The sequence below is a fragment of the Cupressus sempervirens genome, chromosome 6 (genome assembly GCF_028749045.1).
Source record: "Cupressus sempervirens isolate cs-2001-9-10 chromosome 6, ASM2874904v1, whole genome shotgun sequence".
Taxonomy (NCBI): domain Eukaryota; kingdom Viridiplantae; phylum Streptophyta; class Pinopsida; order Cupressales; family Cupressaceae; genus Cupressus; species Cupressus sempervirens.
In genome coordinates, this window is record NC_143123.1 from 381,460,414 (window position 1) to 381,604,592 (window position 144,179).

The 144,179-nt window shown below is 34.4% G+C and overlaps 1 protein-coding gene across 1 annotated transcript; it reads right to left on the minus strand.

Annotated features, from left to right (window-relative positions):
- Positions 1-13,801: 13,801 nt before the first annotated feature.
- On the minus strand, positions 13,802-60,252 carry LOC149552652 (heme oxygenase 1, chloroplastic-like). Its single transcript, XM_089788222.1, has 4 exons — positions 59,514-60,252; positions 30,587-30,810; positions 14,276-14,383; positions 13,802-14,186 (listed from the first exon to the last, which is right to left on the minus strand). Exons 1-4 carry the CDS (start codon positions 60,025-60,027, stop codon positions 14,094-14,096), a joined length of 939 nt encoding a protein of 312 aa, XP_089644348.1. The 5' UTR covers positions 60,028-60,252; the 3' UTR covers positions 13,802-14,093.
- Positions 60,253-144,179: the final 83,927 nt, after the last annotated feature.

A 144,179-nucleotide genomic window follows, 5' to 3' on the forward strand; every position in this document is an offset into this window, starting at 1 on the left:
TAAAGTTTTACAAGGCAGCCACATGAACTCTTTCTTAGTTTCTTATCTGTATTATTAGTTATCTATCCTCTTCTTTTTCACATTTAATCTTTTCATTAATTTTTCTTCTTAGTAATCTGACCTTTACCACCCCTTTGACATCAATGCTGATTCAAATTATGAATTTCTTCTCGACATAAATGACAACTTGCAGTAGTCTGTATCTTTGACATCAATGACGAATTTTCCAACAATACATCCATTCAAAACATGTCCATCCAGTTTACATGTGATTCTACTGACCTAAAAGATCCTTAACCACAAACAACAGTAGTCTCCTCTGCCCAAGATAATACAACTTTGTTTCGATTTAAATAAGAAAATCGCAACAGCATTATTAGTGAGGATTTGTGTCTACTCAGAAACTTCTTATCTAAGAAAGCCTTCCTGAGGGTTGTGAGTTTGTGTACTTCTCCTTTAGATCAAAGGTTCATTGTGAGCATGTTGCTAAGACCCTGCCCAAGGTTACAAATGCAAAGTGAACTAGTTTTTAATGCTTCTCACTAGCAATAAAGCATGTTTTATTAGCCCATTATCTAGCTGGTTCACCTTTATTTCAAATTTAATGTAGGGACGAGGAGCTTCTTGGTCAGGGTCTTGCATTGAATGATGAATTAGATCGTGTGCTAGGGAAACATGACTCCATTACTACAGGGTCTCCTGTGACGTGAAAAAGAACATCAACTCATGCGGCTCCTCTTGTCAGTGTCAACTCATGCAGTGCGTGATGCATCTTGTCAATACAATTTCGTAAGTTACATTTTCTATTTATGATTTTTATTTGAAATCCATTGCTTTAGTTCTAAGATGAATTTGGTAAAATTCTTTTTGAAATGAGTGAATGAGACACCTATTAGCCAGCTCACTGGACAGACCTACAGAGACTCAAACATTGAGAGCCAATACTTGAACAAATAGGATTAACAAATATGTTAAATAAATTTGATCCCTTTTCATATGTGCCTACAAGGCTCTGATTGGACCACAATACATCCTCCAACATTGGAAAAAAAAAAACACAAATACAAACACAATCACCAACCTTCGCTATTCGTTAGGACAATATACTTAATGAAGAGTTTGAGGAGGCTTATACCACAGATGTTGTTTTGGTCTATCCCATTAATTTGAAAGGTGGCTGTAGAGAGCAGTTAAAGGATCTTGACTGACTCCAAGATTAGCAAAAATGTCTTCTGTCACATTTAAATGGAGTGTGCAATTTTGAAACCTAACATTGACAAACTTAAGAGCCCAGAAAAAGAGCTTCTTTTACACAATGCCTCAACCTCCAATCGAGAAAAGGACATTGTACATGACTTTAATTGATTTAACAAGAAGGAATCGCAATTCTAGTATATGAAATCACAGACACTTACTAAAAGAAATTGAAAGAAAAATAAAGAGTGAGGACCCACATATTGTTCTGTGATACTTATGAAACGCTAAACACACCTTAAATATAACCTACACACATATTTGCAATGCCACTCACAATTACAGCAATCCTTTTTGCATTTACAGCTTTCAACTTGGAGAGTATGGAGAAGAGGAAGGAGACTTGTATAGTTTATGACACGTCACCCTAGAGTATTCACTTTACTCACACAAATGAAACTCGTGGCTTTAAATCTTGAAATTCAAAATGCACCTTCCTTGATGTGAAATATGATGATTTTATACAAAATCTACAAGTGGTCCCAAGGGCACCCCAGGGAAGTTGGATACTTTGGTTTTCCCGCAATCTTCTTCCCCTTATAAAATCCTAAACTAAACCTTATATATGATCCATTCACCCATTTGCATGACAACTCAACTACCACAATCATTTTTGTAGTTACAATTGTTACCTGAAGAGGAAGGAGAGAAGAGGATGGGAGCATGCATTGTCTACCACCAGTCACCCATGAATGGTCACATTTATTCCACAAATCAAATTCATGGTGTGAAATAATAAAATGCAAAATACACTTTTTGATGCCAAATATGACGCCCTTCTACACAATCTACACATGTTCCTGAAGGCACCTCAAGAAAGTTGGATACAGCAGATAGGTACAAGTGTTCTGTTGGGACCATATGCTTGAGTGTTTTTCCTCTAATAGTGTTTCAAGCTTGGAAACAAGGTTTTTTGGGTGCTATTCTTTGGTTGTTTAGCTCTGCAGCCTAAAAAATTCATTTCCATTGCTTCTATTTCTTCTGCCAAATTGGGGGTGGCTGTAATTACAAAGTACACATTCTTTTCTCTCCTAAACATACAATAGCTAGATAGACATCTACCCCTCCTTGGACACACGTATCCTATCCATATCGATACGATATGGATACATATTAGATAACATACCCACACGAGCCCAACAAACCTTAATTTTTAGACTGTGCAAGATACTGTGTGAAAATTTGACATAAACCTTCCTAAACTTATTTAACAAAACCGGAACCAAATGAGGATGACAAATGAAATGTTTTTTCTATTTTGAGGACCCATTTTTTGGGTTATCTTCTTATGCAACTCTACAATTTTTTTTGCATAGTGAATTTTTTAATGTAAACTTATAAATATGTATGGAGCAATTATTTGTCTATATTGCTTTAGAAGTAATGTAAATAGGGTGAGATTACATTTGGGTTTACTTTTGGTGATGTCATTAACTGAAGTTCAAGAGACTCATTTTGTATCGTTGAGTTCATCATGTACGAATGACAATGATGCTGAATGAAAATTTTCTAACTCTTAAGTGTTTGTAGAGCCTATGGAAGCATTAATTATGTAGAGCATCTTGAGGTGGATGTTTCCTAGGGTGCATTTAGACAGTCATCATTAGCTGAGAAGCAAGAGACTCATCTTGGACAGTTGAGTCCATCATGTGGGATTGACAATCATACTGCTAAGCAAAATTTGTGAGGCCTCACCTTGACCCATATTAGCATCGATGATACATTATTATTTTGATACCCATGACTAAATATGTCAGAACATTATTTGATGCACTGAACATTATTATGTTATTTTATGATGTCTGATACTTTACTTCAGTTATTTGATTTCGTCATTTAATGCTTTATGAACATGTGTAATGATGAAGTAAATGAATGCAAAACTAACACCTTGATTATGCAATTCTAATGGTCGATTATTAGAAAATGGATGCCTTAATTTATATGATTTTTCTGATACGTAATTTACATAATGCATGTGATTTCTTGATCTACTGATGTGTGCAATGAGTGTGCAGAAAATTTAGCTAGGAAAACTCAATGGAAAGACGGAACTAAACCACTTGTTAATTTTGTGCTATCTTTGTATTGTAATTCTTTAAAGGTTGTTATTTGATCTTACTATTCTCCTAGCTTTTTATTGTTCCTATTAAGTCTTTAAGGCCTAAAAACTTAAAATTATAAGTACCCTAGGGGTAAGGGTATGGGTGGGGAGTACTTTGCACCCCTTTAGCCTGCTTGGTTGACTTTTAGGGTCACTCAAAAACCCTATTTTTGGTTGATTGCGAAAATTGGTTATCTCCTCCATGAGTGGGTGACTCAAACTCCATCTTGAGGTTACTTGAAGTCTAGTTGAGTTAAGGATCATACTTAGAGGCATTTTGGAGTAGTTTTGGTGTTTTGTCACCCAATCTCTAGTTTTGGAGAAAGTTTGAAGATTGAAGGAAGAAAAAGAAAAGCTCTTCTCAAACCACCATTTTGCCATAACTCTTTTGGTGAAGGTAGGAGTTCTTCACTCCTTTGAATTGTTTCTTCATGTGTTCATGCTTGAATCTTGCTTCAATCATGCATAGGCATTGTGTTGTTTTTGTGTTGCTTGCTTGTGTGTTGGGGTTGATTTGAAGGGATCCTAACTTGTTTATCTTTGATGTTATTCTCATGCTTGCTTTGATGTTTTCTATCTTGAGGGGATTTCATGGGGATTGTTTTGGCATCACTCACCCTTGGATAGGGAAGAAGTGGCCATGTATGGGGGAAGGGCCTTAGTTGGACCTCAATAGTGTAGAGTCTCCTCTCATGGTGAGAGAAGGGAAAGAGAATAGGGTGTATGGGCCCCTACTTGTCATCACATACCTTGTATGAAAGATTGAATTCTTCAAGAAAGGAAGGAATGAACACCTTTGTTATATTGGCCTCGAAAGGGCAATTGTAGAAGAACGGAAGTTCTTAAAATTTTAGCCCCGAAAAGGCTATGTTATGGTATGGTGATTGACATCTCCTATTGAGAAAATCCACCTCTCCCCTATTTTGGTTCATTGTTGAACCTATTGTGCAAACCGAGTTGGGAATGCATGTTTGAATTGTTCATCTTATTGTGTTGTTTTACCTCCATGTTGGTTCTTGTCTCTCCCATGGTTTCCTTGATGTATTGAAGACATTGGAAAAGTTCTCTTGTGAAAGCCCTTGAGGAAAATTCATTTGAATTGCAATATGATGTAAAATGTATTTGAATTTTGATGTATTGGCAAAGACATCAGGTTTTCTTACTGGTTCTTTCCCGATGGAGCCTTGAACCAGGATGAATAATAGAGAAAGGGAAAAAAAAAAGTTTATGAAAACCTCCTTGTTTTTCTCTCATGTGATTTCAAATTTTGCATATGTATGTGAGAAAATAGAATGATAGATAATGTCTTGAATTATGAATTTTCAAGTTTTCAATTATGTTAATGAAAAGCAATTTGATATGTTGAAGTTCCCAATTTGATGTTTAAGTATTAAGAGGAAATAAAAATCCTACATTGTGATCACAAAGTTAGCTCTCTTCTTGTTAAAATTCATAATTGACACAATCAAAATTTGATTAAGAATTATGCACCGCCATGAATTTTGATTATAAAGGAATATATACCTTGCTATGTGATGATTTATAAAACACAAATAATAAGAAGGAAAGACAAAATATAACCATATGCACTTCCTTGCATTGGTATGTTTGTTGAAGGAATCAATGTGGTCATTTGGTTAGAAGTCACTTTTAGTATAACAAAAAAAATATATACATATATGTGGCAAGGAACAAATCATGTTAACACTTAGACAAAATTGGCTTCTAAAGAAAAATGTGTATCTCTAGGAGTTAAAAAAACCTCTCTGAAAAATGTATGGGAAAAATTTTAATTCCCCCAAGTTACAAAGAATATTCTCTGTATTATCCTTTTGGATTGCAATTAAAAACCAATGTTAAATCTTTTAAAAAGAATATAAAGTAATTACATTTGAAGTTAAAATATTTAAATGGATATCTTGTTGACATATCTCACCCATAAAACTTTTAGCATATCCTCCTTTGGCTATTTAACCCTCACTAAATCTAGCTACAAATCATCTCTTGCCAAATTTGGGCGCAGTCCTCATTAGCATTAAACCCCATGTGACACAAAGGCAAAGTACATGCCTATGACTCCATGTAAATTTTAATTATAAATCAAAAAAAAAAAAACTTAGGGCATACCCACTTCCTTGTTTTTTTTCCATGCCCTTACTTTATTACTACCTCCCCATGGCTAGGCGTGGACATCCCAACCACCTACCATTACTCATATTGTGCTCACATGTGGCCCTGTCATGTCAAGGAGGGGGCATGAAAGCTGTCTTTAAAAAAAAGGTAAGTTGAACCCATGTTAACCTCTCTCCATACCCATATTCCCCCACCCTGCCCACCCCTTATGTACCGATTCACTCCACCCTCAACACTCACGCAAGGGGAGTACAGTCTGCACTAAGGCAGACCTCGGGTAGCTCAAGGGGGCCACGTGATAGGATAGGCCCACTTGGCCTAGGTGGAGTTGGGGGTGGGAATTAGGATAGTTGCATAGTTTTGTTTTAATTTAATTATGTTATGTGGAGTAGTTGCTAGGTTAGTAGGTTTTAGGTTAGTAGTTTAGTATCATTTGTTAGTATAGTTAATTGTATTAGTTAGTATGTATAGAATTGTAATGCTAGTTAGGATTTAGACTTATGTTTATTTTATAAATTAAGAATGGCAATAAATCTATAGTTAGATTAGTAGTCTTTGATAATATTAGGAAGAGATATAATATTTTATGTTAGTAGGGATGTTAGTATATAATAGTGTTTTAGATGTTAGAGTATTAAATTAGTTTTAATTTTAAAAGTTTTAATTGAAATTAGAATATTTTAATTAAAACAATTTTAACGTTTTATTAATTAGTTATATACTATTGTGAGCTTCGTAGATTAATTTTAATATGGACTTAAATTTATGACATTAGAAAGTAGTAAGAATATTTAGTATGTTAATGTAGATTTTGATAAATAATTTTAGAATGTTGTTAGCTAGTGAATCTTATGGTTAGTAGTTTTATTTCCGTTACCCTTTGTTATTATTGTATTTTATTTTATGCTACTAATTAGTCTTATATTTTTGAGAGATCATTTGGATAAACCTTAATATTGACATTTTAATGTTGAACTTAACTTTATAATAGATTAAATAAAGTTTAAGTTTAACTTATAAAATTTATTGAATTTGTTCTAGTCATCTTTTTTTATGGTAAATAATAAATTAATTAATTGAGTTACTAGAAACTTTTAGCTCATCCAACTATCTGTTTTGTGATATGATCAAACTGAGTTGTAACCTCATTATATCGTTTAGAACTTGCACCTAACTTTAAAGTACCTATGGCTATCTGAATTTTTAAACTACTCGAACTCTTAGTTCCATCATAGATTAAACATATAAATCTCTGTCAAACATTTTATCTTATTGAATCATAGTTCTAAAAAAAAAATTTGTGTGTGTTTTTGCCCTTATATTTTAGGCATGACAAAATTGATCTAGCTCTGATGTTCTTGGAGAGCGTAATGCAGAACATAATATTAGAACTTCAGTTTGGGTGTTTGTTGGATGAGGAGTTCTAGTTGTGAAGGTTTATTTTCTACTCAATGATTATGCTATATGTCTTCAACTACTAAGCTCATGTTTTTGAAGTTTAAACTTTAAAAGTAATTTAGACATTTTATCTCGCGACTTCCAATTTTATCATGTTCTGATCTTCTTTGGGTAATAATTTGCACTTTTGGACAATTTTATATTATCTTTTAATAGATTTATATTTACTTTTGGACAAATGTATAGACACCACAATGTATATGGGAGGTCCTTTGCTTATGAAAATGCATGCATCCACTATATGTAGATGTTTTTTTAATGTAAAATTGTAAGTGGATCTGCATGATAGTGGTTATTGGTTAAACATTTTTAGGTAGAAGGAAATATAGTGCATATAATGAAGGCATTGGCTAGTCGCCCCGGAGCAACACAAAGTTTGATTGAAGATGATTCACTTCAACTTTTATTTCAAATGGTTGCAAAAGGGGAAAATTATTGGTACACTTCCTTTGTACATAGTTCAACTTCACCGACATGTTGTGCAGGTTAGATTTAGCCATAATTTATGCCAATTCTAGGAATAATATGAGGCTTTCTTTTGAAATTTTGAGCTCTCTTAATTATAAGATTTTAACTGCCATTTCAATTGTAATGCAGATACTTGGTCTCCTTTTGATCAATGGTAATGGAAGCACAGCCAAGTACATTCACACTCGGCATTTGGTGTGTTTTCTGATGACTAATTAGGCTTATTAATTCAATGTATTGAGTAGTCAAATAATCATTCAGTGGATGAATGGCCTTGAACTTATTATGGTTTTATAACTTGTTAAATATTTGATTTCTATGGATTTAAATTTTCTAAGCTAAAGTGCATGTTGATCTTTGTTACTATTAGAGTTATTTATTTATCTAGGGGCAAAGATAAAATGATTGTTTTTTATTTTAAGTTTCAAATTTATTTTTATCAGTCGTTTGTTTCCTAGCTAGATTTTTCTTTGTTGGTTCTTGGTCATTGTTGTCTCGGAACCATTCCATTAATTCTCAAAATACATCTAATCAAATGGCTAATGTAGATAGTGAACGAAGAGGAAGGTCTCTATATTGTTGCAAATATTATGAATTTGATGTATACTTTGATTGTTATTCAGGCATTTGATGCTGAAGTTGGCTCATTCATAATATTTCTCCATCAGAACTATTCCACTTTTTGCTATGTCATATTTTAGATTCATAAAGATGGATACAATTTCTAGCTCAAGTGATTTATCTTTAATACACATGCTATTCTTATTCATTACTGGCAAAGTAACATGGATCAAGCATCTAATAGGATGGGGCTAGGCCAAGTTAAAAATATTGGTATTGTTGAAAATAAAAGATACAATCAAAATAAGCTTGCCAGAGATCAAGTCCACCTACAGCAGGGGATACAAATGACCTGGAGAGTTGACCTAGGGGGCAGACTTGGTGAGCAAACTTAAAGAGTCGACTTGGTAAGCGTACTTGAATTGTCAGCTTGGCGAGTTCACTTGGGGAGCCGGCCTGGCGATCTGACATGGTGAGTGGACTTAAAGTGGCAACTTGGTGGGGCAAGTTAGCGAGCCGACTTAGCGAGGCCACTGGAGAGGTGACTTGGCGAGCTGACTTGGTGAGCAGACTCAAAGACTGACCTTGATGAGGCGCTTTGGTGGGGTGACTTGATGAGCAAACTCAAAGTCAACTTGGCAAGCGTACTTGAACAGTCGACTTAGTGACATGACTTGGTGGGGTGACTTGGCGAGCCCACCTGATGAGCGTACTTGAACAATCGACTTGGTGAGCCAACCAAGTGAGCTGACATGGTGAGTGGGCTTAGAGAAGCAACTCAGTGGGGCAACTTGGCAAGCACACATAACGAGCCAACTCGCCGAGGCAAGGTGGTAAAACCACTGGGTGAGCCGTTTTGGTGAGTTGACTTAAAGAGTCGACTTGTTGAGGTGACTAGGTGGGGGTGACTTGGTGAGTTGACCTAGGGGGCGGACTTGGTGAGCAAACATAAAGAGTCGACTTGGTGAGCGTACTTGAATTGTTGGCTTGGTGAGCTGACTAGGGGAGTTGGCCTAGCGAGCTGACATGGCGAGTCGACTTAAAGTGGTGAGTTGGTGGGGCAAGTGGGGGTGACTTGGTGAGCTGACCTGGAGAGTTGGCTTAGGGGGTGGACTTGGTGAGCGAACTTAGAGAGTCGACTTGGTGAGCGTACTTCAATTGTCAGCTTGGCAAGCTGACTAGGGGAGCCGGCCTGATGATCTAACATGGTGAGTGGGCTTAAAGTGGCAACTTGGTGGAGCAAGTTGGCGAGCCAACTTAGCGAGGCCACTTAGAGACGCGACATGGCGAGCTGACTTGGTGAGCAAGCTCGATGAGCGGACCTAAAGACTAACCTTGATGAGGCACTTTAGTGGGGTGACTTGATGACCAAACTCAAAGAGTCAACTTGGCAAGCATACTTGAATAGTCGACTTGGTGGGGCAAGTTGGCAACCTGACTTAACGAGTCCACTTGGTGAGGCGAGATGGCGAGTCGACTTGTTGCGGCGACTTGGCGAGCTGACTTGGTGAGCGGACTTAAAGATTGACCTTGATGAGGCGCTTTGGTGGGGTGACTTGATGAGCAAACTTAAAGAGTCAACTTTGTGAGCGTACTCGAACAGTCGACTTGGTGACATGACTTGGTGCGCTGGCTTAATGGCGATCCGACCTAGCGTGCGTACTTGAACAGTAGACTTGGTGAGCTGACTGAAAGAGTCAACTCATTGAGGTGACTGGGTGGGAGTGACTTGGCGAGCTAACCTAGAGAGTTGACCTAGGGGATGGGCTTGGTGAGCAAACTTAAAGAGTCGACTTGGTGAGCGCACTTGAATTGTCGACTTGGCGAGTGGACTGGGGGACTTGGTGGGACATGTGGGCGAGCCGACTTGGTGAGGCGACTTGGCGAGCTAACTTGGTGAGCAAATTTAAGGACTGACCTTGACGAGGCACTTTGGTGGGGCGACTTGATGAACGAACTCTGAGTCAACTTGGCGAGCGCACTTGAACAGTCGACTTGGCGAGCATACTTCAATTGTCAGCTTGGCGAGCTGACTTGGGGAATCAGCGTGGCAATCTAACATGGTGAGTGGGCTTAAAGTAGCAACTTGGTGGGGCAACCACTTAGAGACGCGACATGGTGAGCTAACTTGGTGAGCAAGCTCGATGAGCGAACTAAAGACTGACCTTGATGAGGCACTTTGGTGGGGTGACTTGATGACCGAACTCAAAGAGTCAACTTGGCGAGCATACTTGCACTAGTACATTTTGGTTCATTTTTCGACCTTTATTGGTCGAATTTTCGAACCAATTTTCGACCAAATTCGACTAACCCATTGGTCAAAATTTTTCTGCTCAAAATTTTAACCAACTCACTGTTACATGATTTTTTTCAATCATATAACTAATTATATATTCTTCATATTAGTTATTGTCACTGTTTTTCAGGCATTCTATAAAATAGTTCATATGCCTTGCATATGATATGACATTTTGCATGCATCCTGCACTCTCTCTCATCCGGCTAATGATGGATTATGCAAAGTGATCTGAAACCATGATGCTAAAAAACACACAATCAAATCCAAAATGAACTTGCACTACAAATGGATTGTGGAAATATGATATTGGTAAAATTTCATGCATGTCTACCAAGACAATCACAACTCAAACATATATTTGTCCTCGTAGACATGCATGCAATTTTACCAATATCATATTTCCACAATCCATTTGTAGTGCAAGTTCATTTTGGATTTGATTGTGTGTGTTTTTTAGAATCATGGTTTCAAATCACTCTGCGTAATCCATCATTAGCCGGATGAGAGAGTGTAGGATGCATGTAAAATGTCATATCATAGGCAAGACATGTGAACTGTTTTATAGAATGCTTGAAAAAAATTTACACCTACCTGTTGGTGGAAATTTCCACCTTCATTGGTCAAAATTTCCACCAACGCCTGGGTTTTTTCTACCTTTGTTGGTAGAAATTTCAATATCTCGCTCCGTGTGGATCTCCAATATCCTCTAACTCAAAGTAGTCTTCTGATTCACCAATCCAATCAATCAGGTCCTTGGGATTCCAAGTACCTGAAAAAATTAAAAACATCCATCTTATGCTTTAGGTTCAACCGAGTGTCAGATCTATCTGGCCGACCAACTTTGTCTTCCATAGATCTCTCCACACAATCAATTCTATATTCACCATTCGATCCAACGACCACAAAGTCTTCTGCAACTTCCTCATAACCATCTTCAGGTCTATCTCATTCTTCATCAACTCCATCTCAAATCTGAATTAATTATTTTTACCTCCTCTGAGATCCTTGCTTCCATAGCATCACAAAGATCTTCAATCGCCCTAGGGTCCAATCTTCATGGAGGCATCTTCCAAGATTTTCGAAAATCCTCTACAACAAATCCACAAGATCAACTAGATCCTCGCTCTAATAATCTTCACCCTAGGTCTTGGTGTAAACTACCTCAACTTTGGCAATTTGTCTACACCCTCAAGAAAACTTAAGCTCTAATACCATTGGATGCAATACAAGGCAGGATAATCCCCAAATGAGATGTCCTAGCCGCCAACAATTAACCACATAGTGGAATAATAACAAGAACAGGTACATAAAGATACACAACAATGTCAATTCTCAAAACAGAATCATAAGATTTTCATCCAAGATGCTCGATTATAAGGCCTTCCGAGTTGGCAAAATACAAAGCAATTTACAATAGTAATTATGCAAAGACCTCACAAGATCCACTCTCCTAGCTAGTCCAGATCCATACTATGGTAGAAACTCCAAGAAGAATCTAAACTTGTGCATGAAAGCCACCAAGCAACCTTCTTGTTTCTCAAACCTACACTTAGCTCCTAGCTCTACTACATTTCTCTCTTCTCAACTACTCCTCCATGTTGAATGACAATGATTCAAGACTCAAAAAGACCCTCTACTTGTACCCAACTAACAAGTTACAAATTAAATAAACCCTTATGTTAAATACATATTTAAGCCACAAGTTAGCCTACAACAAACATTAAATACCAAATGCCTTAGCAAGCTTACAACACCCACTAAATACACCTAGGACAAATAACCAAGACCCAAATAGGTCCACACAAACTCTCATGATCGCTCCACGTCACAATCTCACACCACATGCATTAAATGCTCTAAGACAATTGATCAAATCTACAAGAACTTTATTCAACAAGCCCAAACTATTGAGTGTCAACAACCACCAACCAAGCATTGCCAAGCTCCTTCAATTGTCGAGCAATACAATATAAGTTGAGCAACAATGTAAATGTTGAGCAAACCTTCAACAACCGAGCTCCTTGGCCAACACTACACCTAGTAACGATCGAGCACCACTCCTTTAGTGACCTAGTCCTAAACTCCAAAACCAAAATCCCTCCAACATGCAGGATTGCTAACTACCCTAGGATGCTCCTGGATCACCACCTCATCATGGGTCCCTATGTGGGTGGCCTCCAACTAGTGGTGTTCCTCCTACATCTTCAAGTTGGCCCAATTCACATGTAGGTTCAAGATGGCATTCCTCTTTTAATTGGTTTCCTAGACTAGCCCCAATTCTGCTCTGAGATGAAGAAGTCATTGAGGACAATAATGCATATGGTGGACTTTTCTAGACCCTACGTTAGTTCCCGCAAAGTTGAAGGAAGAAGGATGAACTAGACCTCTACCCTCTTTTTGCTCTTGCCTCGGCTTCATAATAGAGGTTTGTTTCTGGGCTACGTCCATGTTTTAATTTGGTTTCAAGACATTGCCCATATGTTGATTGGGTTATTATGCTCCAAGCTAGGCTTGTTTGACTCTCAAAGAGTGAGTTTAAGTCCTCCCATCCATAACTTTTTTATTCTTATGTACATATATTTTTACATCAAAATAATTGGTTAAGCTATATGTCACATAAAATTATATGTGTATATATCTATTGGCTAGCCACTAAATGCAACTAATTTTGTTATTATTATTGGTCGGTTATTTCATTCAAGTTATTTGTTATTTGTGATGGTATATGACGTAAATGCACTAATATTTCTATTATTCAAAATACTTATCCTCCGCATACATTAATGAAGCAACAAAAGTATATAATTTGTGAAGAAATGTTATCGCTGTTTAATGAACTAATCTAAGCACAAGTTTATCTGCTCCAAGTGCCAAATGTTAACCTTGACAATCCTAGGAGGCAGGTTCATTATGCAATAGATTGGACCCATAAAACTTATGCCCTGAAATTCATATCATTAAAAGTTTTTTTTTACAAGTCCTAATAATTAAAGAATTTTGGATTTACAAGTTCTATTGAAAAAATCGCTAAACAAATTTGTGCTTGATTATCATTCTCTGAGTTTTATTCAACGTGCATGGAAGTGGCTGATGTTCACATCTCGCTAGGGTTCCATTCTTCATTGAATGAAATGTCAACGATAAAGTGGCTCAAAAATGCTGTAAAGAAAAACTACGAATAACACGTGATTGGAAAATTTCCTCTCCTTACATATGAATTATGATGAATAGATACCGGAGTTATGTAAAGCAAAATTTGTCAAATTGCAGGTTCCTTGAAATTACTTTTTTTTTCCAGATTTTGTGTATTTTGGAGAAACTTGTATGGTGACCTGTACAATCTTGCAACTTAAATGTACTGTGAAGACCTAATAGTGCTAAACTGTTTTTCATTTTTAAATAGAAAACATTCAAAATGGAAATTACCATCAATAAGCAAAAATTGACATAAAAAGTTTGCTGGAAGATTTGTCTGCCAAATGCAAAACCAGATAACATATATACATTATAGAGGTTTAAAAAAATTGTGAGCAATCAAAAGTAAAGCTTCCATATATAATTAATCCATTTCCCTCAAGCATCTTTATTGAAGGAAATGGCCTGATGAGTTACAAATCTGTATGTATTTGTTCACCAAAATTGAAAGGATTACAAGTATGGATACACAAATGATAAATGGATAAATGTTAGAATGTAAAATGATCCAGCCATATAACAATCTAAAAACTATTGGAATTTATTTAGGTGGGAACCAAGAAAGCTGGAAGCTTCTCTTGATAAATCTACACCATAGGATGAACTTGGCAGGGCACTTGATCATGAGATAATCAAGCGGAGGAGTTTTCCAGAGTATTCAAAGGACTTCTGAGTTTCTTTCAGACAGTGATTTTTCTCTTCTCGTGACCAACCCTGCATAAAATATTAAAAAAATCCTATTAGTATGGCTTATGCCTATATATACAATTCAAGTGTTCATAGCCCCATTTCTACATTCTCACCTCTGCAACATTGTTGATCTTCTCCTTCACGCGATCTAACAATTCTTTCAGATTTCCCTCCCATTTATAAAACTCCAGTTCTTTTCCACCAAGAATCTTTGCAGCAACCTGCGTCATTGAAATGACTTGAGCAATCATCTAAATGAGGTTTCACTAGAAACCTCAAAATACTTTACAGCAACATTCTTGTACAAGAAGTTCTTGGGAATAAAATTCAAACAAGACACTATTCAGCAGGAATCGCACTGAAACTCTTTCTTCTTGCCAATTTAAAAATTGACTTCAAGTACTTTATTTATGCATGGAATGTTCTCCCATTCATATTGTTACTTTCTTACAGTTATCCACAAAAGTTATATTTTAGTGCTCAGATGGCACTAATAAATAGTATGCCAACTATGAAATCACTATAAGTTTATCCATTAAACATTTTGACGACACTAATGCAACCAAGCTATAAACATAATGTCATATTTGGGGTGTTCTAAACTTGTGTTTACCTCTCGCACAGAAAGCAGAGACTACAAGAAAGTTGAGTAAAGAACCAAAGACAGTGTCTCTAATTTTCTCAAAGTTTGTGTCAAACAATTTAATCTAAAATTGTAATGTCCTTTTCTGGATTACCCTATAATTTGACCTAGAAGTCACAAATTCAATAAAAAAAGAGAACATCATATAGTTAGAGATGTAACTTTACCCAAAAGGATGTAAAGCAAAATAAATCCCTGTTGAAGTCTTGCAATCATGTTAGACAAATATAGATACAATTCATAAGATCAACCATTACTGGGGTTAAAGAACAAATATTCATAATCGCAATAGTCGTATAACAAATCTAATTTATTGTTTGGGTTCAATCATAACGGAGCTTGGATAAAGAAACATGATAGGATGCCTGAAGCAATCCTCTACCTAAGCCCAAGAGTGGATAAATCATCCCCTCTTGGCCTCATGTGGCCTTCTGCCATCTCTATGAGGTGGTGTACCCAATTGAGAATCCTATAGCCATTCTCCCTCATCATGCCACCCTCTACTCTACCACGATTGTGACTCCCTTGAATCTTCCAAACAATTGCTCAGTGTAGATGTGGGAGGAACTACAATAGGGTGCCCAAAGCAATCCCCTAGGCCCCAGGCCGGATATACCATCCCTCTTGGCTTCATGCGGCCTTCAGCCATCTCATACAAGATGTTTTACCTAATAAGGTGTCCTATAGCTGTATTCCCTTCCTCACCTTCCATGATTTATTGTTGCTATTTGGAAATCCATATTGTGTCGAATGTGTGTGTGTGTGTACACATTCTCTGTGCCAAATAAACATTATCCTATATTAATATGTAAATGTTTGTGCATTATATCGCTGCATGTGTCAGGCATACACTAAACACACACGTATACATATACATACATACATACATACATATATATATATATATATATATGCACCAAAGAAAACAAAAAATGTTACTGCCTGCTAATTAGTAGCAACTTCTGATCTGATCCTGATCGTTGTTAGGAAATTGCTGATGTTCTCCAATGCTCTGTCTTGATGTTAATCAGTGTGCCTTATTAAAAGTCGGCTTGCTGGCTAATTTGTTGTTGCTGCTGCTGTCTATTAACTCGCTGCTTTAGAGGTTTACCACTGCTTGTATCTGATATTATATCCTAGAATATTTTATTCCCTTCTTCTGGCCTAATCCATCTCACATACCCTTTCTTGTACTCCAACCTTCTCTTGAAAGGATGTGACCTACAAATATGATCCACTCCGAAAGAATACCTCTCTTCACAAAGGGAGCAGCTTCTGTTTTATATGCACCTCTTCAGCATTGCTCCAAGTCTTGAGAGGGGTCGGCCTCATTAATAAGCTTACAGCTTTTATTTAAACATTAATACGAGCTCATAATCATGGTTGGCTATCACACTTTAATAAAACAAAGTTGGCTTCCAAGAAATTAAGTTGAATTGTTTTGAAACTAAATTTAATTCTTCAAAGGTGATGGTGAACTGTATATTAATTGACCAGCATTAAAAATTTGACTTCTATATATTATTCATTGCCCCTAACGTGATTATTTTGTGACTCTCTAACGTGATTATTTTGTGATTTCTGTCAACTCATGAGACATTTCAATCCAGCTCAATTTGTTTCGTGACTTAGGAGTTGAGAATAATAATTAAGGAACTCAGCTACAAATTCCTTTGAACACTCTATGCTGAGGCATGACAAGACTCTCCCATCACAAGATTCAACATTTTTTCCTACCCATTTCTTTGAACTTTATGGTGAGGCATTACAAGACTTTCACATCACAAGATTCAACATTTTTTACTACAATATATGAAACTTGATATCATTTCCTTTGGCCATCAAACCGAGTAAAAGCTATTAGTCTTTCTGTAGCTTCCACCAAAATAGAAACAACATTTAGCTTCTAGATCACTTGTTTTTAAAGTTCTTGCCATGTTTCAAATATATGCAATAGAAATTTTCTATAATGCTATTAACATAATAAACTTCAAATTTGAAAAAAAAAATCTAAAAAATATGCTCAGATAAAAAATCTAATTTGCATCAACTATTTCACCTTTCTTTAAAACAGTTTCAAGAAATGCGGACAGAAATCCAAAATACACCAATATCTCTCTACCATCACATACACGAATCTCAAATAGTCATTGAAATGTTCCTAAAAAGAACTAAAAAACTAAAATCTACTCTTGAAGAACATTTTCAAATGCAGTAGAATTAAATATCGAAGTCATTATTCTAAAGAAACAAAATCAACTCTAAGACACAATTCACCAAGTACTTTGTTATGGCAATTAGCAGAATTTTCACTAGTCAACCAAAAGCAACTTGCATGATTATAATATTACAAATATTCTCGAATTTTTGAATCATTGACAACATTCAGGGTGGCTCCTTAGGTTAATATAAAAGAAACTGTGTTCATAATTCACAATGCCTTCCTCCTACCTTCCTCCTATGAAAAACCAATGGTGTAATGAATTTGTCAAAAACAAATAAATTGTAAATATCAGCAATGAAAGTGTGTTTCCAGATATATACAAGGCTCAAGAAAATCAATGAATCAAGATGACACTGTATTACAACGTTGTGCTAGAAACAAAGGGCAAACACAAGATATGAGAAAATCAATAAGAGGAGAATAAAAGAGAGGCAATGACAAACTTATTACTATGAAGATCAACAGAAAATTTTGTGTTGGATTCAAAGATGTAACAAAAAAATAGAACGTTATCATCAAGGAGAGAAATGTAAAAAAAAGGTTTAAGCAGAAGAGAACGCCTAAAGGTTGAAGATAATAAAAATTGACAGTACGAGCACAAAAATGGATGATAAGTAAAATGGTTTTGGTACCTATGATCCACATGTGCATGTCTCCTGGGTATTTCCAATTATCCCCACGCCTGGAATATTTTAGGGATTGGGTGATGGGCAAGAAACATCCCTGGTGCCATCCCCTAGAAAAAGAAAATTGAAAACATTTACAGTATGCCCCAGAAACAGCAGGGCATGGCTCCTTCCTTAGGTCCAGTGATGCTCCAAATGAACAATTTATAAGACAAAAAGAAATAACTGCCCAAAAATGAGAAAGAGAGGGTATAATTATTATGTAATCCAACCCAGATCCAGACTGGTCCACAAGAATAAATATGAACAGTCTCACTGCATTGTTATGATTCAGTCATTAGTTCTATGATTATAGTCTAATTTCTCTTCCTCTTGCATGTTTAAGGAATTTCAATGGAGGAGATGCACCAATTTTGAATATGATATTGGTAATGAAGCCCAAAGGAATGCAGCCAGAAAAGTATGAAAATTCACACCACTCTCAACCATGTCGATTTAGCCATGCATTGAAGAGATTATAAGTTAATTCCTATGAAAGGCAATGTGAAACTTATGGAAAAGAAAGTGTTCGGCAACATTATCACATTTTAATCAAAAGCATGAAACAAATGACACTCTATACTTAGAGGACATTAACAATTTTGACAGAAAGGAATACTTATATCATCATCAAATTTAAGGAATTTATATTGCTGATGCAGGTGTCAATTATTCAATCTCGTGATTTAATTTTTTTTGTTTGAAGTTCATTATTAGTATTTATAAATTGTCATCCCCTAAAAAATGACCTCATGTCCCAGCTGTCCCGGAAACACATAACCCCCAGCTCTTTCCATCCCCCGACAAATTGCCTCCCATCTCAGCCCCTGCACGGCATCCGGGCGCTTCCAGACGCCTTCACAGTAAACATGAAAAGAAAACAAGAAAAAAAATTCTTTCACTTTAAGTCCAATTAAAACATGTGCCTTTAGGCTTATAATAACATTTGTTTTTGCCAAACCCTAAACTGGCCCTGATAGAGGTCTTTCAACCGTTCAACCATCATTTTGTTTGCAGCTGGGTTTGCTCTTCTCATTTGGCTTCCATCATGGCATTTTGAAGGTAACTTTATTATTTTCGAAGAGGAACGATCATAGCGCGAGAGTTGGCTTCCACAAGTTCATTAAAACACTAAGAGGTAAGCATTTTATCCCATTCTCGAGTGTTCCAATGAAGTTTCTAGAGATTTTGATGAATTTTTTCAAGTTTGTGAAGAAATTTTTCAAATTTTTTTTTAAGAAATTGAGAAACAAGTTTAGGTATCTATTTGAATTGTTTTGTATCATTGTATTTTACTTGTATGCTTGATATTCATAGTTTTTTTATTGATTTCAATTTATTTAATTTCTTATTATAGAAAGTTAAAGAAACTACATTGTATTGTGCAAGAATGGCTGCCACCGGTAGTCAGAGTTCAATGGGAGGACAAGGTCAAAGTTCAGTGGCAGGGAAAAGAGGGGATAATTTCAAAATTGATTTAAAGTTTCCTCTTTGGAGACATACAAGAAGAATATCACAGGTTGCAGGTGGTGACTCCTATATTTGGAGTTGTAATTATTGTCAAAGTAACAAAGGAAAGCCTTTCAATAGCTCTTATTCTCGGGTAAAACTTCATTGCATGGGCTCTGCTGGTAAAAGGTACAGATGGGAAGGGGTTGTCTGATGCACAGATAGCTTCGTTTGTAAAAGAACAAGAGGCTGTTGATCATTTGGTTAAAACATCAAAAAAAAGTTATTATCAACCTCCTTCCTCAAAAAAGAACAAAATGCAACCACCCGCTAAAATGGAACCAATTGTACCTTCCAAACATCCATTCATGCAAGTACCTATACCAGGAGAGGAGGATGAAGTAGAAGATTTTGCAGCAGCCCGAAAAAGAGGCTCATTGCACTCTACATTTAAAATGGAGGCAAGAGACCGCGCTAAAGAAGCCATTGCATGTTGCCTCTATGCTAGTGGTCTTCCTTTCAACCTGGTAAGATCATCATATTGGAAGGAAATGGTAAGTGGCTAAGAGCCATCAAAGAAGCAACAGATGATTACACTAGTCCTGGGTATAAAAAGGCGTGTACCACACTCTTGCAAAAGGAGAGAGTTTCAATAGAGGAAGCACTTCAACCCATAAGAAACTCTTGGAAAACCTCGAGTGTGTGTGTCATGGTAGGAAAGATACAAGAAACAGGCCATTAATTAATGTGATTACAATGTCCCCCAAAGGGGCAATTGATTGTCAATGGGAGGTGAAGGATTCACAATTCATTAATATTCTCATTGAGGCCATAGATATGGTGGGTAGTGAGAATGTGATCCAAGTTGTTACAAACAATGCCAAAAATTGGAGGGGAGTTGGTGCTTTCGTTGAGGGTCGGTATGACCATATTTTTTGGACACCACGCATTATACACTCCCTCAACTTGATTATGCAACAGACTAGCACTCAAATAGATTGGATGAAGCAAATATACGAAGAGGGAGAGGACATACAAATGTTTGTGACTAACCATAACATGTTACAATCCATTTTTAGAACATACTCACAATTGGAGTTGCTGAAGGTAAATTAATTTTTTGCAAATATTAAATTTCATGGATTTGTAATTTAGTTAATATTTATAACTTTATTGTCAATTAACATATTGTTAACTTGCTTAGGTTGCTGAGACCTGTTTTGCATCCCATACTATTGTTCTGAGATGACTTCTCAAGGTGAAAGATGCTTTGAGCCAAATGATCTTTTGTCCTCAATGGGGTGCATGTAAGGCTTCAAATATAGAAAGAGCCCAAAGATTAGGGGTATGATCTTGGATGAACGTTGGTGGGTTCATGTGCAATATGTATTGGATATCACCAAGCCCATCATGACTGTGCTTCGCTTTTCTAATACAGATACACGTTGCTTGAGAGATGTGTATGATTGCATGGACACCATGGTTGAGAAGGTAAAACATTCTATACAAGCACATGAGAGTGACCCTACAAAATGTCAAGCCTTATGCAGTAAAGTGGAAGCAATAATTATTCATTGTTGGGAGAAGATGACTACCCCATTGCACCTCCTTGCATGTGCTTTATCTCCGAGGTATTATAGCAAGGCGGTACTTCCTATGCCAAATAGAATTGCACCATCTGCCGATGAAGAGGTTGTTAATGGGCGGTCCAAAGCTTTTGCAAGAATTTTCCAAGATGATGAGATACATGAAGAGGTGAGGCTAGAGTTTGGCTTATTTGCTTCCGAAGCAAAGCTTACTCCATTTGCAATTAAGGACCAAAATAAAATGGAAGCAATCACATGGTGGTACGTGTATGGTCAGCCATACAAACATCTACAACCTCTTGCAATTAAAATCTTCTCACAATTAAGTTTTGATTTTTGTTTTTTTGTTACAACTTGTATTCTACAATCTAGTTTTCAACATCTGTCATATTGTCATTTACTTTTCGTTTATATGTTTAATTTTCAGAAATTAATTTTGTGAACACAATGCAGGTTGCAAGTTCTTTTTCTGTTGAAAGGAATTGGAGTACATACTCCTATATCCATTCAATGAAGCACAACCGGTTGGGGTCAAAGAAAGCTAAGGACTTGGTCTACATTCATACCAACTTGTGTCTTTTGTCATGTAAAGATGACGAAAACATGGACGGGGCAGCCAAACTTTGGGATGTACTCCATGAATGTGTAAACTTGGATGCAACACTTCATGATCTTACTACGATGATGGATAATGGTGATGATAGGTCCATGACACATGGTGCATCTGGCGCAAGTGGAACCATTCTTGGTTCAAATGATACGGACCTTGCAGCAGTTGGAGATGAGGACGATCCAGATTATTTTGAGAATCCTTATGATTCTGATTAGTGAACATTGAATCATGAACTATGTTTTTGATTTTGTAGTTTGGACATGGAGTCTAGAACATGAATATTTGTGCCTATGAAGTTTTAATTCGAAGCTTGAACTATTTAATTGACATTTGAAATATCTTGAATCTTGATCAATGGTGAAGTATCATATGATACTATTAAATGATGTAAGTTTGTATATTTCTAAGTTTCTAACTCTAAGCTCTTGTATTTATAAGTTCTTAAATTCTTTGCATATATATTAATATCACACACACACACACACACATATAGACGTTTCCAAATGCATCTGTACCCAAAAAAAAAAATCCCGCATCCCATATCCGCTTCCTGCATCCGCTTCTGATTCCACATCCGAATCGGTAACTTAGATAGAATGTATTATGTTACCCTGTTTTTACTCAGAAAATAACAACATTCAGAAATTCACAAGACTGCAATATTCCAAAAAAAAATTCCAAACTAAAGGTACAATATTTCTCAAAAATATGAACAATCCAAAAACTGAACTAACCATGCAAATATATTTTCTTGTGTTACCTGCAAATACATTTCCACCCTAAGTGCACCTGTTTTGGGGATGGGGGATGACCGGAAACATTTTTAAGCCGTCCCTGATGAAGAATTTTTTTGGAAACTGTTCCGGAAACTCAGAGATGATGAACAACCATTTTGGAAACTGTTGAACATCCCCTTAACAGATGCAGATGGCCAAATCATTACCCAGCTGTCCCAAGGATGGACAACCGTTTCCAGCAGCTGTGGCCTCATTTCATGGCATTTTTAAAAGATATTTTGCAATTGTTTTAGTAACTTTCAGAGATAAAATAACAACAGTAGCCTCAACTCAAGAACAGATTTTCTTGACTTTCAGACTTCAGACTAATGAAACTATCGCAGATTACAGACTGCTAAAACTTATGATCACACACAAGGCATATGTGTGTTTGCAGTTTGCACAGATAGTTTCAGAGTTTGATGTTTAAGTTTGTAAGTAGAGTTCCAATTTGTAAATTGACAAGTAGCATCACTTTGATTACATTTCAGAAAAGAAATAACACTTCAACATCTAAATAGATGCAAAGATTTAATGAGCAGGACAGAAACTTGTATTTGCTGAACTGTGTATAAAGAAACTAAGAATTTGGCCTACAGGGTTGACAATTTTTCTCCATTCCAAAGGCCATGTTCAGCATCCTAATAGTTTATAACGCCTTCAAGTTCCAAACCATACACCCAACATAGGAATTTCAGATTTCCATATATATTAATATTCTATATATGTAGTCCCCTGCCCCGTCAAAAAAAAAGTTCTGGAAACCTGTTTCTCCATTCCCCCATCCCAGAAACTCAGGGTAACATAGGTATTTTCAACTTACCCACCCAGTTACTAAAATATAATAAAAAGGTATTTTCAAAACATCCACAAAATTCACCAAAGAAGTCTAGTCTATTCACAATTCTGCAAACTGACATCACAGAAATGGATGTCAAACTCCAAGAAACCTATAAGGGCTGCGTGATGAATAGAAATGGTGGGGATGAACACAAACCCTCCTCAAACCCTAGCGCTCCCCTCTTTCAGCATAAACCTCCCTCCCTGGATGGCACAAAGCCAGCATAGAAAGTGTGGCTAGCCTCAAAAAGACAAAATGTATATCAATTAAGTTAGAAAATCTCCATAATCAGTCACCATAAATGGTATCTATCAATCTGAACCTCTGAAAACTGAAGAAGGTATCAAGCACCAATGAAGCAATGTGATTTCTGTACAAAACTGCCAAGAAATCCTTCATATTTAGTCTTTCACCAACATGGATGATCTATTTGTAAAGGATTTCATCCTCACAAACCCTACGACGAATCAGCTCCTCCAATAATCAAGAACAATAAAATATATCCAAATCCATCATGCCAAAATGATCTCCCATAAGCTATTTATATAGACTGAAAAGCCACACCCACTCCTTTGGCTTGCCTTATTTGAACATTTTATTCACTTTATGTCCCCAAAGTGGTGCCCTCTCCAAAAATCCCATACATTATATTTACTCGCTCAATTTTAACATTTGGCGCATGTATAGTCTTCTATCAAAAATATTCAAACAATAATAAAGTTGAACTTTTAACTTCATAAGCTCATAACTTATCCTTATTTTATTAAAAGCAATGGACTATATCAAATACCGAGACAATGATATCCACTACTCCCACTGACACGTCTAAAAATAGAAATATTGACACCTAGCTCTGTCGGTCCCCAAAAGGGACTAAAAATAAAATGGGCAAACTCCACTAAAATCACTCTAGAAAAGAGTGTGATGCACATCATAGCCACTAGAGCTCAAATAAAAATCTGATATTGTCATCTTGGTAAAATGTCTCTAAACTTCCTCTAACCCTAACCCGTTAGCCTATGAAACCCAACTAGCTAGGGTCAACCTAATAACCACCCACTCTGAACTGGTTAGGAAGGGACATTACATAGAAGCTTAGTTGTCAATTCAAGTTCGGGGTCAGATTTGGGTTCAAGAATCCAATGTGGATTTGTGATTTTTTATTTTTCTTTGTATGATTCTTAAAGATTGTGAGTACGCACACACACAAACATATATATATCAATTATTAAAAAAATATTTAATATAAGTATATATGGATTTGTGTGTACTTATTCCAAGTTTGGCCTGTGCGTCCTTGGGGATTCGACGGATTCATGTGGATCCGCATGGATTCATGAAGGATTCGTGTCGAATTCATGCAAGGTCAAGATTTGTCCCTATGGATTCACCCACGAATCCGGACCTGGTATGAACCCGGATCCAGTTCAAGGCTTGGATGCGTGAATCCAATTACTAAGCATAGAAGTGATGTGGAAATTGAAGGAAGCACATCCACATCAAAGAATCTTTGATTTGGGTATATTACTATATATCAAGATCCATTAGCAAAATATTAATAAAAAAAAATCCAACTCAAGGTCAAAATGTCCATGTCGATCATGTTAGCTACAATAAAGCATCCCATTTCTATGATGCCATGGTTGGGCATATTGAGCACTCAAACAACCATGTCACAGCTATGAAAATAAAACACTTAGCTTGCACTCTCACAAGTCAACATAATAAAAATTACTAAATAACTATCCAAGGGCCTCCCGACCTATTTCTAAAAGAATGTACAACCTTGTTGGACAACTTGAAGAAAACCCTGCCTAAATTTCTATCATGGATTTTCATAAAACGCTACTTCAAAAAAAATCCTAAACCCACTCAATTATGAGCCCTCATATGACACTCGTCTTCTAGCCACCAAATTACCTTTAAACAATATGGCAAACCTCCTATTAGTTCATCTCATATTGTTCCTTTCTACATTGAGGCCATTGTTACAAAAAATAAAGTTTAACAAGTACATGTCAACAATAGATTGAAACCAAATATTTGTATTGCAACATTAATCAAACATATCTAAAGAAGCATTAGACCACAATACTTGCACCATTGAAAGCATGACAATGTAAAAGCAAAATCAAATAATATATCTTCCTATCATACAACAAACCTTGTTGCATGTCATTAATTTTGGCCTTCCTTACATCCTTCTTGGTCAACCCTAGATTCATGTCATGCACACCATTCATCCACCTTCAGGTTTCCACCAATGCATCAAATTTACCCTATTCGTAAATTAAACGAACTCTCTTTGCTGATCCTCAATCTTTTCAATATTGTACAATGTTGGTAGGGCACTATTGCATAGCTAATCATTTTCCACAATCAAAAGTGCATTTGAAACAAACAAACCAACAACTCTCAACCCAAAAAAGATCATCATCCTACATACACCCAAATGCCTTTCATCCACATACCAAAGAACCATTATGTAAGTCCCACTTTAAGATCACTGACAAAGATTGTGGAGAATACGAAATCCAAGATGCCTTCCACATGCATGAGTTTCCCCTTTGACCTAAAAGTCGTGACAAGCTAATCATGAACAAGAAGACAACTAAGATATCTCATCACTTTGGTACAACTTCTTTCATCATATCAAGCTATGATCAATATACGGATTTTAATGACACTTCTACAATTTCTGAGGAAAATTATTCTAACATAAATACAAGGTCTTCCCATAGTTGCTACAAAGATCTTGCTAGAACCTTTTCAATGACTACACTATTCTCAACACTAACATTGGTGAAGCAATTGCTTGACTAATGAGGCTTCAAGAAGCATCTTGTTGAAGTTCATTAAAGGGTTTTGATATTAACTTCAATGCATTACCATATTTTGGGAAGCAAGGAGATTTCCTTCATTATAGATAAATAAATGATAAAAAGCGAACTCCACAAGTGAAAGCCTCCTTGAGGTGTGTTATCGGACCAAAAATGTTAAAATCAAGAAAAGAAAGACAACTCTATGGGTGAAAACCTCTTTGAGGCACTACGGACACAAAACTCAACATCCCCATATGTTGAAATCAAGAAAACAAAGACAAGGTTATGGGTGAAAACCTCTTTGAGACACTACGGGTCCGTTTGGTTCGTGGAATTTAAAAAACCGGGATTTCTACAAACCTTGGTTTAGCCAAATCAAGGTTTTGCAAATATTTATTCTAATTTTTGGGATTTTACTTGAACCGTTTGTTTCACTCGAAAGATGCGTGTGAAGACACGTTTTTATACGCAAGCTTGGAGTTGAAGAAAAATTTCAAAAAGTAGTTCAATCTATTGTTTTTACACTCCTTAAAAAACATAACCAGGTTTTGATTTTCAATTCCTTCTTGCCAGTAGGAAGTTGGAAAACCTGGTTTTGAGGCAAAATTGGAAGTCCAGTATGCTAATTCCATTTTGCCAAATTTGAAACAAACACAAAAATTTTCAAATCCGGATTTTGAAAAAGTCAATTCCTGTCATCTTCCAAGAACCAAACGGACCCTAAACTCAAAATCCTCTTCTATCAACACAGTTATAGGGTGGCAATTATTTGTTTGTTAAGAATGTCATTGATGTGAGCATTGCCACAAAAGATTATCTTAAAATAATGAAGCCTAGGCCCACATTAGTCCCACAAAACATCTCAACAAATAACACCATGCTACAAATAAAAATAACAAGCTTGTTCCTTGCGAAAAAAAAGTTGATTGGGTAAAAGATTATTTCAAGCACATCAGATTTGAACATATCCCCAATCCAAAAAATGAGCCTCCATATGCTATGGCCACCATTGGTTCACTTCTTACAATGTAACGAGATACTCAATAACCTCTTTTTTTGGTTGAATATCTAATAATTCAACTTGCAATGTCCCCAAGTCTGAAATGGTATGTATGATTGTCTCAATTTCATTTTGCTGTCCTAACATTTCTCAGTATCTTCATAAGAGCATCATCCCTCTTGCTGCATCATCCAACCTACAAAAGTCCATACAAGATGCACCCCACTTCAATCTACTTGACAACGCTCTTTATCATAAGAGCACTGAAAGTACCTTGTAAAGATGTTCAACAGGAACTTGGTGATTAAATTAGATCACAACAAAATCTGTAAGGCACATATTAGGGGCATGGCCCTTATGCTATCATTGTCAAATTTGGGTCTGGAGCACACAAGTGGGCCATACAAGATGGGCAGAAGCTTGATGAACATATCGATATCCTACACATATTTATCATTATCCATTGCATTAATTTATTTTTCCTATTCACAACTTGACAAGTATAATAGTCTTCACAAATGTTTTTGAAGAGAACATTAGTTCAGTATATCAAGTTTCTAGTGGTATTCACTTACCATGGGTATAATAAAACAAAACAAAAATGCCAAAACAATTTTAAAAATTAGGAACTGGAAATGCAAGGAAAAACTATTGAAAACATGAACCAACTATTTTTTTAAATACAAAAACAAAATAAAATTGGAAAAGACTGAATTTTATTTTTAAAAATATTTGTAAAAAAATGAACACTGAATAAATCCAAAAAAATCAACAAAACAAAAAAGAATTGCAAAATCCAACCACAAGCACAAAACAGAACAAATCATAGTTCCTTGATCTAGTCAAAGCCCCTTTTCTCAGAAACAAATGACTGTGGGCAATTTGGGGGGTGAGAGACTTGGATTGTAGGGACTTCTAAACAGGGGTACTATTTGGTACAGATGCTGCAAAATTTCCCAAATGTATATTATTGGGGATTGGGGAATGACACAGGAAAGAACCAGAACAGATGTCGCCAATCTGCAGCTATATGAGGAAGCTGCATCTGATGCAACACATCTGAGGGAGTGAAGAGGGTCCAAACAGAAGAGACTGAGCACAAAGAGGTTGTTTGGAATGGACAATGACGTGGGCTATTCCACCCTGCCCCTCTGAGAAATCTGCTCAAATTTTGCCACCAACCTTGCTAGGAAAAGAGACTGACCATTGAAACCTGCACCTCAGATTTTTTGAAAAATGCCCATTGAGGGTCATCCTGTCAACATGGAGCTCTCCTGCTCCATATCCCACTCCCCAAATTAGAACTATTGGTATCAATACCTCTTGGATTTTAACTTAGTCAAAGACAAGCAATCAACTTCTTGTTTTTGTTTTTATTTCTGTTTGTGTATCCTTTTAGATTATTTTCTTGAAAGTTTTCTTGTTTTCATTTGCTTGTGTTTTTGTGTCACTCCTTGGGTTATGTCACAGCAACTACATCACATGGTCTTCCATAACATGGTGCATCCTATCATTTGCCTGCTTGGATCTTTATCTTAAATAGAAAATGGAAACTGTGTTATCATGGGCTTCCATCACCATGGCGCATCATGGTACATGTTATTATAAATCAGGGTGCTCAAAACACGTGTGACATTTCATGCAAGCTTCGCAACATTCAAAATTGCATTATCCATACATTTTCATTTCCTCTTAACTATGCATAAACTACATTCATCCCTTGATTCTAACCGTCCATTCTATAACATTTTTTTTCTTTTCATTGTGGTTCATTCATCCCTACATGCCCTCTTGAGGGGGCATCTCTCTAACCATTATGGCACTTGGGGCACTCTGCTATCCACTAATCTGCTTCTTTAATTTTCTTTTTTTTTAAATACTGCTGTTAGATGATACACCCTATCAAGGAAAGGCAAATGTGGACATCCAAATTTCACCAACTTGTCAACTAAATCTATCATCATCCTAGTCAACTAACTCTACATTCCAAAAATCAATGTCAATCAACTAATTCTGCCATCTTCATTGTCTCGTTTTATAAATGAGTGGCTAATTAATCCATGCGCATACATCCAATTAGAATAAATAAATAGCCTAATTATCCTCACCCACACTTCCTTTACGTAAATTTGTTCAATTCCACCTTTCACACATCAATCAACTTAGTCAACCAAAATGTTGATCCAATTAACCCTCAATAAAAATTTGCTGACTACACAATCAAGCTTGTTGGCTGAACGATTAAATCAGTCGATTGAATAATCAAGTTAGTTGACTAATTTAATAATGTCAGTTAATTGGCTAGTGGGGTAGTCGACTGATTAATCATGTCAGCTAATTGGCTAGTTGGGTTAGTCAACTAATCGATCAAGTTGACCAATCAATCAAGGTAATTAATTCTAAATCAAATCTTTGGTTCTTCAAATTGATTAAACAAAACTTGACCATTCATATTTTCAGCTAAAATCCTGTTAGTCCACTAATATTTTAGGAATTAGAGGAGCTGTGAATAATCTTTGATTTATTTCTAAACATCCAAATCATGACATCCTCATACTACCACAAAGCTTGCAAAGCAACTAACAATCCATAGTTTTTTGTTGAAATGTGAGCAAATCCAGATCATTGCTCCATCTTAGGTTTGCATGTGTATAGAATAGAATAGACATTTTAGTTATTATTCTTAATTTTTTGTTTTGTTTTAATCTCACTGCATTCACATCCAGAGGCAAAAGTAAAAAACCCTTAAGAAAATTGCAACAAGCACCATAATAACCCAAATTTTCCAAAAACAAGAGTATAATATCAAAACTAAAAATTCAAATAACTAATGATGCTACAACCTGAATTGACTAGGCAAAAAATCTACAAGATGGACCTGAAAGGTGAACTATCTGGAGCACAAGGACATTAAAATAGAGCTCAGCATTTTCAAAACCAAGAAAAATTGAAGAAATCTCAAGGTTTGAATCATAACTTCTTTGAGCTTCAGGAGACAACACAGTTTATTGTTCTTTGTAAAATAAGTAATACATCCAGATGCTTTCAAAACATTAGAGTAACATTTTTTGTCTGGTCATTGAACACCATCAACACGAATTTTTAACAAGAAATAGACATGCAACCGCCCCCAGTGTATTATATGTTGAAGGAAGATTCACAATTTAGGCTTCTTCCTTATCATAGATTAAGTGAAATGCCAGTTATGCATGATTATCTTTTTACTCAATTACGAGACGAGGCAAGCATCTAGATCCTGTTGGATTGTATAAAAATAATCTTATAATAGTACCATGCATGATGAATTTGACAAGGCATAATAAATAGACTCATAGAGCATGTGCCCCACACAAACAAAAGAAGACCCATGAACAAGGAAGATGAGTTTTTAGTGGCTCCACTAGACATGGACATGAGTGGATAAATGATCAAACTGCTCAAATGCAATATCAGCCAATGTGCTTGAGTGCTACAATCCAATTCAAGATTAATTATACAAACAGCAGACATGTATAGTATTTACTATTCTTTATAAAAAAGTAAAATGTAAGATATAAATAATAACAGTTTAAAAAGGTAAAAGTCCAGCATTTGGAAATTTCTCAAGAATTTATCATCATTAAAAATGTTTACAGCAAACACAACTTTATTATTACCACTAGAAGAAAGAAATAGCAAAGAATTTGAAAAGATTGAAAAGAATTAAGAGAAGTGCATCAAGACTAACAATATGTATCTTTAAGTGTGTCTGTTTAAACGTAAACATGTGCATGTGCATGTTACAATGAGAGCATGAGAAACTGACCGATTTCCCAATCATCCGTCCTCCAGCAGTGTGTGCAAAATATACATTATAAAAGTGACATATAAATGCTGGCGGATCTTCTTCAGATAGTTTTTGTAAATAATTTGAATAAGATGATCCAGGGGAAGATGGATCTGGAATTGCATGCCCCTGTTGTCTGAACCACTCTAAATCTTTTGCCAAATTTTCTGACCTTTCCAATCCTGTATTTCTAAACTCGGCATCTACACAAAAAAGACCAAAAAATATTATTCATTGTCTACTTATTCCTCCTGTATCTGTTAGACTGCCAAAAAAACATATATTTGGCAACGAAATAATTAACTAAGCATCCACCTTATATTTTAATGTGCACAAGGTTTATCAAGTGAGACTGAAATTTCATAGCCATTCCAATATTAAATGGCCATTCAAAATACAAAATAGTAAATAATTGCAATGCATTGAGTGGGACAAATATGTGAAAACTGTCACATTAAACTTCCTGTGTTTTAAAACAACAATACAAATGAAATGTTTTTCAATAACCCCCCAGTTAGTGAGGAAATCAACAAATGCTCTAAACATCTTGTTACTTCTTGTCAACTGCCCTATTTTGGTTTCTTAAAATTAAATTTTAAAGAGACTGCTAGTAATCTGGATGCAGGAGTTGAAGTAGTGATCTGTTCCTCTTTGAGTTTGAGGGAGATTAAGCGATGAGTAAAGGGGCTCTCTCTTCTTAAGTTTCATAACAAACAACTGAAGCAGAAGCATTAGTTATTTAGTAAGGCCTCAAGCTCGCCTTTTTACTAGGTTGTAAGAAGCCAACTGCTGAGAGGGGCTCTTAGATGATTATTGCAGGTACGGTTATGAATTTCTCAAAAAGACTAGAATATTAAAACTATTTTAGCAGAGGCTTGCAGGATAGTATGCTGAGGGAAATTACTTTTCTTTATAGCTATCAGGAATATAACAGATTGATTAATCAATCATCTGACAGATGCTGGAATTGATCTATCTCCCTTTTCTTCAAAAAACAGTGAATCTCCCTCGAAAATGGGAACATTTATTATTGATGCTTAGTGTGGAAGCTCCTCCTTCCAATATTATAGATGAACCAAACTTTAGCTCCCCTCATCCTTATGTTGCTAAGTTGAATGTTTTAAACGTATCGGAGAAGGCTCATAATTTTTCACTGCCACTTTCTTGCTTGAGAGCCTCTCACATGCTGTAATCATGGCTCCTTGCTGGTTTATTTGCACACCTACGACTTGGCACACTTCTCAGCATGGCTAGTGACCTTTTTAAAATTTAAAACCTATTCTGGCTCATTGTTATCCTGTGGGTTTTGTGTTTCTACAGTTTGTTTTTCAAGAATCACATTTCTGGCCTTCCCCGTAATGCCAAAGGGCCACTCCTCCTGACACTCACCTTATGGTGAGATTCTATCAAACCACAATATCTGGAGGCAATTTATTACTCCATATGTGGCCATATTGAATTTTCTCAAGTTATCTTAGGGGTCAATGGTTTGTGACATGTACAGCACAGAGGTGTTCCACATTGGCACTTCAATTACCAGGGATTCCATTGATAAATCAACAAATATCAAACCTTTGATTCTAAATCCAAGGAATAGATTCATTGTTGTGTTCTTCCAGGAGAGGATAATCTTGTTTTCTTATTTCTGGGTTTGATTGTGTGATAGGTTTTCTTTTCATCAATGTTTCAGATCACACTACATGATCCATCATCAGGATGCAAGAGACCCAAGGAAAAAACAGTGGTAGATTGCAGAACAAGCCAGGCACAAAAGAGGGCAAAGAGGGGGCGAGAAGTTGCACGCTAACCAAGGTAGACAAGACCTGAAGGGTCAAACACACAACAAAGACCCAAGAAATTAAAAATAAAAAATACAAACTAGTGTAAGAAAAAATTAGAAAAATATATGTAAAACCACAAAACCCCTTCAAGTTATATATATAAACATGCGTAACTATAAAAAGTTATTCCAGGAAACAAATGATTAAACGCTAAAATATGTAAGTGACTAACTATATGACAATAATATTATATATATACAATTATACATATATTTATAATTATAAATGTATATAATTATATCTAGATGCGTGTATATCTGTCTATGTGTGTGTGTGGGGGGGGAGAGAAGGGAAGAGAATATATATATATATATATATATATATATAAATACATGCACAAGGCAGCACAAAAATAAAATGAAAAATCACAATCAATAATAAAAAATTAAGGAAGAAAAATAAGCACAAACAAATTAAATTCTAAGAAACACACGACAAGAAACCTAAAGAAAAGCTAGACTACCCTTAAAACCAAAGAACAGGGACAACCAAAAAAAAATGAATCCAAGCACCCATCACAAACAAATGTATAAACATATATATACAAAAAAACATAAGACAGACACACGCGCGTGCGCGCGCACACACACACGCACGCACTCGCACCCCACGCACAAACACACACACCCTCACACACGCACGCGCGCGCGCGCACACACACACACACCCACATGCACACACCCACAATGTTTTTTATATGTTTGTATGTATATCTGTACCTGTGCAATTTATATGTTTGTATGTATATCTGTATCTATGCAACCTTGTATTTAATACAATAGATAGCTCTGACAGGCAATTGAGAGTTTTGCAAGAGATCCCAACTTGATAACAAACAAAAGTTCTGGTATTTCGATATAATAGTAAATGTAATGGTGCAACTATATACTTGTTTTTATTTCAATCTTCCAAGTCTCCTTTGAGACCCCTCTTTAGGGAATTAAAAGATGATAAATATTGAAACCTTAATTGGAATAGAATCTACTACATAATTACCTTTCAGAAGAACTCACATCATTCAGCATTCACCACTTCAAATTCATGATTATTTGAAAAATGCACAGCTAGTAGATCACAATATTCATTTCAGTTGAGTTTTCTTTTCACTAAGAACAGTAGGAGCTACTCAGTTTTTATTATGCTATATCTATTTATGTAGATACTTTGGAGATTCTTCTAGAATTGTAATACGAATTATACAAGACACTATCAAACTCAAGTTACATAACAAGAGATGTACCGCTAATCTGATTCTTATGGAACTGACCAGTGTAACCCAGGTCAAAGACCTATACACACCCAGTGCAGGAGAACATTAGGAGCTACTCAATTTTTAATAATGCTATATCTATTTATGTAGATTCTTTGGAGATTCTTCTAGAATTGCAATACGAATAATACAAGACACTGTCAAACTCAAGTTATATAACAGGAGATGTACCGCTAATCTGATTCTTATGGAACTGACCAATGTAACCCAGGTCAAAGACCCATATGCACCCGATGCGAGTGTGTCACGCACCTGAGTACCCCAGCCAGTTGAAATTGCATTGCCGCACCTCAGCCGCACTGGTCGAGCACCCGGCTGCATAGCGGGTGCTCGGGTGCGGGGGTGCTCGCAGGGTGTGGTCGGCTAAATGGCCGAAACAGTTAGAAAAAAAAGCATTTTTGCATTTGTTTTTAGATTTGTTTTTTATGCATGCTAACCCTAATTTGGTGTGGGTCCCATGTGGTCTATTTGACGGTTTAATAAGACCAATAGACCTCATTTTCATTTCACCATTTCATTTCATTGTTTTGGAGCAACAAGGAGCTAAGTGTGCAAAAGAGTTTGGAGGAGTTTGTGAGAGCTTAGTGGGTGATTTTGCAAGGAATTGCAAAATCAAGAGGAGTAATAGGAGCAAGAAGATTTGATTTGGCTAGTGTCTCCTCAAGTTCAAGGTAGGTTTTTTTATGTTACAACTTTTTTTTTATTTTAGAAATCAACTTATCATTTTTAAATTTAGTATTTAGTTTTACTTTCAAGTTTCAAATTTAAATTTTGTAATGTTTCATTCCTGAATCTTGTTGATAGTAGATAGCTGATAGTTCTACGATTTTTATTATCAATATTAATTTTTCATTTTTTTAAAATAAAAATATGTTGAAATTTATTGACTATTTATTTTGAGCTTCCTTTTTTATATATATAATATTTTTAAATAGTAAATGCTAAAATTAAATAGTAAAGTTTTAAGTAGGCTGAAACTAGTTTGTATAACTTATTTTTACTCGGGCTAAAATGTATCATGATCATTTTTATAATTTTATTTTCATTTTGTGAAATGCAATTTTATAAATGGCATCTAGATCCGACCGAAGTGGAGAAGACATAAAAATTAATGAGACAAGTGCATCTGATTATGAGCCTGAGCCCGAGGGAAGTGATCATGGGGCTAATATAGATGGTCAATCCAAGGAAGAGTCTCCTTATGTTGCACCAAGGATTCTATTGATTATCCTTCAGAGATTTTGGCAAAGTATGCTAGGGGTCTTTATGATCCAAAGTCCCCTCTAAATTAGTTTGCTGTGAAAATTACACGCCCTACGCCTTCAAGTGGTGACACACGTAAATGGAAGTGTAATATATGTGGCGCAAAATGGTTTGGCAGCATTACAAGAGTTAATGCACACCTTTTTAGGATTGGTTATGGTGTGAACCCATAAATATTCTTGTCAAATCTAGAGAATGTGAAATACAGAATTGAAGTGAACAAACTATGGGGCATTCTTGATGATATTGATGTTCCAGTGCCTAGATCTTTGGCTGCTAGGCAACAGGTACAGGGTATACAGCAGTTACAGGGGCAGTGAGATACATCTACTTGTATCTTGAATCAAAGAGCAAGGACTATGTCACCTACACCATCTTTTTCCTCACGTACACATAGTTCAGCAGGGGATAGCAGTAGGGGGAAACAAAAAGCAACTACAAGTCGTAGTGGTAGTAACCCCATTGCTCATTTATTTAACATGCATGCAAGGGACCGATTAGATGATGTTGTTGGTGCTTTCTTCTTTTCCAATGGCATCCCTACACATGTGGCTCGATCTCCCTATTTTGTGAGGATGATGTCCATGGCAATGAACGAGGAAGAGCCACCATATGTGCCACCAGGTGACCACAAGTTGAGGACCACAGTGTTAGACAGAGCCTATGACAAGGTTGGGATCTTGATGGAGCAAATGAAAGCATGTTGGATGGATTCAGGCTGCAGCATTATCATGGATGGGTGGAGGAACATTAGTCATCGTCCACTCATCAACATTATGGTTACATGCACTGAGGGCCCATACTTTTTGAGGGCAGTTGATTGTTTAGGGCATCATAAAGATGTTGATTTTCAGTTTCATGTGCTTAGGGAAGCCATTGAGGTTGGTCCACAAAATGTGGTCCAAGTTGTGACAAATGCAACACGTGTGTAAAGCTGCAGGGAGGCTTGTTGAGGCAACCTATAGGCATATTTGGTGGACTCCATGTTGTGTGCATGCCATGAAAAATGCACTCAAAGACATGGGAAAAATAGAGTGCATTAGAAAGGTGGTTAATGATGGGAGAGAGGTGCAGATGTTTATCTGCAATCACCATACATCACATGCACTTTTCAGGAGTTTCGCAAAGAAGCAATTCCTTAAACCAATTGAGACCAAGTACGCATCATATTATATTCTCTTGGAGAGAATGATCAAGTTGCAAGAGCCATTGCAACTCATGGTTATGACACAAGAATGGAATCAATGGCCTGAGTCCAGAGAGCAGGAGAAGAGGGTAAAGGAGACAGTGAAGAGTGATCAGCTTAGGAGTGACGCAAAATACAGTCTCCATCATTACTCTAGTGTTTCAGGTGATCAGATATGGAGATGCAGATTCACCTAGCCTTGGAGAGGTTTATGAGTGCATTGATTCCATGCTTGGGCAAATGAGGGTTGTTGTGCGTGAGAGAGACCCCACTCTAGCATTCTATACAGAGCACATTAAGCCTATCATTCATCGCAGGTGGGATAAGCTGAATATATTACAAGGTAATTGGTAAATACTTGCTTATTAATAACAGAGACCGAAAGGTCAATTTATACAAAAGGAAGAGACGATGTTTCCTTAGGAAACGATCGTAAAGAATATAAACATTCTATTCCAGAGAAAGCAAAAAACGAAAGCAAACTAAAGCTAAAGATATTTACAAGATAACCATTAACTAATAATAGATGTCTTATCTATTATTGTAATACCCTCCCTTAATGGTTAATCTATCTAACACACCAAGCTGTCCTCTGAATTTGACAAACTTATCAGGACCAAGAGGCTTGGTGAGAATGTCTGCAGTCTGATCTGAGGTAGGAAAATACTGCAGATCTATAGTCTCGTCTTCAACCAGCTGTCGTATGTAATGACAATGAACATCCACATGCTTGGTTCATTCATGGAAGACTGGATTCCGTGTTAACTTGATAACGCCTTCGTTATCAACAAACAGAGTAGTCGGTCCTGCTGGTGACATCTGCATATCCCCAAGCATCCGACGAAGCCAGACAGCTTCACATCCTGCCTTAACAGTCCCTCTATATTCAGCCTCTGTAGAAAAGAGAGAAACTGCCTGCTGCTTCTTGCTGGTCCATGTGACTGCACCGGATCCCAAACTGAACACATATCCAGATGTTGACTTTTTATCATCAACAGAGCCTGCCCAATCTGAATCTGTGAACCCACTGAATTTAGGATTAGAACTCCAAGAATACAGAAGTCCATAATCAGAAGTGCCCTTCACATAACGAAGCACACGCTTTGCTGCCATCCAATGATCAGCCTTAGGAGCTGTCATAAAGCGTGAAATATAGCTGACTGCGAAGCTGATATCAGGCCTAGTAGCAGATAGGTAGATGAGGCTGCCTACTAGTTGCCTATACGTAGTATCATCAACGGAAGGAGAATCAGACTTGGCTGATAACTTGAGACCTTTCTGCATAGGTGTAGATGCAGGTTTGCAATCCTGCATTCGAAATTTGTCTAACAAGGCTCTGGCATATTTGGACTGAGAGATGAATATACCAGAAGACTGTTGTCAAACTTCAACACCTAAGCAATAATGCATGAGCCCAAGGTCAGTCATATCAAAAGACTGGCATAAGTGTTGTTTGATTCCCTGAATCAAAGATGCCGAACTGCTAGTGATGATCAGATCATCCACATAGATAACCAGAAGGATGATGTCACTGTCAGTAGTCTTGATGTACAGATTTGAGTCTGAAGAACTCCTCTTGAAGCCTTGATCACTGAGGTACGTATCAATCTTGATGTACCATGCCCGAGGGGCCTGCTTCAAACCATAGAGAGCTTTTACCAATCTAAGAACCTGATGGTCTTTACCAGCAACCTTGAAACCAGGAGGCTGCGTCATGTAGACCTCTTCATGGAGATCACCATTCAGGAAAGCACTCTTTACGTCCATCTGATGGACCTTCCAGCCAAACTGTGCTGCCATGGCTAAGACTAATCTGATGGTGCTCATCTTTGCAGTAGGAGCAAAGGTCTCCTCATAATCAATGCCCTAACGCTGAGAAAAGCCCTTTGCCACTAAACGAGCTTTGTACTTATCCAAAGTACCATCTGATTTGTATTTGATTTTGTAGACCCATTTGCAGCTAATGGGTTTCTTCCCTGGGGGAAGATCAGAAAGGACCCAAGTGTTGTTCTTCAGCAGGCTCTGGTGTTCAGATTGCATGGCCTGTTCCCACTCTGGAATTCCTTTAGCCTCGAAATATGTTTGAGGTTCAAACACACTGTGAATTTTGGCCATAAGAGCAAAGTTAACAGAATCTATAGTTTTGCTCTTTTTTCGAGTAGTTCTCCCATCAATGAGCTCATCATCACAAAGATCAGCAAGTGTCTTAGCCCACCACTTAGGCCGGAGAGGAGAATGACCAACAGTAGTACTATGAGATGCTTGATCAGCAGGATCCTGATCAGAAGAATCTGGATCAAACTCAGGTGAAGCATCTTCAAAACGAGGTGATCCTGCAGGAGAAGCCGGAGGTGGCTGTACAGGTATCACTGGCAGGACTGGAGCTACTGGAGCTACTGGAGCCCTCCCATCAGGTGGACCTAATGGAAGCCGAACTCCCAAATCATGAACCTGCATAGGCTGGTCTGCTGGATCAGGAACAGGAGAAACAGGCATGAATGGTCCTCGCTGCTCATCAAAGACTACATCGCAGCTGTATATGAGACGAGATGTCTCAACATCAATAAGGCGGTAGGCTTTGTGAAGACTGCTATATCCAACAAGCATCAGTTTCTGACTCTTGGCATCCAACTTTTTGCGTGAAGCATCAGGGATCCAAACAAAAGCAAGAGAGCCAAAAACCTTCAGGTGACTGCTTCTGGGCTTGCGACCTGACCAGGCCTCTTCCGGAGTTTTACCTTTGACCGCCACTATGGGTGACCGGTTCAACAGATAAACTGCAGTGTTAACTGCTTCTGCCCAAAAACGCTTCGGAACATGTCTGTGTTCGAGCATGGAACGAGCCATCTCGATGATTGTCCTGTTCAGACGTTCAACTACACTGTTCTGTTGTCGCGTGTGGGGTGTGGTGAACTGGCATTGGATGCCATGTGTATCCAAGAAGCTGGAGAAAACATTAGAACAAAATTCCCCCCCATTGTCTGATTTAAGAGTAATAATAGATTTCCCAGACTCTTTTTCAACTAAGGGTTTAAACTTCTGAAATACAATAAATGCATCGGATTTCTTTTTAAGGAAATACACCCACATTTTTCTACTGAAATCATCTACAAACAACAGAAAATACTTGTACCCAAGAACAGAAGGAGTGGCCATAGGGCCGCAGATATCAGCATGAACAAGCTGAAGTACTTGAGAAGCTCGCCAAGAATCGCCACTGGGGAAAGGTGTGCGATGTTGCTTCCCAGCCTGACATGCGTCACAAACTCCAAGGTGTTGGGTTTGAATCTCTGGCAAACCAAGAACAAGCTCATCCCGAGCAAGTTGTGAGAGATAATGCACATTTAAGTGCCCATATCGCTGATGCAAAAGTGAGCTGATGGAAGATCGCCGAGCAGCCATAGCTAAGTCCTGAGAATCACCAGAATCAGTAAGTCTGAAAAGACCATGATCCTCAAGACCAACTGCAATAGTAGACTTAGTCGCCCGATCAGTGATGGTGCACTGATGTGAACTGAGGGTGACTGCCAAGTGTGGAGAATGTCGCAGCAACTGACTGACCGAGAGTAGATTTAGTTCCATCCCTGGAACGTAGTACACATCAAGGAATATGAGCTTCCTCCCAACAGACTGAATTTGAATGTTGCCTTTACCAACAACCGTGTACTCTTCTCCACCACAAAGATAACACAATCTGAATAAGGCTGGTAGTCAGTAAACCAGTCTCTGCAGTGAGTGAAATGTCGAGAGGCACCTGAATCAATGTACCAGGCAGATGACTGTACATGATCTGCGGGTCTTTTAGCCATGAAGGCATAAAAGGAAGATTCCACCTGCTCAGTGTGCTCTGCACTGTTCGCTTTGGGTTGCGAACCTGATTGCTTAGACTGGGCAGCTAAGCGTTTCCGACATGCAACCTTCATGTGACCATACTTGTGGCAATAGTTGCATTGAATGTTCTTCTTTTTGGTACCATCGGATGCTGGAGCAGAAGACTTCTGCTGAGATGGTTGCTGAAACTTGCCCTTATCCTTCTGAAAGGATTTCGCAGCAAAGGCTTGCTTAGTGGAGGTGGAACTGGAGCTGCTACCGAACTGTTGTTTCCACCGATCTTGCTGAAGTAGCAGGGTGCAGAGATCAGTGAACTTTAGATCAACACCAGTAGATGTGATGTTGAGAGTCTCGATAAAATGCTCATAGGAATTTGGTAAACTCCGAAGAGTGATTACCACAATATCCTCTTCCTCCATCTTGCGACTGATGGCAAGTAACTGATCACGGATTTCCTGAATCCGATTCAGGTGTGCCTGGAGCGAGGTGCGCTCATCCATGACAATAGAAAACAGAGTGTTTTTCAGAAAGAAGGCTCTGCTCTTGTCGGAAGTCTCATGAAGACCTTTTAGATGTGTCCAGATTTCGGCCGCTGTCTTGCCGGATGGAATCTGAGAAAACTGGTCATCAGCTACGGAGAGTTTGAGAAGCATTACTGCCTCTCAATTGTTTAGATCCCATGTATCTTGATTAGGACCCGGAGAAGTCGGACGCTGCTTAACACCTAGAACAAGTTGATCGGTGTTTCGATATTCGAAGATTGCGATGATGCGCTGCTTCCAGGTTCCATAATTGCGACCATTGAATATGGAATTATGCTCGAGCAGAATATTTGTCAGAGATGCCATGGCACGTTTTTCAATGAAAAACTGTGAAAATCTGTGAAGGCACGTTCTTTCGAGGCAAAAATACGGAAGACCCAAAAGAGAGCTCGAAAAACCCAGAAGGAATCTGCTGTCATTTTCTGAATCCGCTGGCTCGAAAATCGAGGCACAAAAATCGAGACACCCAAAAAAAACGGACGGCAACCCAGTTGAGCTCTCGAAAAACCCACCAAGAATCTGCAAACAAAAAAAAATTTCGACCCCAAAAATTAGGGTTTCGGAAAAAAACGGCCCTAGCTGAAAAAAGCTTGAAAAAACTTCAGATTTCTTGATGAAAAATGGTCGAATCTGCTTCCCAGAGCACGATGACAGATTGAGACGGCTAAGAGCATGAAGATTTGATACAGAAACATGCAGATTTTCACCCCAAAAACGCGAGTCTTCAAAAAATGGCCACGATTTCCACGCGATTTGCAGACCCGTAATTCGGGAATTTCTCCAAGCAGAAAAACCCTAGGTGGGTTTTGGAGAAATTAGCTGAAATAATTTTGGAAAAATTTAAACAAATAATTTCAAGAAGAAATTATAAATTTTTCCGAAAAAATTTAAGTATTTAGCTCTGATACCATATTACAAGGTAATTGGTAAATACTTGCTTATTAATAACAGAGACCGAAAGGTCAATTTATACAAAAGGAAGAGACGATGTTTCCTTAGGAAACGATCGTAAAGAATAGAAACAATCTATTCCAGAGAAAGCAAAAAACGAAAGCAAACTAAAGCTAAAGATATTTACAAGATAACCATTAACTAATAATAGACGTCTTATCTATTATTGTAATAGAATACTCTTTTGCACATGGCTGCCTATGCATTGAACCCAAAGTGGTACAACCTAGGCCTAGTAGAGTCACACTACTTCAGGATGATGAGGTGAAGAATGGGTTCTTTTGATGCATTACCAAGATATATGATATTGACACTGCTAGTGAGATTAGCACCGAGTGGTCCAAATTTGCTAGTCTATGAAGTAATCCTTAAATCTTGATTCAGTCCTCTAAACTCTTTATAATTATAAGTTATTTTAATATTATGTTGTAAACTTGTAACTTGTAGGATACTTGGATATTGCAAAGGTGGATCTCAAAACTATGGCACAAAAGAATCCCATTTTGTGGTGGAAATGTCATGGGTCACAAAAGTCAAAGATCACCTCACTAGCCATCCGACTACTTTCTCAGGTTTGTAATACTAATTACTAATTCCAACCCTTAATAATCTTAACTTTAAGAGTTTTGCTTTACTGATTTCAACTTATGATTCATTGATTCAATGATCATTGATTTACCATTTACCATTTGTTACAAATTGTATAAATATTTGTTTGTAACTTGTAACTTTCAACTTTGTTATCTCAGGTGTCTAGCTCCTTGGCTGCAGAGAGGAACTGGTCCACCTATAGCTTCATTCACTCTGTTTAGAGGAATAGAATTACCTCTAAGAACAGCCTCTAACAGTAATTTTGAAAGCAACAACATACATAGTCAAGACTAGTCATTAGCACGCGCAATTTTTATCTAGTAGTCATGATGAGTTCATGCCAACTAAATTAACCAAGACAAAAAAAAGAAACATGTTTGGTGAAATGTAACCTAACACATAAATAGGGAATTTCTCTCCCTAAAATTTTGATGATACAAGCCTCCTTTTAAGTGCACCTTCCAAAATCTCTTGCAATTGTGCGATTTGTGAAAAGCTATCATCAGATTTATATTTTTAAATGAATATAAACATACACAAAGCAAGAGGAAAACCAACTATAGCGATAATTTACTTTTAGTGCACAGGAACGAAAGTAGTAGCTGTTGCTCTAAATCTCTACAAGCACATTTTAAATTTTGCCACCCCACTACAAAAATGTCCCACTTAATAGAATTAAACAAAGACTATGAGCTGCAATGTGGAAGAAATGTATTGGCAGTATTGTTGGAAGAAACTCCCTTGCAAAATCTAAAAATATGTAAACACAGTTGAAATTCATCCCCAGATTAAAATGGCATCCAGAGGTTGTGAACATTAAGTCAATGGAGACAAAAAGATTATATACAAAAGCATTCATGTTCTCCTGCCCCAAACAAAATATCACTTTCGTATACACCATAATGTTGAAAAGTAGGATAATAAGCATAGTAACACGGGGATGCATCCCCACCATTTTGGGGAGCTACACCCAAGACTGGGACGCACCCAACTTGTGGCGCCACCAAATCGCTGCCGAGAGGGGGATGTCCCTAAGTCCCTGTTGGGGACGTGGGACCCGAGATTGGAACACACCCAACCAGCGGCACCACCAAATCTCTACTGGGAGGGGGATGTCCCTGAGTCCCTGTTGGGGACATGGGGAATGAGGATGTGTCCCTGAGCCTAGCTAGGGACGGTCAGCCATCCCCCACTTTTTGACATGAAAAAAGTGCAAACAAAAATAAAAATTTAAAAAGGTTTTGTTATAATATTTTTTAATGTTTGCTAACCCTAGGGTATGTAGGCCCATCTAGAAGTCGAAATCCCATTAAATCTCTTTGTTTTCTCATTTCTATTCATTCTATAGTTTTCTAACTTTTGCAACAGCAGCAGGAAGAAGAGTGAAGAGCTCATAGAAGGGTGATTATTTGAGTGAATGTAATGTCCCCTACTAGGACATTAAATTATTCATTATTGATTTTTGCCATTCAAACTTTTAGTCCAAGGATTTATATTTCCTCCTCTCTAAATCTTCCTTCCTCAAAGTGATTTCTATATATATACCATAATTCAAAATCTTGTTCTTTGCCACTTATCAGAGAGGCAAAGAAAACTTTTCTCAGCAAATATCGGAGATAAATCGGTAACTTCTCGGGAAAATATTGGGAATTTAAAAAAATGACTTAAATTTAATTTAAAATGCATTTTTTTGCAAAATTCAATAAGGAGATGCATCTAATAAGTCAACAAATGAGTAAACAAACCAAACAAGCTAATCTATCTATTATATAAATGCAATACATAACAAAATCTCATCCTCGTGTGGAATGTCTATGGCTGACAACCATAGTTAAAGACTCTGAAGTCTGAAGCAAAATAAAAATAGAAATTTGTCATTATAAAAAGATAAACAAATACAAATGTCAAGTACAATATAAAATAGTCTACATCTTCCTCTTCCCCTTCCTAGTAGCTCTAGTAAAAACTATGGGACTGGGAAGGGGTCTTGCCCTAGTAGTCCCTTGTGGTTGTGGTTGTAGTTGTGTCTCAATATCCATCCTAGATGTCGCTGGTGTTGGCGCTAGCAATGATTCCTCATCTTCTATATTCTCACTCTCAGTGCCCTAAGTGTCCTCACTCTCACTGCCCTCCTCTTGAATGTCATCCAATCTTAGTGCAAAACACCCTCTTTTGAATAGGTATTTTCTTTAAAAATCTCTTTGAATCCACTTCAAATCCACTTGCAATAAATCTACAAGGCTTCCAATGACTATTTCTCTCCACCAAACCCTTCTCTACTCCAAAGGCTGCAAATTTTAAAATAGGGGCTGCTCGTGAGATTTTTTCAACTTCTCGAGAGAAGTATGCCACTTCTTGGCGATATATAGCTAATTTCTCGACAGTTTCAAACTTCTCGACTAAGATTTTGGCGCGAAAAACCTGTATTTTCTCGCCACTCCAAACTTCTCACAAGAAGTTGATTTATTAGCCACTTATCAGCCCTATTTTGAACTATGATATATACTTTATACATTTTAAGAGTCATGTCCTTTCATAAATAAATATTATATTATATTAATAAATTAATTATATTAATTATATATTATATTAATAACATAATATTTTTATATTAATAATAAATTTAATTATATTTACTATTAATATTATATTAATACTATTGCATTGTATATTTACTTTATATGGTAAATAATAATATTTAATTCTCATATTTAATATTAATATATTATGCGATGAATATGGAAAATTTAACATTAATAATATTTTACTATTATTTAATTTTTTATTATGGATTAATTTTTACAAGGATGTCACAATCCTCTCTCAGATTTTGTTTGTTCTCAAACAAAAACCATTTATACATGACTTCTTGTAAAACCATTATACGAAGCATATAATTGGATGCAAGATGTAAGGAATTTAGGGAATATACATCATAATGCATGAAAACACAAAGCATACACGAAGTGGACATGTGAATGCATGAAAACACGAAGCAAACACATGAAAACACAAAGCAGATACACTAATGCATGAAAACATGATGTAGACACAATAATACATGCATTCTTGATTAATGCCTTACACTTCACTAGAGTTAAGAAGATGATTTACAAATTTTACTTCTTCAATAGAATCCTGCAACCACAAGTAATCATTAGTATATATGTGCATGTATAAGTTTCAAGAAAATGTGAGTCGAGATAATTTATTCCAAGTCAATCTCATGCTTCCACATGAGGTGGCTTATTTAGGGGGATACTTGTTTTGTACTTACTATCATTCTTTAGTCGAGAGGAACCCTTAGGATGTAAACAGATTTCTTAGGCACCAAACTCAATGGTCTTCCTCAAGGTTTCTTTGGATCCAAGCCTACAATCCCATCTTGGAATGACCTCAAGGCAACTCAATCCCATCTTGGTCAAACCTCAAGGCAACTATAGGGACACTAGTCCTACCCATCTCAGATAACCGATTGGTTGGACTGGCCTGAATACACCTTTGTTCTCTCTCCTGAGGCTACCTATATATGTAAGTAATAAATTATATGTGAAAAAAAGGTCATGTTATTCCTATTATAACTCGTCTAGAAGGAATGCTAAGATGCAATAGGTCACTTTGACACCAAACTCAGTAATCTTCCTCAAGGTTTCTGTGGATCCAAGCCCCCGATCCCATCTTGGAATGACCTGAAGGCAACTTGATCCCATCTTAGTCAAACCTCAAGGCAACTATAGGGGCACTGATCCTACCCATCTTGGAATGATCTGTTGGCTGGATTTATATAGGCTTTTCCCATACTATATCCCTACTCATCTCTTCTAGCTTAGAATTTCAACTAGTTTGAGCATGGGTGTTAATAAATTAAATCGATTCTGATAACCTACTATTTAAAATAGATAATGTGATGCATACCTGCCTCAGAGATATATTAAATTTTGTTCTATGAACAAACACCTCTTTTGAGTTGGTGATAATGATTTTATACTATATCTGATTGTGTTAATTTGGTATTGACCTTATTGACCTTCCTTATTACCCATATGAGGAGTGAAGCTTGGTATTTTATGTATTGTAGGACTTGCTGCTTAAAAATTTCAGAATGCTTTCCCTGGAGTCTATATGCTACCACCAATAACAATATTCATAAACACTTCAAGCTCCAAGATTTGAAAACAAGTTCTTCAAATACTGGAGTATACATTATTGTTGCGCAAGGTTCTGTAGGCCACTAGGTTGCTCACCACCAACCCTTGTTGATGAACTTAATATATAGTCCACATCCTTCTCTATTTTCAAGACTATTAAACATCCATTTTTGGTCAAGGAGAAAGGTTGACAATTGTTAGCTTTGTTCTTACCAAATGTCTTGGTCTCTCACAGGACCCGAGAAGTAAACTTCTCATAGCAAGAAACTGAGTTGTCCTTTATTGCTTTGTTTCCAGAAGACGTTTAACACCGGCTTGTTGAATATCTCAGATGTTGTGAATCAGAAGCTCCCCGAATCACTATTTGAACCTTGATATTTCATTGGTTTGTGCCTCTGTTCCAAAAAGTAGTCTCTGCTTGTTGTGCCTGCATTCATTCAGCGCTAATAGACAGTGAGCCACTATTTAAGATGCCGTGCTTGGTCTCTTCAAAATTTCACATCTCACTTCCTCTGGAAACTTGATACTGATCTTGATGGAGATCTAGGTCTGAGAAGGCTTCGAACAGATTTACTACACCTCCAAAAACTATTCTGTGAGTGTGGGGGTATAGACGCAACTGTCCCATTGCTAAGTACCTTTTTCAACCACTGTTATTTCTTGTAACCACATGTTACAGAATAATGCGTAAAGAGCGTTTCTAACCTTATGAATCTTTTTAATCACGTAGATAAGGAAAATACTCCACCAACATTGTTCTCAATTTTTTATCCATTATAGTAGCCTTAGGAAGAGTAATGCACCTACAGAGCTTCCACATAGCTATTTATCCATAAAGAAACCACAGCTCCAGGAAGACGATTCCACAATACAGTTTTTCACAACAAATTTAGTAATATTAATTCTATCCTTTCAATCATCTGAGATCTATATTCTGTCACCATAGCAATTATATTTGAAGCTAAACCGTATAATTTAAAAGTTCACCAGGAAAATATATACCCAAACATCGGAATAGAACCAAGGTCTTTGAATTGTTTCTTGCATATTAGAAAAATATACCTAACTTTAATTACTGCCCACAATAATCAAGCCTGCATAAACCTTTATAATAAAGTTGGCTTAATACTACTTTGCAGCCAGATAAATATATAGCTCTGCAGAAATATATTTGTATTCAAAGGTGACATGCCCAAATATATCAGTCCACATTTTAACATTATCAAATCTTCCGAGTTTGGACTCCATGGCAAAATACAGATCTGTAGATTTAAATTAATCCTTGCAATATTAGAGGTCGACTAATAATAAGTACCTTTGTTCCTATTATATCTGATGCTTATTCCTGATCATATTTTTAAGCTCTCATAGTCTCCACCGAAGTATAGAGTATGCAAAATTGTTAAATGTTATGCACCAAAACTATGAACTTTAGAAAGAATTCAGTGATAGTCAACATAACAGACTCAAAATCTCAGGCCACTGATATATTAGAAAAAAATTATTTTCTCCGGCAATACTTAGAAAAAAAAATGGTTTATCTTCTTTTCTTTTGGCAAGCCCTCAAATTTACATTGTTCTTATCACTAATAAAAACTTCACTGGCTGGCAGGAAAACCAGTTCTGATACCATTTGTAATGTCCCCTAGTAGGACATTAAATTATTCATTATTGATATTTGCCATTCAAACTTTTACAGTCCAAGGATTTATATTTCCTCCTCTCCGAATCTTCCTTCCTCAAAAGTATTTTTTTTATTCTATATATATACCATACATTTTAAGAGTCATGTCCTTTCATAAATAAATATTATATTACATTAATAATTCAATTATAAATATTATATTAATAACATAATATTTATTATATTAATATAATATGTATTATATTAATAATAAATTAAATTATATCTATTATTAATATTATAGTAATACTATTGCATTGTATATTTACTTTATATATGGTAAATAATAATATTTAATTCTCATATTTAATAGTAATATATTATGCAATGAATATAGCAAATTTAACATTAATAATATTTTATTATTATTATTTTATTTATTTATTATGTATTAATTTTTGCAAGGATATCACAGTGAAGAGAGTGTGTGGAAGGCAAAAAGGAGTAAGGAGCAAGAAGAGGAGAAGTGAGATTATTCAGCTTGTTCAAGAGATTTGCGAAGCAAAAGGTAGGGTTTTTCATGGTTTTTTAATTTTATTTTCTGATTTTTCAAGTCAAGATCAAGATCATTGATTTTTGTTTCTAGTTTGTAGCTTTTAATTCTTAGTCGAATTTAATTTTTATATTTTAGTAGATGTTTCTTGTTTCATTTCCAAATTTATGTTGCTTAAATTTTACTTTAAAAAATAGTGATTTTGAAGAAGGGAATAGGCTGAAAGCATGTATTTATCTTATATTTTTTTCATTTTGTGGAATGCAATGTGAAAATGAGCTCCCAAGGTCATGACTCAAGTGGGTCAAATCACAGTGATGATGAGATGGATTTAGAGGCCCATTCTCATAGCAGCCAAGAAGATTATAACCCTAAGGCTGAGCATGATGAAGATAATGAAGAAACAAATTCGGTATCAACAAATAATTGGCCACTCGGTCCACTAGCTACAGATTGCCCCTCCACTCTTTTGGCAAAGTGGGCTAGGGGTAGTTATGACTCTAAATCTACTCTCAAACAGTTTGCAACAACGATAACTGCACGAACAACTGCATGTGGTGGTACAAGGAAATGGAAATGTAACATTTGTAAGACAAAATGGTTTGGGAGTATCATTAGAGTGAATGCACATTTCCTCTTTTGGACAGGAAAAGGCGTGGGTGCATGCAAGTTCTTGATGAAATCAAAAAATTTGCTTTACAGAATTGAGTTCACCAATATTTGGGGTGTTTCAGATGACTTGGGCGTTGATGTACCTACTGTTGGTTCCCAAAACCGCAAATTGGAATCCTACGAGCCTTGCATGCTCAATGCTGGGATATCCAACCGGTTAAGGCCAACTTGACGGGATTGATCGATGCGATCCAAATCCCCTATGCTTCTAGCTCTGCAAAACCGAGGTGGGTGTGGCTAATCCTTGACAATAACCTTAAATCCAAGATGCTTAAAGCAAATTGGTTAGAACACGAATATAATGAAAATTTTCTAAATGGCAAGGATTATAGAAAACTTCAAACTCGCAAATTGTAAATTGAGTATAATAAATGAACATATGAGAGTTTTTAAATAAAAGTGATTATTACAGATGATTGCAACAAATGAATATATTAATTCTTCAAAGGAAAGAAATGAAACAGTTGCCAGCATATGGATTATGAATTAAGAGTAAAAGACCAATGCTTAATTAAATGGGAAATCAGAGTCAATATTATTAGTTGAAATGTACAACTTTATATAATTCAATATATTTAAACTATAAATAATTTTAACAATTCAGACACGACGGATCAATTATATAAACGCAATTTTGAATTAGTCTAGGATGCACTTTAACTCCTGCAGAGACAAACTAGACATAAATATGGAAACAATTAAATATTTCACAATATCTATGTTTATCAAATTTAAAATGCAATAATGACCCAGTCCACTTATCCGAATATTAAAATATTTATAGAAATTAATAAAAAACATTTATAAAGAACACAACTTAATAATAAATTAAAACTCCAAAATTTAAAATAACTAACTATGCCGGAAATAAAATCGCAATAAAGACACTCCTTACAGATGATCTATTTACTGCATTTCAATTCCAGAATCGCATATAAATTTGCTCCGTAATTCAATCCACGGGCTTTGTTCAAAACTTAATTTCTCCGCCAATAAAAGAATATAATCTATCATAGTGCATCATAATATATAAAATTTTATAATATCAATATGAATTGTCTCCATATTGTTTGCTTTGCATTCCATATTTATAAACTAGCAAGGGGTGTTGGTTGTTTCTCCATACATCGCTTCCTTTCACAATAACTAATCAACTTTGCTAATTCAATAGTATTCTATATTTGATAACCCCTTTGTTGCACTAAATAATTTGATATAGGTATAATTATAGCAAGTCTCGTAATCACGCGAGCATTAGGATACGCCTGAAATGCTTCCTGTGTAATGCATGAATATCTCTATTGCTGCAAGTAGGACTTTGTATGCAGAGCAGATCACATTCCTTCAACTGTGATGATCATTGTTGGCTCCTTCACATGAGTAAATCTTCATACCTGCATAAAAAATAAAATATTATCAGATACAAAACAAAACTTCAATTATTGGTTCCATCTCCATCTTCTCCCGCAAAAGGTTGTATTATGATCATATTCGACAATTGTTACTTTCGTAATCTTTCAAAACACAGTATTAGCTATTCCTCCAATTCTGAACGGTGTGTGGCTTGTCTGTATCCGTCTATTGAGTTCGTCGATGTATTAACTTCCATTTTATTCTTCGTTCATTCGTGACTCCTTTGCTACATACATCTTGAAATATTCACAGGCAGGCATAGACCATTCACAGCAATCAAAGTCCTAAACCTTTGAACCTCCAGGTTGCCACCATAATCCATATCAAGGATTTCCAAAACAATGATGAAGGTGCCATATCTGGAGTTTTATCAGCAATTTATGAGCAAGTTGTTTGTTCTGATTGGTTGGCTTGGAAATTATCAGGCTACTCAGTATATCCAAATTCTTCTATCGAGCACCATTTTTGTTTTTGTCTATCACTAACCTGATGACGATTCATTCTGGAGTATATTTGCCCAAAAATGTGTCGCTACATACAAGTGTTGATGTTCAATATGAGCGATGCTAATGTTGCATATGCTCGAACTGTTGGGGCTTTGAAAGAAAATTTGATTCCATTTCCATGTTCTTCTCAAGTTACATCATTGACAAAGTTCTCTACATTTTTGCAGAAGTCTGGAATATCAAGCACAAAGATATCCAGTTTGATGTAATTTTGGCTATCTACTTGCAATCATATTTGCACAGTTCTGTTACTTGAGATGTATTCTTGTTTCGGACTTCAAGAATTTCATCTTCTCCTATTCTCTGCTAGAAGACCAAAGTTTCACATCCATACCAAGCATCTGATATACTCAATCTCTGTTTATACTTTTGATGAGGCTCAACTTATGTATATCTTTTACTGATCACAATGAACTCTATATACAATTGTTTCTCTTCATCGAGATTGTATTCCTTTGAATAAAGCAAACCACATCATTCATACACTCCAATTAAATTCACTCTTCAAAACTTGTCTCATTGTGGCTCACATTTCAGAAATTTGATGGCTCAAATATATGTCATGTAAAATTCCCTCTTCTGTCCATTTGCTTAGCTTGGTAGCAATATTTTCTTGTTTTGATTAACAAAGTAAACCTTTGATTCAGTGCTGACAGATAATATATTATTATAGAGCCATTGAAATATAAATTTTTTTTAGAATTATTTCTGGAATGTTGATGTTATTTTCTGCAGTTAATGTTATGCACTTCAAATGCTGACTGTATGCAAGATTGGTTTTTTCATTCGACTAGTGACTCCAATACCTCCTCCTTATCAATAGTGTCAATTCATTATTGGACTTCATCGAATTCTTAGTCTCCAATGATCCTATCTCAAACTCCTTGAATATATGAAGAATCAATATGTAGTTTTTTGCTGTATTATATATCACTGAATATTTTGTTACTGGCAGAATCATAAATGTTCCTATTGTTCCTTTAGCGTATGGAGTTGTTGTTCACTTGTTTTTGTCAAATGGAGGCAAAAGAATTTTGAGCTCTATCACCTACCACCTTACCGATAGGTAACAGGTTTAGAGTCTTCAGCAGGCTTATGAGCAGGGGCAGCCACATTTTTCTACTTCTAGTCCTAGGGGTAGACCACAGCAGAGACCTACGGCTACATCATTTGCAGGGGCCTAAAGCATAGTCCAGCAGGGGGAAAAGAAAGGTGTCATCGGAAAGCAAACCCATTGCTGATTTATTTAATGTCTGCCTGAGATATGAGATAAAGGAGGCTATTGGTAGATTTATTTCTTCCAATGGCATACCTCTTCATGTGACACAGTCTCCTTATTATAAGGAGATGATGCAACTAGTGGCAAGGGGAGGAGGACCGTCATTTGTGCCACCAAGTTAGCACAAATTGCAGACTACAATCTTGGATAAAGAGTATGTCAAGATTGCTTTAGAGAAGGAGAACGTGAGGCTTGTTTGGGAGGAATATGGTTGCAGCATCATCATGGATTGGTGAGCGGACATTAGGAACTATCCACTTATCAATATCATCATTACATGCACAAAGGGGCCATTTTATCTCAGGGCTATTGATTGTTCAGGGCATCGAAAGGATGTTAATTTTCAGATTCATATACTTCGGAATGCTATTGAGGTTGGGCCACAAAATGTGGTCCAAGTAGTGGCAGATGTGGCACTTGTGTGTAGAGTTGCAGGGAGACTTGTTGAGACAGCTTACAGACATATTTGGTGGACTCCATGTTGTCTACATGCCATGAACAATGTACCAAAGGACATGGGGAAGACTCCTTGGATTGAGGGAGTAGTGAGTGATGCTAGAGATGTGTAGATATTTATTTGCAATCACCACACATCACATGCCCTTTTCAGGAGCCTCGCAAGGAAGGAGTTCATGAAACTAGTTGAGACCCAATATGCATCCTACTTCATTCTTCTAGAGAGAATGATTGAGTTGCAGGAGCCATTGCAACTCATGGTTATGACGTATGAGTGGAATAGATAGGATGGGGTTGTTGATTCCCAAAACTGCAAATTGGAAGCCCAAGAGCCTACCACTACTCCGATAGGATTATGCAATCAATTCTGGCCAACGAACGGATATCACCTTGATTCCCCTACACTTCAGGCTCCGCTACACCTAGGTGGGTAGACCTTCACCTCAAATGCCGATTGCCTAATTCAAGGCTATTCTATAGCGAATTTAAACTTTGCAAGTTCTTCGACTGGAAAAATCCTCGAACTCAATCATTATGAATTTGAATGCTGAGTGCTTGAATTGAATGTTTTGTACAAGGTTTTTTAACAATAGATTTGATGCTTGTAGGAAGGAATATATAGATATTCTGACTTCAATAATAAAAAGACCAGTGCCTCTGCTCATTCGGGCAATAGAGTCAACTTCAGTGAAGATTTTCACGTACAACTTTATAATGTTCTACACACTTATACTGCTAACAATTAAATAATCAAGATGTGACAGATCAAATATATATGCAATCTTAAATTAGTCCAGATTGAACTTTAACTCCTCTGGTAGGGAGACAAACGGGACAAAGATACAAAAACAATTTGATATTTCACAATATCATGATGATCATATTCAAGATTCTAAATGACCGTGTCCACTTATCCAATATTTAAAATGTATACAGAATTCAAAAAATGATTATAAAGGACAAACTGTCTACAGTTTAAATCTCGATGTCATTTAGAAATAAACAAAGGTCATTTTATTTTATTATTAAAATAAAATAAATGAATTTATATTACAAGTCATATTTAAGCCCTTATTCCTCCGTACAAATAAATATAAAATGCTTCTTCTTCAGAATATGAATGTTCGAATATCAATTATGTCTTGTTGTTAACAAATAACTCTCCTTTTATATCTTCTTATTCCAAATTTATGACTTTTTCAAATAAAAAGTCATAATTTATATCATGCCTCTTTTAGTGCAAATCATACCTCTTTGTCAATTTAATCTAATTTCTTACAACCTTTTCCTTGTGATTTGTTTATTTAAGATTTATGCTTTTATTGTAACCTTGTATAGGCTCTTTCTTTTTTATGTTTTCAAATATCTTATGATGATATAGCACTTTGGTTTGAATGAATTAATCGCTGAGATTAATCGCCTAGCCTTCCTCAATCCTGAGCGTCTCCCAAACAATAGTATTCCACTTCCTTGTAGACAAAGACTGTGTAAGATCAGTGGTGGCATTGGGTGAAAAGAAAGAGTATGTTGCATAACACAAAAGGCAACCAACGTCCACATCTCTTCCCTGCTTTGGTGTCTAGATAATTTTATTTTATGTCGATGCTAAACACAGTGGGTCTTTGACAGATGCGCGAGAAGACATTTGAGATTATCCTTCATACTTTTGCGTTCTTTTAATATATCGAGCACCTTTGTCTTTACATGATATCTATATCTTGTAACCCACTATGTCTTGGTAAGCACTCAATATTCTTTGTATTGTGTAAGCTAAATCTTCTTTATCGAGCTTTATATATTTCGACCAGAGATCACCGCTAGCATAGTATGTTATGGCACCATGCGTGTATTGCCAGGGTGGCCCTTTTGGTAGCGTTGATGGCATGGGATAAGCGAAAGATTCATTGACATCTGTTGAGCCTTTGGCTTCCGTCTTTGTCTTTGTCATCATTCCTTCATGTCTTCCTCTCTAACCGCACCATGTATAATTGAACCCTTTTGAAACACAAATTATGTCTTGAACACAATAGCAAATTATATCCATATCACCAAATACGTTTTCATCCATTTCATTTGGCATAAGATGTCGTCCATATCATAACAAGTGAATTCATCAAGTGCTATCTCTGACATGTTCGTATATGCTTTTACCAGCATGGTGATTCAATATCTCTGCATACATACTAAACTCCACCATGGCACAGTGCCATGGACCATTCTGTTGTCTATTCAAATCTGGCATCTTTTCATTTATTGTCGTAAAAGCTTGGACCAAGCGGAGCATCCATGAAATGACATTGTGTTGAAATGTTTGTCCATCTACTCAATTGGGGCATCTATGTTTTTGTACTCGAGCATTTTATCCAACAATTTCACCAACGATCCTTGTGCATCTGTGTTCTCCAAACATGTCTACTAGAGTGATAACATCTGAGAGCTAACATTATTTGATGAATGTTCATAAACTTACGTTAAATCTTTCATTGTGGTGCTGGTAGGTAGGAATTGGAAAAAGGTCGCAAATATCTTTATATCTGATAGTTGCATGTGCATGAAATTTTTCTTCATCTTTTCATTTGAAACAATCCACATATACCCTGTGACAATAGGATTCGAAGCCTCCTTAGTACATCTCGTCAATTTTCTCAAATCAATCAAAATCAGACCTCCAGAATGATAAATGCTGCCAATGTGATGGTGAATTCTCTTTTTGCTGCTCAGTTTCTATTGTTCAATTGATTTGAGATATTAAAATTGATGAATTCTTTATCTGTTGGTATGCTTACTGCTCTTTATCAGTCCAATTTTCCAGGTCATCAAATATGGGGATGCCAATGCAGCTACTCTTGGAGAGGTGTACGAGTGCATTGATGCTATGCTTGGCTAGATGAGGGCAATCGTGAGAGAGAGGAACCCAAGTTTAGCATTTTACACTGAGCACATTCGGCCTATTATCCAGCGTAGATGGGACAACCTCAACACTCCCTTACATATGACTACTTATGCATTGAATCCGAAGTGGTACATGCCTATGCCTGGGAAAGTTACACCACTAGATGATGATGAGGTAATCTGTTATCAATTTTGAATTTAGTACACTTGCACTTGAAAGTTAGAAGTTAGTACACTTGCGCTTATGAATATTTAATTTATTAATTTACTGATTTTTTAATTTGAATTTCAAGTGAAGGAAGGATTCTTCAAGTGCATTGATAGGGTCTGTAGCATTGAGACAACAAGGAAGGTTCACACTGAGTGGACCAAATTTGCTACTCTTTGGGGCTATCCAACTAGAGCAAAGGCCGACATAAAAACAATGGCACAAGAGGATCCTTTTTTGTGGTGGAATTGTCATGGACCCAAATCAACAACTACCACACTAGCCATCCGTCTCCTATCTTAGGTTTCATGTTCTTCAACTTTAGAACCTTTTCTTTTCACTTTTAAATTTCAATTTCACTTTTACTTTAGTCTTTTAGTCATGATTCAATTTCACTTTTACTTTAGTCATTTAGTCATGATTCAATTTCAATTTTCTGATTCTAATACTAGTCATTTGATTGTTATAATGTTATCTTAGGTATCTAGTTCTTTAGCTTCTGAGAGGAACTGGTCTACTTATAGCTTCATCCACTCTCTTAAGAGGAACAGACTTCCCTCTGAAAAAGTAGAGAAGCTAGTAGTTGTACATTGTACCTTGTGTATCAAAAATCACATGACACGTGTACAAGGAGAGCCCTGCAACACGATGGAATGCATAGCCAGAGGAGCCCTCATAGGTTGATGAGGATGCAAATACTTTTGATGCGGGATTGGTTGGTATTCCTCTCACGGCTCTTACCCTTCAAGAGACCGAGAGTTCGGAGGATGAGTTTGTTGAGCCTAAGCCTTGGATTGACATGGATGATTAGAGGCCTCTAGGCAACCTCTACTACATTTTGGCAGCCCTTGGGCCTTCAGTACTTGACATTTTGTCTTTTGAATTTTTGTAGTTTGTACTTGAGACTTGGATATTATCATATTTGTCATTTGAAGTTTGAAACATTGAACATTGAACATTGGGATCATATCATGGTGGTTGTTATTTGATGTAATTAATTTTATGACGCCATTGAATGATTGATGAGATAATGATACTCATACTTTGATGCCATTTAAATCCTCGATCTTTGATTATTTTAATTTAAGTTATTTGATAGAAGTTAGAAGTCAAAACTTAGATCTCTTTCAATGTTCATTGTTCAATGTTCAATACAATGTAAAATTAAACTAGCCATAGTGGTCTTGATGAACTTATACTTCATATTTATGTCTTATATTGTTATACATCTTTTCATAATTAGCATTTTAAATATCATATGTATAGTATATACTATATAACCCCCATCCCCCCTCCCGTCCCCCGCCGTCCCCAAATTGAGGTCCCTTTGTCCACCCACCCGGAAACTTGTTCCCCCATTCCCCACGTCGGTGTAACTATGATAATAAGCAATCACATGATAATAAATTTATAATATTTAATCCTAGTAAATACATGGTTTTCATCCCTACACTGTATGACCCAAATTGGGATGTCACAAGAAATAATTCAATTGATTCACTTGTAATATGTATCCATGGAAATCTTGACTAACAAGAGCCAATGGGCTCAATCGTTCTAACCTATCCCAGATGAAATGCATTGAGAATTAATGAGATTAAGTCAATATCCAGAGTCCAGACCTATATTCTAAAGTTGTCTGGTTTCTTTCTTCTTCTTCTTTTTTCTTGAGTTCTCTGGTTTCTTGGTATTACATCTGGCTAATGTTTACGTTTGATTTTCTTTTAGGATTTTCAATAGACCTAACTCAAATATGCCTTGTAACATTACTCAATACTGTAAATACAATATGTTTTAATGCTTTTCCCTGCCTTTAGTCACAGGAAGAACTACTTGATATGTTAAATCTAGATTTGACATAGATGCTGAGCTGCAGATGACTTGTGCACTCTCTCAATGTGCTATAAATCATGTAACGGTCCTGTCCATTGGCTGCTAGTAGTGACCTGTCAGGATTAACACATCTTTTTTCTTCTCGTTTTTTATTATTTTCTTTAATTGGTAACAACTAACAAACAATATCTATTAATTTAAGTAAATAGTTTTCTATCTGTCCCATTAACAACCATGCAATCACCTGGTACTTTCCCAGGTAGATAAATTAATCTATCAGGCAGATTTCGTCTAGAGTCAATGGCCCTACCCCAAAAGCCATTAGATGTTAAGGGCAAATACCTACTCCATGTGGACTTAAGATAAATTACCCCACTTTCTGCCCATCTTGTTTAGCATTCTATTACACAGGTCTTAGCAATACAAGACAAAATAAGAATAAATAAAATCAGTTGATTTCCCCCTCTTCTTACAGGAATTCAGAATCTACTCAAAATCTATACAGATGACTAATCTGATTCAAACCATGTAGAAATCTTTTGAATACATCATGAAATATGTCTGTAAAACTTGAGCATAAATACAATGATTTATGATACCGGATGATCAAGTATTGAAAATGGGACCAATGGGCAAAATGATGAAGGTGTTTTTTTTTGTTTTTTTTTTTCACATTTGGCAGCAGAATTTTTTGCTATAAATCTCTACTGGTAATTTAAAAGCCAAGTCCTATACAACTGAAGCAGAAAACTGGACTTCTCATGTTGGAAGGGATCATCTTATTAAATTTTCTCAATGATTCACTGAATAAAATGCAGCAGCCCAATTCCACTGAACCACTGTCCAAGAATTGACATATTACTAAAACACCCGTGTTCAAAGCTTAGCTCTTGAGGAATTTCTACAAGGAAGAATGTGGAATCGCTAGAGGCCAGGCAATCCTGGCAATGTGCAGACACCAAATTGTAGTATCCCAGCCCTGCGAACCTAAAATGGCAAATACCAAATAATCTCAACTCTGGACAGTCGGAATGAGGATTTCCCTAGCCTGTTGGGTGGCCTTATGGAGACATAATGTTTTACAAAGTCCCCAGAGAGTCTTGCATCAGAGACCTTTGATTGTTTTATCAGTTTGTACCTTTGTAAAAACAAAAATCATTAGGCGAATTGCATAGATGTGCACATATTTACATCCATGGTCACTAGAGGAGTTAAAAATCCGAATATCTTTATGAGGGCTCAAAAAGGTTGAAATGTCTTGGTTTATAAAGGAAAAAATATTTACAAACAACAGTATGGTTCGCCCTACCCTATCCAGTTTTGCTTTTCCTTCAAGAGAATTAAGATTGCATACAATACCCTCTATTGTAACAAAATTTTCCATTTGTTTTGCTGGTCTCTGGTTGTAGGAAGCACAAGCTTAGTACATCAAACCATACATACATGCATAGTCATGATAGACTAAAAACTAACTACTCATCTGACTTAGAAGGTAAAATCATCCTTTTCTTTTATCATTTTGTGCCCATCAAAGAAACAAATCCAAATCAGAGAAGTGCATTAAACTTAGCAAAATAAGTGATCAATAAAGAACCAAAACACTTCGTCATCTTAATGAATAGACAGAGGTAGACATATATAGGGGTTAACCAAAGAAATCAATGGAGGAAACAAGATGAGCGGAGCAGACAAACTAGCTAGCTGCATGAATTATATAGAAATGAACAACTTGGGTTTTTTTTTTTTTTTTTTGAATAAAAACATATTAGGTTCATTTGGTTACAAATATAAATGAAATTAGATTTTTGGTTGTAAACAGAAATGAAAGTAAGTTTTTGCTTACTGACAGGTGGGGTGAGAAGCCTTCTGTACTATAGTCTCTAGGGTATCGTACACTAATTTGCTGTCCACGAGGAACTTGAGATAACCTTCAATTGAAGGCTCCCATTTGCCAATGGGCTGAGTATCTGGCTCCTTTTCCCCCTCTTTGGCGACATCTCTGGTGTGGAGTTTCATAGCCACAAACCTCATTTCCTCCACAAACCCCTTTCCTTCACCTGGGTAAGGCTTTCTGGGCTTCTCGGCAGTTGTTGCTGCCGTCACAACAAGCGCGCCTCTTTCATGCGTATCCCATGCTTGCCCAAATTTCGTGAACCGACCAATAGAAAGAGTAGCATTAATATTACTGCTGCCGCTCTTCCTGTCAGATAGTGCTGAGGCAAGACCCAATTGTCTTTTTGGATGCAAAATTGAAGCTTGGCAATCTGGGTTCCTCGAAGCAGCAGGTTTGCATTCATTGAGAGAGTGGGAAGCCATCTGTAGGTCTCTGAAAATTATTGCACGAGACATTGACAAAGGCATGTTCACTCTTATATCTGTTGAGCTGAAGAAAATTATAGATTGTTGATTCACAGAAGTAACGGATTACGTGGTTGTAAGGCCTTGAAGCCTAATAATATGGCCTGGATAATCCTAACGTATAAGCAACAGAAGGAATGTCCGAATAAAATGTGGCAAAAGCATTAGTGAGGATGAGGTCGCGGGCGCGCCAATTAGGAAGGAAAAACGTATTCGATTGAGTGAAGTAGGAGAAAAGAAAGGAGTGCCGCATTTGTGTAGAAGAATCTTTCATTGGTCACTGCTTTGTCTGCTTGTTTCGTTTTTATATAACTCGCAAAAATGAAAAACAGCAAATCATGACGACCAAATCGAGAATCGCCATTATCTTTCCTTGTGGGTTGCATACTTTCCAAAGCTTTCGTATAAGATAAGCATGTTTTTCAATTTAAAAATCAGTCCACCTCAAAAGCCAATGAAATTTTTTTAAGAACCAACAAATTCAATATTTTGAAGTGTTGTTTTCTATTTAGTTCTAACTTTATAGTATTTCAAACAGCTTTAAACAGCTGAAGTAAACCTCGCTCATCAAGAGGCCAGATTCTTGAAGTTGTTTCAATTGAAAAGCTTATTAGTTATTCTTATCCGCAGGAATACCTATGCATTCATGTCAGTGCTAATATGACATTAAGGCTGACCAATCAAATCAAACAATTTTAAAAATTATATGAAACTTTATAAATTTTATATCTTTCTCTAATTTTTCATTATTTTATAAATTACATTTTTTATTCATTCTATTGGTCCATACTATTTTTGGTAGGGAAGAAAATTAATTTTCTTCAACAAAAATACAAATATTTTCTAACAACTTCATTTTGCATTAATGAATGTATTAATTACAACTTTATCATTTCCAATTTGTGACAATTTGATAAAAGATTTTTTTTTTTTTAAATCATTTCATCTTCCACACAACATGTCTAATCAATATTAATTCTCAATAGCAATATAATTTCAATATGTTATATCTTTCTATTTTAATTTTTAATTTTTTTAAAGCTTTTATTTTGTATAAAAGTAGTTAAATTATTACTATTATTTTACTTTTGTAAAAATATTTTAAACAATACTATTTTTTAATTATATTTTATAATAATGTTTATAATATGTATAATTGATAAGTGTTACAATTTGTAAATTATATCATTTATTATTAATAATATTTTATATTTAAACAATTTATCATTTAGTTTAAATATATTTAAAACTTAAATATATATTTTAATATTAAATTAATAATTATATTTTACATAAAAAACATACTAAAGAAAATAATCACAAAAAAGAAATAATTCAATTCTAAAAGATACGTAAATTATTATTATGTTTTTATAAACTATGTATTAAAATTAAATAGTTATATTCTATTTCTTATTTATTACATCATATTTATTCATCAACATCAAATGTATATGTATTACATCTATTTCTTATTTACAAATGTACATACTAGCAGTTGCGCATTTATGTATGTGCAACGATTAGCCGATAGGAATGATTTGTGCAATTGAATGAAAGAAAACAAAGAACTATTATGGTTAAATTTAGAATTATAATTAGATTAGGTTTTCAATTTAACATAATATTTAATTAGGGTTAGAGTTAAGTTTGAGGTTATGTTTCAAGTTGGACAAGACTAGAGTTAGGATTATGATTCAAATATATCTTAAATTTTTAATATCACTTAGGATTAAGGCTATGGTACACAAATATTTTTTAAAATTAATTATGTAGTGTAGGATTAGGGTTAACTTGTTTATGTTTCAAATAGATTATGATTCAATTTTGTTCTATGTAAGTATTAGAGTTAGGTTCAAAGTTTAATGTATAGAGAAGATTTTGGAAAGTATCAAAAACTCATTTTTTTAGGGTAAGGGTTCAATTTCTAAGTATGATTTAATAAATTTTAATGATAGGTAAATGGTTAATTTATTAAGATAAATGGATTTATATTTTTAGTAGGTGAATACAATTTTCAATCCATAGACAAAATTGAATTAAGTTGGAACTAACATTATGTTTAAGGTTTAAGCCATAGTTAAGGTCACATTGTAGGTACATGATTAAAGTTTGGATTAAGGTTTAACCTAGGGTTAAGGGTCTGGGAAAATGAATATGGTTAGAATTGAGATAATGATTATAGTTAGGATTGAGATTATGGTTATAGTTAGGATTTACATAATAGATAGTTCTAAAAGTTGTGAGAGTATAATGATCCTAGAATACATTATTAAAATATAGGTAAATAAATGCTTATATTATGTATTATGTTGGAATTAAAATAATTTTTTTAATTTTAAATGAATTATTAATTATGAATTTTTTTAAAATAAAAAGAAATATAAATTAATTTACATATATAACAAACATTTCTAATTTTTAAATATTTTTTATTTAAAAAGATTTTAATTATAAAATTAAACTATAATTATAAAACTAAAACTTAGATACAAATAAAATCTCTCTATTTATTAAAGGTATGTAAATAATATTTAATTGCATGCATTTCATTTTTATCTTAATACTTACTAAATTAAAAAATATAGAAATAATCTTTAAAAAAATAGAAATAAATTTGTATAGCATATATTTTAATTTTTCTTCTTGTTTATAAATCATTTCAAATTTTAAAATTATACAAAGTTCTATTTCTATTTTTCAAAATGAATCAACATAAATTGAAAACTAAAAAGCTGAAATCTAGACTAAAATGTTAACTTTCTATATTTATTCAAAAAAATAAGAAGTATTCCTATTTTATTTTAAGTTTTTGCATACATATTATTTCAAATTATAATTGATATGAAGACAATTATTCTATATTTTTACTTTAAACAACATTTGTATTAGAATTTTTTTTAAATGGTACAAACTAATCTATGTATATAACAAAGTTTTCTAAATTTGAAATCATTTTTATGTAAAAAATCAAATGATAGCATTAAACTATAAATTTACAAAAATCTACTTACAAAGGAAATCTACTTGCAATCTTTTTATTTTGTTTTAATTTTTTTTGTATTCTATTGACTTTTTGCATTTAAAATTATAATATAAGATAATTTAATTTTTTAATTCTAAAATTAAAATGTATATATAAATTGACTATCATTATTATTTTTAAGATTCATAAAAAAACATGAATCATTGTCAACATATTTGATAATAAAAATAATAGAATTTCAATGTCTTTCATAAACAACACAGATATATGAATACATATATTTGTAGAAAGATGGATAAATTTGCAAATCAAATCCAGGCTATCAAAAATGATTTGAACAATAAATTGAAACAAACCTATAGTTATAAAATAAAGAAATTTTTATAACTAATATGATTTAGCCCTGGTCATATTTTTTGTTGTCATTCATGTATTACCATTTCTATTTGTTTTCTCAACTTCTCTATAATCTATATGCATGCATTTTGTAACTACTCACTATGTATTTATTATTATATTAAACTCGTCAAACAATTCAAACCATTATATAAACTTGGTATAATCTATATGCATGCATTTTCTAACTACTCACTATGTACTTATTATTATGTTGAACTTATCAAGCAATTCAAACCAGTATATAAACTTGTGGCAGTATAATACCTGCATATATGAAGAAAAAAATGAACATGCAGAAGAAGAAAAATAACCAAAATTGTTGATAGGAAAAAATCCAATAGAGCCTACACAATGTTAGAAATGGGAGAAAAACATAGGTTAATTGATAAACATATAAGTTAAATAGAAGAAAAAATAAAAACTTTTGAAGAAGAAATAAAAGTTAGAAACTTTCCTACAAAATTGACAATGATAAAGGAAATTTCAATTTTTTAAAATGAGTTTTTACATCAACGAAAAATCATAAAATCGAGAAGTTTTACAACATTTTCGTCCAGTCTTACAACATTTTCGTGCAAAAAAAGCAAATTGGGGAGCAAAGCTCCCACAATAAGCCTATTGGCTTAATTAAATTAAACAATTTATCATTTAGTTTAAATATATTTAAAACTTAAATATATACTTTAATATTAAATTAATAATTATATTTTACATAAAAACCATACTAAAGAAAATAATCACAAAAAAAGAAATAATTCAATTCTAAAAGATACGTAAATTATTATTATGTTTTTATAAACTATGTATTAAAATTAAATAGTTATATTCTATTTCTTATTTATTACATCATATTTATTCATCAACATCAAATTTATATTTATTACATCTATTTTTTATTTACAAATGTACATACTAGCAGTTGCGCGTTTATGTATGTGCAACGATTAGCTGATAGGAATGATTTGTGCAATTGAATGAAAGAAAACAAAGAACTATTATGGTTAAATTTAGAATTATAATTAGATTAGGTTTTCAATTTAACATAATATTTAATTAGGGTTAGAGTTAAGTTTGAGGTTATGTTTCAAGTTGGACAAGATTAGAGTTAGGATTATGATTCAAATATATCTTAAATTTTTAATATCACTTAGGATTAAGGCTATGGTACACAAATATTTTTTAAAATTAATTACGTAGTGTAGGATTAGGGTTAACTTGTTTATGTTTCAAATAGATTATGATTCAATTTTGTTCTATGTAAGTATTAGAGAGGTTCAAAGTTTAATGTATAGAGAGGATTTTGGAAAGTATCAAAAACTCATTTTTTTAGGGTAAGGGTTCAATTTCTAAGTATGATTTAATAAATTTTAATGATAGGTAAATGGTTAATTTATTAAGATAAATGGATTTATATTTTTAGTAGGTGAATACAATTTTCAATCCATAGACAAAATTGAATTAAGTTGGAACTAACATTATGTTTAAGGTTTAAGCCATAGTTAAGGTCACATTGTAGGTACATGATTAAAGTTTGGATTAAAGTTTAGCCTAGGGTTAAGGGTCTGGGAAAATGAATATGGTTAGAATTGAGATAATGATTATAGTTAGGATTGAGATTATGGTTATAGTTAGGATTTACATAATGGATAGTTCTAAAAGTTGTGAGAATATAATGATCCTAGAATACATTATTAAAATATAGGTAAATAAATGCTTATATTATGTATTATGTTGGAATTAAAATAATTTTTTTTAATTTTAAATGAATTATTAATTATGAATTTTTTTAAAATAAAAAGAAATATAAATTAATTTACATATATAACAAACATTTCTAATTTTTAAATATTTTTTATTTAAAAAAATTTTAATTATAAAACTAAAACCTAGATACAAATAAAATCTCTCTATTATTAAAGGTATGTAAATAATATTTAATTGCATGCATTTCATTTTTATCTTAATACTTACTAAATTAAAAAATATAGAAATAATCTTTAAAAAAATAGAAATAAATTTGTATAGCATATATTTTAATTTTTCTTCTTGTTATAAATCATTTCAAATTTTAAAATTATACAAAGTTCTATTTCTATTTTTCAAAATGAATCAACATAAATTGAAAACTAAAAAGCTGAAATCTAGACTGAAATGTTAACTTTCTATATTTATTCAAAAAAAATAAGAAGTATTCCTATTTTATTTTAAGTTTGTGCATACATATTATTTCAAATTATAATTGATATGAAGACAATTATTCTATATTTTTACTTTAAACAACATTTGTATTAGAATTTTTTTTAAATGGTACAAACTAATCTATGTATATAACAAAGTTTTCTAAATTTGAAATCATTTTTATGTAAAAAATCAAATGATAACATTAAACTATAAATTTATTAAAATCTACTTACAAAGGAAATCTACTTGCAATCTTTTTATTTTGTTTTAATTTTTTTTGTATTCTATTGACTTTTTGCATTTAAAATTATAATTTAAGATAATTTAATTTTTTAATTCTAAAATTAAAATGTATATATAAATTGACTATCATTATTATTTTTAAGATTCATAAAAAAACATGAATCATTGTCAACATATTTGATAATAAAAATAATAGAATTTCAATGTCTTTCATAAACAACACAGATATATGAATACATATATTTGTAGAGAGATGGATAAATTTGCAAATCAAATCCAGGCTATCAAAAATGATTTGAACAATAAATTGAAACAAACCTATAATTATAAAATAAAGAAATTTTTATAACTAATATGATTTAGCCCTGGTCATATTTTTTGTTGTCATGCATGTATTACCATTTCTATTTGTTTCCTCAACTTCTCTATAATCTATATGCATGCATTTTGTAACTACTCACTATGTATTTATTATTATATTAAACTTGTCAAACAATTCAAACCAGTATATAAACTTGCTATAATCTATATGCATGCATTTTCTAACTACTCACTATGTACTTATTATTATGTTGAACTTATCAAGCAATTCAAACCAATATATAAACTTGTGGCAGTATAATACCTGCATATATGAAAAAAAAATGAACATGCAGAAGAAGAAAAATAACCAAAATTGTTGATAGGAAAAAATCCAATAGAGCCTACACAATGTTAGAAATGGGAGAAAAACATAGGTTAATTGATAAACATATAAGTTAAATAGAAGAAAAAATAAAAACTTTTGAAGAAGAAATAAAAGTTAGAAACTTTCCTACAAAATTGACAATGATAAAGGAAATTTCAATTTTTTAAAATGAGTTTTTACATCAACGAAAAATCATAAAATCGAGAAGTCTTACAACATTTCTGTCCAGTCTTACAACATTTCCATGCAAAAAAAGCAAATTGGGGAGCAAAGCTCCCACAATAAGCCTATCAGCTTAATTAAATTATATAGATATTATTTCATAATTAAAAATTACTTAATTTTATGAAAAAATTGGAAATACAAAACATTAAATAGTAAACCTTCTCTAACTATGTAAAATTAAACAATTAGTTTTACTTATAAAATATTTTTATATTTCAATATATTTCATTTTTTCTTATACAAATGTGAGTTTTAATATAAAAATTAAATTCTTAGTTTTTTTTAATTAAAATGTAATATATCTTTATTTTTTATTATAACCATGATTTTATTTTGACTATTTGTTTTATTATGAAAAATAATTATATTTAATTCTCTCTCTCACGCACACACAACTTATATTGGTATCACTCTATCTTACTATTTTATCTCTCTTCCTCTTCCTCCTCTATATTATTTATCATTTTTTCCTCTACATATATGTTTATGTTGTTATTGTTCTACATTGCTATTTATCTCTATCTAATGATTAAAAATAGTTTGACTTCCATTTGATAATCAAGATGAGAATAATACATAGTTGGGGGAGTTTTTCCAACTACTTATGGTTCTCTAGTAGCATGCATAACATGCTTAAACATATAATGTGATACTCCAAATGCTTCATCACTTCTTCAAGTTCTATAATTCAAATATTGGTATGGATATCTTTCCTCATTGCACATATTTTAAGTTGTCAATGTAGAAGGTGCGAATTTTGCTAAAGCATATGTATTGATCATAGTATGATATTGGTACTAAGTTCCATATTGGGTACTTTGGTCTTTTATTCTTGGGCTTAAATGCCCAAAGATATAATAATATAACATGAGAACTTACCAACAAAATATGAGTCATCCTATCAGATCACAAGTGTATTTCTAGGACGAGAATTTAACAATAAAATATGAGTCATCCTATCATATCACAAGTGCATTTCTAGGCAAAAATTAATGCATTCACAATGTTAATTTAGAACTATCTAACCTTATTCTCACTCATCTACACCTCTACACCCATTATGTGTTAGGCAGGAACTATGACACATTATGTCTCTTGTTTGAATCAAAAAAGATGTTTAATTTTAAAACTATAAAAAGAAATAAGAAGTTAGATTGAATGACCACTACCTTTAAACATAGACAAAAAATTGATATTATGAATATATCTTTGAAGGAGGGATTTGATGATTGTTTTAAAACTATTAGATGACTGCTATCGTTAAACATGGACAAAAAATTGATATTGTGAATATACCTTTGAAGGAGGGATATGATGATTGTTGTTAGTCCGAGGAGTATATTATATGATCACGAGTGTTGATAAAGTTAGCACATGTGCACCCAAAAATTGGCATGGGAAAAGTTAGGTGGGGTGGATAGTTCGTTTGGAAACTCTAGAGTAGAGTTATATTTTTTATTTAAGTTTGGATCAAATGGGTAGATAACTTTATGTTATGTTGTTTTAATTATGTTAAGAGGTGTAATTTTATAATGGAAATAGTATGTATTCTAATGTCATTTAACCATCCATCAATTCATGTTTAAGTATTTTATTGAATTCAACTATTAATTTGTGTTTTAGATAATGTTTATTTATTTTTATTAAAAAAATTATAATATGTAAATTTTTCAATAAATAGAGTTCTGAATATCTAATACTTGTTTGATAAGCTAATAGAGTTGGATTCAGTTGAAGGTGTCGATCCCTTCCAAATTTGTTAGCTATGTGATGTAGGACCTTAAGTAGGGTCTGGTTTGATGCTTTTGCATGTCCATTTCCCTAAGAATAGTAAATGGAAGACCGATGTTGTTTTATCTTGAATTTAGCACAGAGTTACTTGAGATCCTTGCTTTTGCACTATCCCTCGTCATCCGTGATAATGGATGAGGCAATACCATATCTAAAAATGATATAGTTCCAGATGAATATTGCTACTTGTTTTCTTGTGGCTTCAATAAGAGGTACTACCTCTGGCCACTTTGTAAAGTATCCAGTTGTTGTGTTGATGAACTTGTGTCCATTTGATGAAGACGGATGAGTATGTCCTCTCAAGTCAAAGGCTCATTCTTGAAATGGCCAAAGTGTGATAAAAGGTACAAGCTTTATAGTAGGAGCATGGATCGGATTACCATGAAGTTGGCACTGCTTGCAAGATTTAGCAAATTTGGTAGCTTCATTTTTTATTTTGGGCCAATAGTACCTTGCTCCAAGTATTTTCCAAGCTAATGCCAAGCCATTTGAGTGGGGTCCATAAATGCCCTCATGTACATCAACTAATGTGCATTCGGGCTCATCATATTCTAGACATCTAACTAGGGTATTGTCTATGTTAGAGCAGGGTTGTCGTTGCACCAAAAGATTGATTGTTCAATGCTCGATACAACCACTCAACTTATAGTACATAGGAGGTGGTTAAGCCCTTGTCATGAATCCCGAGGGGAGAGCTAAAAAAAATTTCAACAATCTACCCCTTAGCATTACCTGAGGATCTAAGGATTCGAACCTATAACCAAGCTCTGATACCACTTGTTAGAGTGGGGTTGTCGTTGCACCAAAAGATCGATCTTTCAATGGTCAATACAACAACTCAACTTATAGTACACAAGAGGTAGTTAATATCATGAATCCCAAAGGGAGCGCTGAAAAAACTTCCAACAATCTAGACCTCGTCTATATAAGTCATTTATTTTGGATTATGGTAAAAATAGATTTTGAGGGGACTTGAAACCCCTTACATCAAAGCCTAGAAGATATTCAACATCTACCAAGAAAACCTCCAATGATCAAAATACAAGTTTTGAGGGGACCTGAAACCCCACACATCATAAAATAATAGATAAGTAGGAATGTCCATAATATTCCCAAAGGGGCCAAAAAATCCAAAAACAACTACTAGAGAGAACAAAAACTAGCAAGATAACCAACAACCTAACTAAAGACCAGCACTAGAAGACAATGGAAAATAAAGAACAATAGAAAGAAAAACTAGGTCAACTCCTTCAAGGCATTAGCCTGTTTCTTTCCCACACCAGTTACCTCCTTAACTTTCTCTTTCATAGTAGTAGTGGTAGTCATAGGGGTCAATTTTCTTGTACTTCCCCCATGTGTTTACTTAGACCACCAATAACACCAACAACATGAAAAACTTTGTATGTGACCTAATCTATAGTACCTTTACTGAATCTAGTCACGACCTCGTGGAGGTTGGAAGTAACATTCTGCATGTTTTTCTCACTAGACTTTAATAGTTTTTGAAGATTACCTTCATATTCCAAAAGCTTCTATGGAATAATACCCACTTTGGCTTCAACATCCCTCCTCTTATTGACCTCCCCATCCAAATAGTTATGTAGGAGACTAACTATATATTTTAGAGCCTTCAAATCATAATAAACCCATGAGTCCATAACTAGTGAAATATTAGCTCTACTTTTTTGTTTATGAAGAAATTCAAGCCTACTTTCCATCTCCACATCATCCTAGCGAGGATGCAGCATAGAAACATCTTTATCTATCTCTTTGGGGTGGATTTTTCTTCCTCGTACGTAGTATGAACATACCCATCAACAGGCTTAGTCTCTATTTCCATACCAACATCCTTAGCAATAGGAATATCCTCACATTTAGTAGTAACCAAAATAGAGACCATCAATTGATTCTCCTCAAAATTGTTCTTCTTTTATGTATTTGGTTAACAGTGCACTCGTTCGGTCAATACTAAACTCAGTTAATACTATTCTTGCATGGTTAATATTGTTCATTCTTCATTCACTTTACATACGCTCGGTGACAACTATAATAGCTCAATGACCATTAGTCCTTCATTTACCAACCTCATTGTCTAGCTCGGTGCAACTTATTATTTCTTTGTCTTTCCACTTCATGACTTCTTTCCTTCTTTTCCAACCAACATATCTTGCTTATGCATGATCTCAATACTTAATCAAATCATATGTAAAACAATCAAATCAAAATTGTGTTGATCTCTAAGCCTTGTTACCTATTAGTGTCCAACACTTAGTCATTTTCTAGGTAGCATTAGTCGGTCATCACTGTGAGCGAACCATCCAATTAAGGGCAAGCTCCATGGACTTGTTTATATTTTACCACATGTCAAGCAAGTCAAAGGTTGCCAAGCACCCTAGTATAGACTAAGTCACAATATATGCTGAGTGAAACATATGGAGACCAAACAATGTAAAGTTAGTTTATGTTGAGTGAATCAATGCATGTTGAGTATATAGAAGCCGAGGGACAACATGAATGTTAGTTATGACTGAGCATCAGGATATTCAATTGCCGAGTAAACTAATTTTGGCATATGTGTTTGTAATGGCACAAACACTTATGTAAATCATTTTTCCAACTTCTATGAAATATGTATGGACTGTAGAAACAAATAAGGAGCTAATTACACATGTTGTCAAATGACATCAATCCCTAGGAAGGCAGAGTAACAAATCAAAAAATGGAAGGACTAAGCAACAAAAGAATGGTTTTTGGATCCTTGATTATGATCTAGAACCTTCCACTATTGTCTATTTAAGAAGGAATCAAACCCTAAATTAGCATGTGTGAGAAGGAAAATCGTGAATGCATGAAAAGGCTAAGGATGGAGTGAGGAAGGCTAAGTTTCATCAAGTGAACACACAGAGCAACCTAGCAGTGAAGGACAAAACAAAGCAAATTAGATAAGGAGATCAAATTTAGACATTGAAGAGAGAAGATTTATGATCAACTTCATGAGAGAAAACTAAAGGATCAAGTACTAAGACATTATAATCAGTATATTAGGGAAAATCTCTTAACATAGTGGTTTTAACAGACCTGGTCAAATATCCTAATAGAGTGCCTACTTCATTGTAAGTTTAAATCTTTTAATCAAGGTAGACATAACAGTCTCGTAATACTTTTAACCTAGCAGACCCCTCATAGGGTAGATCATCAAAAGTGATCAACATTGTCACCTTAATGGTCAAACGTTATTACTAAACTAGTGAAGATTTATGGGTGTCATCCTCACCCTAGTTTTACCTTCACCTTAGAGGGTGTTGGTGTTTTAAAACTACAAGGTTGCAAAGGACCCAATACCAGGATGCAAAAGACAAAACTCAGCCTAAGTCTAGCTAATTCCCGTATTTAATTGAATTCATCTCAGATCAAGACCAACTTCAACAAAGCACATAAGGGCTTTCTACACTTTAGGATCTGCAGGGCCAAGGCGAGTGCACCTTAGGGATTTAGATGGGTTTATTTTATGATTTTCTTCTTCAAATATTTGTTCGTTAATATGCTTCTTTCATATCTATCCCCTATAGAAGAAAAATGATCAATATTCTTCTTGGACTTGCAATTAACTCATTGATTATAATAGCTAGCTATAACTTAGAAGGAAAGCTATTACAAATAAATAATGACCAACAATTTAGTTCTTCGTTACAGAAATAGAAAATTGATTTTGATTAATATGTGCATTGTGCAACCACATAATTGCATCAATTTGCATAATAACTCATGACTAGTGCCTTAATCCATTGTTATACAGAGTCACATCAGTAAATAATTGACCTATTTAATTGACTTGTAATTAAATTCATCAGTTGTTAACCCTACACTCCATTCTTATGATATCCCTCTCATATGGCTAGAAACCCTATCAATTTATGAAAGTATTTACTTAATTCTTTAGATTAAAAGGAACAATAAATTGACATACAACCTATCCCAGCTACATTAAATTACATGAACTTTGCTCATTCAATCCTTAAATAACAAGCACATGAAAATGGAGACAAAATTTAGAGATGCAAATACTCAAAACTCCCTCTTTGTATTAATATACTTTGAAAATAATACATCACTAGTGTAAACTCAGAAAAAAAATCAAAACATGAAAAAAACTGTCATTCAAGATTTATTTATATTCTCAGATTTGCAACATTAAGTACATCATACAAATCACACAAAAACTAGACCAACTACAAATAGCATAAACACTAAAAATTATACAGACTTTGAATCCTCACTCCACATCTTGGAAACCCTTTTATAGGAAGGATTGCAACAAGCTTCAAATGGAAGGAAAAATGTTAAAATTCTAAATGGGAAACAAATACAAAGATATTTTATATTGTTACATTACAATATTCTTTGTACTTTGATAAAAAATAGGATGTAGTTGCAAAATTGGCAAGTGGCACTTTTTGTAGTCATCTTCAACAATTTATGTTTGTCTTTAGCTATCTATCGCTTTCCTTTCCTTTTCTTTTCTTTTTCTCTTCCCCCACCTCGTTTGTAGCACTTCAATGCTTCCTATTGCAAGAGCCTTGATTTCTCCAACTGCCTCCCATACATATATCTCCCTTTCAGTGGGTCATTCAGTGCATTTAACTTCATCTAAGTCTTTTGTTGCCTTATTCCATAGGGCATCTAGTATGGCCCTTGATTCTAATGCAAATTTATTCATGTCTATTTCAACTTTGAACAATTAATCAATCAAATTATTAGAAGGGATGTCACTTTCATCTTCAAAAACTGATGGTGTGCCTACTTAAGTTAGCATTGAATTGAAAGAATCTGACCACAACTAGCAGTCTTTCAATTTACTATCAACATCCAAAATTGGTGGAATGCAGATTTCAATCCCTTGTGATAAGATTCTTATCTTACCTTGTATGATATGCAACTTTCCAATAAAGAAGCCTATTAGTTCTCTCATCTTTTACTGTGATGATCTTATCAAGCAAGTTTGGCTTCTTTGCCTTCAACATGAGTAGCCTCTCTAAGAATTGTACATATGGCTCCCACATATTAAAAGTGGGTGATAGCCACACAAGTGCTTCATTGCAAACATGCTCAACATCTTGTAAAGAAATATACATAGCATGAACCTGCTGAGAAATATTTTTTAGAGTTTCTACTATGTGGCTTATCATGCTTTTCAGGATAGTTGACCTTACTTCATCACCTTGCTGTAGAGATGGAGCATCAATGCTCATCCTTCTAGGCTCAGTATTATACATCTCCAGCTCTTCAGTCTGAGTAGACGTTTCTATTGTGACCCTTTTTGGTTGTTCCAAGATGCCATGTACCCTGTTTTTCTTTGCACTAGCTAATTTCTCTCTCAAAGATGCAACTTCAGTTTCTAACCCTTGAGCTCTGGCCTCAATTCCTCTATCCTTTGTTTATAGACACAACTCTTCTTGAGCTCTTCTTCATAAATTTTCCTGACATCTATATAGTCATGGAATGATCTAGCCAATCTTATCTCTATTTCCTCCACTTTATCCTCATTCATAAATGAAAAGTGTTTCATTGCCTTGGAAATTTTTGTACTTGAGGTATGTTGTATAGTCCAAACTATCATATCATTTGATCAACTTACCCTGCACATCCATTAATTTAGGCTTATTTGTTGTAGGATTCATGCTCCATACTGCTAGCGACTTGGAATCAATATTAAACCTTGATCCACTTTAAAGTCCATCAGCTCCAAATGCTTCATAAGATATAGCATTTTCTTGTCTTCTTATCTAGTCAAGCATGAAAGCTTGTTCTAGATCCTAGCCAGGCACTAGAAGCATACCACTCCTTTGTACTAGGTATCTAGCCTCTGCAAGAGTCATCACCACACTCTCTAGGTAATAGACATGAAGCTTGTCAACCAATTCTTGCTTCTCTTCATCAGATTCTCCTAGCTTCATTTTCAAGACCAGTTCACTCTATTTTATTTTGTAGAGGAATTTTTTTAACTCAGTGGATTTGATGGATTCATCATCCTATATAAATTTCTAAGCTTGGATGATCCTATCATCCAATCTTGTTGCTACTAGTTTTAGGTTAGTCAGAGAGTTTTTGGTTGCATTGACCATATCCAGTTGTAGCTCTACCTCAAATCAACAAAATATTGATCTCTTCCTCGCATAATTTGCAATATTCTTTGTTTTACTTTTTATGGTATCTAGATTTTTTTTTTCCTTTGGTTACCCTTGGTAACCCATGTTGCTTCAATAGGCTCATCCTCTTTAACTTCCAAGGTTACATCTAGCTCCAGGCTGTCAAGATTTACTCCTTCTTCCTCTCCAATTTCCCCTGCAAGCATTTGTGCCATGATCTCAGCATGACCACTTTCCATCTTCCTTATTCTTTGTGGATAAGATATATCCATATAAAAACCCTTGAAATTTGGGTCTACTTTCTTCATCTCCTTTTCTACCCTTGAAACATCATCAAACTTAGCCAACTTGTTACAAAATTTAGAATCAGGTCCTCATGTGGTAATTATTTTGTACTTGGCAACACATAATTCCTAATTTCTTTCAAAGTGTTTCTCATGTAGCCATTGGGGTCATACATTCTATAGGGAGCAGTTGACAAATTATAGTGGCAAAGGAAAGAATGAATTTGGTCCAAGGATTCTTTTCCAATTGAAAAGTCTCCTATTCTAAAGAATCTATAGAGATATGTGCCTTTATGCACCTTAGGGCCTAAATATTCTTTATTTACCACAAACAATTGCCACATGAATTCAATGATGGCCAATCTATGAGGGATATGTTTGGGCAATATGTGCAGTGGTGGAGGACAACCATATATTGTCACGAGTGAAAAAGTTAGGAACAAGAAGATGTGTCCCCAATTATGATCTAGCCTTTTACTTTTAGGTAGAAGGGTTGTTCTTAATACACTTTTCAAGATTTTAGGGGCCCTAAAGAAACTAGGGTCTACCATTCTCATAATCATAGAACTAAAGTTATTAAAAAAAGAAACACAGTCAGAGTAATGATAGAATCTATCCCATACCTATGTCTACAATTGAACTGGTAGCTCTTCATTGGCATCTGATGTTTGATCGATGAAATCTAGGCTAATATACCCCACATTCTTATACAGAATTAGATGCATAAGTAATGAGTAATGGTTGAATCTTAAATTCATCATTTCTCCTTTCTATGCTAGCTCAATATTACCTTTTATTTTCTCCATGATAAAATCTACATAATCATATTCAACACTATGATATGCATCCTGTACATCTCTAGCAACAATATATATTGATCCATATACCATATCAAAACCATCTCTACCTGCTACTTTGTGGACACCATACATAGTCTGCACAAAGTAATTCTTGAATTTTTCTAGGAGCATCATCTTTTTGACCTTCTTAAAATAATCCCCAACCTTCTTGAGGTTCATTGGGATGTGTTTCATCATAGATTTTCCAGTGTAGACTTTTGTATTTCTCTCAAGCTTCTCCTAAAGTTCTTCTAAATCTAGTGGTTCACCCATTGCGCCATCTAACCCAAAATAATCAATGAAAGATGTATGATCCAGTGTGTACAAAATAGTCCAATCATGCTTATGAAAAGATTTAGTGGTTGGGTTGTAAGCTCTAATTAGGACTTTTATAAGATCAACATCTAGAAATACCTCTAGGAAAATAAGCTTAGCCAGATTCTTTTTCCATGGATTGCACACAGGAATCTTATCGAATCTTTTGTTGTAGAAGTATCTAAACAATTCATAACCATCAATGGCAGGGTACATAGCATCCCTATAGAATGCATACATATCTTTGAAATCATGGTCATTTGCAGAAATAACATTTGATGAATCCAAGAATAACTTTATCCATTCATCTACAAATCTATTTGGTTTTCTCTACCTAGTTTTTCCTCCTTTAGAAGTGGAAGTTTCAATAACTTCCATATCTACAACTTGAATCTCTTCTACTTCTTTATTAGACATCTTGATTGTGAATTAAATTTTGGAAACTCTGCAATTAGCACTAAAAACTATGAATCCTTTGCACTTAAAACTCTACAATTGCTGGAATTTTTTTTCTTCTGTAAATGGTAACCTACTTTTGGCATGAAGAATGTCTTAATTCTATGCGTACTACATCAATTTTCTCTATGCATTAATTTCCTACAAGCACAAACTTTAAATTCAGGGTTTTCTGTCACCTCAATGGAGCATCGACATAACTATCCAACTTTAAGTTCCCTGTACTTAACTCAAACTTCATTGGTCAAGAGCTCATGTTGCTTTTCCAGCTTAGAAAAGGGCAAAAAGTGCTTTAATGTTCTTATTTTAGGGCTTGCAATCTTACGATCCACTTTAAAATTCAAACCCTTTTTATCATCTTAAGCGAGGGATTTGGCCTTCACAATTTTACGATCACTTCCTTATTGCATGGTTGAGGGCTCCTTTCAAGTCTTCTACAATATTACAATCAATAGCTTGTCATAAGATCCGAACATCAACTGCAATGTCTTCTCCTCAGCTACGATCTTATGCTTAGTAGTTTATAAACCCTTTCATAGCATCATTCCAATACACATAGACCTTTGTGATCTTGTGAGCACAATTTTGTGTAGCATCGGGCTTCATCTTTTCTTGTCTTACAATCTCTTGATCATTTTATATAAACGACTTCAGAAGCTTTATTTTAACCATTGACTTTTCCTCTCGATCATATGATTATTGTGGCTTTTCTTCACCATAGCTCTGAATACCCTAACATTTACCTTGCTTTGAGACTTATGACTATATAACCACAATTTCATGTAGCATTGGGCTTTGTATTTTCTTTCCTTATGATCTCTCGATCGCAATCAACTAACTCTTGTAATGACTTCAAAAGTTTTCCTTTAATTGTTGTCTCTGACTCTTGATCATATTCTCATTTGTATTTCATGGCATCAGAAACCTTCATTGTTTTCTCTTGCGATCTTATGATCTATTGTTCTTCGTGTCTTCAGAAGATTCAATTTCCATGTGTCTCAAATTCTTTATGTTCATGCACCTAGCCCCAGTGTGCATCACTATATCACTTAACATTTCATTTCTTAAAATCTTATGATCTCTTGACCTCCGTAGCTTTGAAAGTCTCTCTAGTAACATTTATGCTTGTATGTTATCGTAGGATCATAACCCTTCATAACCTCAGCATCGTATGTTCTTAGGATCTCACGATCCTTCTACTTTTGTATTGTCAAGGGTTCATTTTTAAGCGTTTATGCTTATACGCTCCTTAGCTTATCATAACATCATATCAATGTTATTTACCATTAGACACTTACGATGGCACGATATGTGATGATCGTAAGATCACAAACTTCAAAACACACACCTGTGATGCTACAATTATATGAGATATCGTAAGATCAGGAGATCCAACACTTTACCTATATGATCTTCTATTAGCCTTTACTTCATAACATTGTAATAGGGAAAATTTAGGCTTTCGACTAGACGCTTAAAAACCTTGATCATAAGATCATAATGAAAGATCAAAAATATGAAAATGACATGTGATCTCTAGCTTAAACATAAAACCTAGGGTAAAGGTCAAATTTGATGGTGGATTTAAGAAATTTCTCCATGATAGGGTAAAGACATAATCCTTAGGATATCAAACTATCCTATTAGGGCAAGTTTCCAAACTGGGCCAAGGCAAAAAAATTAGGTTAGGGTTATTTTCTAGTAAACCGATAACAAATAAAGAACAAACCCTAACAATACAATTCATTTCAAGGTATTCTCACAATAAATTTCCAAAATTTTGGCACAATAAAAATAAGGGCTATCAGTGGCTATGTCTTGGGATGATGGATAACCTGTATCCATGCAAGAATTTAGAATTTTTGGGTTAAGTAGACCACATACATGACATCAATTTTGAAAAATCTGAGAGAGAAATGCACACACAACTAAAACAAAAAATATATACAGAGGGAAACAAACATATGTACAAGAATTTACATAATATATAGACCCAACTACTATTCATGGAGAAAAAATACCTTCAACAGAAGTATTTCTTTAAGAATTGTCCATGAAATCGCAATTCAAGAATATTTCTTGATAATTCCTTTATGAAATAAGAATCCTCTCCCCAATTTTCATGGATGAGATATGGTCCTAATCAGATGAGATCAAATTTTCCATGTTTTCCCTTATCTTCTAATCTGGCATTCCATCACAGTTCCATATATTTAGGTTGAAACTTCCTTGGTATTGCCTTCTTATCAAACAAGCATTTAACTTGAATTTGCAACTTTACATTTCTAGCTAAAGCATCTCTTATGTTCTCATCTAACTACATAATATCATCCATTCTATCTTGCATCTCATCAATGAGATCATTATCATAATGCTGAATAAATTTGTACATACTCCTTAAGTTGTTCTGTGGTAATCTAGCTTGTATTCCATAAACCAAATCAAAAGGTACATAACCTAATACTTTCTTTATTATTACTCCATCAGCCTAGAGTGCCAATGACAATATCAAATCCCAAGCTTTCTTATTTTCCTCTAAAATTCTCTTGATGATCTTTAGGAAACTTTATGTTGCTTGATTTAGCTTGCCCATTTCCTTGGGGATGATATGGGGAAGAGATGGATCTGGTTATACCATTTTTTTCACAAAAATTCCTTAAATTCTTCAAATCTAAAGAACATTGCATTGTCTGTAACTATTTTCTTTGGACATCCAAATCTAACAATGATAATATTTAGAATAAAATCCATTACCACTTTACTAGTGGATTTTCTAGTATGGATTACCTCTACCCACTTTGTAAAATAATCAGTAGCTACTAGTATCCAAGAATGTCCTCCACTTGATTTGTTTGCAAACTCACCTATAAAACCAATTCCCCACTGTTGAAAAGATGCTTGCACCTATACTGGTTATAATGGCAGATTCCTAGAGAACTTCAATTTTCCACTGAACCTTTGACAGACATCACACTTCTTCACTAGCTTATATGCATCCTTAAAAAGAGTAGGCCACCAAAATCCTACTCTGACCACCTTATGGGCTATTGTATTAGCCATATAATGGCCTCCACATACTCCATGATGTATCTTATCAAAAATTGTTAATGAGTGTTCCTCATCAACACATTTCAACAACACACCTTCAATACTTCTCCACCATAACTCATCACTCAAAATGACATATTTAATAGCTTGTAACTTTAAAGTTCTTCTTTGATTATCATTCAAGCTTGGTGGAGCTTTCATGTATTGCAAGTAGAATATAATGTCCTTGTACCAATCACAAACATCCATATCGCATAGCCCATCTGTATCATCAACTTCAAGTTGATTTATTTGATTTTCTTTAAGGTTCACTTCTGCCATCAGCTTGGTAGGTCCTTGACCTCTCACTAGCTTGATGATCTGAATATCTATATTGAACTCCTAGATCCTATTGATCCACCTACATCTTCTTCCTGAATCTTCTTGTTGTGGGAAGATGTCTTTTATTGCAGCACTTGAAACAAATGTAATTATAGTAGCTCCCACCAAGTAGCACCTAAATGCTTTCACTACCTTGACCAATGCATAATATTTCTTCTCAGTTATATCATATTTAAATTCTATAGCTTGTAAAGACTTACTAAAAATACTATGGGCTACTCATACCCATCCTCATTCTTTTGAAATAATATTGTTGCTACAATATGGAATGAGGCAAAGGAAAATATATGCATGGGACTAGAATAATCATGAGCTCTCAAAATGAAAGCATATTTAATTTCTTACTTTATCTTATGAAATGCTATGCTTGGTTCTTCATCCCATTTGATCTTAGAGCTCTTTTTTAACATCTTTGAAATGGGTCTACTTATCTTAGCAAAATTTGTGACAAATATTCTAAGAAAGTTTATTTTCCCAAAGAATGATTGAATCTCCTTTATATCCATAGGCTTTTGAATCTTCTCTATAGCTTCAACTCTTTCAAGATCTATTCTGACCCCTTCCTTTCCAACCAAGTGGCCTAACAATTTACCCTCAGTAATAGCAAATGTACACTTCCTAGGATTCAAAGAGATGCCAAACTTTAAAGATATGATGAATACCTTTTCAAGGTGTATATAGTGATCATTCTCATCCTTTGAGTAGGCTATTAACTCATCCTAATATACCATTAAAAATTTATCAATAATATCAGCAAAGGCCACATCCATGGCTCTCTGAAAGGTGGCACCATCATTGGTTAGGCCAAAAGGCATTCTACTATAGACATAAGACCCCCAAGGTGTTGTAAATGTTATTTTGTATTGTTCTAATTCTTTTACAACTACCTGGTTATAGCCAAAGAAACCATCCATCATAGACATTAGTTTTGATCTAGTAACTCTCTATAACATGGCTTCCATATGTTCAAATTTTTGAAGTCAACAAATAGTCTGATATCACCATTCTTCTTTCTAACATTAACTAGATTTTTCACCCAAGAAGAATTCCTAATTAGCTTAATAATTCTAGCATCTCTTAGCCTCACCAATTCTTCTTGCATCTTTAGAGCTAATTTTGGATTAATAGGTCTTTGTTTTTGTCTAAAAGGCTTAGCTCCTTCTTTCAATGGAACTTCATGTTGAAAGAGATCCGCTCTATAAGCCTTCAAGTCATCATAGGACCAAGAAAATACATGTCTATATTTTCTAAATAATTCAATCAAATTTTTCTTGATTTCAGGAGATAACTTCTTCCCTATATACACCATCTTAAGTGTTTCCATGGTTCCAAGGTTTACCTCCTCTATGTCCTTTGCATCATGCTCTGTTTCACTTGTCTTGAATCTATCATGATGATCAAAACTAGTCTCTAACACAACCAAACCCTTAGCAATTTTATTTGTTTTCAACTAAACAACTTCCTCACCAAAAATAGTATCCTTACCATCTATTGTTTCTATAAGAGCTGCACAATCAATATTCGTCCCCCAAAATTGGCCTTCACAATTTAGAAATCTTATTATATCTCTCTTTTCTTCAAAGAATTTCCAGTTTTAAGGATATTATTAGGGACTAAGGGTCTAGTTTGTACCTTCACTTTTGATAGACCAGTAAAGGTTATATTATCAGGCTTAATAACAATATTTTCCAACAAATCCGCCATCTTATTATTATTTCTATCCTTCCATGCAATTCTAAAGGCATCAAAAATCTCTATCATGTCCCAAACAACATTTCTATATTGCTTTAGCCTTTTATTCTTGGAAACATACACTTCCCTTACTTGGGAAACAATCAATTCTAAATCTCCTATAACATGTAAACATCTTATACTATGCTTATGAGGCATGCTCAATCTTAACAGTAAGGCCTCGTATTCTTATAAGTATGGCCATTAGGAGAAATCAAAGGAATACCTACTCCTGATCCTTTCTTGCAGTAGGATCCATCAAAATACATCATCCATAAGTCACCCTTTTCTGATTCCACCTTAGCTTCTTTTGTAATGGGTGCTTTGATTTTATCTTTATTTAGTACCAACACTTTGACCCTAAAAACATTTACATCATTGTCTACAAAGCATGTCATATCATCTTCAACTTCTTGCTCAATCATGTAAACACTCTTAGGCTCTCTATTCACTTTTACCAACTTGTCATCAATTTGAAAAGTAGCATATGATAGATCACATTGTATACATCCCCCCATTGTTGCACTCCATTTTCTAGATAGTAACATGACATATTGGGGTGGGATGTCTACAACTAGCACACTCATAGTTTGTTCCTTTTCAAGATAAGCAAGTAATTTATAAGGCATTGCATTTATTGTCCCTATGATAATAGCTTCCCATTTGTCCATTGCATAACACCTACCCTAAGGAGTATCCACTTTCAATCTTAATTCCTTCACTACCTCAAAAGGAATTACCATATTAGATACTCCAGTGTCAATCATACAACTCTTCAAAGTTTTTCCATTGACAATAATACTTAGGAAGAAAGGATCCACACTTCTTAAACACCGATTCATTGAATCATCTAAATACATAGGTGGGATTTGAGACACAACACCTTTAGTTTCTAACTTCTTCTTAGGTTCATCAGGAACTTGATTGGTATTACAATCATGATCAACCTTATTGTCTACACCCTTGGCCCATGCTATGGCTTTGCTCTTATGCTCATGGATTCTTAACAATTCTAATAAAGGAACTTTTACTATGATTTGTGACAAAAATGACAATATATCAATAGGAGGAGCAGTAGAATTATCACTTGACATACCTTTTATCTCCTTTTTCTTGTGATATGAACTTGGAGTATTTTGATTTTTCTATTTCTCACTCATAGTATTGATTACTAATGATCCCTTTTCCTTCTTATTGTCATTAGTTTGAACTTCAAGACCTTTTGCAATATCTCCTTTCTTGGCTTCCCATTTTTATTAATAATTTAAACCTTGATATTACTTCTATCCTTTGGCTCACTAACCTCTATTTTCTTTGGATTAGTCTTCTTGATAAAAACACCAGACACCTTGTTTGATTCATTGTTTTGTAACATACTTCTAGTTTGAACTTGGGCAATCATGTTTGCAGTGATCTAATCAATTTCCTCTTTAGTAGGCATCCTTAATGTCACTTCATTTTTTGATGACACCATATTACAAGTTGTGTCATCCTCATCCTCCTCATCTGAGAAAAACTGTTAATGTGATGTATTATGGAATTGTCTTCTATCATGGGCATCACTATCATTATCATCACACTTAGAATCATCATTATAATATAACTCAACCATATTACATCCAACATCTTCAACACCACCATCATAACTAGATTGTTCTTCATTTTTATCTTGATCAGCAACAAAGGATAGTACAACAACACAATACTCTAGTGCATGAGGTAATTGAAAAATAATACACCACTAAGGGTCATCAACCATGTTGATAGATGTTTTTTTGTAAGTGATCAAGTTTACTCTTTTCACCAGTATTTTTTGCAAGAGAAACAACAAGATTTCCATCTTTCCATTGAGTAGTATAAAGAAAGTTTTGTATTCTATTCTAGCTATTATAATTATCGTTGAATGGGGTTTTCTCCCAATATTTGGCTTATTTGCATGGTATGATGGTGGATTCATATTCTTAAGTAGATTTAAAACTTGACCCATTGTATCATCTTCAGGCTTCTTAGTTGCAACAAATTTGTCACTTTCTTTCTTATTTCCCCTTGGATTGAACAATTTTGGGTCATCCCTTCTTTCCAACTTACTAGAGGATTTTCTATTATTCTCAATATTTATAGCCATCTTGTAAGCATCCCTTAAGTTCCTAGGATCCTTATTGCTCAATATATATTCCATCTTATTGTCAAAGACATTGAAGTATGTAGTTAGACATACATCTTCACCAAGCCTCATCTCTTGGAACAACTTATACATCCCTTTCTAAAATCTCACATTGAAGTCAAATGTGGACTCATTTGGGTACTTTTTTATTTTGTTGAATTCATTTAACATAAAACCAATGTTGGTGTTGTTACCATACTGATCTTTGAAGATATTCTCCAAATCATTCCATGATCCAACAATGTCATCAAGTAGCCTCCTAAAGTAGTCCCTAACATCTTTAGTTAATGAGTGTACAAACAATTTCATCACTACATCCACATGCTTTACTTCAAAATCATTAAGCATGTCGATGAACTTTTTAAGGCTCTCTTCACTAGTTATGGCATCATTGCCTAAAAAATTTATGACCTTATCCCTCATATCATTTGAAATAGGATGAGGAAAGCTAGGAATGCCCATAAATGACATTTTCTTATACTTTTCCATATAAATGGGTCTTCTCTAAAATTTTCCACATTTGATGTGCTTGGTCCAGCCCCTTGAGTTTGTATAGGGATTTGAGGTTGCTGAATTTGCTGAGTAACAAGTATTTGACTACTTATAGTAGAATATGTGGTAGGGGCTGATTGAGATATGTTTTGGCTAGTCACTACTGGTCCACAAGTAGGGATAGAGGGAATGGCTTGTGAAGATAGGTTTGGCCAAGATTCTAAGGCAAAATTAGATTTGATAAATTATATTTTCCTTCTAGTTTCAGCTACTTCAGCTTCATTTTGTACTTTCTCAAGTCCTTTGGCCAAATCTTCCCTTTCCTTTTTGGCTTTCTCTAAATCTAAATCTAGTTTAGACATGATAAGACTTTTAGATTTGTCAGGAAGAACTTGGGGCTCATTTATTTTTACCTTACAACCTTCTACTTTCCTTTATCAGGGTTCTTTGCAGTCAGATCTATGACTTCCTTTTCAACTAGCTTATAAGGTTGGACTTGGGAAATAACAGGATCTTCCTTCTCTTTTAGAAGGTATTATTGTTCTTGAACTTTAGATCTCAAATTGTTAACATCTCCAAATACATCAGGATGCAAAGTAGAAGATCTGTTTTCTAATTTTTTATTTTGCTCTTGCAATGAAGCCATTCTCCTGAGTAAGGTGTCTCTCTCAATGAGAATATTCATAGTAACTTGTTCTTTCTCTTTCTCTAGACGTATGCATTTGGATTCTTCCTCAACAACTCTTTTCTCAAGGACTTCAATTTCTAAGAATAATTCTTCTAGGTCTATAGAGGTGGCCTCTGAATCAACTGGGTCATCCAAATCTATAAAGCTTCTTTCAACACATGGGATTTGTCTAGGGTTAAAACCTATATTCAGAGTACTCCTATATCCCAACCTATGGTTCATTTCTTTTATCACATTTGGTCTAACAGGAGATATTCTTATTATGATAAACCATTTCTTCTTGTAACAGGGTGGTAAACATTCCTCCCAAAAGTCTAGTGGTTTTTTATTCTAAATTTAAGGAAGAAGGTTCTCTCTCTACCACAGGTTGGTATTGAGAATGGGCTGACACACTACCTCTAGGTTTCTAGGTAAGATTAGGGTCTACCTTCTTTTTGGCTTGGTTTTTCCTACATCCATGAGGTAAATCTGTGTACAATGGTATTTCTGGGTTAGCCTTTGTAAATGCTCATGTACTTTTTCTTTTATCTGCCATTTTTGGAATCACTTGAAAATATAACACTAGCTACAAAACTTTGACTAAGTCACCACCCTATAAAGGGAAATATTTTTTAAAATGGCTTTTAAGATGAAAAGGTCACAAAAAATAACTTTTAGAAATAGATTTGACAACAGAGGACTGACTGAGATTCCCTTTTATATTATACTTTGGGAAATGTAAACTCTATTTGATAAATAAGGCACTATGCAAGCAGATCATATGTCATATAACTTCTATGGTATTGGGATATCTATAGATTCTCAAGGTTTGTTGCTAAAAAAAACCAATACTAGAACACAAGTTTATAAAATAATAGGTATATTATTGCAGACATGTGCTTCATAATAGAGATTCCAACATTTCAGATATGAGATCCTCTCGTAGGCTTCCTCAATGGAGTCACCATTTTGTTGGTTTTTTAAAACAACAATATTGTGAAAGGTCGAATACCAAGATGCATAAGATAAAACTCAGCCTAAGGATTAGCTAATTCCCATATTCAACTGAATTCATCTCAGATCTAGACCAACTTCAACAAAGCACATAAGGGCTTTCTACACTTTAGGCTCTGCAGGGCCAAGTCGGGTGCACCTTAGGGATTTAGATGGGTTTATTTTATGATTTTCTTCTACAAATATTTGCTCATTAAAACACTTCTTTCATATCTATCCACTATAGAAAAAAATGATCAATATTCTTCTTCAACTTGCAATTAACTCTTTGATTACAATAGCTAGCTATAACTTAGAAGGAAAGCTATTACAAATAAGTAATGACCAACACTTGAGTTCTTCATTATAGAAATGGAAAATTGATTTTGATTAATATGTGCATTATGCAACCACATAATTGCATCAATTTGCATAACAACTCATTACTAGTGCCTTATCCATTGCCATACAGAGTGACACCAGTAAATAATTGACTTGCAATTAAATGCCTCAGTTCTTAACCCTACACTCCATTCTTACAATATCCCTCTCATATGCCTAGAAACCCTATAGATTTATGGAAGCATTTACTTAATTCTTTGGATTAAAGAATCAATAAATTGACATACAACCTATCCCAACTACATTAAATTGCATGATCTTTTCTCATTCAATCCTAAAATAACAAGCACATAAAAATGGAGACATAGTTTAAAGACACAAACACTCAGAACTCCCTCTTTGTATTAATATTCTTTGAAAACAATACATCACTAGTGTAAACTCAAAAAATAACTCAAGACATGACAAAAACTGTCATTCAAGATTCATTTATATTCTCAGATTTGTATCATTAAATACATCATACAAAAACTGGACTAACTACAAATAACTTAAACACTAAAAATTATACAGACTTTGAACCCTCACTTTGCATCTTGGAAACCCTTTTATAGGAAGGATTGCAACAAGCTTTAGATGGAAGGACACAATTAAAATTCTAAATGGGAAATAAATACAAAGGTATTTTTTATTATTACATTACAACATTCTTTGTACTTTGATAAAAAATATGATGCAGTTGCAAAATTGGCAGGTGGCACTTTCTATAGGCATCTTCAACAATTTCTATTTGTCTTTAGCTATCTATCGCTTTCCTTGCTTCTTTGTCTCTTCTGCCACCTTGTTTGTAGCACTTTAATTGCTTCCTATTGGGACAACCTTGATTTCTCCAACTACCACCCAGACATATATCTTCCTTTTTGTAGGCCATTTTGTACCTTTAACATCATCCAAGCTTTTTGTTGCCTTATTCCACTTGGCATCTATTAAAACTCTTAATTCTAATGCAAATTTATTCAAGTCTATTTCAACTTTGAACAAAATCAATCAAGTTATTAAAAGGGATGTCACTATCATCTTTAAAAAATGATGTTGTGCCTACTTGAGTTAGCATTGAATTGAAAAAATCTTACCACTCCTGCCAGTCTTTCAATTTACTATTTGCTTCCAAAATTGGTGGAATGTAGGGCTCAATCCTTTGTGATAAGATTTTCATCTTAACTTGTATGATATGCAATTTGTTATAAAGAAGCCTATTAGTTTTCCCATTGTTTCCAAGCTTTCTTTTACTGTGATGATCTTATCAGGCAGGTTTGGCTTGCCATCAACATGATTAACCTCTCTAAGAATTGTACATATGCCCCCCATAGATTAAAACTAGGTGATATCCATGCAAGTGCTTCATTGAAAACATGCCTAACATCTTGTGAAGAAATATATAGAGCATGAGCCTATTGAGAAATATTTTTTAGAGTTTCTACTCCATGGCCTATCATGCATTTCTGGACAATTGTCCTTACCTCACCACCTTGTTGTGGAGATGAGCATCAATGCTCATCCTTCTAGGCTCAATATTCTCTATCTCTAGCTTTTCAATTTGAGTAGACATTTCTATTGTGACCCCTACTAGCTGTTCTTGGATGCCCTGTACCCTATTTTTCTCTGCACTACCTAATTTCTCTCTCAAAGATGCAACTTTAGTTTCTAGCCCGTGATCTTTGGCCTCCAATTCCTCTATCCTCTATTTATAGATATGGCTCTTCCTAATATCTTCTCCATAAAGTATCTAACATCTATATAGTCATGGAATGATCTAGCCAGTCTTGTCTCTGTTTCCTCCACTTTAGCCTCATTCATAAATGAGAAGTGTTTCATTGCCTTGGAAATTTATGTACCTAAGGTACCTTGCATAGTCTAAACTATCATATTTCCTTGATTGGTACTTTGCACATCCATTAATTGAGTATTATTTGTTGTAGGAGTCATGCTCCATATTGCTAGAGACTTGGAATCAATATTAAACCCTGATGCCCTCTAAAGCCCATCAGCTCCAAATGCTTCATAAGATATAGCATTTTCTTCTTTTCTTTTCTAGTCAAGCATGAAAGCTTGTTCTAGATCCCAACCAGGCACTAGAAGCATACCACTCCTCTGTACTAGGTCTCTAGCCTCTGCAGGAGTCATCACCTCACTCTCCAGGTCATATGAATGAAGCTTGTCAACCAAATCTTGCTTCTCTTCATCATATTCTCTTGGCTTCATTTTTAAGACTAGTTCACTCTATAATTTTGTAGAGGAAGCTTTTAAACTTAGTGGATTTGATGAATTCATCATCCTTTATTAATTGTTGAGCTTGGATGATCCTGTCATCTAATCTTGCTATTGTTAGTTATAGGTCAGTTAGAGAGATTTTTGCTACATTGACCCTATCCTATATGTAGCTCTACCTCAGATCAACAAAATATTGATCTCTTCCTAGCATAATTTGCAATGTCCTTTGTTTTACCTTTTCAAGTATATGGACTATTTTTTGCCTTTTATTACCCTTGGCAACCCATTATGCTTCAACAGGCTCATCCTCTTCAACTTCCAAGGTTACATCTAGCTCCAAGCTATCAGGATTTACTCTTTCTTCCTCTCCAATTTGCCCTTCAAGAATTTTTTCCATGATCTCAACATGATCAATTACCATCTTCCTTATTCTTTGTGGATAAGGGATATCCATATAAAAACCCTTGAAATTTGGGTCTGCTTTCTTCATCTCCTTTTCTACCCTTAAAACATCATCAAACTTAGCCAACTTGCTTAGCTACAATGCTTGCAATCAGGTCCACATGTGGTAATTCTTTTATACTTGGCAACACATAATTCCTAATTTCTTTCAAAGTGTTTCTCATGTAGACATTTGGGTCATACATTCTATGGGGAGAAACTAACAAATTATAGTGGCAGAGGAAATAATGTATTTGGTCCAAGGATTCTTTTCCAATTGAAAAGTATCCTATTTTAAAGCATCTATAGAGAAATGTGCCTTTATGCACCTTAGGGCCTAAATATTCCTTATTTACCAAAAAGCCAATCTGGAAGGGATATATTTGGGCAATATATGGGGTGGTTGAGGACAACCATATACTCTCATGAGTGAAAAAGTTGGGAACAAGAAGATGTCTCCCTAATTATGATCTATCCTTTTACTTTCAGGTAGAAGGGATGGTCTCAATGAACTTTTCAAGATTTCAGGGGCCCTAAAGAAACTAGGGTTTAGCATTCTCATAATTACAGAACTAAAGTTATTGAAAAAGGAAACTTAATTAGAGTAATAATAGAATCTATCCCATACCTGTGTCCACAATTGAACTGGTAGCTCTCCATTGGCATCTGATGTTTGATTGATGAAATTTGGGCTGTTATACCCCATATTCTTATATAGAATCAGATACATAAGTAATGAGTAATGGTTGAATCTAAAATTCTTCATTTCTCCTTTCCATGCTAGCTCAATATTACCTTTTATTTTCACTAGGATAAAATCTACATAATCATAGTCTGCACTATGATATGCATCCTATACATATCTGGGCACAATGTATATTGATCCATATGCCATATCAGAACCATTTTTGCCTACTATTTTTTGGACACCATACACAATCTTCACAAAGTAATTCTTTAATTTGTCTAGGGGCATCATCTTTTCTACCTTCTTTGGATAATCCCCAACCTTTTTGAGGTCCATTGGGATGCATTGCATCATAGATTTTCTAGTGTAGGATTTTGCATTTCTCTCAAACTTCTTCTAAAGTTCTTCTAAATCCAGTGGTTCACCCATTGCTCCATCTAACCCAAAATCTTTAATGAAAGAAGCATGATCTAGTGTGCACAAAATAGTCCCATCATGCCTATGGAAAGATTTAGTGGTTGGGTTGTAAGCTATGATTAGGGCTTTTACAAGATCAACATCTACAAATACCTATAGGTAAAAGAGCTTAGCCATATTCTTCTTCCATGAATTACACATAGGAATCTTATCGAATATGTTATTGTAGAAGTATCTAAACAATTCATAACCATCAATGCCAGGGAAAATAATACCCCTACAAAATGCATAAATATTTCTAAAATCATGGTCATTTGCAGAGATAACATTTGATGAATGTGGGAACAAATTTATCCATTCATCTGCAAATCTATTTGGTTTTCTCTACCTGGTTTTTCCTCCTTTAGAAGTGGAAGTCTTAGTAACTTCCATATCTGCAACTTGAATCTCTTCTACTTCTTTATCAAACATCTTGATTATGAATTAAAATCCAAAAACCTTGCAATTATCACTGAAAACTATGAATTTTTCACACTGAAAACTCTACAATTGTTGGAAATCTTTTCTTTCTATAAATGAAAACCTTCTTCTAGGATAGAGAATGTTTAAGTTGTGTGTACTTCATCAACCTTCTCTGTGCATTGATTTCCTGCATGCACGAGCTTTAAATTTAATGTTTTATGTCACCTCAATGGAGCGTCGACATAACTAACTAGCTCAAATTTCCTTGTACTTTACTCAAACTTCATTGGTCAAGAGCTCATATTGCTTTTCTAGCTCAGAAAAAGGGAAAAAAGTGCTCTCATGTTCTTATTTTAGGGTTTGTGATCTTGTGATCTACTTTAAAATTCCAACCCTTCATATCATCTTAGGCAAGAGATTTGGCTTTCACAATCTTACCATCATTTCCTTATCGCACGATCGAGGGTTCCTTTTATGTCTTCTACGATATTACAATCAATAGTTTGTCATAAGATCAGAACATCAACTATAATGTCTTCTCCTCACCTATGTTCTTACACTCAACAATCTATAAACCCTTTCGAAGCATCATTCTAATACACATAGACCTTTGCAATCTCATGAACACAGTTTTATGTAGCATGGGGCTTCATCTTTTCTTGCCTTATGATCTCTTGATCATTTTATATAAGCCACTTCATAACTTCAAAATCTTTTTTTTAACCACTAACTTTACCTCCCAATCATATGCTGAATGTGGCTTTTCTTGACCATAGCTTCAGAAACCCTAACATTTACCTTTCTTTGAGCCTTACGACCATACAACCACAAGTTCATGTAGCATTGGGCTTTTTCTTTTCTTTCCTTATGACTTCTTGATCATAGTTAACTAACTCTTGTTGTGACTTTAGGAGTTTTCCTTTAACTGTTGTCTTTGACTCCTGATCATATGCTCATATGTATTTCATGTCATTATAAACCTTCATTGTTTGCTCCTGTGATCTTATGATCTACTAATCTTTGTGTCTTTGAAAGATTCAATTGCCATGTGTCTCAACTTATTTATGTTCATGCACCTGGCCCCACTGTGCATCACTATATCACTTAACATTTCCATGCTTATGATCTTATGATCTTTTGAACTTTGTAGCTTTGAAAGTGTCTCTAGAGACATTTATTCTTGCACGATCTTCCATTTATTGTAAGATCGTAACCTTTCCTAATGTTAACATTTTATGTTCTTACAATATCACTATCCTTCTACTTTCATATGGTCAAGGGTTCATTTCTTAGCCTTTATGCTTTTATGTTCCTCAACTTATCATAATATCACATCACTGTTATTTACTATAAGACACGATGACATGATATGAGATGATCATAAGATCACAAACTTCAAAACAAACAGATGCTACAATTATATGGGATATTGTAAGGCTAGGAGATCCAACACTTACCTTTATGATGCTCTGCTAGCCTTTCCTTCATAACATCAGAAGAGAGAAAATTTAGGCTTGTGACTAGACACTTAAGAACCCTTATTGTAAGATTGTAATGAAAGATGGAAAACATGAAAATGACATGCGATTTCTCGCTTAAACACAAAACCTATGGTAAAGGTCAAATTTGATCACAGATTTAAGAAATTTCTCCATGATAGGGTAAAGCCATAATCCTAAGGATATCATACTATCCTATTAGGGCAAGATTTCAAAATGGGCTAGGGCAAAAATAATTAGGTTAGGGTTGTTTTCTGGTAAATTGATAACAAATAAAGAGCAAACCCTAACAATACAACTCATTTCAAGTTATTTTTACAATAAATCTTTAAAATTTTGGCATAGTGAAAATAAGGGCTATCAAAGGGTTTCTGGGTAACCAAAATCTTTGTGTTATGTGTTTACATTATCATGTTGATGGATATAATGCATAGTTAGATCTATTTCAGTTTTACAATACATGGTTATATAATATATGATTTAGTTATGAGATGGATTAGTAGAGAAATCAATTAATCTTTTATTTTGTTAAAGATGTTAAAAGTTTTATAGATCATGATTCAAAAATCCTTCTACTTTCATATGGTCAAGGGTTCATTTCTTAGCCTTTATGCTTTTATGTTCCTCAACTTATCATAATATCACATCATTGTTATTTACTATACGACATGATGACATGATATGGGATGATCATAAGCTCACAAACTTCAAAACAAACAGATGCTACAATTATATGGGATATCGTAAGGCTGGGAGATCCAACACTTACCTTTATGATGCTCTGCTAGCCTTTCCTTCGTAACATCAAAAGAGAGAAAATTTAGGCTTGTGACTAGAAACTTAAGAACCCTTATTGTAAGATTGTAATGAAAGATGGAAAACATGAAAATGACACGCGATTTCTCGCTTAAACACAAAACCTGTGGTAAAGGTCAAATTTGATCGCAGATTTAAGAAATTTCTCCATGATAGGGTAAAGCCATAATCCTTAGGATATCAGACTATCCTATTAGGGAAAGATTTTAAAATGGGCTAGGGAAAAAATAATTAGGTTAGGGTTGTTTTCTGGTAAATTGATAACAAATAAAGAGCAAACCCTAACAATACAACTCATTTCAAGTTATTTTTACAATAAATCTTTAAAATTTTGGCATAGTGAAAATAAGGGCTATCAAAGGGTTTCTGGGTAACCAAAATCTTTGTGTTATGTGTTTATATTTTCATGTTGATGGATATAATGCATAGTTAGATCTATTTCAGTTTTACAATACATGGTTATATAATATATGATTTAGTTATGAGATGGATTAGGAGAGAAATCAATTAATCTTTTATTTTGTTAAAGATGTTAAAAGTTTTATAGATCATGATTCAAACCCCCCGCCCCCCCCCCCCCCCCCCCCCCCCCCCCCCACCCACCCACACCACCCATATCTTTCTTCCTAATAAGGCTTCCAACAATTGGTATTAGAGAAAAGTTCTCTTGGAAGAAGTTTAATAGCGTGAGAGTTCAGATCTTGGAGATGGAGGCTTACAAATTGGGTAAGACTATTAAGAATTAGATGATTGACATCCAACTCATACTATAGGAACTTGAAACATAAAGAGAAGGATTGGGAAAGTCCTTAAAGAAAAGAAGAGAGATGGCTATCCAACAAAATGACACACTTTATTAAGAAGTTGACACTAAAGGATTGTTTGATAATGGGAATTCCAATGAAATTGATGCAGCAATAGAAGACCTACTAGAGAAAAATAACATTTTGAATAAAAAAAATCAAAGGATTGAAGAGAGACCATGAAATCCAATCAGTAAGGCTATTTGAAGTGACTGAACAAAAGAAGAAAGCTGAAGAAGACAAAGTCATGACTGAAGAAGACAAAAGACAAATGACTATCAATCTTGAAGAAAGGTCACTTGATGTGAAAAAGTTTACAAACACTTAGTTAGACATGATGAATCAATTGTTACTTGAAAATTAGGAACTAAATAGAAAGGACATGGAGATTGCAAATTTGAAATCACAAAGTGACCAATTGAGAAATGAGTTAAGATCTGAGAAATAACTACTATAAAGGATGAATAAACCAAGTGAAGCTATAAGATACTTTGAAGAAATAATGAGATCACCAAGGTCATCTAGTGACACTTATAGATTAAGACACATCAAGCATTACTCATCTACTGAAGAAGGTGAATCATCCAAAAGTGGAGAGAAAAGAAATGCAAAACCTAAAGGAAAACCTACATGTCATCATTGTGGCAAGGTGGGACACACAACAAACATTTATAGGAGCAAGATTGGTAAGCCAAATCCTAAACCTAAGTTTACTGGTAACTATTTTAATTGCAAGAAACAAGGACACCAATCACATGAGTGTACGACAAAGACAAGTGAAGCACCTATTGTACTTAGATTTCAAGGACTTTGCTACATTTTTTAGAAATATGAACATAGAAATCAAGAGTGCAAATCCAATACAAAATCCAATTGGACATTTGAGAAGAAATCATATGCACCTAATCAAGGTAACTCTTACAATTGGGATTATAACACATGGTATAATTGTCATTATTGTGGAGAGTATGGTCACATTCCAAAAAATTGCATTAGGACACATTTTAGAGGCAATAACAAGAAATGTTTGAATAAAAGCTTAGTTTGTTTTAATTGTCACAAGATTGGACATGTTAGTAAGAACTACATGACCTGAGTACCAACACCAAGCAATGGAAACATCAAAGGAAAATGCAAAGTTGAGATGAATCAAACCTAGAAAAAGAAATTAAAAGCTAAAAGTAGTAGATCCAGTGAAGCTAAGATCACCTAATCCAATAATTAGGTGATCACACCATATCCAACTAAGAAGAGAAGGTATATAAGGAGTTGTACACTTGAATGACAAATTACAAAATCAATTCCTAACAAGCAATATGATTAAAAGTCCATATATGCATGAATCAAGATGCACTAGGATAGATCTAAGAAAACAATTGAGAAAAATAATTTATATTCATAATAGATATTGAGTATCAGTGTTATGCTCTATAGTGACTGAGTGATGTCATATAAGTCATGCATTCATACAAAACCAAGGTAATTTTTTGACCGAGCTAAGTAGTAGCAATTGAGTACTGAAAAGGAAGAAGTGCAAACATAATGCTATGTGAAGGTCAAGACAATTGTAATGCATCTACTTGAATACAACACATTTATTGCAAACCTAATTCAAAAGATTGAAGGTATATATGAGAGACAAGTGCCATCTTATCTCCTTCATCATCAGATTCATCTTTTATAGCAATGTACACTATTTCATTTTCACTGTCATTAGAATCTTTAGCCATAAAACAAGTTTTCTTACCTTTGTCTTTGTAGGATTTGTGACTTTTGAATCCCTTCTTGTCTTTGTACTTGTGGCTTTTCTTCTCATCCTTGCTTTCTTTTTTTGGACTCCTGGCAGCAACATGACCAATTTCTTGACAAGAAAAATAGATTAGAGGGATTTTACCTTTATAATTTTCTCCACTCTTGAAATATTTCTTTGCAAATAGGGCTTCAACAATTTCAAGATAACTATTAGAAATTTTTTTAGTTTCTTCCTCACTTCCTAATTGATTGTCTTTCATTTTCTTGCCTTTTTCTTTGAGTGAGAGTTTGGCTTCAAATGCAGACTCAATATTCTTGGAAGCAGGAGCATAGTTATCAAAGTTGTCTAGTTCAAAAGCTATCAGTCTTCCTACTAAGGCATCCAAACCTATTTTATTATTTGCATTACATCTCTTTTCTTGAAAAGTATATACTCTAATTGCATAGATGGGAAGAAGAGTTTTGAGTATTTTACTTACAACATTTTCCTCTTTGATGTCTCCATCTAGATGCTCTGATTACACTTGCATTGGCCTTGATTCTTTCCACATATTTTACAACATTTTCATCTTCTCTCATTCTCATTTGATCAAATTGTTCTCTAAGGCTTTCTACTTTGGCTCTTCTTACATTGTCATCTTCTCCATAGATTTCTTTCAATTTGTTCCACATATCACAAGCAGTTTTATAGTCTTTGACCTCATCAAATTTAGCATAGCTGAGAGTACATGCAATATCAACCATCATGATGTTATGGTTCTTTTTCTCAACAATATCTTCAACTGATATTGTTCCAATGGGAGTTTTGTATTCTTCATCAAGATATTTGCAACCTGAATCACTAATGGTAGCTAGGTGAAGCCTCATAAGTCCTTGCCATGCTGCAAAGTTGTCTCTGTTTAGCTTTGGAATCTCTGTTTTATAAGACATCCTGATCTTTAGCTTAGGCCCTTGAAACCTTTTCTATAAGCACCAAAAGCTCTGACACCAATTGTTGAAAATATGAGAGGAGTAACTAAGAGAAGAGGGGTGAATTAGTTACCACTAAAATAAATTCCAGATCCCTTAGATGTCAATACAAAATATAATTTGATAACTAAATTATGCTGATGCTTAGTAAACATACATAAAATATTGTAGCTCAGTAAATGCAGAAAATGTTAACTTTATAGAACTTATGATATTGTTAGTGATTACTTAATCTTAATTGTAATCATGAAAAAAACAACATGAAGACACATGACACCATAATTCAATGTGAAAACCCAATATGGGAAAAACCACCAATTGCAACTAGTTACTATTTTTCACTTTTCTAATGTGAGTCTTGTTAGGAGCCAACCCTACTAAAGGTTACAAAACACACTATTAGGTATGACCCTATTAAAAGAATTTAATCACCCTATTAAGAGTGGCCTTTTAAGAGGTCTTGAAACAACTCAATGGAATTGCCATCTTGTTAGAGGATTTACAAATGGTTGTTAAACCAACTCTGTTAAGAGATTTTAGATCACTGCTACAATGGTTAGAGAGTAACAATGAAATGACCTATTTGAGATGCAACTGAATTGCTGATTATAGATCTCAGTTCTAGCTTACACTTGATCCTTCCTAATCGAATATCACTTTTCTACTCCACAAGGATATTTTTCTTATCCTTCAAGTTCGCTTCCACTCATCATTTCTTGCAATATATTCATTACAACTTCACACTTTGAAATCACAACTTGACCTTTTACTTTGCCTTCTAGATTGTCAAGTTGGCTCAAATAAAAATTAGAATAACTAATATTCATCATCATATTCAGGTAGAACCAATAGATAAAACAATTAAGCTTGACATGCCAAAATAAGAAAATCTTTTGTTAGCCTATCCAGCTCGGTAGAAACTAACTCTGAAGCGATGTCCTGAGTTAACCAATAGAGACTTAGTCAACACTGTGAACTCATGAAAATCCTTTGGTAACCAAGTGAACTCGGTTAACACTAACTCTATTCAACTTTCCTTCATTAACTAAGTGAGCTCGGTTAACACTCTTTTCTGCATGAATTTTTTTGATGCCCGAGTGAACTCAGTAGACACTATCTTCTGTGCTGAGTAAACTTAGGAATACTCGATAGACAAGAAAAACTGTCTTTATTGATGTAATGAACCCTTTTTGGGGGTCATTCATTTAGGTGGTGACCCTTTCTATAATTTGTATCCTTTTTGCCATATTTTCTTGATGATTTTGATAATCTTCTATCTGATTATCCTTTCCTAGAGTTTATTCAATATATATATATATATATATATATATATATATATATATATATATATATATATTTTCGTTGTAAGAGTCATATCCTTTCATAATATATTATATTAATTTAATAGTTATATTATATAATTATATATTTTTAAGCTTAGTTATATAATAAGATATATTATATTAATAATTATATTACAATTAATATATCAACTATATATTATATTATATTATATTAATATAGTATTACTATATTAAAATATATCTTAATGATAATATCATTATTTTTTGTATTAGATTATTATTTAATTTGTATTTTCATATTACCATTATAATACGATATAATATGATATGATTATAATATAATATTACTTGTAAAATATTATTATTTTAATATTAATATTAATATATAATACTTATTTATTATTTAAGTTATATATTAAAGTGGGGACATTACAGCCCTCCCCTCTCGAATTTTCTTGCCCTCACGCAAAATCTTTCATACATAAGCTTTGCCATAGATTCAAAACATATTTGCATATGAAAGGCCTAGAAGGTTTATAAAACATACCTCTTTAATGAATGAAAACATGAAGTAGACAGATGAAGACACGAAGCATACACGATGCAAACACATCATACATTATTTATTGATTCCTTATAAAATTATTTTTCACAATGAAGTAGAGTAAAGGGAATAATTTATAAAATATACCTCCCTAGTATGCTTTTTGATCATAGATCCTACAAACACAAATAATTATTAGCATATGATAGCTCCAAAGAAAGATGAGTCTTGTGATGATCCTTTTTTCTCATTTACATAATTATTTGGAAGATTTCTTTATATAAGAATTTTTCTCTCTCCTTATTACGATAATCTTGAGATGGTAGATTTACGGTGCAAAGGGCACGTGAAATAGGCTACAAGCGGTTCCCTGGAGGATATCCGTCATGTGCCCAAAATTACTCCGCCTCTCCCTCCACCAACTCTTTATCTTAAGAGATCATAATGTGGACGAGAAAATTAATCTAATGAACATAATTATTTGGCATAGGAATCTTTCTCTCTCCTTATTACAATCATCTTGAGATGGTAGATTTATGGTGCAAAGGGTGCGTGAAATAGGCTACAAGCAGTTCCTTAGAGGATATCCGTCATGTGCCCGAAATTACTCTACCTCTCCCTCCACCAACTCCCTATCTTAAGAGATCATAATGTGGATGAGAATAGACCCCTACATACTATCTAATCACATGGCTTTCCCTTCTATCATAATTGGTTAAATTCTTCCTTTTTTTGGAATATACACTGCCCTATGGACATGTATTTACTCTTTTGTAATGTCAGGTGTAAAACCAATAGTCACTAAACTATGATAGGTCATTACACCTCATTTCATATATTTCCATGGTGTTTACTACTTCACTTGGTACTTACTAAGATCTAGTCATACATGATCCCATATTTATGATACATCATAGAATTTGTAATGAACCCTTTTGCAATCTATTCAAATGAAGAACCCCCACTATATCAACACTGGGTTGTATATTCTTCTATGTTTCCAATAGTTATATCTTTTCTTCCTTCTATTTATATTTTCTATGAGATAAAATTTACAGGATGGCAGGAAAGTTGCTCTGATACCATTTGTAATGAACCCTTTTTGGGGGTCATTCATTTAGGTGCAACCCTTTTTGTAATTTGTATCCTTTTTGTCGTATTTTCTTGATGCTTTTCTATAATTTGTATCCTTTTTGTCGTATTTTCGTTGCAAGAGTCACATCCTTTCATAATATATTATATTAATTTAATAGTTATATTATATAATTATATATTTTAAAGCTTAGTTATATAATAAGATATATTATATTAATAATCATATTACAATTAATATATCAACTATATTTATATTATATTTTATTAATATAGTATTACTATATTAAAATATATCTCAATGATAATATCATTTATTTTTGTATTAGATTATTATTTAATTTGTATTTTCATATTACCATTATAATATGATATGATTATAAGATAATATTACTTGTAAAATATTATTATTTTAATATTAATATTAATATATAATACTTATTTATTATTTAAGTTATATGTTAAAGTGGGGACATTACAATTGACCAGGTGAGCTTGACATGCACTGACTGTCAACTGATATGACATTTGTGTAACATCAAAGACAATACACAATTAATCAATTGTATCCAACAATCTCCCTCTTTGGCATTGATGGCAACACAAAATATCATAACATAATGAATTTTTGAAGATAAGACTCCTTATGTCAATGTGAGCTTTTCAACTTTTCTCCCTTTGTCAGAAAGCTTCTCCCTCTTTTATTTTACACATAAAACTTCTTATACATTGCAATATTCTCCCTCTGTGAAGGAACTACTTAACTTCTTCCTCTTGGAATGACAAAATTTTAGAAAGATATGACAATACGCTTCTCCCTCTTTGACAACACATGCCAAAGACAATAGTTCACATTAGTATCAATGTACCTTGAGTACTGATTCATCTGCAATATGTCCTTGACAATACTGTATCAACTAATTGATCTTCAACTTAGTTCCTGTTGATGCATTACTAAACTTCATTTAGTGAGCTTCAGATAGGGGAATGGCCCCTAGCTTACCTCTTAGATACAAAAATGCATCCTTAGGTAATGACTTGGTGAATATATCTACAATCTATTCTTTTGTATTCACATATTTCAATCCAACTTCTTTATCTTGTACTAATTCTCTTACAAAGTGATATTTTATATAGCAATGTGTTTTGTTTTGGAATGCATCATTGGATTCTTTGTTATGTTGATTGCACTTGTGTTATCACAATATATGACTATTGGCTCTTTGATTTCAACCCTCATTCCTCCCAACAATTGTTTGAACCAAATAATGTTAGAACAATTTATTGCTATTGCCACATACTTTGCTTCTACTATGGATTGGGATGTGCAATTTTATTTCTTGCTTGTCCAAGATACTATTATTTTACCAAGAAAGAATACTCCACCACTAGTGCTTTTTCTATTATCACGACTTCCTACCCAATCAACATCAGTAAACACCTTTAAGTCCAAATTGCCTCCAAGTTTGTACCATAAGCCATAATCTTCAGTACCTTTTAGGTATCTCATGATTTTTTTGACTTCCATCATGTGGTTGTCTCTAGGTTTTGCTGAGAATCTTGCCACTATCTCAACTACTAAGGCAATTGTAGGCCTTTTATGTACTACATATTGTAATTTCCCAATCATTGATCTGTACAAGGTCTGGTCTACTTCTTTGGATTCATCATTTTTGGTAAGCTTATATCCAATACACATGGGAGTTCCAACTAGTTTTGAAACTTCCATTCCAAACTTCTTTAGTATCTCCTTGATATACTTAGATTGAGTGATATAGATACCATTTGTGTTCTACTATATCTGCAATCCAACAAAGAATTTTATCTCACCAAACATGGAAGTCTCAAATTCTTTACTCATTTCTTCTGAAAATGCTTTGCATAAGTCATCGTTTCTTGTAAATAGAGTATCATCAACGAATATCTCTGCCAACACAATCTTCTTATCTGGTCCTTCCTTGTTATACAAACAACTGTTATCATTTGTTCTTTGAAAACCAATCTGAATCAAATAGTTATGCAATCTTTCATACCAGGCTCTAGGAGCTTTTTTGAGACCATATAGTGCTTTGTGTAATTTGCAGACCATGTCTCTTTTGTTAGGATCTACAAAACCTTTTGGCTATTCAATGTAGACTTCCTCATCAAGAATTCCATTCAAGAATTTAGATTTAACATCCGTCTGATATACTTTGAATCCTTTATGAGCTGTATATACAAGTAGAGTCCTAACACCTTCTAATCTTGCAACAAGGGAAAAAGTTTCACCATAATCAATACCTTCTTCTTAAGAGTAGCCTTTACATACCAATCTTGCTTTGTTTCTAGAGACTTGTCCATCTTCATTCAGTTTATTTTTGAATACCCATTTTTTACCAATCACATTTTTATCCTTAGGCCTTGAAACAAGAGTCCAAGTTTTGTTCTTTTCTATTTGTTCTATCTCCTCATTCATTGCTTCAATCTAACTTTCATTTTCCAGAGCATCCTTAACACGTCTAGGTTCAAGTTCAAAAAGTAAACATGTACCTTTTAATTTTCTTCTTGTCATTGGTCCATCTGTTTTGTCTCCAATGATCTGATCAGGTGCATGATGCCTTCTAACATATTTGGCCAATATAGGTTCCTTGGCTTTGGAATGAACTCCACTGTCTTCATTTTGAACCTTAACTTTAGCTTCGGGGCCTTCTAACTGTGATTCGGGTTCTTTAGACTCGATTTGAACTAGCTCGGTAGCCTTTGAATGTGACTTGGGTCCTTATGGCTTGGTTTGCACTTCTTGCAACTTAGTAGTCATTGGAGATTTAGGAAGCTCGGGAGATGAAGTCTCTTTTTTGTCAAATGTGGTTGGCAATGTATCAGGTTCATAGTAGACAAATATACTATAATCCTCAGGCTCCTTTTTACTTTCTTCTTCACTCTTTTCTGCAAACTCATGAATTCTTACATGTGCACTTTCTATGATCTTGTGAGTAGACAAATTCAAACACTTGTATGCTTTACTTTTGCAAGAGTATCCTATAAATACACCTTCATCACCTTTTACATCAAATTTGCCTTTTCTAGATTCTTTCAAGATATAACACTTGCTGCCAAATACTTTCAAGTAACTTACATTGGGTTTGTAGCCATACCATAGTTCATAGGGAGTTTTATTTGAGTCCTTCTTCAACTAAACTAGGCTCAAAGTATGAACTATAGTGCTAATAGCTTCCTTCTAGTATTTGAGAACAACATTCTTTTCAATCATTAGTGTCCTTTCACAATCCATGATGGATCTGCTTCTTCTTTCAGCTACCCCATTCTGCTTGGGTGTACCAAGGGCTAATACTTGTCTTTTGATTCCTCTTTCAATGCAAAAATTATTGAATTCATTGGAGATGAATTCATCACCTCTGTCCGATCTTAAGCATTTCAATCTCTTTCCAGTTTCTTTTTTCTACTCTTGCCAGATACCATTTGAATTCCTCAAAGGCTTCTGATTTTTCTTTTAGATACATCATAGTCATCATTCTAGAATAGTCATCAACAAAAAGAATGAAATTTTTTTCTCCACTATAACTTTCTATTCCAATAGGTCCACATAAGTCATTATGCACAATTTTCAAGACATCTTCCAACTAATAGTTTTTGTTCTTAAAACTGGTCTTTCCCATTTTACCAATTTGGCAAGTTTTGCATAATTCGACATCAGGTTTCTTCAAACAAGGGATAACTCTTACTCTTTTGGGTTTGCTTCTCTTGACCATATTGTCAAAGTTTGCATGACATAATCTTCTATGCCATAACCAAATTTCTTCTACTTGAGCAATAAAACATGAACAATCACCAATATCAACATAAAATATGTTACCTTTTGTTTGCTTGCCTAATCCAATCATATTTCCTTGGTCATCCAACAATCTTGCCTTGCCATTCATGAATTATACCTTGAATCCAATATTTTTTAGCTGTGCCACACTCAATAGATTATGTTTTATTCCTTCAACCCAATAGGAATTATTATGAACAAGTTCATTGGTTAATGAGATACAACCTTTTCCCTTTATGCAACAAGGTTCATTGTTTCCAAACCTTACACTACCTCCATCATACTATTCAAAATGCTTAAAATTTGTTTTATCTCTAGTCATATGGTGTGAACATCCACTATCTATGATCCATGTATCTTTTTTACTAACATGAGAGACAAGTGCCATCTTATCTCCTTCATCATCATATTCATCTTTTACAACAATGTACACTAGTTCATTTTCACTATCATCAGAATCTTTAGCCATAAAACAAGTTTTCTTACCTTTGTCTTTGTAGTATTTGTGACTTTTGAATTCCTTCTTGCCTTTGTAGTTGTGGCTTTTCTTCTCATCCTTGCTTTCTTTGTTTGGACACCTGGCAACAATATGACCAATTTCTTGACAAGAAAAATAGATTAGAGATATTTTACCTTTATACTTTCCTCTGCTCTTGGAATATTTATTTGTAAGCAGGGCTTCAACAATTTCAAGATCACTATAAGAACTTTCTTCATTTTCTTCCTCACTTCATGACTGATTGTCTTTCATTTTCTTGCCTTTTTCTTTGAGTGAGAGTTTGGCTTCAAATGCAGACTCAATATTCTTGGAAGCAGGAACATAATTGTCAAAGTTGTCTAGTTCAAAAGCTGTCAGTCTTCCTACTAGGGCATCCAAACCTATTTTATTATTTGGATCACATCTATTTTCTTGAATAGTAGGTACTCTAATTTCATAAATGGGAAGAAGAGTTCTGAGTATTTTACTTACAATAGTTTCCTCTGTGATGTCTCCTTTAGATGCTCTAATTGCACTTGCACTGGCCTTGATTCTTTCCACATATTTTGCAATATTTTCATCTTCTCTCATTCTCATTTGATCAAATTATCGGCTTTTTTCTCTGACTCTTCTTACATTTTCATCTCCTCCATAGATTTCTTTTAGTTTGTTCCACATATCATAAGCAGTTTTATAGTCTTTGACCTCATCAAATTTAGCATAGCTGAGAGTAGATGCAATATCAACCATCATGATGTTATGGTTCTTTTTCTTAGCAATATCTTCAACTGATAATGTTCTAGTGGGATTTTTTAATTCTTCATCAAGATATTTGCAACTTGAATCACTGATGGTAGCTAGGTGAAGCCTCATAAGTCCTTGCCATTCTACAAAGTTGTCTATGTTCAGCTTTGGAATCTCTCTTTTGTAAGACAATTTGATCTTTAGCTGAGGCCCTTGAAACCTTCTCTATAAGCACCAAAATTTCTAATACTAATTGTTGGAAATATGAGAGGAGTGACTGAGAGGGGAGGGGTGAATTAGTTACCATTGAAATAAATCCCCAATCCCTTAGATGTCAATACAAAATATGATTTGATAACTGAATTCTGCTGATGCTCGGTAAACATACATAAAATATTGTAGCTTGGTAAATATAGAAAATGTTAACTTTATAGAACTTAAGATATTGTTAGTGATTACTTAATCTTAATTGCAATCATGAAAATAATAACATGAACACATATGACACCATAATTTAATGTGGAAATCCAATATGGGAAAATTGTTAGATTGTGGTGACTGATCAAGAAAGTACTGTACATACTCCATAATTTTGTGGGGTGTGGGGCATCGGCCTGAATTTTTTTTTTGGGTACTATTTGTAGATTCACCATTCGTAGATTCGCCACTAAAGTTATGGCTAATTTATGGCCGACATGTTATAACCCTAAAGCAATTTAATACTTGTATAAAAGGGCTTAGGGTTAGGGATTGTTTTATGTTGTGATGTGAAATTGCTTCTTGTGGTGGTATTAAGCTATAAGGGATTACATACTGTAATCAGGTTCTAATCACTGGATTGTAATAAGATCGGACTTGCTGTTTGGTGGATGTAGCCTAGGGATTGGGTGAACCACGTTAAATCTTGGTACCTTGTGTTCATTTTTGTGTGATCTATTATTTTTTTGTTATTGGTTATATTTGCATGTAGTTTTTTATTTTTGTCTGTGGTTTATCCTAACAAGTGGTATCAGAGCCTAGTTGTCTTTCAGTTATCCTTTGCAGGAAAGTCTCACAGTTAAGTGGGAGTCTTATGGTTGAGTGGGAGCGGTGGCAGATGAGGGTAAGTTGAGGGTTGATAGGTTTAATGCGCAAAAATTCTAGTTATGGAAGATGCAAATGGAAGACTATCTAAATCAGAAGGATTTATGGAAGCTATTGGAAGGCAAAGCCAAGAATCAAGGATCTATGTCAGATGTTGAATGGGATCTTTTGGATAGAAAGGCACTTGGAAGCATTTGGTTATGCTTGGCAGCATCAACGATATTTAATATTACAAAAGCAAAGATGATAGAAGAGTTGATGAAAACCCTAGCAACACTGTATGAAAAGCCCTTCACTTCAAACAAGGTATTTCTCATGAAGCATTTATTTAATATGAAAATGGCAGAAGGTGGGTCTGTTGTAGATCATTTAAATGAGTTTAATACTATTACTAGTTAGTTATCTTTTGTGGGTATCAATTTTGATGAAGAAATTAGGGCTCTCTTGATTTTGTGTTCTTTGCCTGAAAGCTGGAATGGCTTGGTAATGGTGATGAGTAATTATATTCCTAGATCTAGTACCCTAAAATGTGAAGATGTGATTGGTGTTGTTTTGAGTGAGGAAACTCGTAGGAAATCCTCAAGTGGATCTACATTAGGAAGTGCTTTGAATGCGCAAAGCACGGGTAGAACAACTAAGAGAGGAAGTAACTCTGGAAATCATGAGAAATCAAGAGGAAAGTCAAAGGGGAAGAGGTCTCAATCGAGAGGACCGAATGACTATTGGTATTGTGGGAAACTAGGTCACAAAAAGAAAGATTGCTAGATTTGAAAGAAAAATGAAGGAGATAAATCAGATGGAGACAAGGAGGCAAATGTGGTAAGTAACAAATCTGAAGAGGATGCTTTACTTCTGTCTTTAGAAAGTGTTGATGATTCATGGGTTTTAGATTCTGGTGCTTCATTTCATGCTACACCTCATAGAGGTTATTTCATTGATTATGTCCAAGGGGATTTTGGGCTTGTTTATTTGGGGGATAATGAACCCTATCAAATTGTTGGAAAGGGAAAAATTAAGATTAAGTTGCAGAATGGGAATCATTGGCTACTACATGAGGTAAGACATGTTCCAAGGCTGAGTAGGAATTTAATTTCAGTGGGGCAACTTGGTGATGAGGGTTGTGTAGTTACTTTTAATGATAAAATTGGAAGGTTTCAAAAGGTTCCCTTGTAGTAGCAAAAAGTGTGAAAGTAGGCAGCTTATATCTTTTTACAGGTCATATTGTTCCTTCTACTTTGATTGTTTCAAATAAAAATGAATGTTCAGGAACAATTGCTGTAGTTGAGCAAGGATAACAAATAGCTGCTGTAGATTCTGATACAACACTGTGGCACAACAGACTTGGGCACATGAGTGAGAAAGGTATGAAAGTAATTCATTCAAAGAAAGTTTTACCAGGTCTAAAATGTGTTAATATGGATTGCTATGAAAGTTGTGTGTATGGAAAACAAAAGAGAGTGAGTTTTGTAAAGACTAGTAAGGAAAACAAAAAGGAGAAATTAGAGCTTGTGCATACGGATGTATTGGGACTAGCTCAGGTATCTTACCTTGGTGGCTCTCATTATTATGTTACATTTATTGATGATGCAACTAGAAAAGTATGGGTTTATTTCCTTAGATAGAAATCTGATGAATTTCAAAGTTTTAAGAAATGGAAATGCTTGGTTGAAAATGAGACTGGTAAGAAATTAAAATGTCTCAGATCTGATAATGGTGGTGAGTATTGCAGTCATTAATTTGAAGATTATTGCTCCACTAATGGTATTCATAGACAAAAAACTATTCCAAGGACTTCACAGGAAAATGGAGTGGCTGAATGCATGAACAGGACTATAATGGAGCGTGCAAGGAGCACGGGGTTGCATGTTGGGTTGCCCTTACACATGTGGATGGAGGCTGTCAATACTATAGTATATTTGATTAATAGAGGTCCCTCTACTCCTTTGGGTTGTGGTATTCTAGAGGAGGCATGGACTGGTAAGAAGGTGAGTTATTCTTTTCTCAAGACCTTCGGTTGTGAAGCTTTTGCTCATATAGACTCTAAAAATAGAACCAAGCTAGAAGCTAAATCAAAGAAATGTGTCTTTGTTGGATATGGCATTAATGAATTTGGTTATAGGCTTTGGGATTTTGAAAATCATAAAATTGTTAGAAGTCGAGATGTCATATTCAATGAGAACGTGTTGTACAAAGATCTGTTGCAGCAACATGAGAAGAAAGAAGATGATTATGTGGTGCTGGATGATACTCCAAAAGCTGATGTTCTAGCCATTCCTCATGATGTGCAACAACCGCAACAACAAATACCACACACACCAGTGAATGTCAAATGGTCAATGAGGCAAATTAGACCTCCACAAAGATTTTCTCCCTCTTTGTATTCTATTTTACTTACTAATTCTGGTGAACCTAAAAGTTGTGATGAAGCTGTGCAGGTGGATACTAAGATTCAGTGGGAGTCTGCAATGAAAGATGAAATGGACTCTTTGCTAAAGAATAAGACATGGGATTTGTGCAAGTTTCTTACAAGTAAAAAGGCTTTATAGAATAAGTGGGTTTATAGGTTGAAAGAAGAGGAAGGAGGTAAGAAAAGATTTAAGGCTAGGTTAGCTATAAAAGGATTTGCACAGAAAAAGGGAATTGATTTTGATGAGATATTTTTTTCTGTTGTTAAAATGACTTCTATCCATACTATTTCAAGTCTTGTGGCTACTGAAGATTTGCATTTAGATCAGCTAGATGTTAAAACAACCTTCCTTCATGGTGATTTGGATGAAGAAATATATATGGCTTAGCCACAGGGTTTTGAGGTCAAAGGTAAGGAGAACTTAGTGTGCAAATTCAAGAAAAGTTTATATGGCTAGAAGCAAGCACCTCGACAATGGTATCTAAAATTTGACAAGTTTATGCATGAGCATGGCTATAACAGGTATCATTTAGATTATTGTGTTTATTTTAAGAGGTTGGATGATGATAGCTACATTATTTTATGTTCATATGATGATGATATGCTTGTAGCTGGGTCTAACATGGATCATATTAAGGGGCTGAAATACCAGTTAGCACATGCATTTGCTGTGAAGGATTTGGGGGTAGCAAAACAAATCCTTGGTATGAAGATTTGTAGAGATAGGAAGAATAGAACATTAATGCTATCTCAGGCTGATTATGTTGAGAAGGTGTTGCAACATTTCTCTATGGAGAATGCTAAAGCTGTCAACACACCTTTACCTGGTCATTTGAAGTTGACTAAGGAGAAGTGTCCTATGACATAGGAAGAGGAGGATAAGATGTCTGATGTACCCTATGCTTCAGCTATAGGAAGCTTGATGTATGCTATGGTATGCACTAGGCCAGATATTGCACATGTCATGGGAGTCGTTAGCAAGTATATGAGTCATCCAGGATTTGAGCATTGGAATGCTGTCAAGTGGATTTTCAGATATTTGAGAGAAACATCCAATAAGTGTTTACACTTTGGGGGCTCTACTACATATTTGCAGGGCTATGTTGACTCAGATTTGGCAAGGGATATTGATACTAGGTGGAGTACTACAGGTTATGTCTTTATTGTTGGTGGGGCAGCCGTGAGCTGGGTTTCTAGGTTATAGAAGATTAATGCTCTATCCACTATAGAGGTAGAGTATGTTGCTGCTATAGAGGTAGCCAAGGAGATAATATGGCTTTAGTTCTTCTTGGAAGAATTGGGCCATCCTCAGAAGGATAATTATTTGTTCATCGATAGTCAAAGTGCCATTCATCTTACAAAGAATTCAGCTCTGCATTCTAAGACCAAACACATACAGTTGTGGTACCATTTCATTCGGTCAGTTTTGGAGGATGGACAGTTAAAGCTAGAGAAGATACATACAAATGACAATCTAGCAGATATGTTGACAAAGGTTGTAACAAGGGAGAAGTTGAACTCCTCTTCAGCTTCGGTTGGTCTTCTAGACTGAACATGAATAAAAGAACAGCAGAGTCCAGGGTGGTTTGATCTAGTGGGAGCCCCATGTGGTAGTGGTATTGCTACAGGATCAGTCTCCAAGTTGGAGATTGTTGTTTAGTGTGGAGCCTAATCAGTCCCCAAGTGGGAGATTGTTAGATTGTGGTGATTGATCAAGAAAGTACTGTACATACTCCATAATTTTGTGGGGTTCGAGGTGTTGGCCCAATTTTTTTATTTTTGGGTACTCTTCGTAGATTCGCCATTCGTAGATTCACCACTAAAGTTATGGCTAATTTATGGCCCACATGTTATAACCCTAAAGAAATTTAATACTTGTATAAAAGGGCTTAGGGTTAGGGATTGTTTTATGTTGTGATGCAAAATTGCTTTTTGCGGTGGTATTGAGCTATAAGGGATTACAGACTATAATCAGGTTGTAATCACTGGATTATAATAAGATCATACTTGCTATTTGGTGGACATAGCCCAGGGATTGGGTGAACCATGTTAAATTTTGGTGCCTTATGTTCATTTCTGTATGATCTATTATTTTTCTGTTATAGGTTATATTTGCATGTAGTTTTTTATTTCTGTCCGTGGTTTATCCTAACAAAAAACCACCAATTGCAACTAGTTACTATTTTTCACTTTTCTGAAGTGAGCCCTGTTAGGATTCAACCCTATTAAAGGTTACAAAAAACACTATTAGGTGTGACCCTCTTAAAGTATTTAATCACCCTATTAAGAGTGGGCTTGTAAGAGGTCTTGAAATAATTCAATGGAATTGCCACCTTTTTAGAGGATTTACAAATGGCTGTTAAACCAACTCTGTTAAGAGATTTTAGATCATTGCTACAATGGTTAGAGAGTAACAATGAAATGACCTAATTGATATGCAACTAAATTGCTAATTACAGATTTCAGTTATGGCTTACACTTGATCCTTCCTGATTGAATATCACTTTTCTACTCCACAAGGATATTCTGCTTATTCTTCAAGTTCACTTCCACTCATCATTTGTTGCAATATATTCATCACAACTTCACACTTTGAAATCACAACTTGACCTTTTGCTTATACCTTCTAGATTTTCAAGTCGGCTCAAATAGAAATTAGAATAACTAATATTCATCATCATAGTTAGCTAGAACCAATAGATAAAATAATTAAGCTTCACACGCCAAAATAAGAAAATCCTTTGTTAGCTGACCCAACTTGGTAGAAACTAACTCTGAAGTGATTTCATATGTTAACCAACAAAGGCTCAGTTAACACTATGAATTTGCAAAAATACTTTGGTAACTGAGTGAACTTGGTTAATACTAACTTTTTTCAACTTTCCTTCATTAACTGAGTGAGCTCAGTTAACACTCTTTTCTGCATGAATTTCTTTGATGCCCGAGTGAACTTGGTAGACATTGTCTTTTGAGCTAGAAAAACTTAGGAACGCTTGGTAGACAAGAAAAACCATCTTTATTGACCAAGTGAGCTTGGCATGCACTAATTTTTAACTAATATGACATTTGTGTAACATCAAAGACAACACACAATTAATCAATTGTATCCAACAAGTTCTGACCTAACCAAGTTGCAACTTCAACTATTAGAAAATATTGGAGAAATTTAGAAGGCAAAGAACACTTCGTGTAAGTTTGGATCTTTGCTAGTCTATATATTTTTTAATGTGAAAAATTCATTTCCTACTAATGGTAGAATTGTATGGGATATGACTAGACTAGTCACCGAGAAAATCAATATTTTCATTGAACAGTTGGGTGAAAATTTTGAGACAATCATGGATAACTATTTTGATGAGTTTAAGGGAAAGATGAAGAAAAAAATGAGGACCCCATAATCAATATTGGATCACTACTATGGATACATTTGTTTCATGGTAGATACAAATTTTACACATAGACAGACAATGTTACCCACGGTTGCATGGTTAAGACCAATGCAATATTAAGTGAACATGGATGAAATCACTATAGCGATTACTCTACTATTATCTACAAAAATAGAAGGGAATGTGGAGCCATTCAATGATTATTATTCAACACAGATTAGAATGCTACTACAAACCAAAGTGCCTAATGGTGCAGGATCACCTAGGTAAGGCTATCTAACAGCCTAGGGTTCCTAATTGAGTTTTGGCTTGTAGTGGCCTTAGCCAAGAAACTAGTGAAATAAATTGGCATAGAGATTTCTAGAGTAGGAATCAGCCACTCGGAGGTCTAATTGGGTCTTCATTGCTACCTAGTTGTCTAAAGTTGCTAGGTGAGGTTCAAATTGTTATCATTATTGCTAAGGATGGAAAATGTGCATCTAGAGGGATAGATTAGTCAAATAAGGGGTGGAACAATGTTTTCATGTCATAAGTGACATATCTAAGCATTTGGTAGAGTTTCATGGGGTTTGGACCAAGTTTGGCCTAACTAGGACAAAAGTTGTAAAGTTGCCTGACAATCTTGCAAAATTGTAAAATTTGTCATGACACCTTTTATTGCAAAAAGTGAAATTTTGATTAGATTCTTGAATAACAACCTCAAAGTAGTTGGATTAGGTGTAATGGGTCTACATAAGGCCTCCCTCGACATATAAAAAGGGTTGGATGGCATTGTGAAAGAATTTTTTTGAATAAGCAAAGCATATTTCGGTGTTATTTTTATCATAATACGAGTTTTTGGCTTCTTGAGGTTATTTGATGGATTGAATTCCATATTGTACCTTGTTCATGAGTTGTTAGATTTTTTTTACTAGTTCTATGTGTGATTAGATATTTTGTGGAATCCATTCCATTTCCTTTTTGTAAATATTTGGGTTTGTGCACTATTGTTATCGTAAACTTGGCAGTTTGTGAAAATGGGGTCATAACTCACCTTTCCATAGTGGAATCCATACAATACCTTGGAATGTGTGACAAGACTATTTTTACTATATGAAATCAAGAGCTTGGGCCCTAGAAATCTTGTTTGGCCTTTTTCTAGTGATGCCTTAGGCAAGCCTAGTGAGCATGGTTACAAATCACAAAGCTTGAAATAATAATTAATGGGATTGAGTACAATGAATGCTTTGATCCAAGTGGATGTAGATAATGATATGATAGTGGAGAAGCCCCATGCCAAAGGAGAACTCTTGGTGACATGTTAGGATAAGGATTTGATCAAACCCTTGTGAATCTTGTTAGCAAAATTGAAAACCCTTAATATTAGGATAAGGATTTGATCAAACCCTTGTGAATACAAGGGGAGGTTATTCAAGAGGAAGAGGTAGTCAAGGAGTCTCAAATAGATGAAGAGGTATAGGTAGGAGTAACTCATATTTTTCAAGTATGAAGTTTTATACTTGTGGTCAGTTCGGCCAACCTGCTTATAGATGTCTTGACAAGCCTACTTCTTCAAGTGGTGATAAGAGTTGCCTATGCTCATGAGGATACCATTAGTTCTAAGTCATCTAAGGTATATCATATTGAGTTAGAGAGGGGAGAAAACTTAATGTTCAAGAGATTTTTGATCAGGTGACCTGCCAAGGATGAACCTAAGCATATAAGGGCCTTGTTCAAAATTAGGTGCAAGATTTTGGGCAAGGTTTGCGAATTCATTGTGGATTCAGGCTCCATAAAAAACATCATATTAGAGGAAGAAGTAGATAAATCAAATTGGTAAAGGTACCTCATGTTAATCCATACAAGGTGACTTCATTGAACAAACGTCAAAGTGTTTTGGTGAATGAGCAAACTTGGGTTGAGTTTTCAATTGCAGGCTACAAGGACAAACAACTTTATGACATATTACCTATGGATGCATGCCATCTACTATTGGGAAGACCTTGTTAATATGATAGAGGTGAAGTATATTATAGGAAGGATAATTCTCTCTTTAAAGAAATATGTGACTCAAAATTGAAGTGCATATTTTTAGTGCCATTCTAAAAATTGAATCAAATTGAGCCCCTATAAGTGCTTTTCATGCATATTTAATCGGTTGTCATTTTGACGCCTATAAAGTGTTTCATGTGTTTAAAAAATTTCATTTAGTATATTCATGTGTCCCATAATGATAAGTTTTCATTCCAAGTCATTATGTGAAGCATCATTTTGAGCATTGTTCAAAACTGCATTTCTGCCTAAGTGTCAAATAGCGATAGGAAGCCTAGTTTTCATTTGAATATCTTGCACCCAGTAAATTTTCATGACTTTGTTATTTGGGAGTGTTTATTATGCATATTAGAGAACCTATTTTTCATATTTCAAGTCATTTTGATATGTTCTAACTAGGTTTTGAATCCCTCTAATTGATTGTTTATTGTTGTCATGCTAATGCATATTGTTCATAATTCTTGCTAGCCTTGTTTGACCATTTATAAATTTGACTCAGTTGACCCTATTGAAGAATTTACTTTTGCATTGAATTCTAGGGTTTAGAAATATTCTATGTTCCATATTTGAGCATATGATGAATCCATTTGACTAGTTTTGAAACATGATTCCAAATGCAATTTGTGAAGTTTTACTAGTGTCTAAAAGTGCAGATTGATCGGTAGCCCTATTCGGGATGTCATAACTTTGAACCTATGAAAGTTTGAGCCAAATGGATTGTACCACTACTCTACTTTGAAAATACTTCAAGTGCACTAACTTTCAAGTCTTGAATCTGTCTACAAACTTTTCGAAGTCCATTACGTTTGTGAAAATCATTCTTTTGCTAGTGTTCCCAATTCTACAATTCTGAGAACTCAACTTTGAACAACTACTAAATTTGTCCATTTATTCTTCATGAGTCCAAATCATATATTTATACTCTTTACATGATAGTAAAATAATGCCCCATTTTTCAAGCCCCCAAGTGATCAGACGACCTATTTTCAAAGCCAAATCCAAACACATTTTATTGTTTTCTACCATGTTTGATTGCAGGTAGTTGGAAGTATGCAATTTTAGGGGTCATATTTTTGAACCTATTTTTCATCAAGGGCTAATAATTTTTAGGATGATAGTGTGAATGATAGAGAACATGGATGCAAATTTTTAAGAGCTGGTCAGGTGTTTTAGTCAATTTTAAAGCTAGATCAGAAGCCTCCTAGCAGAAAATTATAGGTTTGCAAAAGAATGAAAATGAGTTTTAATTGATTAAACCAGTGATCCAATTTGATTATAATTAGTATATGGAGCTCAATGGATCAATTTTTATAATTTTAATGATTAATAAGAAGGTTAGTTGTTTGAAAACAATTTTTTTAATTGATTTTTCTACGATATATTTTCAGGAAGATAAATGGGCAATGTATTTTTTTATTTATAAATGAGGTTATAGCCTCCACTATTGTAAAATCTCCTCAATCTTCTTATGTGGACACAAGAAGATGGATTAGGTTAACTACCCTCCATTTAGCCTTAAATAAATTTTTGATATGTGAATTGTTTGGAATCATTGCATTGACTTCTTAAGAAAAACATACAAAGGGAGATGTCATTATAAATAAGTGTAGGCAATGCTCTTGAGGTATGACTCACACCTATATTTAAAAATCTCATGAGGTGATTGGGGGAAATTTTTCTAGCCTGACTTATATTAAAAAAGAGAAACCAATGGAAAATGCAAGTTTTATAGAAACTCAAATGGTCATAACATAGAGATGTAGTACATAGAGATGGAATAAGTTGAATTTGTATCATGCCAAGGAAATAAGGAGGGAAATTCTATTATCCTATTACTAAATTTGGGTTTTTACATTGTCATGGCCAAAATATCTAGGGCAAAAACATAACTAATAATTTTTTTGGTTTGATTACAATTAAGTATCTCTCACAAGGATGATACATTGCCAACTAGGTTGGTGATTGGCCAAGAGTACATGATACCTAACAATCATGTCCATTGGGTTACTATGGTTACCACATACTTTCCATTTCGTAACCAAAGTGGTCCTTGCTAGGTAGATAGAAGGTTCATCTCTAATTATCATAAGAAATTAGGGAAGTAGTTTTACCGATGCAACATCAGGATTAGATGAGGGGAGAATTAACTCCTGAACACTCTCGATGATAGTATATATTAGGGTTTACAAGTTTTCATGCCATGACATACACTCAGTATGAACTAGAACTCTACATCTAGGGTAGGGTTATGATAAAGGGCACACTTATTGAAGATGTAAATGTGCTTCTGTTATGCATTAAGATTATGGGTCATCAAACACTTGATTGTTAGCTAAGTCATGGTATGAACAAGAAGGTTTCACTATGATATTCAAACTTGAGCATTGTGGTACATAAACCAAAAGGGTAATTATCCATTCCCATGATTCACTATTTAATTGACATCATTGCTAACTTTTCTATCTCTTATCAATTATATTTACTAAGGACTCTTACTACTCGTTTCTATGTTTACATTACCATAGTTAGCACAACTAATAATCTACCTGCTAGACAATTCTCCCTTTAGTCCTTAATAACATATCTCATTAAAATATTTTATTTCATTTTATTTTCACAATTAAGGTTCTAACCTATATCCTTATTTAAAAAATGATGTATAATATGGATTAAAGATACATTAAACAACCTATAGAGCCTCCAAAATGTTACCTATATTAACTTGGTGAGCTAAGAAAATTGTTTATATAAAGGTTAGGTGCTCATATATCAAATATATGGTATATATATATAACCTACTTCTTTAAATCTAATGTGTGTGTGTGTGTGTTAGAAATGCTTTTGAATAACTGAGGGGGGGGTGGGGGGTGAATTAGTTATTCAGGGTCCAAATGTCCAATTGAAACTTTTTCATCGAGTAAAGTGAGCCTATTAAACTGTTCACGCATCCAAGCTTAAACTTTCCTACTTAGTAAGTTACTATAAAATCAGCATGCAAACATAACACATGAAGGATCAACACATAACATAGTGATTTACATGGAAACCCAATTTGGGAAAAACCACCAGTAACATGCTACTCAATTCTCACTCTTCTGAAGTGATGCCTTGTGAAAGGCCTACCCTGTTAAAGGCTACAACACACTATTAAATGTGACCTAGTTAGAGGATTTAACCACCCTGTTAGAAGTGGGCCTGGTTAGAGGACTTTAGAAAATTCACTTGGAATGCCACCCTGTTAAAGGATTTAAAAATGGCTGTTAAACCAACCTAAGTCCATAGGATTTTACCCTAGCTTGCACAATTTTTAGAGAGTAACAACAAGGGCTTTTGACCTGATACAACTCACAACTTAACTTGCAAATTTCAGATCTATATTCATCTCTTCACAATTTGCCTAGCTATCAATCTCTATAGCTTTGACAACTTGTTCTCCTTTCAAGCATTATCTCCTTGAGTCTTTATGCTTGATATACTAGTGCAATCTCCTATATGGCCACTTATTAAAGTAGAGTCTTTGTGCTCTATTCTTCCTTCTTAATACCTTCTCCTTAACATCCTTAAGCAACTTCACATTTTGGCACCCTAGCAACTCTTACTTTGTTGGCCCGTGACTCCTTAAATAGATGTCTGGAATTGCTTTTCCTGATCGATTCTTCCCTCCTTTAATTTCAATTCAAATGAATTAGGTAGGATTCAATGAATCTAACCCGTATCTTGTTTCTTCTAGAAACATCATGAAGAATCCTCCTGAATTCACCTAAAAATGGTTTATCTAAAATTCTATGCCACCAGCTCATCATCCTTATCCTCCATCTAGTTCACAAAATTCAAGGTAACAAACTTGTTAGCTCAGATCTAACGAATCTTTGACTTTTCAAACAATGCAACAACTTGACACTATTGAAATTTTGGTGCTCAACACAAACTATGTTACTCGGTACTAACTAAATTTTACTAATGCTCGACACCTACTATGGATTCACTCAGCATCCACTAAGTTTTTTTGATGCTCGACACTTGTTACTTTTCTTGACTCCTTCTATATCACTCGCACACACTAAATTTTGCATTTACTTGGCACTAACTTAAAATCTGTTTGACATGAACTAGCTTGGTCGACACTCACTAATGAACTTAGTTAAGCTTTGCAGACAACCTTGTTACAACTTATTCCTCCAGTGTTTCTAAGTGTGGCCAACCTCTATATCTTCAAGTATATTTTCAATATATCATTTTACCATTGTCTTAACTAATCCTTGCACTTCATTAAAAAACCATAACTCAACCTTTCCCTTAGGTGCTTTTATTATATCTTGTTGATTAAGTCATCTTCATCAATCAACTAAGTGATAGTAATTAGATCTTATAAGCAATTGTCATTCTAGAAAGTAGCAGGTTTGACATCAGTGACAAAATAATGATTGAAAACTTTCTTCATCAACAATCTCCCTCTTTGCAAACAATCTTCTTCATTTTTCAATAATGATCTTTTCAATCAGATTTCCAACAATCTCCCTCTTTGGAATTGATGGCAAACCAAACTGATCAACCAAGTTATCCAAATGTTAACTAGGTTAAAATAGTAAATCAAATGCCAAAAAGAAAACTTTATTCAAAACCATTCATTTTATCAGCAACATAAACTAGCTTATGACTCCCTTTGAATTCTTTTGTTGATAAACTGTCTTCTCCGTTTTTGTTTTGCTATTCCTCTGATTGATTCTTGTCTACACTATTTTCTCCCTCTAAGCTACTATTTCTTTTTTTTTTTTTTTTCTTCTAATCCCCCTTTACGAATCTGAACATTCTTTTTCTTTCTCTTTTCTGTGGCTTACCACTATTCACTTTGTTCCTGTGCTACTCCTGACTCCCTCTTACATTATTTCTCCCTCTACATGCATTGATCATTTTCTGCTATTCTGGTATCAACTACTTCTCCCTTTGTCCATTTGATTTTGTAGATTTGATCAGTTTCTACTATTTCTTCCTCTTTGACAACAATGCCAAAGATACATTATCTCAACATCTTAACATGCAAGTATAGCATTTGTTGGTACTCCAATTTCTCCCTTTGTCACCTTGCTTGTGACTTGTTTGGAGTTTTAGTACTTTGATTACTTCAAGAAAAATCCTAAAGTAAGTATCCTCGGCATCAATTTTAATATTTAAACAGTCAACTCATTTGATGCAGGGCAGTTTTGCTGTTACTTAAGTAGCCTTGGCTAGGGGTGTCACCCCTAACTTGCCTCTAAGATACTCGAATGCATATTTAGGTAGTGCTTTTGTGAAGATGTTAGAAAGTTGTTCCTTCAAGCTAACATATTCCATTCTTACTTGCTTATCTTCCACCAATTCTCTCACATATTGATACTTGATTGCAACATGCTTTGTTTTGGCATGCATCACATGATTCTTTGATATGTTGATGGCACTTATGTTATCACAATAGAGTATCATAGGTTCAGTTAGCTCTTCCTTCATACCTTGCAGTAGATGTTTGATCCATACAATATTAGTGCAATTGATAGTAGCAATAACATATTTAGCTTTTGCTATGGACTATGAGGTACAACTTTGCTTTTTGCTGGTCCAAGTAACCAATATTTTACCTTAGAAAAGTGCTCCTCCACTGGTGCTCTTTCTATCATCAATACTACCTCCCTAGTTTGCATCAGTGTAGGCTTTCAACTCAAATTTTTCACTCCTCTTGTAATACAAGCCAAAGTAATCAGTTCCTTTTAGGTACCTCAATATTCTTTTTACTGCCATCAGATGATTTTCTCTTGGGTTAGCCGAAAATCTTGCCACTATTCCAATAGCTAATGTAATGTCTTGTCTACTATGCACAACATACTATAACTTTCCAATCATTGATCTATACATTTTCTAATTTACTTTAGCTAACTCATCATTCTTGGATTTATTATGTCTTGTTACCATTGGTGTACTGACTAGTTTTGAGTCTTCTAAGCAAAATGTCTTCAGTATCTCCTTGATATATTTTGATTGAGTCATAAATATGACATGCTTCAGTTGATGTACTTGCAATCCAACAAAGAATTTTATTTCTCCAAACATTGACATCTCAAACTCATGTTTCATTTGGTCAAAAAAATCTTTGCATAGGACATCTTTTCCTCCAAATATTATATCATCAACAAAGATTTTAGATATCAAAATGTCTTTACCTTTTTATACCTTGATATATAGGTTGTTTTTGTCACTTGTTCTCTCAAATCCTATCTTCACAAGATATTTTTGTAGTCTCTCATACCATGCTCTAGGTGCTTGCTTTAGACCATAGAGTGCTTTGTGCAATTTGAAAACCATATCCTTGTTGTTGTCATCAAAAAATCCCTTTGGTTGTTCTATGTAGACTTCCTCTTCTAGTATACCACTCAAAAAAGTAGACTTTACATCTATTTGATAAACTTTGAAACCTTTATAAACAACATATGCAAGTAGTATTCTCACTCCTTCCACCCTTGTAATAGGGGCAAATGTTTCCCCATAGTCCAGTTCTTCTTCTTGTGCATAGCCTTTGTAGACTAGTATGGCTTTATTTCTTGTGATCTCACCATTCTCATCAAGCTTGTTTCTAAAGACCCATTTGGTACCAATTACATTTTTATTAGCTGCTCTAGGAACTAGAGTCCAAGTTTTGTTCTTCTCAATATGATCTATCTCTTCTTCCATAGTTTTATGCCAATTATCATCTTGCAGTATATATTTCACTATTTTGGGCTTAATCTTGCTCAACGGACATGATTCACTCCTTAGTCTATTCCTTGTCATTGGTCTAGCTTCCTTGTCACAAATGATTTGTTCTGCAAGGTGATGTCTTCTCACATATTTGGATAGTCTTGATTCTGTCCTTCTTTCCATGTTTGGTCCTATAGCTTTAGAGTCACTTTGCACATCACTTTCAAGTATTTCATCATCTCTTCCATGTGTACTAATTTTAGAATCAAAATTTACATTATCTTCATTCTGCAACTTAGCTTCTGAATGTAGCTTGACATTCACTGGCTATGACTTAGCTGATATTGAATTTTTTTGCTGATTCTCAACTTGGTTGGCAGCTTCATCTTCAATAGACATTCCTTCATAGAAGTATACAAAAGATCTATAATCTTCTAGTTTCTTGGATTCATCAACTTGGACTTCTACATTCTCATCAAAATTTACATTTGCACTCTCCACAATCTTGTTAGTGTTAGTATTCAAACACTTATATGCTTTACTTCTAGTGGAGTATCCAAGGAATGTGCATTCATCACTCTTTGCATCAAACTTGCCATTTCTAGAATCTTTAAGAATATAGCATTTGCAACCAAATACTTTGAAATATTTTACATTGGGTGAGTGACCATACCATAATTCAAAAGGTGTTGCAATTTTACCTTTCTTGACTTGTACTTGATTTAGGGTATACACAACAATACTTACAAATTCTTTCTAGTACTTTAGAGCAACATTTTTCTCCATCATCAAGGTTCTGACATAGTCTATTACTGATCTATTCCTTCTTTCTAAAATCCCATTATGTGGGGGAGTTCTTGGTGCTGATGGTTATCTCTTGATTCCTTTATCATTGCAAAATGTCTCAAACTCTTTTGATATAAACTCTCCTCCTCTGTCTGATCTCAGACACTTCAGACTCTTTCCTATTTCCTTCTCAACCTTGGCCAAATACCACTTAAACATTTGAAATGCATCAAATTTATTCTTTAAGAACATGGCAATCATCATCCTAGAGTAGTCATCCATAAAAAACATTATGTATCTATCTCCTTGGTAGCTTTGCACTTCTATTGGGCCACATAAGTCAGTGTGCACTAACTCTAGTACTTCTTTGGAAGTGTAGACTTTGCTTTTGAAACTTGACTTGGTCATCTTTCCTAGTTGACATTGTTTGCACATTGTATTTTTAGGCTTCTTCAGCTTAGGAAAACCTCTGACTTACTTCTTTTTGCTAATGCTAATTAGATTATCAAAGTTAACATGACATAACCTTTTATGCCATAATCAAACATCACCAAGTTTTATAATAAGATAGGTTGCGTCTTCCATATCTAGGTAAAACAGATTACTCCTAGATTGTTCACCTTTTCCTATCAAATTTCCATCAGTATCATAGCTTTTGGTAGTTTTGTTTCCACATTCTACTTTGCAACCTATATTGCCTAATTTTGACACACTTAACAAATTGTAGTTCAATCCTTCAACATAGTATGCATTATCACATGAAATTTTATCTATAAGTTTAATTGAACCTTTTCATTTGATTTGACATGGAGCATAATTTCCAAATCTAACACTATTTCTATCATACTGAGGAAAGGTAATAAACTTACTTCTATCTCATATTATGTGATGTAAGCATCCACTATCTATGATCCACTTGTCATTTCTATTCACATGGGTTACCAGTGTTGTTGCCTCATCTTCATCTAACTCATCCTTCATGGCTACATAGATTACCTCATCATCATTTTCATTAGAATCTTCTTCTTCAACAATGTAGCACCTTTTGCGTTTCTCTTTGTAATCTTTTCCATAATCTTCTCTTCTGTTCTTGTTCTTGTTGCCTTCTTTGTAATTCTTCTTTTGTGTACATCTTGCAGTAATATGTCCTACTTCATTGCAATTAAAACAAATGATAAGAAGCTTACCTTTGAATTTACCTTTGCCTCTGTGAGATCTTTTGGCCAGTAGTGCTTCTAATTGTTTCCCACCTTCTTCATCTGTGCTACTATCACTGGATGCATATTTTACCTTTTTCTTCTTCTTCTTTGGTTTCACTTCCTCAGTGTCTTTTAATGATAGCTTGGCCTTGAAAGCATATTCAAGATTCTCAGGTCTGTAGTTATCAAAATTGGACAATTCAAATGCACTGAGTCTCCTTACTTTTCCTTCAAAAGTTAACTAATTTTCTGGGACACACCTTAGCTCTTGGATGGCTAAAACTCTAATAGCATAATTGGGGAGCAAGGTTCTTAAGTATTTGATATTAACAATATCATCTTCCAAATGACCACCCAAACTTCTTATTGCACTTACCACTTCTTTCATTCTGGACGCATATTGAGCAACATTCTCACCTTCCTCCATTTTTATATCATCAAACTTTCCTCTAAGGATTTCTCTTTTTACTCTCTAAAATTTTTGATCTCCTCCACAGATATTAGTCAAGGCTCTCTAAATTTTGAATGTAGAGTCACATCCCTTGATGTCATCAAATTCAACATAGTTGAGAGCAGAGGCAATCTCCAGTGTTGCCTGATTGTGCTCCTTCTTTTTATTGATATCTTCTGTAGTAGGTACAGTTGGATCAACATGTTCTACTTTAATTGATGTTTGTGCATGATCACTTATTGATCTAAGATGCAACTTCATTAACTTTTTCCATGCAGTGAAGTTATCTCTACTAAGCTTGGGAACTTCTGTCTTGGACATCTTGATCTTCCTGCTTCTAGTACCTTTAAACTAAATCAGTAGATGGCTCTGATACCAATTGTTAGAAATGCTTTAGAATAACTAAGAGGGGGGGGGGGTGAATATGTTATTCAGGGTCCAAATGTCCAATTAAAACTTTTTCATCAAGTAAAGTGAGCCTATTAAACTGTTCATGCATCCAAGCTTAAACTTTCCTACTTAGCAAGTTAATGTAAAATCAACATGCAAACATAACACATGAAGGATCAAAACATAACATAGTGATTTACGTGGAAACCCAATTTGGAAAAAACCACCAGTAACATGCTACTCAATTCTCACTCTTCTGAAGTGATGCCCTGTGAAAGGCATGTCCTGTTAAAGGCTACAACACACTATTAAATGTGACTTGGTTAGAGGATTTAACCACCCTATTAGATGTGGGCCTGGTTGGAGGACTTTAAAACATTCACTTGGAATGCCACCCTATTAAAGGATTTACAAATGGTTTTTAAACCAACCTAAGTCCATAGGATTTTACCCTAGCTTGCACAATTGTTAGATAGTAATAACAAGGGCTTTTGACCTGATACAACTCACAACTTAACTTGTAGATTTTAGATCTCTGTTCATCTCTTCACAATTTGCCTAGCTTTTAGTCTCTACAGCTCTAACAACTGTTCTCCTTTCAAGCATTGTCTCCTTGAGTCTTCATGCTCGATATACCAGTGCAATCTCCTATATGGCCACTTATTGAAGCACAGTCTCTGTGCTCTACTCTTTCTTCTTAATACCTTCTCCTTCACATCCTTAAGCAACTTCACATTTTAGCACCCCAACAACTCTTGCTTCTTGGCCCGTGACTCCTTAAATAGAAGTCTAGAATTTCTTTTCCTGATCGATTCTTCCCTCCTTTAATTTCAGTTCAAATGGATTAGGTAGGGTTCAATGAATCTAACCCATATCTTGTTTCTTCTAGAAAGATCATGAAGAATCCTCCTGAATTTGCACAAAAATGGTTTATCTAAAATTTTGTGCCACTAGTTCATCATCCTTATCCTCCATTTGGTTCACAAAATTCAAGGTAACAATCTTGTCAGCTTAGATCTGGAAAATCTTTGACTTTTCAAATAATACAATAGCTCAGCACCATTGAAATTATGGTGCTTGACACATACTATGTTACTCAGCACTAACTATGTTTTACTAATGCTCAACACCTACTATGGATTCGCTCAGCATCCACTAAGTTTTTCTGATGCTCGACACCTGTTACTTTTCTCAGCTCCTTCTGTACCACTCGGCACACACTAGATTTTGTATTTTCTCAACACTAACTAAAAATCTGCTTGGCATGAACTAGCTTGCTCAGCACTCACTAATGAACTTAGTTAAGCTTTATAGACAACCTTGTTACAACTTATTCCTCCAGTGTTTCTAAGTGTAGCCAACCTATATATCTTCAAGTATATTTTCAATATATAATTTTATCATTGTCTTAACTAATCCTTGCACTGCATTACAAAACCATAACTCAACCTTTCCCTTAGGTGCTTTTGTTACATCTTGTTGATTAAATCCTCTTCATCAATCAACTAAGTGATAATAGTTGGATCTTATAAGCAATTGTCATTCCAACAAATAGTAGGTTTGACATCAATGATAAAATAATGATTGAAAATATTCTTCATCAACAATCTCCCTCTTTGCAATCAATCTTCTTTGTTTTTCAACAATGATCTTTTCAATCAGATTTCCAACTATATATATATATATATATCATAACATAATGCAATATATACACATTTTAAAACTATTCACAATTCAAATAATATTATGCAATATCTATTTCTAATCTATTACTATATACTAACCTAAACTATTATTATCACATTATTAACCAACCATGCTTATTTATTTAATTACTAGTCACTACTAACCTCTATTATGATCACTTAAAAAATTCAAAGCCGAATCAATAATAGTAACTCATACTATATTACTATATAATAAAAGGTCATACCCATGAAAAGTTGCATATATATAAATATATTTAATTTAGAACAATTAATCCTATCCACTTTTACTAACTACTCGATTCACTAACCCCTCCCATTTTTACTTACTTATACCCCTAATTAACATCCATTACTTTTTGTCCCCTTTACACTCCTATCCCCATTCCCATGCAGCCTTTCCTAAACATTTTAGTGCTAAAGCCCATGCACTATCTCTAGTGCTATTCCCCACGCCATTCATGTGCCCGATTCCTCCCTTCTAATGGGTCGCTATGTGCTGGTCTTGTGGCACATGCAACAAGGAGAAGGTTGCAAGTCTGTGCAAGGAATGAGGATAGGTGCTATCGCCACCCATATGTCATGCCTACAAGCATGATTGGGTATGGGGAGTGGTTATCGATTAAGGACCACTTCCCAATATTTTAACTATTTATTTTAACCTAAAATAAAGTCCTTTCCCCTAATTGAAAATGTGGTTGATCCTTTATTAAGAAGTAACCTTTGATGGTAAGAGTACCTTTTATACTTATTATATTGATTTTGTCTTTTCATGTGGTTAGGGGAACCCAAGGGCTTATATTATAATAATAATATATTTTATGATGGTGCCTGTTGTCTAGTGTGGAGTCTAATCAGTCCCCAAGTGGGAGATTTTTAGTTTTTGGTGATTGATCAAGGATGTACTATACATACTTCATAAATTCTTTAAATTTTTTGGGCCATATTTTATCAGGATTTTGGGCCAACATGTAATTATTAATTATAACCCTAAAGTGGTAAAAATACTTGTATAAAAGGGCTTAGGGTTGGAAATTATTTTATAAGGTGATGCAAAAATTGGTTCTTGTGGCAATATTGAGGTATAAGGGATTACAAATTGTAATCACTAGATCATAAAAATATTGGACTTGCTATTTGGCGGACGTAGCCCAGGGATTGGGCGAACCATGTTAAATCTTGGTGTCTTGTGTTCTTTTTTGTGTGATCTATTATTTTCTAATATGGTTTATATTTGCATGTAATTATTATTTCTATTTGAGGTTTAATCCTAATAGTGCCTAAGTATAATCACAGTGTGTTAGAGTGTTTTATAGATCTATTATTATTATTTGACAAGCTAGTATGGTTTGCTCTTTTTCCTTAATATTATGTCTTTTCTTGGTTGAGAGAGTAGATGCTAAGAATATTCTCTTGAAGGTTTTATTGGTTTGTAATAGACCTAGGACTATTTTCTCCATCCCCATACAAAATCTAGAGAGTCATATATGCATCTACAACATGTTTTCTCTTGAAAGTTTCCTAATTGTTATCTATTTCATTCTCTTTTTTATTTTATTTTAACAATGCCATGAAATATAATCTATGTATCATTTGGGTCTTACTTTCTCATTATTAATGAAATCCACATAATGTTACTATTAAATGAATGCATAGTAAACCTCTTTCATGATTAATATTTTGAATAAAATCTTACTTTTATTGAATAAATATACTAAATACATGCACTGAGTACATATACACTGCTTAAGTTTCAAAATAAATAGCTATTACAATGAACCTCTTTCACATAAACAATCTATGAAAATATATCTATTGTTTTGATTCATAAACCAAAATGGGAATCAATTCTTCATCTACATGGACATCAAAGCAATAACTATTCCTTAACATGAGCCTCGATATAACAATCTTACTAATGCAGACACCAAATCTTAGAAATGCAACTACCTATATCCATATTCCAACTTCTTCATTATTCTCATAATTTCATAATCACAATATTATACGTTTAAGAGTAACTCCCCCTTTACCACGCATTACATAAAACCACAATGAGGTCTTGTCATCACATCATGATACACAATGACATGAAGGAAGATTACTCCTTTCAAATACATTACATTTTGACATATCTTTTGCTTTGTCTATGTAGGGGAGAAACCCTATTTTTTTCATGGATCCAATGAGCACTAAACTTGCAAAAACATTTATACAAGAACCATGAAGGCTCACCTCTCATCCTAGGTCTCCAAAGAGGCCACCCATTGAGCTAGGGAAATAAAAACTAAACAAGATACACTCAAGCAACTTCTAATGCATGCAACATCACACAACACAACACATCTCAATCCCTCCCATGGCTTGTATGATGATTTCCATTGGAACCACGAAAACTATGGGTGAAGGTGTACTTTTCAACTAGGAGACTTGCCATATCAAATAATATGTGAAAAAAAAATTTCATGTCCTTTTGAGGCTTTCACAAATCAACAAATTTCATGCCCTTTCAGGGCTTTCACAACTCATCCTCCAAACACACTATCTTCAACTATAGCTTCCTTGGAGCCTATACTCCATAAATTTCCTCATCTCCACCATACTTCCCTTATCGCCCCCAAGAAAGATATGAATGATTATGGCATACAATGGAGTCCATGCTCCAAGATTCTCAACTATATTGTCAAGCCCAACTAACCCCTTCAACCTAGACTTCTCTTCCCTTCCCAAAGGGTGAGTGAAGTCTTCACACCCATGAACAATCAACACTCAAAAATAAGGAAAAAAGAAAAATCCAAAGAAAGTAATTGCAACACAAATTACAGTCACTCCAACACAACACAAACATGAATTCACAATAACAATACATGCTTGTAACACCATTATTCCAATGCAAAAGATGGTCATGGCTTGAGCACCAACCTTGGTCCAAGCTAAAGGAAATGATATTTGATTAAGAGCTCCCTTCTCCTTAGCCTCCTTTCCAAAACCCTAATTGTCTCTAAACTTAGAGAGTGGGTGAACACTCCACTAGTTTGTACAAGTCCACTAAAAAGACTCTCCCACTATTTTTTTTTGGTAAAAACATCAAGCCACTATCTCTTACAACTTTGTCCCTACCAAACTTGTTACTTTTGACTAAGAGGGAAGATGGGGATGAGCTGATGGGACAACTCAATTTTCGAATTGGTGGAAGAATGCATTGGTTAAGGGGTCCCCTGGGCTAGCTAAGTAATAAAATGGTCAATTTTAGGCCCCTAACATGTTATGCTAACATATGGGTAGCTTATTTTCGCAAAAATGGCACTTTGGGACCACATATTGACCCTCTAAAATCCTTGTCAAGTTTGAATTTGATTTTTCCCTTGATGGTGACCCATCCTATATTTTGGCCAATTGGATTTACTTAATCTTTTGAAAGGCAATTAATTTAAGGTTAAGTGTAACTGTGACCAAAACCCTAGGTGACATGTTATCAATACATAACAATTACAAGTGTCAAGTGACACATTTAAAACACATTATGCATCACCATGACATGTCCCTAATGTTTTTTTGAGATTAATTTTACCATGCACTTGCAAACTTACATTTACAAGCACACTAAACACAAACATCAGTAGCCCAATGAAAAAAATTCATATAAAGTGCATGTATATAGGTGCATGGAAAATTTCATATTAAATAATTCACATAAACATTGTCATGATAAACTTTTATTTTCTAATCATCTTCATATAAAGCATTTAAAACATTAAAATATCAAAATATGCATATCAACATTAATACCTAATCAAATGATCCAACTAACACTCCAAACCACATCATAATCCATTTCTTATCATAATGATGAAATGTTGAATATGTACTGTTAAATTTGCCAACATGAAAATTAGTTTTGAATACTTATCTTAGGTCCAAATAACCAAAAAGTAAACATCACAGCTAGTATCCTTTGATATAGTTTTATTACTAATAGTATCTCGTTATCATTATGAGATAATCTATTATAAGGTGTATCAATTATGTCAAGTAATCAGGGTGTTTGCATAGTCATCTCACATAGTTTCAAAATAATTCATAGAATAAATCCATTATATTTTATTGGGCCATAAAATCTATCCTTATGAATATCAACATATACTCCTAATACTACTTGCACACTAATTGACTTATTTGATAACAATTTTCATCTATGACTATAAATAATATCATAAGGGTAGGTGTTGATTCATCTTTCCATAATAACCATCTAATTCAATTTACCTAATAGACCATAGCACAAACCCATCAACATGGTTTCTAATTTTATGACATCGCAAGCCTTTATTTTATAGGGTCTCAGCTTATCAACCTAGTCTAATTTTGAATAGGGTACTTAGTATGAAAATAACTAAAATATATACATTAGTCTAAATATGATCTTAGGTTCATTATAGATAAGGAAAATGTCAACCATGACATACTTAGATCCCAAAAACTTTGTACCATTGTTCTATCATAAGGCATATAGTAACAATATATAATTCACATTCTAATACACCAGAGACAGAAACATGACATTTCCTCCCTTATGCTTCCTAACTTTGACCATATTTGTGTTATTAAGATTTATAATAGGGTACTAGGGAAGGGGCCTTACATACGCATCATAGATGTTGAGAGCTCAATGAATGTGTTTAGCTAGGAATTGCAAGAGTTAGGCCAAATGAGGAACATCCATTACCTAAAGTTATTTTTTGATTTTTCTCACAACATATTATTAGAACATATATAGCCTATGTCTGAAGTGCAAGGAAAATGTAGTCTATTGAAGAATATACATTGGATTTAGTGTCTTGGAGTCTATTTTCAACACGGGAAACTTGTTTTGACCAAATTACCAAATTGGAGGGGTAGTCACTCATCTTATTGACATGGATAATGCATGTCTCCACCATTGCAAACATTTTATCCACGAATCCTTTCATGTGAGTACAAATTTTGAAATGAAATAATTTTCTTTCTCCCAAGTCTATGCGTACAAGAAAACATCACCATGGAGGGTCATGTATGGTAGCATGATGACATGTATATGGCGGTTCTTTTTGTTCAAATGCTATTTCAAGGGTGGATTAGATTTCCTAGCTTATGTACACAAAAGCACAAGAGTTTAGATATATTGTTTCAGATGCCCTTTATTGTAACACATTGCAAGAGGAGGAAGATGGAGTGTTGATTTCTCATTTGTGTGAAAATGAATTAGTTCTTAAGTGAAATGGTAGAGAGACAAAAATTGAAGTTAGAAGCTCATTTAAGAAGCACCCTTATAGTGAGTTCAATGTCTAACACTTTTTCATGAGATAATGTGTTTAGCTCTTCTCCAATGAACAAAAACTCTACTTGAGGAGGCATTTGCACATCAAATTTATTATTATTATGCCAGATATTAGAAGTCAATGCATTAAATTTTCCTTCTTAGCTAGTCATGCAGTAAAACATAAAGAAAATGAGTTGTTTCAAAAGAAATTTGATACAGATGATTTATACAAAATCAGAGGAAAATAATCAAATGGACAGGTCTATTAGTAGTATGATAATCTACTTGAATGGTTGAATATTTTCTAAATTTCCTCATTACAATAAACATTCAAAATCAGTACCAACTCTATCAAGTTTTGTTAGCTTGGTAAGTACATGCAAAGGGAATATCACCATAAGTAGGAGAGTGACGCTGCTATGAAAGGAAAACTATGATGAACATGTGTGTATCATTGAAAAATGGTAAGGAACAACATGTAGGGCTTCATGCTTATTGGAAATAATGAGTTAGTTTCCTTGGTGTGATTGACATCATAGGAAAAAGTTTTAATCAAAGCCGATCAAGAACTGTTTGTGAAGAAGTATATGTATATCGAAGAAAATGTGCAAGACATTATCCCACATTGGTAGTGAGAGAGTTTATTTTTTTATTTAAATACCCCAACACACAATGAAGTAATGTTTAAAGAAATATTTTTAATGAAACAAGACTTTCTTTCACATGTGGCCCATGGCCAATTGGAGGCGACAGGTGGATAATTTTGACCAACTAGATGCAAACATGTGACACTTTTTGGATTAGTGATAGGGCACCACATGGCATGGATTTTAAGGTAGACAAGAAAATAAGAAGCCACCACATGGCACAAATCTTGAGGTAGGCTTGGTGGTCATAGGTTTGAAGGATAGACAGGTAGTTTTGAGCTAGCAGTTTCGACCATGCGAAGTAGTTTAGTTGGGCAGTTTCACACAGTCAGCGATTATGATGACAGATTCAGGGTGGAAATTTTGACTATGGGATTGGCAATTAGTTGCACAAATAATGGTTAAAGGAAACATTAAATGCTAGTGGTTTCAACATGTGACTAGCCACTAGTGGTGGTTAGTTGTGTGGTCGCTGTGGTTAACCTACAGTTGAGGTGTGAGGTCGTAAAATGGTGACACGAGGCACCATGAGCCCTGTGAGAAGATGAGGTGGTAGATCTGTGGGCTAATCAGATAATGAAACATGGTGATGATATGGTGGAGGTGCTAGGTGTATGGTGATATCACTGATGATTATGTAGAGCCAACCAATTAGAGAGTGCCATGTGTCAAGTGCCTAATCCACCAGGTTTGACCTAAAGTGAAATTGAGGGAAAAAATACAAAGTTCCAAAAACATTTTTTAATCCATTTCCTTCAATTTTCACATTAAAAAAATTTAAAATCAAACTACTTATATCATATAGTTTCAACTTTAGCTAAATAAGAAAAATATGCAAGAAATCAGGGTCTAAGAACTAGTTTTGAGCCCACAACTTTAAATGGCTTCCTTGGGCATTTCTTTGAGGCCAACATATGCTTATCATATATCATTGGAAAGTTCTCAATGTCTACTTTTCAAATATGCCACAGGTATTAGTGGGAAGAAGTAGTGATCAGTTTTTTCCAAGGTGCTCTTTTTTCAATTACATTCTAGTGTGTGCAATTCTGATTAAGTTTTTGGCAAAACAATGAAATGGGTATGCGCCAAACTTGGAGAGATTCATCCAAAAAGTATTATTTTGCGTCCAAATAATTTTGGTAGGATTTTTGGAAAATTTTGTCAAAAAAATCAGATATTATATTAGAGAGGGGATTTTCTCATCATTCAAAGAGATATTTTCAGAGTTTATTATTCAGAATGATTGGAATTGATCTGGTTTTCAATTATAGAGAGAGGATAGAGATTGGATTCAATAGATGCAATAATTTCAAGTGGAAAAATGGCATCATTAGATCAGATATGGGATTCTTCCTTCTTCTATATCTTTTTTTCTTCTCTCATTTTATAGGGTTGGTTCCAAACTTTTGGATAGGTTTCTATAGTTGTGATACCACCAAGATTGAATGTTGCTAGTTCTAGACTATTGAGCTTAGCTCTAGCTATAATTCCACCATTCTCCTCAACATTTCTCTTGTATGAACAACAAAAAATAAGAATAGAATATAGTTCTAATATGTTGGTTTTTTTTATGAGTCTTTCATGTATCTTGAATGTACTTGTTTCAAAGAAATGAATACAAAAAACAACAAGCTATTTAGTTTCATTCTGAAATCTTGTCTCCTACCTTTGTTGTTTAAAAAATTTTGTGATTTGTTGACAAAGAACATAGGTCCAATTGCATCTCTTTTTGATTTGTATGGCTTGATGAGTTTTGATTTTGGTTCAAAGAATCAAGTAAATGCTTGATATATTTTGATAGTGTTGTAGATTTTATGAGAAGGATGTCTAATAAGTATGAGGTTTAGTATGAATATTGATGTCTGAGTTACAAAGTGATAGGATAGATATGATATCTTGATATATGGGATATATCACTAATATCCTAAATGTGTGTTGTGATTGTGTATTGCATAAAAATGTAATAAATGGAATAAACACTAAGCAACTAACACATATTCCTACATGATTATGTAAACCTCAAAATATGAAAGAGAACATGTAAATAAGCATAACATGAAATAAAAATAGCTTAATCTACTAATGCAAACCTCATGAAATCACCAAGTGGATGATGATTTCATTGTTATTGGGATGTGGTTGCTCACAAATCCAACAAAATAACAATGAGGTAAATAGTAGATGTGGAAATGAGGAGAGGGCTCTCCTTTTATAGGAAAAAAGATGAAATGGACAGTTGAGATTCAATTCAAGATGAAGGGCTAGGATCTCTCAGGATCAATGAAGTCTCCATGAGGTGGAGGCCAATTAGACTCCATGTGGATTAGGGTTTTTGACCATTCAAAGGGGGGAAGATGCGCACACATGTGTGAGCAACCTTTGATGTGATAGGTCAATGATATGTGTAAGAGGTGTGGAAGATCAAGGTTTCTCACACATGTGTGAGACACCTTAATTCTCATGTGAAGGGGGACAAAGTTGTAAGTGTGTAAGAGTCACATGTCACATGTGACTAGGGTTTGCTAATCCTTTGATTAGGATTGTGCAAATGATTAAGGATGTAATTAGATGAGAAACTAGGATTAATTAGTGGATAAGTGGATTGACCTAGGTTAGAAGGATGGGTTAGGTTAGAAAAGTGAGGTTAAGTGAGGGTTAAAGGTAGGAAACATGTGCTCAAATAGGATTAAATTTAATATTTAATTCCAAGTGGGATTAGGAAAAGGATTAATTAAGCAAACGAAGTACTTAATTAAAGGGAATGGGTTAGGATGCAAGGGGAATAGGTTAGGATTTAAATAAACCTTAGTTTATTTAAATCAAGAAAAGGTGAACATAATTAAATAAATGTAAAATCTATTTAATTAAAGGTAGGGGAATTAAATAAATAATAAATATTTATTTAATTGGTTAGGAAATGGGTTTTGAACAATTTTAGGTGTCTACATTTTGCCCCTCTTTGATATAGCATTAGTAATGTTATATCAAAGAAGAATATCATATAGTGGATGGAAGGATAAGACTAGTAGCATGATGCCCCAGTCATGGAAGGATGGGGAAGGATGATAAGGGTGGAAGGGTATGCCCCCTCGAGAGGACATGTAGATTAGGAGAATATGAATGTTCTCTCAAAATGGATGGGAGTATGGAAGGGAAGGGAAAAAATGAAAATAGTGATAAAGCTATGCTGCAATGGTGTGAACAACCGAAGTTTGATATTTTATTCAACACTATGCACAAAGGTATGAGGAACCAAGATGACAATGTGTCAAGTACATGAAAACAAGGGTCTAATACAACCATATGCCTTATGAAACCATGATATGGAAGACCATGATTCTTGGAGTCAATAGGATGCAAAGACCTTGATAAATGCAAAAAATACTAATGCATACAATGAACAAGCAATCATGCACAAAAAACCAAAAGCAAACCAACATTTTGCCCCTAGTCAAGCTAAAAACCAATTGTTGGATTGATTGATGATGATTGATTAAGGATGACAAAGCTAACAATAAGCGTAATGCACATCCAAGGATTGAGAAGGATTCATCCCATGATAATGTTTGAATGTAGTTAATGGATTATCGGTTGATTGGGTCAAATTGATGAATTGATGAAGGATTAATGCACTAGATTGCAAGATTAGATTGATTGAATTAGTATTGATTACACAAGCAATTTTTTTTTTGATTTTATGGAGGATTGGATGAATAGATGATATGCAAGTAGAAGAATGATTGTAGATAAGATTGGAAGAATGATGTTGATAGGATGAAGAATGATGGGAGTAGAATGGATTTGACGTGGAAGAATTAGAAGAACGGAAAATTGATTGAATTAGAGGATGAATGAAGTTGATTGAAGTGAGTTTGAAGAATTAGATCGAATGAATGTGGTATGAACAAGTGTGAGATAGAATGGATTTTTACCAATGACAAGGGATAACCAAGGCATGGTAAATGGAGGAAAAACAACATGAAATGGTCAATGGAAGGAATGGTGAAAGGATATGAGGGGCCAAATGATATGGTATCAGAAAATGCTAAGCCAAGGATCATCTTTCAAAGGAGTCCAAATGCCCCATACTAAGGATAGGAAAATGGAAGAAAATGTGGTGGGAAAGGATGCATGAAAATGGAAGGATGGTACGAAGGCTAGTGTGTGGAGGAAGAGAATGCATGTCTTCTTCCAAAGCATGTATAAACATTTTGATATTGAGCCTCTAATAGTGATCATGAGCATGGGTATGAAAGTGGAATGAAGAAGTGATATGGGAGGGAGGGTATGAAAAAGGGATAATGATATGAAGGATATGGATGAAATGTGGGATATGAAGTAGATGGGATGGAAGGGATAACCAAGATCAAGGACATACAAAAGGGGGATGGAATTATGTAGGAGTATGGATGGAGGATGGAGGAAATGAACATGACAAGGATTATGGGATGCAAGATATGGATAGAATGTCAAGATCAAATATATGAAAGGATTATGGAAGTATGTAGGAAAATGGATGGACAATGCATAAGGGATATGGAAAGCGCATATGGATGGATGAAAGGAAAGTGAAAGTCAAGAACAAAGATGGAAAAAGGATGATGAACGGTAGATGGAAGTATGGAAGATATGTATGGAAGAGTGGTATGGATGGAGCTTGCCCCCAGTATAGAGTGCAAGTGGAAGAGGAAAAGTGAATGGATAGATAAGTGGAAGTGGAAGACATTGGATACATGATAGGAAAATGAAGGGAGGACTCAAGCATCTATTTTCATGGATGGTATCCCTTGATATTTTTTTCCTGTTTTCTTTGTTATTTTCAAGGAATTTTTATTATGTTCTCATAGATGTTGGTAGGATAGTGAAAAGAAAAGCGAAGTGGAATGGGGATGGGAGGATAAGGACTTATGAAAAGGTTTAGATTAAGGGGGTGGAGTGGGTGGGAAGAAGACATGGTTGATGGATGCTAGGTTGGAAGACTTGTGAATGAATGGATGAAGGAGGTGGAAAGATCGTCATTGGCACACACCTTGAAGGGTGATGGAAAGGAGGAAAGTGTGGAGGATATGTAAGTGAAAGTTGGGATTTTGGGATATAGGGACCCAAAATAGAAGAAGGAGACAATGGATTTAGGATGGTGGATTTGGGTATATAAGGACCCAAAATGGAGATGGAAGATGGAAGCTGAGATGGATTATGAATGCGGGAAGTCTTTAGATTAGCAGAATTGGATGTCATTTGGAATCTTTCTTTGAAATTCATTGCTACATTAAGTAGCTTTGGTATTCACAAAATTTTTGCATTTTGATTTTTAGCCTTTGTGGCCTTTTGATTTTGCTTTGGATTAAATTTTTCTTTTCTTGAACATGTCTTTTAGAGGGGACATGTTGATCCTTGGGCTTTTGTGGATTTTTGGCTTTATTCTCTTTTTCTTTGGTATCCAATTTTCTTCCATTGGTTATGGTATGGGTGCATGAAGCAAAATAGGGTAGAGAGCGTATGGATGGTGAACGTTGGAAGGAATTCAAGGATGTGTGCTGTTGTTGATCTTGACTAGGGCCATGAGGGGATGAAGTGGAAAACATGGTTATGGTGGATGGATGTATGTAAGGACCCAAAATGGATGGAAGGGATGAAGGGTTTGGAATGGGAATATGGATATAAGGGCTCAAAATAGACTTGGAATATGGATGATGGGAATGTGTAGGTTTTGGATTGAGAAATTTTAGGTTTTGAAGGAGTGGAAGGTATACCAACATCTTGAGAAATTGTTTCTTCAATGGAATACTTATTATTTTCAACACAAGATGCGAGTCCAAGTATATGGGATTCATGAGTGGATTGGATAGGTGTGATAGGATCATGTGGAGGATTAGGATCACAAGGGGCATCATGAGGGATAATAGGATCTTGAGATGAAGGGGGATCATGAAAGGCAAATGAAGGAGAGCTTTGATCTTGACTTAAAAGAGGATCATGTAGTGGAACAAGTGGATCATGAGATGGAATAGGATCATATAGTGGATTGGAGGGAGTGAAATCATGAGATGGAGTGATTTTATCTTGACATGGAGGATTATTAGTGGATGGAGTGGAAGGAATCTCTTCATGAAGTGGAGGATCTACAGAGGCTAACTCATAAGATGGAGTGGAGGGAGGAATGTGCTTGGTACATGGAATGTCTTGATCTTGATTAGGAAGGGAATCATGAGATGGACTAAGAGGGATAAATGGATCTTGAGGGATAAGGGAATGATGGGATGGAGAAATGCTCGGATCTAGAGGAAAAAAGGCATCTATAAAGTCATGCTTTGGAGGAAGGCCTGGAGATGTAATTGGGGGTATGGCTTTGGATGATTGGCTCACTTCATTTTGTATTTTACACTTAGCCAAGAACGATGAAAAATACCCCTTACGAGGTGGGGAGGATGTGGATTTTGGAGGATTAGGATCATGTGAAGGTGGAACTATGGGTAGGGGATTGCATGGAGGGTTGGGGTTGGATGGGACATGAGGACTATGGTCTTTGAAACATGGAGGAAGAGGACACATGGCATGGAAAGCGAACTCCTCCTGTTGACTTGCTAAGAGATAATTCTTTAATTTTTTTATTTCCATGGCAAGGGAATTTGTGTTAGTGGAAGTGTGTGGGCTAGGAATGGAATTGTATGGAATTGAAGGATAATGAGGTGGATTTCCCTTGTCAAAGGTAGAAGAATAATGAACATGAGATGGATGAGAGTTGGATATGAAGTTTTGAGGATGGATTTGATATGCAGGTTGAATAGGAGGTATAACTCCATATTGTCGGTGAAGATCGTCAACCATTTGATTAAGCAAATTTAGATCCATAGATGTTAGATGAAGAGATGAAAGATATGAACTTAGAACTAGGAGCAATTTTGGACTTTGTGTTGATTTGATTTGATTTGATTTGATATGATATGATATTGATATTGATATTGATTGGATAAGGGTTTGATTTGATATGATAAAAACCCTATGATATTGCAAACAAGTGAATGTGGGATTTGAATTAAATTCCAATGTTCATGACAATGCTCCTATGTCCAAAGTAGAAGATTTGATGCAAAGTTGAATTAGAAGAAGATGTGAATGAATGAAATTAGAAAGATTGATTATGGAGGAAGATGTGAATGGATCGAATTATGAATTGATTGGAAATGACTGAATTTGACAAGGGATTGGATTAGAAGGATGATGATAAAGCATTGGATGAGGGAATTTAAGTGTGATGTGGAGGATGAAGCATGACTAGGATGGAGATTATGAATTAGATTGAATGACGAGGGAAGACAAGTAAATGATGTGGACAAATAGAGATGATTAAGACTTCAAGGAATGGTTTGAATGATGAAGACTAGAGATTTATGAAGATGATGAATGCGATGGAAAGAAGAAGTGATGTGGATTTGATGTGGACAACTTGACTAAGAGGACCTAAACCAAGACATGTTTTTGTTGTTTTTGAGATTTTTTTTGGATTTTTCAACTTTTATGATTTTTTGGATTTTTATGTTTTATGATGTTTTTGGATTTTTAGGTTTGAGATGCAAAATCAAACAAGGAAATATGGACAAGGCAAGTGTGTTTCAAACACTCAAGAATGTCAAACACACCAACAATCCTATAAGGTTTCAACTAGGATGTACAAGGATCAACTAGAGGGTGTCCTCGATATACCAAGGTACGTGAGGCCCAAATCTATGAATGAAAGAAAATACTACCACATAGCCGGGGGGAGACGGTAACCCAAATATCCTCCTTCACTTCCCAAAGGTATAAAATTCTTTGGGGCTTAGCCAAGAGTGACAATATTTTACTTCTAAGAGAGCTGTCTTTTGATTCACCTCTTGATATTTATACTTCGCCAGAGTACTGGAGTTGAGGTCATCCCAAGGGGTGATGAAATCCCCAAGAAGGCCTCCTAAAAAAGAAAAACAAGACCACTTATTTCTTGTGCACCCAAGATCACCTGAAGGTGCGAGGGGAGAGAATACGTAAGTGGCCTCAAGGTTTAAAAGACACACGTTGTTTCCCGATGAAACTTTAGGTTTTGTAATCTACTTGAAGACACACATGTTTATATCATACAATGTTCTTTCAAATTTGAAATCGTCATCAATGTAAATGAAAATCACATATTCATCAATAAGAAAGTAAATTGAGCATGTGCATAAGAAAAATGTTGAAAATGAAATCAATTTCCCTGAAGGCATTCAATATTGTGTGAGTTTATTTTAAGCACCAATTCCAAATGTTTACTAGTTTAAGCATACATGTCCATTTCCCTTAAGGCATTCAAGATTGAATTTGATTGTTTTAGCGTTAACCATGCATTCAAAGACAAGTGTTTAATCATACAAGTTCATTCCCAAAACAAATTTTAAAGCAAAACCTAGAAGCAATATGGTTAGTGAGAAAATATCCCTGCAAAAACACAAGTTAAGGCATCAAAAATGTATGACAAATGTGCAACAACCCTGCAATGAAAATATTAGCACAAAGTTTGGTCTTTGACAAAAAAAAAAAGGGATCTAGACAACATCAAAATCTAATGAAACTAGCACCATGATGATGGGTTTGGAATCAGCTTTCCAGTGATATTTCATTTTTTAAAAATGGAGTCCATATGCTCAAGTTATGAGCAAAAAACTAAAGGCTACTCCTTATGGCTTAGAAGGGCATGTGGACTACTGATGCAGTGATAATGTCAAGGACCTGCGAGATTAAAATTAATGGTTAGAGGCATGTCAAGCAATTTTTGTTTTGTTTTTTGATGTTTATAAAAATCTGATTTATGAAAAAAAGGATAAATGCTATGCTAACAAATTAAAAAAAAAAAGAAAAAAGAAAAAAAGACCATGAACTTTTTTTTTTGTTTTGCATTTTTAAAATAAAAAATAAAAAAATAAATAAAATAACATTAAAATTTTGTTTTAAAAATAAATAAATTAAACAAAACGTTTGCAGAGCTAGGGTTTCGGGCCGAGTTTTAGAATAAGTGGGGGTGTAAGAGTTGATCACGGGTGGCACGTTAAAGGGTTAGTCGGTAGGGGCGACCGACGATGCCTGCGGGTGCCAAGCCTACATAAACCTTAAAAAAAAGATTTTTTTAAGTTATATTTTTTTTGAATTTTTAATTTTATATATATATATATATATATATTTGTTTTGTTTTTTAAATTACCTAGACTTATATATATATAGAAATGATAAAAAAGAAAAACAACTTTTTATATATTTATTCACTCCCACCCTCTTTTTTTAAAAAATAACTCTTATATATATATATATATATATATATATATATATATATATATATATATATATATATATATATATATATATATATATATATATATATATATATATATATATATATATATATATATATATATATATATATATATGTATGTATGTATGTATATAATAAAAATATATATAGAAACATGTATTTACATTACTAATATATATACAAAGGTGATTAAAAAAAGAACAAGAAGAACATAAAACACACACACCCCTCTTTTTTTTTTTAGCTAGTTATTTTTCTATCAACAAAGGAGTTTTTTAAAAAAATAAAAATAAAAATTAATGAAGTAGTATACCTAATATATATACACGCCTACAACTTGAAAATGGAGAAATAAAAACTATAGAGTGTAATATGTCAGAAAACTTCTCTCGTGTGCTTCAAGCATGATGATGGGCTTTATGGCTCGATTAGAGGCTCTTTGTAAGATTTGATCAGAAAGTGCCCCTTCAACCTACAAGCTTGAAAACTCACAAAACACTAAAAAACACATTAGATAGGTTAGTTCGAACCTATGAAGTGGGTGCCACCAAGCGTGCCAAAATGTATTGCATAAAAATGTAATAAACAGAATAAACAATAATCAACTAACGCATATTCCTACATGATTATGCAAACCTCAAAATATGCAAGAGAACATGTAAATAAGCATAACATGAAATAAAAAATAGCTTAATCTACTAATGCAAACCTCATGAAATCACCAAGTGGATGATGATTTCATTGTTATTGGGATGTGGTTGCTCACAAATCTAGCAACATAACAATGAGGTAGATAGTAGATGTGGAAATGAGGAGAGGGCTCTCTTTTTATAGGAAAAGAGATGAAATGGATGATTGAGATTCAATGCAAGATGAAGGGCTAGGATCTCTCAGGATCAATGAAGTATCCATAAGGTGGAGGCCACGTAGACTCCAGGTGGATTAGGGTTTTTGACCATTCAAAGGGGGGAAGATGCTCACACATGTGTGAGAAACCTTTGATGTGATAGGTCAATGATATGTGTAAGAGGTGCGGAAGATCAAGGTTTCTCACATGTGTGAGACACCTTGATTCTCATGTGAAGGGGGACAAAGTTGTAAGTGTAAGAGTCACATGTCACATGTGACTAGGGTTTGCTAATCCTTTGATTAGGATTGTGCAAATGATTAAGGATGTAATTAGATGAGAAACTAGGATTAATTTGTGGATAAGTGGATTGACCTAGGTTAGAAGGATGGGTTAGGTTAGAAAAGTGAGGTTAAGTGAGGGTTAAAGGTAGGAACCATGTTCTCAAATAGGATTAAATTTAATATTTAATTCCAAGTGGGATTAGAAAAGGGATTAATTAAGCAAACAAAGTACTTAATTAAAGGGAATGGATTATGATGCAAGGGGAATAGGTTAGGATTTAAATAAACCTTAGTTTATTTAAATCAAGAAAAGGTGAACATAATTAAATAAATGTAAAATTTATTTAATTAAAGGTAGGGGAATTAAATAAATAATAAATATTTATTTAATTGGTCAGGAAATGGGTTTTGGACAATTTTAGATGTCTACAGATTGATAGAATACCCAATGGATAGGGCACTGATCAACTACATGATTAATTCAATTTGTTGTTGCATATGTTAGTTTTTGTCGATTCAAATTCAAATAATCAATTATCCATTTTCTCTTACTATTTAGGAGATGAAAGCATACCCTCAACTTATGGATTTCATAGGTTTTGTAATTTTCTATTGCATACCTTTGTTATTGCATGAGTATAGGAGAAATAAGTGTTTAATTTGCTTTGTATAGATTTAGATGTATGGTTTGGCAACTGGTACCATATGATTGAATCTTAAGGTCTACCTACCTAGGTTTTGTAGAGCCTAAAGTAGAAGGAGTTTAGCCTTATAGTTGGCTTGAGTTCTTGACAAATTCTGTCCATCATAGCAGATAGCTTCCCTTAGATGCAATCCTATCTTGTCTACCTAGTAGTTAAAATCACTATTAAATCAAGAGCCAATGAAATGTCGACTCTATTGGGGATCCAAGTTATAAGGCTTGTAAAAGGAGTTTGAATCTTTGTTCTTCTTTATTTAGGAGAATAATACTTCAAAGGTTGAATAAATTTTTTGTGCTGCAACCATAGTAATTTTATCATCAATCAATTCAGCTAGATAATGTTTTAAAGTGTTGTTGCAAAGTTCAGAGTCAAGAATGATCAAACATATTTTCCTCTTTTTCTAAGTGTATAAGTCTCCAAGAGTGGTTTGATGATCTACAAGTTTTCTTGTAAGTTGAAGGTCTAGTTTAGATTTGTTAAATGATAATTTATGTTTCAATTTTTTTCTCACAAGTGTGAGTGGTGACTCTAAAATATCTCTACTAGTTGCAAATTATATTATGTAATTTTAAAAAAAGTATTTTTAGCTTGTGTGGGTAGATCTGAAGCTGTTGTGAGTAGTTCTTGATAGGAAAAGAGAAATTAAAAGTTCTTAATTTATAAGTTTAAAGTATTGTATGCATTTGTTGTTTTATGGAATTGGAATGTTAGAAATTAAATCACAATAGTGATTTATTTGTCCTCTTCAAGGGTGTGGCAACTCTACATGGTTTTTATGAATGGTGTAAAGAAGTTCATGTTTACACCTATGCCAAATCAACAAATCCAGTTGCAAAATCAACACTTGAAGGTATTTTACTTTTCATGAGTTCTCCTTTCATGGATGTTAAGTAATAAGAATGGTTGCCTCTATTCAGTGATCTCAACATTAAGGAAAGAGGTAGAGTTTTTGTTTCAAAATGGATCTAGATTTTAGATCTAAAGTTAGTTTAGCAAGTCATGAAAGTGTGGTTGAAGATATTGTAAAGTTAAGAAATGAACTTTGTAATTAGGTTATCAACTTCATAAGAAACATAGTAGGAAATTTTCACAATCTAAATGCTGTTCAAGTTTATATGAAGTTTAAGTTAACACTCATGGAGTTGCATGTTTCTTTAAGACCTAAGGAATCTTCATTGCCCATTTTTTTCCTAGAAGTCTTTATGCCTAATTTAGTTGATTGGCCAAAACATTTAAGATTAAAAAAATCTTATTCACATTGAATAATACTTGAATAAAATTGAGAGTTATTTAATTGATAGTGAATTCCATGTTGAATCTTATAATGATGAATGTGAATGTGCTGAAAGTTAGAATGAATGTGATGAATCCATAGATAATGAGAATTTGTCTTCTGATTGTGGAGAATGGGATTCAAGTTTTAGTGAATTAGATGATTTCAGTCAGCATGAGGAAGATGGAGAGATAACTAAAAATGAATCATGTGATAGTATGTGAGAGAGTGAAGAAAGCTCTAGTAGTAGTAGTGATAACTCTTCTTATGGTGAAAATTAGTATGGTGATGTACCTAGTGATAAGGTATTTTGTAGAGAAGAGGAAATATGTTATGGTAAGGATTTTGATTTTTTAGATTTCTATACCAATGATACTACTATTATAAGTATTTTAGATCATCCAAATTATGATCGTATCCAAGGAGAACAGACTTGTGATGAAGTTTTGCTAAATGTTGATGAAATTTTAGAACTATTGGCTCGTGATTCTGAAAGGTATGCAAATTCTTCTAAGGATACTTGTGATTTCCCTTGTTACATTCTCAAGATGAAGTCCTTTCCCCAAAGTTTCATGTTGAAGATAATAAAAAATCAAAATACTATGTGTCAAGTTCTGGAGGTGTATATGACAATAGTTCAAATGTCAATACACATGATGACTTATTTGATGTGGGAGTACTACAAAGGGGATATTTAGTGCTGATTCAAATTATTTTTATGTTGATGATGTTGAAATAAGTTTTGATTGTTTGCATGATGACAAGGAAAGGGATGGAAGTTATGATGTTGATTCTGAGGTTTCCTTTTGTGCTGATGGGTCTAGTGACGATAAGTTTGATAGATTCAAAGTTCATTCCAATGAATTTTTGGAAAGAGACAATGATAATAATCAACATGTTGTATGTGAACACTTTCATGATATGTTTTGTAACTTGAAAAATAATATGTTGTTTGAAGAATGTGAAGGAGTTTCATAACTTTTTGAATCTAATTGGATGAGAAACAAGATTGAAGAAGAGGAGAAATTAGATTTCATATACCTTTGATATCTAGTTACACAAGGTGAGTTTCAAATCCATGATATATGTGATTCCTTGAATCAAGTAGAGTATGAGTCCTTTGTGTTTCCATTCGATAGCATGCATAAGTCTTTTGATGGAAAGGAATTTTAG

What these genes read in the sequence shown, in the direction of transcription:
- LOC149552652 (XM_089788222.1), bottom strand. Translation starts at nt 60,027, where the DNA reads ATGCCTTTGTCAATGTCTCGTGCAATAATTTTCAGAGACCTACAGATG. An exon ending in GAAGGCTTCTCACCCCACCT is followed by an intron (nt 30,811 to 59,513) that starts GTCAGTAAGCAA and finishes TTTTTTGTGTAG; the next exon opens with ATGCCGAGTTTAGAAATACA. An exon ending in AGATCAACAATGTTGCAGAG is followed by an intron (nt 14,187 to 14,275) that starts GTGAGAATGTAG and finishes TATTTTATGCAG; the next exon opens with GGTTGGTCACGAGAAGAGAA.